This window comes from Danaus plexippus (assembly GCF_018135715.1).
Source record: "Danaus plexippus chromosome 29 unlocalized genomic scaffold, MEX_DaPlex mxdp_37, whole genome shotgun sequence".
Classification (NCBI taxonomy): domain Eukaryota; kingdom Metazoa; phylum Arthropoda; class Insecta; order Lepidoptera; family Nymphalidae; genus Danaus; species Danaus plexippus.
In genome coordinates this window covers 47,669-160,156 of record NW_026869858.1, presented here as the reverse complement: position 1 = coordinate 160,156, position 112,488 = coordinate 47,669, and the positions used below count along the sequence as shown (strand labels likewise).

The following is a 112,488-nucleotide window of genomic DNA, read 5'->3' as shown; positions in this document are numbered from 1 at the left end:
ATTCTAATGCCTCAACAAAGAAGTTTTGAATTAATATTTAACGTACACTAATAATACACAAACATTGTGATTTATTATTTAAACGTATTATAACTCACCACAAAACAAGTCGCTACTTAAGATACGGAACGAATTATTCAGAAAAATTACTTTAAATTAAAAATATATATATATATATATATATATATATATATAAGTTTGCTGTGCGAAAGGAATACCTAGTTATAATTTGTTTTACGTTATGGCTTCTTTCGGTCTGGAGTCGTGGAATGTTTTGTCAACGTTTTCATTTGTTGGACGAATTAAAATCTTGAAGTACCGTGTGAAGGAAACGCGAAGGTGTCAGTCGAATGGAATAAAGCCTTTTATTTAATTATTATTATTAGTTACAACAGTATTAATAAGGTTTTATAAATCGACTATTTTCATACACCTATACGTCAGACATATGTAATGACTTTGACATTTCATGTCTAGAAATTTACATCAGTGTAATGATAGTAATGAGTAGATTTTAATTATATTTAATCATATCATGTTAAGTTATATTATATCAATTAGTATATTATTGTAGTTATTTTAATTCCGGAAATTAAAACCTTAATTAGTCATTAAATACAGAGCACTTTAAAGCCGTCAAAAATGTTCCGTCATAAAACAAAATGCTTTTTGGTATATGTAAAAGTTGTAACATATAAATATATAATTTTATTAATAATATTATAATATATATTTTTAACTTATGAAATTACAATTTAAAAAGTTTTTTATAGTTTATTTACGAATTTAAAAATCTACACCAAAATAATCCAACTGATTAGCATTGTAAATCAAAAAGTTTTTATATATTTCATGTCAATTTATGTGATATAACATTTACAGATTAAAAATATCATTTATTTCAACCAAAGAGGTGTTAAGTAATATTTTATTTTTATATTAAAAACACAGTAAAAGCGGAATCCTGAATTGTATCTCATTTAAATTATATGAATATAAATATGTATATGTAATCACTGATCAATGAACATTCAAATTTCAAACCGGTCTAGATAGTGTGTATGAAGGCTGATTAAAAAAAATCAAAAATAGATAATAAAATATATATATATATTTTATGTTAGAAAATTCGATAAAAAAATCATTTATTCGAAAATAACTTTCTCGATTGGGAATTAAAAAAACATGTTATTTGATATATTTCATATATTTTTCGAGTAAATCAAAATGTCTGTCATTTTTCAATTTAAAAATCGTTTGACAACTGATATTATTGACATAATAATATTTGATTGAAGATAAAGCATATTTTCAATAAAATAGTATTTGATTCGTGTAAATAAACTGCTATGTCAAATTGTGTTACCTACTGGTATACTTTGGCGAGAATTTTTGTGTTTATAGAAAAGGCATGAGGGAAATGAATTTAATAGACATTGTTCGACGGACGGTTCAATTCAATTCGTTTGTAATATATGATTTTTACGTGTTTTCTTTCTTCCGTTTTTACGTAATCTTAATCTAAGATAAGACCTTGGAGTACGCGTTTACGTATGGATTATATTCTATGTCTAACAGAATCCTTGTTTTGGTACATGTAACATCGTTGTTACTTAATATTTTCTATAATATACATCCGTGATACACTTATGTACTGTTGTATGAAAGTTCATAGATATATCAAAAATAAATATCAAAAACGTGATCGATAGAATTTAGTTTCAAATAAGTAATTCAAACAATTCGAAATACATATATATAAAATAAAAATTAAATATATGTATAAGTATATAGGCGGCCTTATTGGAGAAAGGTGGGAAAACGCCTAGATTGTTCGAGAAGTCTAGTTCACAGATAGCTTTTGAAATCAACCACAGAAAAAAAATATCGCCGTATAGAGAATGCTATGTGTTACACAACTACACAGATATTTTGTGCGTGTGTGTGCGTGTGTATACACGGACAGAAAATATATTGACTGTTTATTTTTAATACCCTTTGACGGATTTGACTCTGGTCGTAAATCATTCGTCCTAATTTTGTCTATTTTTAAATAAAGAACACATACTCGTGTGTGTATATATATATATATAATTTATAACATATTTTAGATAATTTTGTTATATATTCTTTCTTCCTTCACTTTATTTATTTTTTTACTTTAATACTCATTGATATCTAATACATAATATGATTTTGAAAACCCATTTATGTGAAATTAAAATGAGATTAAATATTTTTACTTTAATAAATCATAATAACCTTTCTTATATTTCTAGAATGTTCTATGAGTTTCGAGTTTTTCGTTATGTCTATTTATTTTTCTGTGTTAATCTTTGTTAAAGAACCTCACAGGATATATTTTTTTTTACTTCTTAAATATATTTGTATACGACTTCACATTATACATCCGAAATGTTTTAATTTAAACTAATTTACCGTTTTTTTTGGTACATATGATGTTTAAAATATAATATTGTATTTTATTAAAATTAATTACAGTATGGAAGTTAAATTTTGTATTCTAAGATCTATTTATGCGTTTGTTAAAAGCCTTGAATAATTATTTGTGTTTTAGCAAACAATTTTAACTGCCACACTTATTTTCTCTTTTTTAATATTAAGAATTTAATAATATACTAGAATTAATATTTCAAAATTAAAATTTTATAAATATTATTGAACGAAATAAAATGTCAAAAAAAAATTATCGCGGCAAACTGTTTGACAAATACAGCATTTTTTTTGTAACTATCTACCGCTTATCTTGTTACAAAGTATAGAATATCAATATTTATATTTCAAATGCCCTTTACAATCACACTAAAGCGTTTCAACCGCTTTAAAGCTATAACATAAGTTGTTATGGAAATCGTGACGTTCTGTTAGTTTTAAATCCAGCGCTAGATTTGGATTGACGTAAAATAGTTGCGTATCGGAAATAGTGGGTGGGAAAGAGATGGAATATCACTCAGCCATGATTGGTCTTCTGTCCCTTTCGCACCCGTGTAATCGTTTCTAGGGCCACTTGCAAGTTAATTTGATGAAAATAAATTTATAGATTGTCACAGATATAAAACGTTTTAAATTGAGTTTGTTGTGATAAAATGGATCCTGAGTTTAAAACCAGCTTGTTTACTCAAAGGTTATAGTTTTAATGTTATCGTTGTAGAGTGTATGCGTTTAGATGCATTGAAATACACGTTGGGTCAAGCGACTGATTATAAATATGGCGAATAGTAATAAATATGGCGAGTTATGATCGGAAATGTATTTTCTGTCAATAAATCATTATAAAATATATGCAAGGCTTTTTAAATAGTTAATACTGCGGAAATAGCCAACTCAGATGTACGTTAATGACATTTATCATTCACTCTTATTTAATTTGAAATGCAAAAGAATGAACGAATAATTCCCATTCCCCATCACTTTCGCACACATAAGTGCATTTCTTTCTATCATTTTTAATTTTCTCTCAACGTAAATTAAAATAGCCGCCATTAAAACTCATTTTGTTGATTACGTATAAAATTAAAAATTTATAATACGATTTTCTTTTCCGAATAACTAAACATATTTTTATATCAAGAAAAAAAAAACAAGTTGTATATAAAGCCAAAAAAATAAATAAATGTATATATGTATTTTAAATTCCAACTTTCTTGCGACATCTATCAATATTGTCATCTATATTTATATTCTATATTATTATTATTTTTATTTAGACCTTTTAAATAAGTATATATAAGTCCTAATAGTTATTAATTTAAGGGTGTACAATAAATATTATTATTATCATTATTATTATAAGTAAACCTTAAAATTTTTATCTTTATTTACAGACAATTAATTATCTTTTCGTGTAGTGATCAATTTTATATATATATTTCAATTAATTGAATTCTAATATTATTGTAATATCGTAGTTTCTATAAATAGAATAGAAATTGTTTATATTATGTTAAATTTAATATATTGTAAGAGTGACACACAAGGAAATATAGACGGATAAGATCAATTGATCAACAACACCACGTTACGCGGATATCGTAATGGGAGCGGATTAAAAATATTTTTGTTTTTTGTGATATTATTAAATTCCGTCATACAATACACAAGTTTCAAATATGTATAAGAGATTTGAAGGAAGTTGTACCTAATATAAATTGTAAAGAAATTGAAAGTGAATAATTTCGAAACGCATTAAATACTTTAATGTTCCCTCCATTAAAATGATGCAATGTATACATTTTTTTTAAACCTCAATGGCGGCCATTGCAATTGCAAATTGCAAGCGTCCACTGCACTATTTGATGGCCTCGATATTTGTACGTATTAATAACTGTGATTGCCAATCGCAAACTATTAGGAATAAATACAAGGAAAGCTGATATTTAATAGATTTTTAGTTTATTGATTCAGTAAGCGAGTATCCATAGAATTTTTATGTAATAAAACTCACACATAAGCAAACGTTAAGTACACGTACGGGAACTCACCCACACAGACACAGAATGACATAGAAAAACAGCCGTTCTCTCTTCTAGCCGATATACATATAGAAAAAAACTTCAAAATAGTACGGCTTCATGCTTGATGGGATATTATAACATTTAGGTATGAAATATGATAGGCTTTAAGGTCCATATTCGCTTGGCATCCGATCTTCCATCTCTGTCGCACAACCGAATGCTTTCGAGTTTTCCCGTACAATCCAACTCAAAATACGCCAAAAATGACGTCGAGCCAATGTTTCGAAAACAGTATCTCGCGTTTCAGCCAGCAGACGCGGCGCGCTCTACGCTGATCGGTATTTGAAATTTTCCAACCGAATGATTGTATTTCATAGTGAGTTTTACTTAAAAACAAAAAAATATATCATGTCCGCTTGCATTTTTTTCAAGCAGCTTCGAATACGAAAGTCGCAAGTGGGGGAGTCGATACGGTCGTTTTTCCTATAACCGGTGACGCTAACCGACTAGTTTGGAATGTTCCGCTATCGAGTTAGTGTTATCCATAACAGCGTGGTTTCCAATTTAGCCGGTTGTCGCATAGAAAATTCTGACAGTTCGAAATAGTCCGACATCAGAAATAATGTTTTTATTACATTTTTTGATAAATAATCATCGCAGTCCGGCAACAACGGCCTTATCGATTTTTCTATTAACCGCTACGTTATATTTAATACATTTCGGAAAGAGCCCCGTCTGCGAGTCTAGGCGCTTTCGAAAAACATTTTACAACAATTTTGTCGCGGCGGACGGACGTCGGCGAAGTTGTTGTAAATTGGTAGTAATTTATTTCATTACAGTGTTATACATGATATAAGTGGAAATATGGGTTAGTATTGAGAGGAAACCGACTATCGTTGTGTGGACGTAGACAGAGTTCCTTCTATGATGTCTATAATACTGTGTAACATAAGTGAATAGTGCGTATTGTTTGATATAGTGACTAGTGCATTCCGTTTGTGAAAGTATACGTTGAATTTTCTTTTTATGTTCGAGAATGCAGATTGTATGAATATATGAGGATTTATTAATGTTCCTATATACCTGTGAGTATTGTAAATATAGTTGTGTACGCGTGTTTATATGCTAGATGTATAAGAACTATTTTTGCGTTAGAATAAAATAGAATGTTCCGTAAGCGACCTCAACTAGTCCACCTTTCAACTGCACAGTCATTTAAAATTAATTATTTACATTAAAATAGACGAGCGACATAAAATGTCGGTGATTTAATTTTGGTAAAATTTATAATTACATCAATTACAACCAATAGAATGACATTCGCTTATCAATGTTGAGAAACGAATGTTGTAAATAAGATAAGCTCCCAAAATAGAAATTTCGAAGAAATTTAAATTTCTAATAGGAATATAAAGACATTATTAATTCTTCTTATTTACTTTGATATATGTGATGCCAGAAATATATTTTATAACGTCAAAAATATATATGTATTTTTTCGTATAATCTAAATCTTTTTTATCACGATACATTAGTTGAGAATAAATTAATATAAATTTATGATAATTATAACACAAGATAATCTGTATATTGGATTAGTATACAAAGATACGGAGATAGGAACAGGTTTTTTAATTTTATTTCAGCTATTAAAATTATTCTGTACACAACACACCATCGCTGTGGAAATGTCCATTTGAATTAAATAAAAAAATATATAATATTGATGATGCTAGAGAAAATATTTGATTTCTAGTTTTAACAGGGAAATATTATACATCCCTTTTACTTTAAATTAATTGTTATAGCATTTTATTTGCTTGTATTAATAATTAGAAACTTTTTTTTCAATCAACCTCCTTAGTGATTCTGACAAAGATCCAACAAGATAAATCCTTATATGTATTTAAACGACATACATCCATAATGACCATATAAAAACTATTTTGAGACATTTCTCTAATTTTGATGTTTTATTTATAGAATACTATTTTGGTAGTTCTAGGTTAGTATATGAATATTAATTTTAATTTTGCTTATATCAATATATATGAGCATGGTTTGGTTTTGGTCGTCTCCGATAAAACTCAAGATTCCAATGTTTTCGGAATTGAGCTTAGTAATTCTGTTTTCACTAGCACACACCCAACATGGGTTCTAGTAAATTTTATACCACGTTTTCTGATGTCGGTTAACTCATGATTTTGGCACTTCCATACACACTGATAATTAATGTAAGATGTAATTTCATGATTAGTATCAGAAATTTTAAGGGAAAAATTTTTTATTTTATCATTTTAGAATAAAGTTAAATCTTTAAATATAATTTATTACTACTTTAGGAGATAACGGCTAACAAACAGACTGTCATACACATCAAATACAGTAATTTTTTTTCATTTTTGTTATTTCTCAATGTATTGATTAAGTGTCAGTTTTTAGGGTTCAGTGATGATCAATTAGTGTCCGATTCACTTTATAAGGAACCTATTTTATAATATATTGTACGTTTGTCTGTCGGTATGATATTTTTCCTTTTAATTGGACTTCATCTGTGTCATAACAGGGATGGGAGCCTAAAATGTTTGGGTGTTTAATTATTTTTCTGTGCAACACTTTTTTTTAGTCTGTCGATACGCGGCCAGTTGTATATAAAATAATTTTATTCATTAATATAGGTTGCAATGAGGTAAATAAAAAATTTTGCTTTGATTTAGTAATTAAATGATTCTTCTGAGATCTGTGTTAATTCAGAAATTAAAACTGTCATTTAAACTATATAACAGTACATTTAAAATACTTTTAATTTTATCAATTATTTAAGTCGCACGAGCTAGTACGCACTATTAGCATAACAATTTACTTAAAGTTATTGAAGCTGTTTCGGAGAATTAAGTTTGAAAAAGTATATATATATATATATATATATATAAAATTGAAATGAAGAGATATTTAAAAACTATAATAAGTAAATAACAACGTTTTATTCAATTAAAAAAAAACCACGCAATATTTTTCATTTAATGATTTTACTTGCACTGATGTGAGTGGAAGTCAAAAATGCCTTACGTCATTTTGGAAAAGAGCTGATACATTTACACTGCTGTACCGATGTTGATGAAACGCTGCTGAAATCGAGCTTAAGGAAGTTGTCTTTCAATGATAAAAAAAACACATCGAAATCGGAAGATCCGTTTCAGAGCTGTGATGCCACAGACATACACACAGACAACGCCGACAAACATAACACCTCTTTTTGTATAGTCGGTTAGAAATGTATTAATTAATTAAAATAATAAATATAACTTTAATATATATAAGAATATGAAATAGTTTTTGTGTGAATGTAAATATTATTGTTACTCTAAGTTCGCATCCATACTAGTTACTACATAGTACGCGTTACCCGAGCATTGAATACGTTTACGCTATGTATTTCACGAACGATGAACTGTTTACGCTGCGTATGTAGTGTGAATTTACTAACTTGGAGTACACAGAACAAAGTTAACAGGCTCGACAGATTTTGTTGCTAACTTTTAACTAAATACAGATAGTTTCACGTCTCTTCGTCCATAAATCTTGTAACAGATAGTAAGGATTTAGGTTTTATTTTATTATAAGCGATAGTTGGAGGAATGTGAATCAATACAAGCTGTTGGGTCTGACTCTCCATATATAGAATGCAAGGTTTTCACGTATAAGCGTAAATTTGTTTTCGAAAAGTTTTAAGAAAATTCGTACGTTATTTTTAAAAAATTTCCACAAGTACTGTCAGACAAAAGAATTAATAATACCATGTAAAATTTGACGAAACATGTACGTATGGTAGAAAATTTAAAAATACAATATGTATCGAAAATACAGGAAAACCATAGTAATGGTAATAATCTAGACGAAAAGTTTTTGTACTGGTGTTTTTAGGATTCCGTGGGCCAATTGCAAAAGACGGAACCCTTATAGATTCGTAATGTCTGTCCGTCCGTCCGTCCGTATGTCACAGCCACTTATTTCCGAAACTGTTAGGCCTACATAGTTGAAACTTTGTAGTTTGATGTATTCTGGTAACCGTTATTCGAATTTTGAATAAAAATTAAAAAATTAAAGGGGGGAACTCCACATTAATGAAACTGATTAAAAAAATATATTTTTTCAGCTAACCTATACGTGACGGGTGTCTGTGAATAGGGCTTTAAAAAAGACATTAAGGTTCTTGAAAGATGCACGCGTCCAAAGTGGAAAAATTAGTGTCTCCCCCCCACCCCTAACTTTTAAATTAAGAAAGTGAGAAAAATAAAAAAAATACATGCTGTAGATTTCAATTTGAACTTTCAACCGAAATTGGTTTGAACGAGATATCATTATTAGTTTTTAAGAAATAATACATTTTCAAAAATACAACTTTGTCGTTCATACTAACACTATATAAAACCAAGTAATTTTTTTTTTTAATCATCGATCAAAGTTACAACGCACTACAATAACTTTTATATTATGACATCTACTTGCTGCTACGGAACCCTTCACGAGTGAGTCCGACTCGCACTTTTCAATTTTTTTTTTATCTCAAAGGCGATAAACGAGCAGACGACTTATTTGATAGGAATTAGTTACCGTCGCCCAACGACATCTGCAACATAAGAGATGTTGCGGATGCGTTGCCGACCTTGCTTGTTGAAGGAGGAAAGGGGGAATAAGGAGATGGCAGGAGAGGGTGACAACAGGGAAAGAGCAACCGGCTCTCTCACTCATCGGATGAAACGCAGCCATTAAAGACTACTTCACGCTCTTCTGTGAGAGAGCGGTACTTCCCCGGTCGAACCAGCCCATGTTCGAACTGTATTTACTTGACCACAGCCAAGCTCTACCATTTTTACCACCTCATCCAAAGACTGTGGAATGTATTTCGTTGAATCCTTTCAATGTTGTATCTCATAGACCAAAATAAAATATGTGATATAAATAATCCCTAATATCCTTCCAGTTTCTTCCGAAAATCTCAATCATTTCTATTTATATATTAAGATGTCTTATTGAAGTCTCTGTGTGTGCTGTTACTCTGTTACATCTAAGGTCCTTCTACTGGACCTTAAATCCTACAATAGTCCCTCTATCCAAAATAATTTTTATGCAAGTGTCAAATTGTTTATCGTTACTTTGAAGTAAAACTTAAAATGCGTCTTCCAACAAGGTTGCGTTTAACGTTCAACGTACCTGGGGAGGGGGAATAGAAAAAGACGGCTGGAGAGGGGGAATAGAAAGGGACGGAGCGAGAGCAAATAAATAGAAACAATGGAGAGTAAATGGAATAAAAAATTTCAATTGTTAATTATACGCAATGTTATTAAAGTTTGTTTTTAAAGAAATAGTATGAGTACACTTAAAATTAGTTTCTACCCCTTCCTATTTTCATTTCCACATTACGAAGATTCATATCTTCCGCGCGGAGACACTACGAACAATTTTTTACATTTGATTACCATCAAACTTAGTTATATTGAGAAAATATTAAGTATATAATTTATACCTGAATAAATAAATATAATGCAATATTATTGATTGAAATAGTTGCGTTTGTGTCGCCCCACTTACCATTTGGAGGACCTCGCTACTAAGTAGAGAATTGGTTTTTGTCTGATGTGGTCTGCGTAAGATCTAAGGCCGCGTTCACATCATCGGACACATGAATACCACCATGCGAGATGATAGCCAAGTATTGTCCAGAACTATTTTAAACCTATAGACTAACTTAATTCGAAACACTGAGAGTAAATAGTATGATACTGAGAGTAAATAGTATGATACTGAGAGTAAATAGTATGATACTGAGAGTAAATAATAACTGAAAGTCAGATAATTTTGATATATATTTTTTTGTGAGTATTACACTGTAAGTAAGCAGTGCACGCTCGTTTGAACTCTTTGTAGGGCGTCAGAGTTCATCGACCCCACGTCCTTGGCGGCTTATTTTTCACGAACCTGCTGCTTTAAACTAATATTAATCATATTTAGGTCACATCAATGCTATTAAGTTAATGTATTGTTAAAGTTTTTATAGTTATACTACGTTTGTTCGCGATTTTGTCCGCGTGACCTTCGGCTTCAGGCTCAGAGATATATATAAAGGTGTTAAAACGCTAGTTATGTTGACCAATCGGCACTGATATCTGAAGTCTAAATCTGGCTTTATGCAAAATTCGACTGTTTTGCAGTGATCCTGGGGGAAATACAGGGATTTCCGGTTTGAATCGTATCCTATGTCCTATTGTGATGTCTAAACTACATTACTGCAAAGCTTAATCGAAATCAGTTTAGTAGTTTTTGAGTGAAAGAGAAACAAACATTCAAACATGCATACATCCTTACAAACTTTCCATACACTATATAAGCAGAATTGCTTTACTAATAAAATCATGAAGATCCCCAGTTGTGAAAACATCCCCGAAAATACTACCGGATGGATACAACTATATTATAAGTTTTATACAACGGACACTTGGACATTTGTCTAATAAAAGACATTTATATGTCAGACACTTGGACATTAAAAATATATTGCGATATCTCCATGCAGTATAAAGTTGTTGAAGTTTTAAGAAACAATGTTCTGTGAGCGCTGTGTGTGTTTTGTTGTCCATACGAGAACTTTCTTAATGAAACAAATAAAACGGACATTGCCGGGCGTACGAGCTAGTTCATACAGGCCTTAGTGATACAATTTAGTTTGTCTCTTTTAATAAATTTTTCATAACTTAGGTAAATAAATAGAGAATTAATGTTTTTAAAAAGTGCTATTGTATGTAAATAATATTTTTTTTATTATATATAATTCTTATTTTAAATCATTTTTTTAAGCTAACCTCGGCTAACAGAATCCTGTCACTAAGATGTGGCTGGATTAATCGTTCTTTATTCCACTCCGATACATTGTCCACGCGAAATAAAAGTTTCACGAAAATCGGTTCATGCGTTTGTGCTTGAATTAGTCAATAAAAACTCCTAAGTTTTAAACATTTTAAATGAAAACCTTGTAGATTGTGTGTCGATATCCTTATAACGGGTTTGCATCGCACTTCATACGGACGGTTTGATTTATTTTCTACATAAATCTTTGCGTCAATTTTGTTTCATTAATGAAGAACCGAATTACGTATTTATTAATGATGGTACTGATTGATATTTTCTTTCGCCTTTAAGATTCTGAGGATATTAAAATATAAAGGTAAGGAAAAGAAAGGGGAGGAGAGTAGAGGAGAGGGGAGGGAGAGGAAGGGAAAGGAAAAGGAAAAAAAAACAACAGCTCTAATGACCACTATACTCTGATCTCTAGCCATTCCGAATATTATAATAATGTTGTTCATATATTTTTATAGCTCTTCTATCTAATACAATGTAATATAACACCTCTACGTCTTTGTGAAATTGTAAATAACACTTTGCTTACTACAAGTTTCCGATATGACATTAAAAAAAAATCCATTCATACATCTCACATTACAACATTAACGAAGGTTTGTTAGTGAGAAACGGGAAACTCTTTGTATGTAGTGTGGCGATGCAGACTTGTGGTATGGCACAGGTCTCAGCTAGAGACTTATATTCTTCATGATGAGTTTATAGGTGTGCCATGAAAACTATGTTATGTAAATATATTATCTATTTACTAAAATCTATGGAAGTTCTTTGACACGACTGCTCAGTGGAAGTTTGTCATGCAAATGATAGCTGATTCGATTCCCATCAATTTTTAAATGCTGTTTGTATCAAACGCTTCGGTCTTTTTTTTTTTTTTGATGACGCAGGGAAACTCTTTTTACGAGCCGTCTCACCGGCCTTGGTGGGGCCGGAGAGGATGTGTGAGACTCGACCTGGGCAGGTCCCTACTCACTAAAACCACTGCGAAAGCCATCGGCCGCTGTTGGTGCACCCCGGATCTGTCATCGACAGGGCACAATCGCCCCCGGCGCGCCCCCGTCCGTCGTCTGCGGAGGGAGGGTGCATCAAAACGCTTCGGTCTTACCTAGACAGTCATTAAACGCGATACAACTTAATTAGTCCGGAATTGTTTACGTATGTACGTATGTATGTTACGCTCTTACATATAAAAACGTTTGTATAGATTTGTATAAATTATATTTTTTTTTTTAGATATACATTAATTCCTTTTTTATTATTTTGGTATAGTAATTAACAACTGTACGTCATCAAGAGCTGGTGCTAGATACACTCTGACTATTGACCGATGACAACTGGTTTTTGCAATGGCATATCATTAGATCTTTAAAACGGACAAGTTTTCTAGAAGTTTCTTTGGTATTGTAACTTAAATTTTCTAGAATCTTATTCAGAGAAAAACTATTATTCTTGACGCCTAGATATGTGAACTCACTAGCGACATCTACATTCTGTAACGCGATTTGATACACAATATATGTCACGGAGTTTTCCCCTCGATTGAGACGGAAGTTACGGATACATTATATACTATATTATATTCTGATGTATTAGCTATATTATTGTAAAGTTTATTCAAATTCGGTTCAGTTGTTTACGTGTTACAGAGAAACAACCACTCATACACACGCATAGGAACTTTCGTATGCGATATCAATAGTATATATTAAATGAGTTCCCATTAATTTCTGTATATTTTTATATGTTTATTAAATTTCAATATAAATTTATCGATTTATTAATTTTATTAATTGGGTCATATGACGTGGCCCTCAGCTTCATTTAAACACGTAACTCATTCAGTACAGGATATTATTTTGTATTGAGTTTGGTATTTATTTCTAATTATTTACTTCAATCAATATTAAACCTTATTATTAATGAGTGAAATGTAATTTTTGTTGGCAATAACATTGCTTGTACTAACGTTGAATTTGAAAATTTTTTAGTAAGAGTGAATAGAGATGTAGGTATATTTTAAATATTATAAACATCACACACACTACCACAACTCACACACACATATAATACATCGATCCGTGAACATGCCTCAATGTGTGTGACGTCACTGAATGTTAGGCATCACACACACTACCGCGACTCACACACACATATAATACATCGATCCGTGAACATTCCTCAATGTTTGTGACGTCACTGGATGTTAAACATCACACACACATATAATACATCGATCCGTGAACATTCCTCAATGTTTGTGACGTCACTGGATGTTAAAAATCACACACACTACCACAACTCACACACAAATATAATACATCGACCCGTGAACATTCCTCAATGTGTGTGACGTCACTGAATGTTTAACATAATGACGTTAATATTTTAATGTTGAACATTAAATAATCAATCAATTATGTTCGACTAACTTCTTCCCGCTACTCCGTCTGAATAATCACCTGTTAGGTTCAGAGGGCTATGGATGAAGGGTGTTAAATAAATACGTCTTAATAACTGTGTTGCGTGACTTGGTACACCAAGTAAAATTCATTCCTCGGGAACTACAGTTGATTTCGGGATAAATTATAGCCTATGTTTTATTCTAATAATCTAAAAATAATCTATATTATTGTGTTGTATTATTAAAATACATTCTGAAGTTTTTACGTGAAAGTGATACGAACATACGCCCATCCAAAGTTCGAGTCTTTAATATTAGTAGTTGGTTAGGTAGAGAGAGTAGCTTGGATGGTGGAGGTGAGCGTTTAACGCGTTAGATAGAAGCCCCTTGTACCTACACCTGGGTCGCAAGCCCCAGGCTCTGTTGAAGCTCCTCTCCCGGCAACGACGGACCCGGCACCTGCACGGAGATGATCGAATGCTGTGGGGTTTCGTCCCAAGGATTGTTTGGAGATTAATACGATGTTATCATCACTTCCTAATATTAGATGATGATGATGATGATGATGAAATCTGATGAATTAAACCAGTGATTTCAAAGCTGGTGATGACATCATCGATTCTTAAGCGACCTAATTGACTACTCTTTCTTATTTAACTTTCTGGTCATTCCTGTACACCTAATTATCTCACTAATTATGTGGCACTCATAAAATTTTCAATGCCTATCAAATTATCTCTCTTATCAGAATGCGAGATATACGGAATGTTGAAAATGATGTTGTTTTTTTTTTTTTTTTTAAGAAAATTAAATATCAATTTGTGTTTAACGTCTCTGATAAGAACTGATATGATTCTGAAAATAATTTGTTAGTGGTACGAATTGTTTTCGTTATGATACTTTTGTAAGATTTGGTAACGTCATTACAATATTTAAGTTTAATACCCAATTAGGTATACAAATAAAAAAAACATATATATATATATGGCTTATGTTATCTGGAATAATATTTCTTTTTCTCAATACCTATCTATTTAAAATAATCAATAAATTGAATCTAATGATATTAAAAAACATTCTGTATCCTCGTTTAAATGAAACTAAGTCTTTCGCATACTGGGTACGCGTTTTTTTTATTATCTTTAAGCTACACAACCCCTAATCTTAAAGAAGACATCGTTGTCGGTAGATGACAAACAACAAGACTAAGTGACGGACACTTTCATCTCGTCTGTCCGTGATCAGGGATGCTGTAAGGGAACCGAAACGTCCGTATATGTAGATATAAAGTAATATAAAACGCTTAGGAGTACCCGAAAAACTAAGTTTCATTTTATATGTGGTAGAGCCTAACTACGGCCAAGTAACCGCAGCTCAAACATGGGCTGGCTCGACCGGGGAAGTACCGCCCTCTCACAGAAGATCGGCGTGAAGTAGTCTTTATTGATGCGTTGCGTCGAATGAGTGAGAGAGCCGTTTGCGCTTTTCCACTTCCTTTCCTAGCATTTCCCTATTCCCACCCCTCAATCTTCCTAAACAACGAAATTTGCAACGCATCAACAACATCCACTTTGCGGAGGTCCATGTGAGACAGTGACTTTTGCCCATCAAGTAGGCCGTCTGCTCGTTTGCCTTACACATGAAAAAAATACCAGTACTTTGCTGATTTAAGTGCCGTCATTATAATAATAATATTATATAAACAAACTGATGCATTGCCTTTGTTAGTGTTTTTTATTTAATTACCCATACTAAAAATTTTAAGTGTGTGAGATCAAAATATGTATGTAGATATTTGAATAATATCTTTATATTTCTCTTTAAAAAAAGCTATATATATATATATAGTACTGATAGGTGTGCAAATACCTTAGCATAACGTAATAATAGTAACAGAGGGGTAAAACATAACTCTCTTCTTCATCGCATCTGGTTAATACAAAATATCTCATGAAAATATATAATTACATTATGTAGGTACATGAGAAAGTATATGCCTCTAAAGACTAGATTATAAACTTGTAGCATTTCATAGTAAATGGTGTTTAAAATTTTATTAAACTCATTTCCTTATTTATCCGACGACGTGATGGTTGTTTGTGTCTGCCTGCGGCATCATATCTCTTAAACGTATCAGCTGTTTTAAAGTCAACACTTTGTAAGGAATTTTTGACTTGCGATTACGTCTTAAATGCTTCATTCATGCCACCTTAATCGTTATATCGAATTAATCGTAATCATTCATCAAGAATTTTAAAGCCGCTGATGCTCAGTTCATTCGTTGGAACTGTAGTGTTGAAGAAAAATGCTCGAAAGTTTTTACGTAATAATACGTAAACATTAATGTAATGTTCAATAAAATACTTGTTTTATAAAAATAAACATATTTGCAAGGTGATACCTTATACTTTCATACCTTTAAATTAAACGACAAATATAGAGTATTGGGTCAGAGCTGTGTTAACTATTTTAAATCTTATTTCTATGCAATATGTGTCATTATCGCGTGTCTTGCATATATGTACTGCGAGGTCAACTTAGTATTGTCCTTTAATGTGTAATGTACTAAAAATATATGTACATTTTTAAAATAATCCATCTCAATCAAAACTCAGGATGTAATTTTTGCTTTTATTCCGATATTTATAAAAAACATTTTATTTATATATTATATATTTATGGAATAATAATTTTTATTATCGACTTATTTTATGTATATAGTTTGTTTATCCTATGTGTGGACTATTTTTCTGAAAAACTTAATCACAAATTGTTCACCCTTTTCGTTAAGTACAATAACCTCAATACAATCTCAGAGTTTTGTAATGTCAGTCTAAGAGTGCACAGTTTTACTTAACTCTCGCTTATAATTTAACATCTAGTAATAAATCTATTAAAAATAATTATATTTCTTAGTAAAAACATTTAGAGGGATCCATTTTAGGTGCACAATGCACTATTTTTTAATCTAAGACTCGTGAGATCACGCTTAGCTTGTTCTTAAACAAATGAAGTACTTTTTTAAATAATTATTTTGACTACTAACAAACCAAACGTAATTTCTGAAATAATTCCGTTAATGTAAACGCAGCCTAAGTTTATTATATCAGCTATCTGCCAGTGTAAGTTATGTCGAAATCGGTTTAGCCGTTTAGTAGATTAGTCGGAACAGACAGACGGTGAAAAAAAATTATAAAAATTGTCTTCTTGATGTATGTCTCCTACCGTATACACAAGATACGGTTTTTCAAGGTTACAAATTGACACACAAATTATATTATATATATAAAAGACTAACATTGATATAAAAATACCCGGAGACAAAACCGCGTCAAAGGAGCTAGCTGTACAGCAAAGAAACTATATTCCATAATTAATTTCAAGCCGTTTTTTTTAGGCCTGTCTGCTATTTTGTTCTATGCTCGTATCTCGAAAACTCGACATACACATCGCCGCGCCCGACTGCTCCCGTTTCACGACATTGGTTCTCGAATGGCGTCAATAAAATGGGTACGGTTTTTGTGAGATGAATGTCGGGCCAAGGATTGTATGATCGTTGTATGATCACACGCGGACAATACACGCGATTTTGTCCGCGTTCTTTGTTATATTACTAGGTTCTATGTCAAAGTACTTGAGTATTTTCAACTTTATATATTTATATATAGTTTGTATTATATATTAACGGAAAATAATTTAGTAGCTATCAACTGAAAGGGGAACAGACACACATATATATATGCACTAGCAGGCGACGATTGGATTGATAAAGCCAAGGACAGGTAGGGATGGAACTCTTTGGAGGAGGCTTCTAGGCCATACACTAAATATTTTTTTTCAATCTCTTAATGACTATCTCACGCATTATCTAAACTATTCTTTATGAATGTTAACTCAGTAATATAATATAGAATTATTTAATATCATATTATATATATCCTATTATATTTTTAATCAAGCTAATGAAATTTTATTCTAATTTAAATTTATTTTACTTTATTGTTATGCTGAGTGTATGGAATTAATTAATAAAGCTATTATATTTATCTATATATATATATACATATATAGATATATGTTCACACGAATCTAGATTACTGTTCTCTAAGTTTTTAATATATATGGAACATATTTAATATACTGAATACGTATCATTTGGCCTTAACGCAAACATATTATCGTACGACAAACCGTCAATGCTTCCGTGTCGGTCATTCAGACCGGTAGTAGGGATAAGTGACAGAAATTTCGCCTTATACAGCGAGGTGAAAAATTTATATCCGTTCAACGAAAATAGATTCAAGGATAATTAATAAACGATTACTTAATATTTTTTTTTGTATTAAAAATGTAATTACTACACAAGTGACCCAGTTCTTTTCTGAAGTGATATTTGTACATTAATATTCTGATACAATTAAGGTCTTATAAATGTGTTTTTTATAATATTTTTAGTGTCAACGTAATTCCTGCTAACGATATCCTTATCCTTACCATTGTTTTTATAACACTCCAAACGCACCGTTTAAAGTTTTTTGTTCAAATCTATACATATGACTGGATCATTTTCGCCCTATCGTTTATATATGTGATTATAACAATACACTAGTTTAATGTATGTATGTCTAGCTTTACTCAAAAACTGCGCAACCGATTAATGTACGAAAAAAAATATCCTTACCCCGGGTTTTTTGCCAACCATGAGATACTATGAGATTCCATTTTTGTAACTGCTAGCAGACGTACAGTGCTTTAGTTAAATTCTTGATGATATTAGCGTTGTGCGCATACAAACATACATCTTATAAAATACCATCTATTTCGATGTCGGTAACGAGAGGTTAGTGCGGTACTAGAGCATAAGCAGAAAATTTTATGTTAAAAAAAATATTATTGGGAATTAAACTTAGCGATGTTTTAAATTAAAAAAAAAGGTGACATATTTTTTATCATTTTTGTTTTCTTTAGTTATTTTTTTATCAGTGATAATGATAATAATAAAATTTTCTAAAATAATATAGCATAAATTTCGATTAATATTAATAAACTATCTTCAAGCGAAAGTCCCATCAAAATCGTATCAGCCGGTTCCGAGATTAGAAACAAACAGACGAACCAAAACTGTTGGATAACATATATATTTTCGCAAAATTTCAAGAGTAAAAATAAGTGATTTAATTTTTTTTTATACAGGTACATATTTTGTAGAAAGACAGACGGATCTCAGAAGATATTTGCAGTAAAACAAAAAAAAGTTTCATCACAATCTGTTTAGCGGTTTCGGGATGTTGTCAAACAGACAAACACACATTGAATTAAATCATAACAATGGTAGTATGTGAATCACTATTTTTGTTGTTAAGAGCGTCGCTTGTATAGGCGTACAAGGAATTTGATGTAGTTAAAGTTTCCATTGAGAGGAATTATATAAATATATTATATTTACATAAAATGTGTTAAATACATTGTGTTATTTTAGGCATCTCAGACACTACCACACCTCACACTCACATATAATACATCGATCCGTGAACATTCCTCAATGTGTGTGACGTCACTGAATGTTAGGCATCTCAGACACTACCACACCTCACACTCACATATAATACATCGATCCGTGAACAATCCTCAATGTTTGTGACGTCACTGAATGTTAGGCATCTCACACACTACCACAACTCACACATATATAATACATCGATCCGTGAACATTCCTCAATGTGTGTGACGTCACTGAATGTTAGGCATCTCACACACTACCACACCTCACACTCACATATAATACATCGATCCGTGAACAATCCTCAATGTGTGTGACGTCACTGAATGTTAGGCATCTCACACATTACCACAACTCACACATATATAATATATCGATCCGTGAACATTCCTCAATGTGTGTGACGTCACTGAATAATAAATGAATGATGGTCGACTATCGATTTTGTCTCCTCTTATCTCTCTCTATCAAACAGCGGAAGTCGCTGTAAAAACCTATTTAAGTATAATTTAAAAGCATATCGACAATGCTACAGAAAAACTCGAAGACAGCAAACAATTAGCTCAGTGGCGCGGAACTGTCGATCAACGCCTTCGAACAAACCTACAGCTCACTTGATTTTACATACGTACTATGATAGAACGCCCGACGGTTGGTTTGATGGTAAGTTCCATCACCCTTAGTAAGATATTTTCGTATAAATAAAGGGAGATTTTTTGTGTAATGATCTCGTCAGACACCGCCACTAAGAATGTGATAAATGATAAAATTTTATTAAATAAAAAAAAAAGTGCACTTAGTTGTCTATTGAAGATTATAATGCCAAGTATAGTGTAAGTCAAAAATGCTTTACTTGATATCGGAAAAGAGCTGATACATTTACACTGCTGTACCGATGTTGATGAAACAATAGCTGAGAACAGACGTAATAAAATTGACTTTCACATGAAAAAAATCACATCAATAATATTAAAGGTCTGTTTTTTATATATATATATTTTATTAATTTAGTATAAGATTTTTATTAAATACATATACCATATGTAGGTAATATCGAATTTTTTGTCTGCCAGGTTGTTTTGGTTTATACAAACGGCTGAACCGATTTTGATAAAACTTTCTTCATATATTCGGTGATAAACTAAGCTACATTCATTTTGGATTTTTATTCATATATATTTATTATAAATATAAAATAAAATTGTATACATACCGTAAATTTGGTTGAGATATTTTTTTTTTAATTTCTACTCAGTCAATTAATCTTAATTGAAACAATAAATCAATCAATAATATAATAAATCTGAATTGTCCTGTTCGTATCTAAATCTAATCATATAATCAAGGAAATTGTTTAAATGTATTCTCAAATAAAACGTTAGGATGAATGGAAAATTCTCTTTCTATAAATTTATTTTCTTCAATTCTCTCTCTTTCTCTCTCTTTCTTGGTCCTATGTCCCCTAGATGGGGCAGAGGGCATCCACAGTACGTCGCCATCTCGTTCGAAAGTTCGTTCTTCAATACAAATAAAATATCTATTACACGTGAAAAATATATTTTGAAAATTTTGAATGTAAATCGCTAAAAAATTAAGAAATTTGTGAGTAAATTTTCTATGAAATTAATTTTTTTTTTTTGTAAGTTACTCCGCAAACAGGTAAGCTAGGCTCGTTCGGAACCTAACTAATATAAGACAAAAGTATTCAAATATTTAAGGGAAAAATCGAGTATGTCTACAGAATTTAATTTTTTAATTTTACCGTTGAACTCGAATAGATAGATTATACAAAGGCCCAATATAGCTTGTAGCGGAACGTCACTGAAGTTAATTTTAAAAATAAATCAATAGCGAGCGAAGCCAGGTCACTATGTAAGTATTAAATATTGACGTAAAATATGTGAAAAGCATTATGATCGTACACAGACTGGCCCCTTCGGCGTTGCTTAAATTAATTGTTAAGATAGATCTCCGATGATGAGGATTTACAACCACATAATTTAAATAGAGCAATGAGCTTGCCCCCGAGCTCGCATTGACAAACTAAGTACGAAAAACGGGAGACGCTTCGTATATAGTGTGATTATGCGAACTTATACTAAGCGTTCCGATGCAATTTATAACCGGATCTCTTGCAAAAAAGGGATCCATGCTTTTCACAATATTTTTAATTGGTAATCTCTTATTGGTAAGATTATCGCGATAATTTGGTTCAGAGATTATTTGAAAACATATGACGAGACAAAACTTCCCAGCATTCCATGGATTCACCGTGCGGGTGCCGGGTCCGTCGCGGCGCAGGGGGAGGAGCTTCAACAGTGCCTGGGGCTTGCGACCCAGGTGTAGCTTTAAGGCACCCCTATCTAACGCTCGTTAAACGCTCACCTCCACCGTCCAAGCACCTCTCTCTACCTAACCAAATTTGAAAAGAACCTACTAGGGCTGCCTTCGAAGTACGTTCCAAGAATGAATTGATGTGAGTTCTGGACAGGCCCAAGTCTATTAGTAGGTTGTAGAGAGATTTAGCCGTGCCTGGGACTTGCGACCCAGGTGTAGTTTTAAGGGGCCAATATCTAACGCGAATAAACGCTCAAATTTTTTTATTTAAAATTAATTCTACTATAAGTTATAACCGTCTAACAACCGCCATATCGGTGTGTAAATATTATAATAGGAAAGTACACAAACATGTTTACGCGAGATAACGTTCGGACAGTAATGTTTGTGGCAAATGGGTTTTAAAACTAGCTAATGTAACGTAACATTTTGAAAAAACGATAACCATGGGTCGCGAGTTCGGTGTTTATCGGCGTTTATTTTTGATAATATCACAATTTGGACTTTGTATACATCGGTATTGAATTATTGAGTTTGGTTTTTAATATAAATTAAATGTCTATTAGATTGTGAGCAAATCCTCAAATACTACCGGATGGATACAACTATATTATAAGTTTTATACAACGGACACTTGGACATTTGTTTAATGAAAGACATTTATATGTCAGACAGTTGGACATTAAAAATATATTGCGATGTCTCCATGCAGTATAAAGTTGATGAAGTTTTAAGAAACAATGTTCTGTGAGCGCTGTGTGTGTTTTGTTGTGCATACGAGAACTTTGACGTAAAAACCGTTGGACGAAGACGCGGACATCAGCTAGTGTGTAATAACCGCGTAAACAAAATGGCCGCATGCTAGTTCTGTTGGAGGAATCTTTTTTTTTTTTTTTTTTAATTTTGAGTTCTGCCAGTTGTTTATTTGTGTAAGAATTCGGCGATAAGCTTATCGAACGGCTTTCGAACCGGCCTGCTGGTATTTTTTTTTTTGATAAAATGTTAATAATAATTTTTAAAGCAAACATCGAAGTCACTGTTTACCGTGTTGGGTAATGATTGTCAAACGTAGTTTGGCCTCCGAAAAATAAACAATGCGACGGAATCCTGATAAATGACGTTGGATAATATTTTGTTAGAACCAAGAATTGATATACCGTTCATAGTGGGAAGGTTTGTTGGGATGTTTGTTGCTCTTTCACTCAAAAACTGCTAAACCGATTTTGATGAAACTTTGTAGTAATGTAGTTTAAATATAAGAATAAGATATAGGATGTTATATGTACCACAACTCCGTATAGTCGCCGTAGGATGGAGGCATGAGATTTGTATTGTATGAAGTCACGTGGCATTGTAGATGTCGTTGACGGTTGCTTACCATAGCTATTATTCTAACATATATACAGCCTCCTTTAAGCCTAATTCAGAAATAAACTCAAAAAGTCGCTGACTGAATACAGTACATCACTTTTATCATCAACTCGTTGACGCGACTGTCTCATAAATATTTGCTTTCCAATCACGACTCGCTTTCAAAGACGAATATATGTAAAAGAACATTTAAAGCACTTGAAAAAAATTATTGCATTTATTTTATACGGAAGAGAATTACATACCAAATTGTATGATATGATTTATACTTTGGCTGAAGAGGCTCGAAATAAAAGGAAAAGTTCCCGGGTTTGAATCCCGGTGAGCACACGATGGATACTAATGTCTGGTATGTAAAAAAATACACTTATATCACCCATACCTATCTTTATTATATAATCTTTTGAAATTTAAAATGTTTTTAATTTTTTTTTTAATACATATTTTATACCGAAGACATGGTTTTATAAAACATGTCAGTCGTAATTTTATTATTTATAACCATATAAAAATAATTTTACTTCATCAGCCGTATGTGAGTGAAAGTTTGAGAGTTTAGATGGAACAAACAGACGATTATACATACATACAAAATACATGTATTACTTATTATATATACAAACATACACAATATACAAGTTGCTGCTGACGCAATCTAGTCTCAATTACATGACTTCATACGTTCAAATGTATACTCACCATCAGTTTGTACGTCACACTTAAATACTGATCGTGTCCCGTTTTTCATTCAATAACCTACGTTAATACTGTAAAGTGCGAAGATTTATAAACGGTTAACTTAGCCAGTAACGGGACGATGTTTACGCGTGGTAAGCCTATTGCTACGATGTGTTTACTTGCGAACTACACGGAACGATTTGATAAATCATATCCTATATATAATTCCGATGTTCGATTATATGTTACGGGAAAGTTTTATCGAAATCTGCTCAGCAGTTTTTAGATCAATGAAAAAAATCAGCGGTACCATCTTCAAACACTCTTTTTTTATAATATTCCGTACATGATATGTGAGGAAGTTGAAGTGAAATGTATTTTTACAAAAACGAAAAAAATTTATTATACACCTTGCTTGGTATTAGAACTATCTAATAACGAAAAAAATGCTAAGTCGTCGTTTGATTGTTAGGTTAGGTGTTAGGTTAGCCAGCTTACTCCATGATCCAGTTTATATATATGGAATTATTTGATATTTTTTAAACATTATATAAAAAAAATCTCAATCTAATAAAATCGATTGACGTCCTATTTTTTTTTTTTGGTCAAATATCAATAATTTTTTTCGGTTTACCCTAAAAGTTTATGAGATGATGAGAATTCCGTGTATTATATAAATATGTTATACCTACATGTAAAATAATTTTAAACTCCAGTTACAAATGGTAAATGCTCTTAGTATAAGTGTATTAAAAACAATATTAATATCGTAAAATAACTTGGTGTGTTTGCAATTTTTTTTAAATCATTACGACAACACAGCCTGACCCATTTAAAGCGAGGAATTGATTAAAATGTTCCACAGTTATATCGGAGGTACGACATCGGAAACTGATTAAATATTATAATAGTCGCTGCCCGCGGCTTCGGCTGCGTTTTAGGCGTAATTAATATATTTGCAATTAAAAATCACTACACTAGATGCTAATAAATATAGCAATATTATTTACATCAATGAAGTAAGGCCAATTCCTTTATTAATATCTAACCAATCGTTTTGTTGTGTTGAACTAACGAACATCTCCTTCATTATATATATACATATATATATATTAAAAATTTATTGAGAGCTTCACTAACATCATTCATATGTAGAAAATGATTTATTGGATTTTAAGATAGTTATAATTACATTAGGACAAACAAAATTATTTTAATGTTAAGAATTTTTTTTGGTACTTTTGATTTATTAAAGTTCATAGTTGTAATAACTGCTATTATACACCTTACTGGCTGTTACCCGCGACGATTGCGTACAAAAAAAAAAACAAAATACTATGAAAAATCTTTGAAGCTTACCCTTACCTTACCTTAACCCGCCCCCCACTCGCGCGCGGTATCGCTAAAATTCAGGATCGAGATGAAAAGTAGCCTAAGTTACTGCTTGTTACATAAGCTAACTGACGATGAAAGTTCCGTTAAACCGGTCCAGTCATTTCAGATTTCAGCCGGAACAAACAGACAGATGGACAAAATTTGTAAAAAAAAATTACATTTTGGTTAGCTACCGTATATGCATGTAGTAAAATACGGTCACCTCAGTATTACAAACAGGCACTCTATTTATTCACCTGTACAGATGATTTGCACCAACAACGTGGTACATAACGTTTCTGAGTATCCATCAAAACGATCTACGATCGTCAAACGCTAAAACCGTCCGTTAAAAGTGTTTCCGTAGACGGTGATGATTCATACTAAGGTTATATATACATCTTATGTGAAGACACGTGACGTCAAAACTCTATTAAAGTTATTTTAACAAAATTCGTAACATTGAAAAAAATAATTTATTATGGAAAAATATATAATATACTCATTTTTTATATAAAAAAAGTAAATTAATTTCGTCACTATACAGAATAAATGTACAGGAAATGTGACTTTAACTTGTACTAGCGACAGTGGATTTAATTTTTCTTCAGTATCCATCTCATCTTTGTATCCTAAACTTTTAGACGTATTTAATAATTACTTCATATATTCTAAATAGTATTGTTTGTTATATCTAACTTCAGCCGCGTCTCCACTCGCTGAAACGTAAATATTTTATGCATTATGTCCAAATTAATATGCATTTGTATGTAACCTTATAAATTGAGATAAGATTATTTTTTAAATTAAAACGTGGATGAAATTTACATTTGTCTTTTAGAAATTGATTCACTCACGGAAGTTAAATCAAAATCCCTTTATAAATATAATTATCTTTCATATTGTAGAGATTTAAAAATACTCATCATTTTGAGAGTCAGTCTATAGGGCTATAGTCAATTGAATGACAATGTCCTACATCATCTCATGGTAGTCTTATCAAAATCCGTTCGTCCGTTCCTAAGGTTACGAACGGTAATGACCGAAATGAGGGATCAGCGCTGAAATTCAAGTGATGTTTGTATCATCATCATCAGCCTATAGGAGCCCACTGCTGAGCAAAGGCCTCTTCTCACATGGAGAAGGTTAGAGCATTAATCACCACGCTTGCTCAAGACGGGTTGGCGATTACAATCTTATGATTTGAAATTTAAGACCAGGTTTCCTCACGATGTTTTCCTTCACCGTTTGTCAGTAGTGTCCAAATACTCTTAGAAAGTACATATGAAAAGATCACATTGGTACTTGCCAGGTTTCGAACCTGCGCCCTCACGTGTGAGAGGCGGGCCTTTAACCTCTAGGCCACCACGACTATACATATATAGTATTTTTTTTTGTTTTCAGGTAAATTTAACCACCGAAGCACATTCCTAAAAGAAGAATCCTAGTAGAGTATTAAAATGATGCCTCAACAGTACTGTCTCAGATGGAAACATCACCACTCGAACGTGCAGAGCATGTTCTCACAGCTGCTGGAGAAAGGTGAGTGGTAGAAGTTATTCCTCATTATACGTCTCAGGAATATGAGCATGAGCTGGTGGTATACAAAACCGCTTCGATTTCGATTTAGTGTTGTTCTTATAACTAGATTTTTTGTAGTATAATTTTTTTTTTCATGGGTCTACAGTAAAAAAAAACGATAAATTTTATATATATATTTCCTATTTATTATTATTATAAATATGTATAGTCTAACCAAAACAGGAAATGTCGATGTGTATATAAAAAAATATGACGTAAAAAAATTCTCGAACGCGGAACCTCTTGGCGACCTTCAAAAACCTCAAAGATTTGACATTCGAAATTTTTAATCGTCTACTAATCCATATATTATCCCCTAATCTTGATGTCTAAAGGTCAAAGGTCAGGCGGCCATCGACGACTTTGACATTTTGAATTATATACACGTATATATTTATATATAATTAGTTACATAAATAACAAATCTTTTATCGTTCCTATGAGGTCGAAATCATCTTTGTACATGAGATTTTTGTGAATGTCTCGAACGCTATTGATATGTATTGTATTATTATTTTTGATGCTATTTTAAGGACTTTTTGAGGATCAAAAGGTTCTCAAAAATCACACCAACTGTCTAGAGATTGGCACCCAGATAAGTAATAACTAATTTCTTAGACCACACTTAAAATTTTAAACAGCGATTTGCCTCACCCGATAGCGAGTGGTACATCTTGCGTACTCCAAGTTTCAAGCGTCACCAAATACCAAGGATTGCTCGTTTTTTATTCAGAAACCTACATTCATACTATAACATGATTTACGAATGAAAAACTGTTAAAGTGCCGTTGATGAAGTGAAACGAATGAAATGAAGTTACCATGTAAGCTCGTACTAAGCGTATAAAATCTTATTTATACCAAAAAGATGTTTAGGGAAATCATATTGGCTTAATACTTTGAATCAGATTACATATTGGTGAAATAGTTTTTTTCGCAATGAATGCCAAATTGTATGTAGAGGCAGGTGTACGAAGTGAACCCTTAACTATTTAAGGTCGTATTGTTGAAGATAAATCAGCAATCGCTTCTCAGTGGTGGCTATAAGATAGTTTGCTAACATAGTTACCACCCATTAGATAATGTCATCCTGTATACCGCCTTGTAGAGTTCCAGTATGTTGTCTGAAAAAGATGTGTATAGGATAGGTCTGAAACGACCTTGTGATTCTTACATCAATCTTTTTGTCATAGAGAGTAGTGGCATCTGAATTCAGGTGCTCTGCATGTAGATGAACATAAAGCCAACTGACTGGATCTGTATATAAACTATCGAAGTGTCATCCCCAGTGGAAAAAACGGAGACAACAACGGTAAAGCTCTCGCAACTTGACTCGACTCCTCGAAAGCTTTCGACAGTTGTGGAATGTTATCAATCCAGACCTGGACCAGTGGATCATTAGGGACCAGTTAGAGAGAGAGACCATACTAGACCATACTAAATTCACACTTTATTCAGTCCCCGAATGGGGCAATGACAATCTTGCGAAATTGAATGCTACCAAACTGCAAAAATGTTTTTTCATTACCAAGAGGAGTCCCTTCACATTGACTTCATATTTTTTGAATATATCCTTGGAATACTCTGACCGCCTTCAGTTATTAGGAGTTAAGGTATCCTATAAGGTTAAGGTTTAGGTATACTACAACTTTAAGCACTGTTCATTCTAAATTTAAAAAAAATCTTTTCATAGTCCTTACCATAAGTGTCCATCGGCCAACTACTAATGAAGCGTTTTCAGTTTTTCAATCATAAATCTTAACACCACACCAACAAAATAGGTTTGTGTGTATATGAAAACTTGTGGTAGCATACAGCAGATCGTGAACAAATAACTAATTCAACAGTCAATAAACTTCCCTTATCATGTGTCATCAGACATTATTATATATTTAGGTTTCTAACAAAATTATTAAAAAAAAATAAAGTTGCCTTATAAAGCCAGTACTTTTAACTAGAACAAACTCATTATTATCTTAAATCAAAACACCTTAAATAGGTTAAATTCAATTTACAAAGACACAAGTCACGTCGACAAAATACTTTCCCGCCTAAAAGTGAGCAAACCAGATGTCATCGCTTTAACGTCACTTCGGGTGCGTTCGGGAATTTTAAGGTTGCGTTCAAATTAAATGTGTGTTCCCTAAATATATACAAAATGCTGTGAATCAAGACACCATCGTATTTGTAATGTTAATTAGATTTAACTAAAAAAAAAACAACAAGCTTAGGTCGTCAACCGGTTCCAACGATATCAATATATATATGTACATAATCGCTGTGTTGGTTTTATTATATCATAAAAAAAGGATTTAAAAATGTTGCCTTTATTTTAAAATTTTTTTGCTCAGAGAGGTTTTCATAATATACCTACGTACGATGTCACCCAAAACTGTCATTGTTTCTGACATTTATATATTTAAAATTAGTTGTCTATCGCTCGGAGGAAGTCAGGAAATGGGGGGCTCAAGGTAGTTAGGGTCTTGGTATCACGTCATAATCATGCCATTTGAGTTAACGCAGTTATTTGATGTCAGAACAAAATTTTCTATGTTACAGTTAGTAAGACGTCTATGATTTAAAAAGTATGGAAGCAGCAAAATAATCGCTTAACAAATCATACTAATATTATTATATATATATATATATATATATATATATATATATCGGATTTATTACGAATTCATTGTTTTAAAGACTGGACGCCAGCCTCGCTGACGTCACTAATGTCACTTGTGTCAGTACGTTCCAGATATTTCAAAATGAAACTTCAATTCCTCTAAATGTTCTTGTATTTCTCGAAGGTTCTTCATAATCACATTCTTTATGATCCGCACTCGCTGAACTCTGCGTCCGTCCGTCGTGCGTCCAGACGTCATATTTATACCAGAATTCAAACATAGTTCTATTCTCTTTGATTTCGTTTTACTTTTGACAATGGTAACGAAGACCAATGAGTTGTTATAGTAATTGATGCCAGCCTTGAGTTATTTTCATGTTGCATCCGTCATTGAAGCTGCTTGCGCCGATATATAACAACGAACTTTCAAAACTAAGATTCTTTGGTTGATGGGTAGTAAGGCTGGGTTAACACATTAGTATAAGTACAAACGAGTGAAGCGCACTCCCATATATATATTTATGTGTTGATAATGAAGCTCGTATATGTTAAAGATGATAAAATATTTTCATCTTTTCAGAGCGTTTCTGCGACGTAACTCTGTACTGCTCGCCGAGTTTCGCAACACAGATACCGAATAAAGACACAGTGGACCCTCAGAACATACGCGGCGTGTCCCTCAGGGCTCACAGGTGGGTTCGATAATGTTGGACGTCTTAATTTTTGTTAATATCAGCGATATCCAAAGAAAAGTCCATGAAATCGCATGGTATAAGCAATGTCCAAAGAAAAGTTCATTAAATCGTATGGTATAGAAGAGACTATAGTCAGGATCTGTGAGGAATTACAAGGGAAGAATGAACCGCTTGACTACTTGACAGTTTATACCGCTGACCAATATATCCTGAGCCATATGAACACAACTGCTACACGTCACTTTAATGTTAGGCACCATCCATCTTTGTCTCTATAATAAATGGTTATGAAACCAAAGTCATGCCTGGAAATATGCATCAAATGACTGTCAGATGATGAGAAAATAGTGAGACCTGATAATAGGTAGGTTGCAGTACAATAAATTTTGTGTTAGCGGAATTTTTGTACGAGGAATGTGACATCTGGGGTGAGTATGAATTCCGTAGCTCATTCGTCCAGGTGAATGTGACTGCTGTCCCAGGTGTTATGACAGCTACTAGCCATTAACCAGCAATTTCAACTAGGGTCTTCAAGCGCTTTGAACCTAAATTTTTTTTATCATTAGATCAATTAAATGCGGCCTGGTAGATACTTTTATCCCATAATTACAATTCAAGGACTATCCCATATGAATTAATGCTTAGTTAAATCAATATTATTATTTTTTTTTTGTAAATATCAAGAACCGTGGGAAAACGATTTTGTTTTTATTTATTATAATATATTTTTTTTAAATGTCTCTCATAAATAATCATTCGCAAAAAATATATATGTCTGGCTTTTTTCGTTTTTTTTTTTTTATTATTTATTACACGTTTATTTTGCTGAGTATCTTGGTAGCTATTTTGTAGCTGTTTATTTTAAAACGATATCATCTATCTTGTCCACAGAATCTCGTCCTCGCTTTTGGCTTCTTGTTTGAGTGTTTTTTTTTTGCTGATAATCGGATTTTTTTGTAGGTCTAATATGGCCAAATTGCTTTTTTCGCTTTTGTATGTAATGAAAAAAAAAAAAACAGTGAATTATTGTGGAATTAAAATGAATTCTGCCATTGAAATGTTTTAGGTGCTAAATCATTTGACGAAATATATATATATATATATATAATGTAATATTATCCACATGGGCAATATAAATTTGTCCAATTAAAACGGCTGGAGACATCCGATGTGACAAATTATCATGTCCTACAAAACTAGTCATTTTTATTACAAGTCGTTATAGCGGACGATTTAAATAATTTACTTATAATATATTCATCCTATATTTATGTACATACATACATATATATATATATATATTGACCTTATCATCTTTAACTAGCTGATCCCGAAATACAGTGATTATTCGTGCAAAACAACTTTTTTTTAATTAATTTAAGTACCTAATTTTTTGAAACCGTCTTTCGGACTCAACTACTCGTAGAATATTTTATTAGACCACGTTTCGTTGATCTTTACATAACATTCATACAGCAAACGCCTTATTTTGGCTCGTTTTCTGGACATTCTCGTTCATGGTCATAAAAAAATCTGACAATACTTCGGCAGAATTTGTTTTATAGAAAACTCATTTATATAAACATATATCTCAATCTCAATAAGAAGTCGTGGTGCCCTAGAGGTTAAAGGCCCGCCTCTCACACGTGGGGGCGCAAGTTCGAAACCTGGCAAGTACCAATGTGATCTTTTCATATGTACTTTCTAAGAGTATTTAGACACTACTGACAGACGGTGAAGGAACACATCGTGAGGAAACCTGGTCTTTTAATTTCGAATTATAAGATTGAAATCGCCAACCCGTCTTGAGCAAGCGTGGTGATTAATTCTCTTACCTTCTCCGTGTGAGAAGAGGCCTTTGCTCAGCAGTGGGCTCCTATAGCTGATGTTGATCTCAATGGCAAGAAACTATCACCCTGGTCACTCGGAAGCCGTTGGAAAATTGTTATTTTAGGGCCTATCCTTCTAGTGGTCCAGCATAAAGCATTTTCTCGCCATCAATATCCCTTATACCCAACACATCGAGCCTCTATATCACCAGAGTATTAGACGAGAAAATAAAGAAATCGTTTGTCGTTAATGAGAAATAAGACTCCCACACACTTTTATCTTCTCTGGTGATTATCACGGTTGAACGCCACACTTTAATTTGCTTTCAAGGTTACTAAGATTATCGCATACAAACGAACACACTAACAATATAACCATGTGTTTGGTTTCTGACAAATACCACGAGTGATGGCCGTTGTCATATCTTCCATTGAATACGTTTTATCGTAAGGCGGTTTTTTAAACGCTAGTGTGAACGCTGCCTAAAATCGCCTCGTTTTTTTTTTTTGGTGTCGTTTACAAAAGATTTAGATATAACTTTTCCTGTTTTCTGTGTTTCCTTTGAAGATAAAGATAATAAAATATCAGCGAGCGGTAACGAATCGCTGTACAGTTGTAATATTCAAAAAAAAAATTGTCTTAATTGAATTTAAAATCTGTTTTATACATTCAAACACATTTCATGAATATTCATAGAGTTTTAAATATTTTTTTATGTTTATGATTTAAATACTTAATCAAATATATAATGATATAGTTGTTATAATTAATTTAACTAATCAACAACTGATAAGGAAGTATTTTGTACTGGCTGCGTCCGCTGCTTTGTCCGATTTTTATTTATATTAATAAAAAATAATATAAAATCCTTTAATTAGAGTAAAATAAGTCACGTCTATGGCATAAGTTCTCTGCCAGTTGAAGTCCGGGTAAAGTAGGTCCGGTGGTATTTGAGGTTAGTCGGAACAAACAGCCTGATAGATAAACAGTTTATATTATAAATAAAATTAATAGTTTCGGATATACTTTGCGTTTTTTTTTTATTATTTTAAAAAATATATACCCGACGTTTCGGTTACTTTGCAACCGTGGTCACGGGCAGACGAGATGTGAGTGTCTGTCAGTCGGTCCTTGTTAGTTATCATCTACCGCCATCGATTTCTTAATTTTCTGGCGTACCGCTCTGGATGCCGGCAGAATGAGTTTACGGTGTCTCGAGGTCCGGCTGTGTGGTTACGGACATGGGATTTTATATTTTTAAGGAGGGGAGCTCAGGTGTTGGAAAGATTCCAGCCATCTTCTCTATTGAAATTGAGATGTTTTCTAATTTCAATAGCCTCGCGGATTAGCCTCGTTACGTACCTGTCTTCATGAGCTAGGATCTGTTTTTTATCAAACCGAATGTAGTGCGTTGGTTTGTCCATTGTGTGTTCCCACACTGCTGAATCCAACACGCAACTATGTTTAATCTCTGAGACATGTTCTTTTATCCTTATACCGACGCTCCTCTTTGTCTGTCTAATGTATGACAATGGCTTGTCACAATCAAGTTTGTATACATCCGCTTGTTGTAAAGAAATGGTACTCTTGATAGGTCCTAAGAATTGGCTCACTTTCTTATGTGGTTTGTATATAGTCTTGATAGTAACCTTCTTCAAGATATTGCTTATTCTGGTCAGTAAGTCCCTTCACCTATGGTAATATCGCAGATTGTCGCTCAACTGTGGGTGGCTGTAAGTGCTTCTTGCGATGCTGGCGAGGCACGGGCAGGTTGTTGATGGTGAGAGCATGTTTTACATGCTGCAGCTCGACCTTTAGATGGTTAGCATCACAAAGGTTTTGGCTCTCTGTAACAAAATTACATATGCCAACGGTAGGTAACTGGATAGGGTGGTGGTGTGAGTTACCATTAAGATATCTATCTATAAATGTGGGTTTCCTATAAACAGAATCTCCCAAAGTATTGACAGGGTTCCTAATGACAAGGATATCGAGGGAAGCTAAAGAATTATTTGCCTTTAATTCTATAGTAAACTGAATCTTGCTATTGATAGAATGAAGGTGGTTCAGAAAGGCAGATGTTTTATTTTTACTTATATATTAACATTAAGTACATTACACACCTTACCATAAGTTTAATGAAGGAAATGTTACAGTTTTCTTATGTTCTAGTTAGCAAGCATCATCTAGATCAGGGGTTCCCAAACTTTTTTTGTCTAGTGCCTAGTGTGTGTATATTTTTTTTTAATGGCCAATTATTTTTTCATCTCCTGAAAAACCACTATTATTTATCATAACTAAAAGAAATTATAAATCACCCTCAAGCCTCTACACAAGGATCGCATTTTTTTCTGGGTTTCTTACCGCTCCTTAGGCCTGCAGCGCCCACAAGGGGGCGTTATCACCGACTTTGGGAAAGGCTGGTCTAAAACCCGGACAGTTTGTGGATTTTGAAATCGATTATACTCGTATTATAGTATAATGATCTGTTAATTCGATGTGTGTTAAGCCTTACGCGATAATACTACCGGTATGTTGGTGTGAGGGAACTTGTACTAAGAGATATAATAAATATTTAATTTTTATGACTATATATATATATATATATATATATATATATATATATATATATATATAAGCTGTTCATACAATTAAAATATGCTGAACTAATTTTGACGAAATTTCCAAAAATCATAGGTCAGAGACATCAGAGTGTGATATACTACATAATTAATTCCTTTTTTTCTAGTAATCATGCAGGAAAAATAGTCATAACATTTGTGTTGTATGAAGTAACGCCACACAGACGATAGATGTCGCTGACGGCTGGTTTACGTATATATTATATGAAGTACTTACACGTATCTCTCTTAATAGTTAATACAATTCGACGAAGTCACGGGAAAAAACTTGTCCATAAAACACCTTGGAAACTAAAAGCCTATAATATAGAAGCTGAATTATCTCTTTAAATGTATGTACATATATATAATATATATGTATAAAGTGGTTTAACATTGACTAGGGTTGTGTTAGCTGCGTGCTCGGAACTACTGGGGGCTCTGCTGGGGGCTCACGAGGCGCACGGGGAGCCCGTGTTGGTCATCGATGGCGCCGAGCCCAGACACCTCAGAGCTCTGCTGGACTACATGTACACTGGCGAGATGAACGTACACCATGTGAGTATATACACGTACACATACAGACACATACATACATACATGCGAAATCTAATCAAATCAAAACGAAAAAAATTTCCCTTAACAAATTGGACTCGAACCTGTGCTTCGAGGGATGTCGTGTCCCGGTCTCTTTGCTAACTGATCTATCGCGTCATTGAATTCTATGTATATAATCGTCATACCGGTTTTACGTCATACGTAAATTCAATAAAATCTAATATAGGAATTCAAATCTATGTAGTTATTATAGAATAAAGAATTCTACACAAGTTGGATTTGAACCTATAATATCACTCATCAGTAGCAGTTGCGTGATATCACTAGTGTATAGTTACATAATATATTAATAAAAAAAAGTATTCTTAATTCCACACACATACAATATAGAGTCACAAAAATTTAAATCTAAGCAAGAGCAAGTAAACTGATAATGTGTTTAAATTGAAATCTTATGATACGGGCATTACGTGTCAGAAGTCCAAGGTTCGAATCCTGTTCGCGTTAATGAGTTTTCATTGTGTGTCATCACGTTCAGTCCCAACTGGCTGGTCTCCTGAAGACCGCTGAGGATCTCAGGATCAAAGGTCTAACGGATATCCGGTGGAACAACAAGGACGAGCCACCTGACTGCTCAACAGGTAACTTGATTGATACAGATTTAATACGAATGATTTAAAAAAAATTATGTATACAAATTTAATAATAACTTTTGTATTGACTTTTATAAGTGCGTTTAAAATCCCTTATAACTCATAAACTGGTGTTTGGCTTTACCTATAAAAACTTGCAACATTATTTCCTGTATATAAAATTTTCCATACATAAGATTCTGACATAATAAATAGACTTTAAAAACATTAGACACGCCAGCCTATTGTTTCGGTACTAAACCGTTTTTCTACACGGGTTCCGGCCCTAAATTTGTAATTATTGGTCCTAACTAAATTTTTTTTTTGACAATAACCACCCGAGATAACTGCCATCGATCAAAAAAGCCTCGTCTCAATCGTACATTACCTTGCCGAGATCACCTCAGTATATAAATGGCCTGAGTCGCCAGTATAGTTCAACTCGCTACACTCAACAACTCGAATACTAACAAAAACTTTTCTTATACCATTCATACTTGAGTTAACTTCACCAGTTAAATCTCATTAACCGCTATCAGAAGTCACACCGTCTATATCCCTTCAGGATGAGTTCTAGTTTAGCAAGAACTATAACACATTTGTATCTCAAATTATAATCATCAGGCGCTGTAACAACGGTCGTGGATAAGAAGACGGACGCGGAGAAGATAATAAGACAGGAGAAGAACGCTTACGATATCAAGATACAGGATGTCAGGAGCACCAACAAGAAGATGAAGAGAGATAGAGACGCCAGAGATGGGAGAGATACGTCTGACGTAGAAATTAGAGATGATGACGATAAAGAGAAGGACAAGTACAGTTTAAATGGTGGGTAGTCTTATATTGTAATAATAAATACTTAAATCCCTTTAAAATTGTCTATATATATATATATTGTTTTACTTAATTTTTCTTTCACACCACCAGGCGGCCCACCACCCTTGATAAAACTACCCACCAAGGATAAAGTTCATCCTATAAAAAGGGAACAGTCTGAACCGTAAGTAAAACTTAACTCAATCACTCACTCACTCATTCACTCATTCATTCATTCTATTAGTTCCTTAATAAATGTCATAGTTACTCATTTACTCAGTAAGCTACTGAAGTATTTACTCACTGAACGTTCTTTTTTGATTTCATTGAATTATTACAATTATTATTTTTTTCCCAATATTAATAAAACTAAAAGTTGTATTGGAAATGAATATTTTCTTTCGCTTAAATATATATATATATATATATATATCTGTATGTCTGTTTCAATATTACTCAACCGATCACTTCACTTATTCCATTTGTATACATCCACACCCAAAAAAATCTTGAAATCCCATCAAAATCGATCCATCCTCTTCATTCCAGTGAGAGTCCCAGCCCCAAACGCCACAGAGCCACCAGCTGTGCTGACAACACGGATGAAGAAAACCCGCAGATAAAGATAAAGACGTATGTAATAAGTATATTATGATATATGTATGTATGTACTGTTGTTACAACATTCCTATTAAACAGACAGGTGCCTTCGATTTAGTTGTCATATCATTGTAATGAGTTTTGTATGAATTTTAATCCGACTTGTTAAATAGAAGAGTTATGTTTTTTAATTTTCATGATGTAAGTGTGTTTGAGTACACACATATATATATATAAATTATTTTTTTGTTATAGAGAAAGGGACCAAGAATGGCGGCATGGTAATCTGGTGAGTATTTTTTTGAATATTGGTTAATTAGATTTAATATAAACATAATTAAAACGAGAAAAACGGAATTAATGTAAGAAAAAAAATAAATTATATTGTTACATTCATAAATATATATATATACCAGTTTTGCTGTGAAAGAAAAAAAGTCAAATATTCATAAATAGTGTGAATTTTATACAAAAATTAAATTAAAAGAACGTAGTTTACTTCAAAATTATTATTATTTTTTATTTTTTTGACACTATAAGAAACGTGTTTGTGATGTTTTTTGTTAAATTTATTAGCAGAACAAAATTTTCATTACTAAAAAAATAGTTATTTATATATACTAGTTATATACTCACAACGCCATCTGTTAAACGGAATTAGAGTTATTTACAACAAAAATCCGACGCTAGAGGGCGCTGTTATTAAATTCCAGAAGCGGTTTAATATATATTTCTTTTTACATAGAAAAGCAAAATCCGACTTCACATTAAAGACTATATATAAAAATTTTATTTACTTATAAAACATTTCAAATTATACCATTTACAAAAGTGTCTTAAATAAGTATATTTAATGTATTGTAATGAGATCTAAGATTTTCGCGAGTATACATTAAAATGAAACTAGTATTACGTGGATTTACTACGCGAATTTTATTATTTAAAAACTACATAATCCCGACGTTTCGGTTACTTTGCAGCAACCGTGATCACGGGCAGACGAGACGCCGGGATTTTGTAGTTTTTAAATAATAAAATCCGTGTAGTAAATCCGAATAATACTAGTTTCATTTTAATGTATTGTAATTTTATTTCAGGATATAACAGCGGAGCGTGTGGTCGGCTGGGGCGGCGGAGGGCTGGGGGCGGCGCCCTGGTCCAGGGACGGCAGCGACGACGAGTGGGACCCGCCAGCTGATATAGGATCCTTCCTACACACTAAACTCAGAGTTGACGGAGACAACAGCGCTGGTAAACATAATGTGCACTGTTCAGTGAAGCGACTTGAACGCTATGCCGGTGGTGGGGATGAGTTTTACTTTCATAGTTATTTAATGTCCATCAATCTCTGTTTTTTTTCTCTCGTATTTGTATATTTTAATACCAAAATAGTCGCAGCTAACTCGCGGACGCGTTCAGGAGGATGACTCGTTGTGACGCGTCTCGTACTGAACAGAAAAAATGATTTTAGAATTATTCCAATACACACGTATAGTCGGTAGATAGCTGAGTGGAGCGAGTTGAGCGCTGTCCTGGCGGCGCGGCTCAGTCATATATGGAGACGAGCTCGGCGACCGAACGTGCGAGCGAGACGAGCTCTCACGTTCCATAGACTGTTATCTGGAGTGGCTGTTGTCAAAAAAATTATTGGATAGGACCAAAAATTAGTCTTAGGTGTAGAAAACTGAACCTATGTAGAACAAACGCTGAGGTAGCTGAACTCAACTCGCACCGGGCACGTCTCCTAGTATATAAGAATTTTCGAACAGTTAAAATGTATTTTATGGGTACCGTCGTTTTTTTTGAGTGACACAAATACGAAGCTGTACATCAAAAGTCTGTCTGAGAGTACTAGCGACTGCTCTGCAGATTTTGATGTTAATCTCACTGACAGCAGAGAACTTTTCCGAAGAAACGTTTGTTAAATAAAATATAATCGCTCTTGCATAGAACGGAACGTGGGTGAACATAGTTTTTAACTTTAACCCGCCTTAAACTGTGTAACGACTGTCCACGACTGACGACTGTCTGTGTTAATACTGTTCACAACTATACGACTACCCTCCAACATGTAACAGACGAGGAGTCAGACGGCAGCGCCTGCGCGCCTCACGCCTCCTCTTCCTCGTCTACAGCGAGCACGGCGCACATAGACTACGTTAAACGTACGTACTACACACACGCGCACACACATACACACGCACACACACACATGTATATGCCCATAAATTTCATTCATACTTACTATAAATCAATTCAAACTTTATACTGTAAGTTCCTCCGTCAACGTTCTTATAAAATGTATGTATATACATACTAGTTTTTGCCCGCAACTTCGCCTGCGACTTTCAGAGTTAGAAGTGTTGTATCTGACCGGGAAAAACCCATTCCTCTTTAAAGACAGCAAATAAGATGAATATGGACTTCATCAACACACTTTCTTATTTCTCGATCGGCTGAAGAGTACCCTAAGTCCCTTCCCTTGTTCCACGCTATCTCTCCACCAATTCCCACCCAGACCCGTTCAGCCGCTCTGGTGTCATAAACAGTGTAACTTACAAGACTTTTCTTTATATACAAAGATATCTTACACTTAATATAAGTCCCTCCGTACTTAATACTGAAAGTACCTCCGTAAATGTTACGATAATAATAATGTATATATATATTTTATCAAACAGCGAACAAAAGCAGTAAACAGGACCCTCGTTTTACGGACGTGGTTAAGCTGAACGACTACCTTCAACACGGCAGGAGACCTCAGTTCTGGGAGGAGAATTACGTAAAGAGGGTAGGTATAAACATCTTGTATGAATGTATGTTCCTCTTTAACACGGAAACCACTGAATCGATAGTGATGAAACTTCACAATAATATAGCTCGCACACGAGGATAGGATATAGGATATAATGTATCCTTAACTTCCGTGTAGTTCGCGGGGGACACTCGATGGGACATATCGTGTATCAAGTCGCGTTACAGGCTGTAGATGTCGCTAGTGGGTTGACGTGTACATTACATATATATTTATAGTTCAGTTATTTGTTGAAATTTATATGAAATCCCGAGTTTCGCTATCGTTGAATTAACATCGAATAGGTCCGCAACCCGCCACGCTGCCCCAATATGGTATAGCGGGTCATATGTCATTCTCTAACAGCCGTATTGATGAGATGTCTTCACCTGTTTATTGACTCCCGTGTCGTGTCCCAGGTGATGGAGGCCGTGCGTCTCAAGGAGCTGGAGATGAAGCAGGCGGCGGAGATCCTCGGCGTCAGTTACGGCACGCTGTACGGGCGGTACAGGGACGTGTACGGCTGCATCAACAGACCTTACAGGTGTGCATACATGATAGATTCGTTCACTCATTCGCTGGTTCCTTCACTCACTCAACGATTTATCAACTCGTTAATCACTCATTCATTCATTCATTCTGTATACAAAACTGGTTTCTAATTAATGATATAGTTTTTAACAAAATTATCATCAGTCAATAACGACAAATACATTAAATGTATGTAATTTTATTAATATAACGTATTTACAATGTTTCTCGTATATTACAGGATAGCTCATCACGTTTGGCAGGCGAAGGGCCCGTCAGCCATAATGGAGCGTGTCCAGCGAGGTGACCTCTCGTTACAAACGGCGGCGCTGGCGCTGGGGGTCAACCCCGCTCACCTGGGTAGCTATATGGTGGAGGGGGGAGATAAAGGTACCCCACACACATACAATACTATACTATAATTACAATCACATTACAATATATAAAGCTGTATTTATTTTGATGACGTCGATCGTTTTTTACAGACTGGGAGGTGGAGTTGGATCCGGCTGTGAAGGTGTCGCGCTCCGCCACCGCTACCACTAATACTAAAACAAGGAAAATTGATAAGGTATACACACACACACACGTACGCACGTGCGCACACACACACACACACACACACGTATATATATATATATATATATAAGTCATTATTTTGGTACATGAATCACTATTATTAAGAATTTAATGTATTAGTTAAAATAAAGAAATTTTTAAACAGAGCGCCATCTAGTGGATGTATGGACGAACTAGTTGATAAACTCCATCTATTATTATTAGTATCGGATTTAATACGAATCTGTTTGTAAAGAGAGACGCCAGCCTCGCTGACGTCACTAACGCCACTTCTCCAGCACGTCCCATTTCAAAACGAAGCTTCAATCCTTCCAAACGTTCTTGTGTTTCTCGAAGGTTCTTCTTAGTCACATCCCTCAAGGGTCCGCGCTCGCTGAACTCTGCCGTCTGCCGTCGAGCGTCCAGACGTCGTATTTATACCAGAACTCAGACACAGTTCCATTCTCCTCTTAAACAGTCTTTGATTTCGTTTTTCTTTTAACAGTCGTCATGAATACCAATAAGTGTTTATGATAACTGATGACAGTCTCGAGTTATTTTGATGTCGCATAAATATTATTTTGATAAATAACACACCCTATATATATATAGGGTGTGTTATTTATATACATATATACTAGGTTTATATATATACTAGGTACCAGCCCCGGCTTCGCACGGACTCTTTACAAAAAATATAATATAGCCTATTTAATTCTGAGAATTATTAAACTTACATTATGATAACTATATAACATTTTGCGCTCGATTTTAATGATTTTAAAAGTAATTTATATATACTGATGTAGACTTGGAAACGAAGTTATTGATTTTGTTAAGACTCAGTACCGTATTTATGTAAATAGCTTTCCAATAAACGCTTTAAGAATGAATATTTTTAAAAGTTTTAAAATGGATAGTGGATAGTATGTTATCCTTAAGGTATAGACATACGCCACCGCGGACTTTTCTGTAGACCTACATAAGATACACAGTCCCACCATATATTATTTTGTTATATCTCAAAGACTTTGGGCAGCGTTTTCGTTAAAAGCTCTCAGACGGCTCGTGTCTTCCCGACATCTCCAACAAATATCGTTAGTGTATGTTAGTGTACACAAGGAAATACAAAGACTTAACAAAATTATATATTAAAACCTTCCTCGAGAGTCACGCTACCGAGTGCTGATAACCGCTAGACAGTCGGTGCAGTAGTTTTTCTGTTTATCGCGAACACACAGACGGACAGACGCGGCGAAGGAGTTTATTTTATGATATGTAAACATATATATATATGTTAATTAGTGTTGCTACTATGATGTTCGAGGATCCTACTCTGAAGTTATTCGCACGAAACGTCATATTTACAAAATTTATCTTGTTTCGTTGGCTTATAGTTGTAATAAAAAAAATATGCAATCTAATTTTAAATTTATATAAACAGGACCGTCGCGTCCCGCGGATACAGATCCGGATACGGATATAAGTGGAAATCAAATAGACGTTTTGTTTTGGCTTTTTATTCATCAAATGTTACTTGATGTGACAAAACATTGTAACCGACGACTTGTAATGATGTTAATTTTTTTTATATGTTCAAGGTGCCTGGAAAGAAGCTGGGCGGCGTGGCGGATGACGACCTAATACCAGCAAACGTCACCCACGACGCCACAGCAGCGCACTCCGCCAGTCAGTATATTAGTAGAGAGTATATTGAGAAACACAGCAACATAACTCATTCGGAACTGAGTCCGTGAACTATAACCGTGACTAATGTTACTGTAATTCCAGACACAGGCAAGTGGCCGTCCATCCGGCTGGCGAGCCTGGAGTCCCTCAGGTCCCCCCCGTCGCCCCCCAGCGGGCCCCCGTCCCCCTGCGCGCCCTCACTGCCCCCCGCGGTGCCCCCCCCAGGCCTCCCCGCCGGGCCCCCCGCCTGCGTATCCGCCGGGGCCCCAGCAGGCCCCCCGCCCTCCCCCTCCCAGCTGATGAGGACCCGCCCCGATCTCACCATCGTCGCCGCCAGGAAGGACTCGTGACGTCACTGAACGACGTCGCCCCGCGGCCTCGTATTCGCTGTGACGTCACAGCGACGATGACGTCACAGCCAGCAAGCTACCGCTCGTTCCGTTGTATGTATGTATGTATGTGTCTCGTTTAGTCCCCACTCGACCCGCACTCGGCCCGGCGCTCGTCCGGTGTCAGGACCAAAGATTCTTTGGTGACATGTCCCCTGCCCCCCCCCCGCGCGTCCGTCGCCGCTCGTGAGCGTGTACATACGATGACTTTATATATGTCTGTAACAAAGAATCTCTAGCCTACATTTATATAGTTATAATGTAAATAATATGAACGCCGCTCGTATTTTGTATGAGGCGTAACTGAATGATGATTTTGAGACGGAATTATTTAAATGGTGTCTAGGATTAAATCTCCAAGGTTATTATTGTTTTTGATGAACCGATGCGACCGGGGACCGGATGTGACGTAACCGTTCCCGTTCCCGTTTCCGCTGGACATCTCGTTCGTGTTTTTGATATTATCTTATGTGCGGGCGACTGCACGGTTGTTTAAGTTAGTACTGAAAATATATATATAAATATATGATGAGGGGAGCCGGCGTAATGTTTCAGTGTGTTCCTCTTGTGTTAGGTCCTAAGTATTTTTATTTTGCATAAATTTTTCAATCAAAGGTCAATGACCTGTGTATACAAAAAAAAAATAATACTCGCCTTTCATAGGATACAGATTTTTTTTTTTACTTACGTTTATCATTCAATGGATATTATCTTACGCATAGTTCGGACGCAGAACTGAAAGTTTGAACGTATGTTATATAAATCTCGCGAGTTGATATTCGATTGAAATTTAAAAAAAAAAAAAATATTAAACCCACCCCAAAAAATTTATTAACTTACTATAAGTTTTGTCCAAAAACCAAATTGGATGTTTTTTACCAAATTATTATTATTATTATTATTATTACTATTATTATTTTTTATATAATTTATTTTGTTAATATATTAAATTAATTTATTGATAGCTTGTTTGTAAATGAGAATAAAACAATATTTTTTTTTATATAACTTCCGTTTCGTCCAAAGACCAAAATTATATTCTCGTTTGAATTACGTCATGTTATTGTTAGATTTTTGTTAGTAAGGACTCATTATTGTAAGTTACGTGGAGACCGGCGGTTTTGTTTACAAATGTTATACGGAAATACTCTAGCCTTACCACCAGTGTGTATTGCCAAACTCTACACCGACAGTTTGGAGTGAAATAGCATCACTGCGGATGCTGTTGACTCGAAACTGTCCGTACCCAGTTTGGGGATACCAACTCATGCTAAGGTCGAATTATGTCAAACTCCTCAGTTGTTCAGAGTATATGTTCTTTCTCCGTCTCTGCCTGTAATTATCTGTTAGACAAATAAAAATGATATAATCAGATAATTGATTTTATTTAAAAACATTATTTACTCGCACAATTTGTTATCGATTTTATAAAAAACATGTCATTTTATGTTTTCCTTAATTAAGCAATTTTTTATTTTACTATTTTAAATTTCATGGTTATTTTTTTACGTACACGAAAGCACGTACTCTGCATCAGAGACGCATTCTTTACTTCCTTGCCTGTTTGTTCCGTCTAATCTCCGGAATGGCTGACCGATTTTGGCGGGAGCTTCACTCGTAGGTAGGTGATGCTACAATTAATAACCTAGGCTACTTTCAAAATTCAAAATTGAGGAATTCCCACTGCGATGTTGGTTACGCTATTCCTTGATATCACGGCCTATTTTCAAAAAAAAAAAATCTCTATTAATCAAAGTTTATTATTCTGACATAGTTTCGTTGTCACCAAGTCAGTTCCTGGTGGATGAAACCTCATAAGGATGACAACACGTTACTAAAAATAAGTCTAATACACACGGGATTTGTTATATTCTATATAAAACGCCCAATCGGTTCCGTTCTGTTAGTACGAGTTTCCATTGCCAGACTAGATACAAACAGTTTGTAGTGCAAACAGCCGACATCAACGTTTAACGAGAACTCGTAACACGTGCACACTCCTCGACTCGTTACATCATTTCTCCTTTGTACCACTTGGCGATGTACTCGCATTTCCTGATCTCTCTGGTCTGGAAGTACTCCGGGTATTGAGCCTTCTCCAGGGGATGCCAATAGTCCACCACCCAGTCCGGGGGCTCGATGACTCTCTGATAAGCGACTCCACCAGCGATACCCACGCTCGTAGCAACTGGAAAAAGGCATTCCTACTTATCAGAGCTCTTTGTTTAAAACAAAATTATTATTCAAGGAGGCTCGTATGTATAGAATTTAAATTTTTTAACCAAATTTAATTAAATTGGATCGATTTTTTTTAAACTTAACATATTTTAATTTAATTCTATTAATAAAAAATTACGTACATATGTACGTAACTATCTATATAAAGTTCATGCTTAACATTTCTAATTAATTTAAAAACTACCAAAACAGAATCATTCACATGATTTTTTTTGTTTCGTTCAATTAATGAGATGAAACGATTAATTGAATAATTTTAAAATTGTGATTATTTATACGGGATACGTTAAAACATTACAAAAAATAAATACTTCATATATGAGGGTATGTACAGAAAAATTGTTCTTAGCTGCTATATTTAGTTCGTAAAAACGTTATGAGCAATTGTTTTATTAAATCAAAGTATTATTTGTAACTATTGTCTGCTATATATATATATTTCTAGTTATTGAAGTCGGTAGTTTTAAAAATGTTTTCGGGCGGCCCGTGACCGCTGGCGCCACTGGACTGTAACACAGACGGTTGAAACAGCCGGCTGTGTTAGCGTCCGGCACATTCGCATCAAATCGTTTGAAGCAATAAGAGCTTGAATAGCTCAAGTTACCTGATTACCCGATTACTGTGACTAGTCAGGATAGTGTTTTGTGAAGTGATGTGATAAAACGGGGCAGTGAAGCTCATCTCCCTGCAACGCGAGGGACCCGGCGCCCGCACGGCGTATCCATACGATGCTGGTAAGTTTCGTCTCGTATACATAGAAACTACCTGGTCTTGGAACGACTCCAGAAAAGGAGATTGCCAATACGTCATTTTTTTTGGATCTTCCAAACATTAACAACGTTATACTTAAGATGAACTTATCCTATCATATGCTTACACTTGGCGATGGGAAGCGGATGTTTTGTGAGGAACAGCTCGTGCTCCCCGACCCAGTACAGCCGGCGCTGGTCTTTGGGATCAGAGACACATTTGTTCGCATCGAAACGAGAACGAAGAATGACTTGATGGTAGCGTACCACGTTCCTTGAGGAAATTAAGGTAACTTACAAAAAAAAATACGAATAATTTGTCTATTTGAGTCATGAATCTCACTTTACTGTAAATAAAATGCAATTAAAATAAATACTGTAAATAAAATCACAGAATAATATAAAGCCAGACAACAATAAATAATAAAAAAATGATTTTGACAATGAGTGAACAATATTATGTCTTATGACTATAACTGACGAAAATTTAGAATATTTTTAATGAAACAAATATTTACGTCAGTCAGTCAGTCATATATATTTACATATAAGTATATATTGTAAAAACTCATGTCTCGATCCCTATACAAGCGGTTTACTCTCGCCCAACACTAAACCTAACCTGATTTTATTGAAATTTAAATTACCTCTGACCGTAGTAGGATTCAATCTGTCTCATAGCCTGTTTGTAAAGACTGCAGACTTTCTGAGCGTGCGTCCTCAGTTCCGGCGCGAAAGCCATTTTAAGATACGACTTTCTTTATCATAAATTGGAAAAAAAAATTTCAAGGAAACACGCAAGCAAACGTCAATATCTCAGATGCCAGTGATCATAAAGATTTTATCTGACTTGCCAATATCAATTTTAAAAATATTTTTAATTTTATTTGCCATGATTATAAATTAAATTAATGTTATGCAGATTGCAGCCTTATAAAATTTCTTAGACGTATCAAAACTAATCTAAACTTGTTCATTGTTAAAAGCTCTCGTCATATTTAGATTTACAGAAAATCTAATATACATAATTCTCGTGTCGCGGTGTTTGTGGTTAAACTCCTTCGAAACGGCTTGACCTATTCTCGTGATATTTTGTGAGCATATTGAGTGGGTCTGAGAATCGGCCAACATCTATTTTTCATACCCCTTAGTGATAAGGGCTGTTCACCCTTAAACTGTTTTCTTTTTTTTAATTTTTGAACGAAATTTTTTGTTTTTATTTTTTTATAATGTGGCATCAAAAAATACATACAACCATAAAGTTTTGCTTTTTTATCACCAACCCCTATTTTTTTTATATATATGTAAACACAATACGAGTGTATGTTTGTTTCGGCTAATATCTAAAATGGCTGAACCGCGTTTAACGGGACTTATTGGCAGGCAGTTGATGTAATAAAAAGTAACTTAGGATACTTTTTTCAAGATCCAGAATGACCATCCCGAAATTATAACGCGCGAGTGGGAGGCGGGGCGCATACGGGTCTATAAAGTTTTGTCATAGTTTCTTATTATTTTTCTTACGCAGACGGAGTCGCGGGTAACAGCCAGTATATATATACAATGACGCTCTTTTACTACCAGCAATGCCACCTGTAGTATTCATCGGCGGCTTAGTTGAAGTTTGTAAAGCTAGTCACTAACTACTCTGGTAAAAAGCTTCAAATAAAATAAATTTATAACTAAATTGCTTACTCTTCGTCCGTAGTGTGACTATGCCAACTGGTGGTAGGTATGCACATACCTGTTAACTCGTTCCATATAGAAAATTCTATTGAATTTTTAAAAGCCTTACGCTTTGATTGCCGTTTAACGATTATACTGGCAGTGGCACGTATTTGTCACTTAATCCTGTAACCATAAGTAAAAAATGGCTTACATCATTTTGGAAAACGACCAATATTTTGCTAGAAACATAGCTAAGATCGAGCTTCAGAAAATTCACTTTTAAATGTAACAAACCGAATCGAAATCGTTATATCAGTTTAAGAGCTACGTTGAAACACATGAACACACACACATTCACACTTTGACGTCTTATTTTGAGTCAGAAGTAAATAAAATCCAATAGAACTTTACTCAAACAGCTAAGTTTAAGATCTCATTTGCATAACGTAATATTTTGAATACAGTAACGGTTTTTCAATATACATTGTAAAATTTGATATAAAAAAATAATTACTTCGCAATTAGTTTAAAACATTTATAAGAATTTTAGTTTAAACCTTTGATGCCCAAAATGGTTATCGGTCAAGTGCGAGCCATAATAAGGTTGCGGAAAATTAAAAAAAAAACAAGCAAGTACGATCATGTTTCTTGTATATAATGACATATTATATTTAATTTTATGAATCGCATTATCTCTACGGTATTCAAACCATTAACCTTTACTTATCGGACTCAAAAACGGGGAGGCAATAATTCGTAAAAAGGTACCACAATAATTTACTTTTACTTAACAAAGGTAATTTAATTAAAACAAAAAATATTTTTAATGACTTGAACAAATCAATTCAATACAAGTAACGGTAACGAATCGGTACTCTTTATTATCTGTAAATTGTTTATCAAACCTGCATTATCTACAGTTACTGGGCTTATAACATAAGCGTTCAAAGCTGTCAAATTTCAAACAGTAGGTGTCTACTAAAAGATTATAATTTAATATTTATAATTCGTCCAACAAATAAAAACTTTGACATTGGCGAAATATTCCACGAGATCTGTGCTAATGAAGCCATAGCATTAAAAAAAGAGCAGGTAATCGGTATACATATTAGTATTATAAATTATAGAATTTGTTAAAACAGTATTTTTAAACATCTGCTTCGAAAACGGTTACTCATATAAGTGAAGAAAATTATTATTTGTAAATTGAACTTAAAAATGTATTATGTGATTATTGTTTATAACGAGCCAGTGGATAATAATAATTACTTAATGTCATGGAATGAGATCGTCACGTCGTGGTCTTAGAAAGGATACAGGTAGATAAAATTAAGATAATTTATTTCTTAAATAACAATTAAATCTGTGATTTTGATATGAATTTTTTGTTTTTTATTTACTAAACTATGAATTGTTCATTATTGGTCTCTTCTCTTGGTCTCTGTAGGTTGTTGTGAGGTTTAAATTAATGCTTCTTACAGATTTCTGAAAAGTGCTAGAAACTAACTTAATCTAATTAAATTTTACTATTATTGTATCTATGCCTATTTCTTTGATGTATTTCACGAGTTACCAATCTTCCACTTATGCTGGACACTAAATTACTGAAGCCAGTAGTGTTTCGGTTGTCATTAAAAAATGTCCAGTAAAAGATGGACCATCTCGTTAAAAACTGTTTTGGGATACATTTATTTGTATTTACACAAGGGTTTGAATAGTCAACTTCTGTTGTATTGGTACTTTATTGATCAAGTGGTAAAAGTGGCGCTATCCATACCATACTAATTGTAACATACTATAATCCTTAGAATTATTTTTATGACAGATTATAATCAATAAGAAATTAATGTATCTGTGGATATTATCAGGATAAAATTTTGGGAACCCGATACTAAAAAGTTAAATAATAAAAATATAAATAGCCATTAATTATATTGAAACCAATATTTGTATGTATTATCATTAATTATAATACCGAACTTATGTAAATTTTGTGATGGCAATGTTTGGGTATAAATTTTTTAGTCTGAAGGCTGTAAATACTGGTTTCGGCCATTTTGTAGGACATTACGAGAATAATCACCGAACATTTAAAATCAAGATTGAAACTTTACAGCAAATAATATGTTGTAAGCATTACTGAGGAAGTGTCCTTGTAAGTATTTAATTCTTAATCTACTATTCTTTAAATCTTATACTCGAGGAGGTGACTTTCACAACATGATTTGTCCTTTGGTTATCGAACTAAAAAAAAAAACTTCTTTTATTCTGACTAATTGGGCAAACCTTGTGAATTATTGCATGGTGTCAGTGAAAAGGTAGTAATGTAATGAAATTATTAAAGCGGCACAGATAATTAAATCTTGTATGTGTTTTTTTTTTTTTATTAAAAAATGGCTAACACATTTTGAATGGCCAGTGCTAACAAAAAATTATTTGAATTGAAAATATTAAAATGTTATATTATTTGATATTTTTATTATATATAGCATTACAATTGAATAACTAAACTAATTAATTTAAATTCTACAAAGTTTTCTTGAACCAGGCATTGAATTATACTTTCCATTAAAATATTTCCTAAAAGGCAGTAGGAGTATTGAGAAGAAGTTCCTTGTACTATTTGAAACGGTTGTCGTTTAGCTTTTGTCAGTCTACAAATCTAGTCTACACTCTACAGTAGTTTGTCTACCTCCTTCTTTTCATCAGTTAAGGATTTGCTCAGAGCTAATATCTGTGGTATGATTCTGCTTAACAAAGTGTTGGTAAATGACACTTCATCTCCGTCGTAGTAAAAGTCCTCAATTGCTTTAGCTCGGTCTGAGCATTTACCATTAACCTCGCTGACTTTGAAAAGAATCCTCTTCATGTTGCTTATATTTACTAAGTCTTTGTATGGTAAAAAGACAGCCATTGGACAATTAAGCGAATTAAATTGTTTGAAGATTTTTTATCCTTTGTAGGGGTGGGCCATAAGGGTGTTAGCGGTTTCAATATTCAATTAAAAAATAACTCAGAAACATAACAAAAATATATTTGTATTTTTAAAAAAGTAAAAACAGGAATTTTCAAGACTTAAAAATAATGTTGTCCAAATGACTTCCTTCGGCTGTCTGACGCTCTTGGGACCGAAGTCGCAAATTTTTGAAAACTCGTTGGAAAGTTGTTCTCGGTTTTTGTTGCTTTCTTTAATAATATTCCTCTTCAGCTGTTCAAAATTGCTCGGATTATTCTCGTAGACTACCGATTTGAGGTAGCTCCATAGAAAATAATCGCATGGAGAGAGATCACGGCTACGTGGGGGCCATTCAATATCTCCCCTTTTCGATATGAGTTTTCCGGAGAAGATATTTTTCAGCAGCCCTATTGATGCCCTAGCCGTATGACAGGTGGCCCCCATCCTGTTGAAACCACATCCTCGAGGTATTGCCTTAACCCTTAATTTGGCAAAGTATGCTATAAAACCTGAATTTTGTCATCAGAAATGTTATTTACACACATAAAACCACTATAGAAAAATTAAAAAAAAAAGCTGAAAAGCTTAGTTTTCCTGAAAACTCATGTATGCCACAACATACACCGCCAACTTGTCATGAATACAAATCGTAAATGTGTTGTACGCAGGGGCATACACTGCCAATTACTGTAGGTACTGACTAATAAAACACATGGATAGTAGTTGGAAACAGACTAAATATATTATTTTTATATTGTACAGAGTAACAATTATAATAAGCAGGTAGGTACACATACTTCTAACTAGATAGTTATAATCTATGGTTACATTAAAACAATAAACCGCTCCTTCTCCGCCATTGGCCTTCGGCTTTTTAGGCCGGGCCTTCCTTGGCGCACTTCGCGTCGTTGCTGCTGTTGTGCCGGTGAGAGACTGCCTTGCGACGCAGCCGCTTGCCCCCAGCACGTGTGCCCTCTCTGCTTTGCCAGCAGCCTCGCACAGGAGGCAGTTTGGCGCTGCCTTGCACTCGGCCGCCTTGTGACCCGAAGTCCCGCACCGGAAACATCTCCGGCTACGGTCCTCCGGGTCCTCCTGGCACTTCGCCGCCACGTGGCCGGTATCAAGACAGCGGAAGCAGACAGCCAATACTCTCCAAGCAAACAACCGTGTGACACGGGTCACGTAGATAAAGTCGATGAGTGCCTAACTCAAAGACTTAAGCAACCACTGGTAGACGCCGCGTTAAAAAGAACGTCACTTCCGGAAGTGACAGACATAATCCGCGCATTTAACGCTAGAAAAGCATCGAATCGGTCTTTCCGCTATCGAGTTCACCTTCACTTCACCGGGCTGCCCACAACCCAGCGTTCCATCGGACAGGGAATGTTCCAATATCGGCTCTAAAGCGTAATCATCATCAGAGACGACGCCGCCGACCTCCGCCGCCGACCTGCCGAGGAGGAGAATGACGGGTTCAGAATATGGTAATTGGTGTTGGTAATTCCTGGCTTAAAGTTGCTTAAACCCGTCATCTGTTGTTAAATAGTTAGTGTTGTGGTATCAATAAACATTGATCAAGGTTCAATCAGAGTTGTGAGTCGTCAAAAAACTATGAGATCTTAACAATCTCACTAACTGAGTAATATATAAGGATTTTCAAAACCATCCCCTTACACTGTTCCTCTTTCTTATATCACAATATATATTTGTTATTGATTACAGTTCCTTAATATTAATTAAGAATTGTCAAACAATAGCTTCAAATGTGAGTTTAATAGGTTTTTTATCTCATTTCTTTTGGTCCGTCCCGTTTTGTTAAAACGAATCTATTTATTATAGAATTCCATTGCTTTACTGTTATTTATGAACCGATATAACATTGGCCATCTCAATGTTCTATCTCTGGACGTACTAGTTATGCTTTTCAGACTTTCTTCGCTAGAAGGATTAGTTTTTAATAGAATAGTGTCTGTTGTCACTAGAGGGCGCTTAAAGTTTTTGCTATAATAGAAATATACCTTGAACTGTTTTCATTAATGTTTATAGAATATTATTATTGTTGAATATAAAATGAATTATTGGCATTGGGGATGTATTCTTTGTTTTGTGTTTATTTAAGAATGCATCTAAGATTCAAACACTATAAAAAAAAACACCTAATTTGTTTTATTTCTGTATCCAATCAGTCATATCCACTGCTGGAACTATGCCGCTACTGGCGCCACCCCGTGTGTGGACGGGAAATATTAGTTTGCGGTTGAAACACTCATTCAAGTTGAGGGATTTTAAGCTGATGGTTATAAGAGTATACATTAAAGACTGGTACAGACACACACTTATGTCAAAACTAATTGTAGTCCAGGACCACCCCTTACAGATGAAGTACTGGACCAATTTTCTTTCCTTGAACTCCAATAGATGGCGCCTTGTGTTCATTAGCTGAGTAAATGATGTTTTACTATTAAAGTTTTAAGTAAATAGTTACATTTTACTCGGTTCTTTATCCCACCAATGCTTAGTATTTTAACCATCAAAACAAAAAAGAGGGGTATTGTAAGTTCGTCGTCTGCGTCTGTGTTTCTGTCTCGGGCGTCGTAGCTCGTTGCCAGTATATTCGATAAATGAAAATTAAAGCGTATTTTTTTTTGTTTAATTTACTTAAATCTGGTTGTTAAACATTTACTCATCCATCGTAAAAAATCATTTTGGCTTTAAAAATATTTTTATGAAATGTTTTAATTTATTGTAACAAGAAAAATAAGAGGAGCTGTATTGACTAAGAGGTGAGTTGGCGGCGGGCGAGGTGTGGGGTGGTGTGATGTATCGAGGAGGGGAGAGGTGTGGTGAGGAGAGGGGAGGAGAGATTATTTGAAGGACTTTTTTGGATGTAATTAAACTTTATTTTGTGAAAATTGGAAATAAACAAGTGATTTACCAAGAAGTCGTACCTACTATTCTAATTATTTTCTTCTAAAATTCAGTTGTGTTTTGTATTTAAAGTAATATTATTATTAGTTAAGTTTAAATGCTGCATTCATTCGTTTCTATTTTTATTTAATCAATTACATATATCATAATCTTTGATTATACATTTAAATATTCCATTGATATCTAAACATCGTCTGTATAAGAGTCATTTAATGGAAACATTACAATACTTAACAACGACTAACCTCTTTGATCTTTACTAACCAGTAATACTTCTTGTTAAGTCTATATATGGTAAGATAATCAATCTTTGGGAGTCTGTATAGATCCTGCAACTACGTTTGTTATAAACACAAAGCTTGTAAGTTAAGAAAATCTTCAAATTCAAAGTCTTGAACTGCCAATTAAATAACATTGGCTGTGTATAGAATGTGACTCGCATATATTATGTGACTTATCTTTCATACTACGATTATTAACTGTAGGAATTGTCGGATTGTATATAAGAATAGTGGTGTACAAGTGGCGCCATCTGCGCCGTACTAATAACAATGTATTGTAATCCTAGGAATTATTTTTATAACTGATAACTGATCATAAATAATAATAATAAATTAATGTACCTGCGGATGTTTCCAGAAAAAATGTGGGGATCTGACACTAAATTATATTGGAAGCAATATTTGTATTATGACTGGACATATATTAATTCTGTTATGACAAATTTTGAGTATCGACTTGTAATTGAGAGCTATAAATACTGGCTTCAGCCATTTTGTAGGACATTACTAGAATAAAGACTGTAACTGTACTTCAATAGTAGTTTTGAGTTAAACATTGTATGATTTGTATATTGTTGTAATGTAACTTTTGTACAGGAGGGATCAACTGAGGGACAACAAGATGAGTTGATGAGATACAAGATGAGTTGATTCCTTTTATTACAATTGTATGAACAAAATTTTTTTTTTTTTCAAAATGTTTTATTTCGGATGAAGATTTGTTTAGTAAATATTTTTTTGTGTTCATATTATCATCATCAGTCATCACATACATACCATTGAAAGTAATACTATAGATGAGGGATTTAATTATTAACATTTAAAAATTCAGAAACTAGGCGACAGATTTTCACTCGCTTATTTTCCTTTATATTCGCTGTTAATTATAAAAATATATACAATAAAACAGTTAAACTGTAACTCACAATGGAAATGATGTTTAATTTAAAATTTGAAGTAATTAGACTTGCATCCAAGTAAAAAGCCAGGTAAACAACAAATCTGAACGAAACTAAAAAATCTATACATATATAAAGCAAATACATAGCAACAAATTCCAAGAAAAGAAATTTGAGTAGATTTTTCTATATACTGCCATCTATTGACAATAATTTGCAACTCAACAACAATTTGACAGTCAACCTATTATAGGTGGCGCTGCATTCCATACTTTTGAATTTAGAATATTTTAAAGATTTTTCGTGTCCTTTGCGTTGCTTCTCTCAGCCTGAACTGTTATATATAATAATAATATATTTCCTTTATAATAATGATATATAGCGTTTATTTCCATGCCTTACAATATAAGATTATATAAAAATAAAATAAAAGGTATTCAAGAAGACGTCTCCTTCAGGTGTTCCCATCTTTCCTCATCTTTTGTCTTCTGAGTCCATTCAGTGCCGGCAGTTTTGTGTGTCTCAACGACCCAGCGGTTTTTAGGTATTCCTACACTTCTGGTCCCGCTTGGGCCTGTCCACGTGCTGACGCGTTTTGTCCATCTGCTGTCTGTCGTCCGGGCATAGTTCCCTGCCCATATCCATTTCAGTCTTTTAGCATGTTGTATTGGGTCTATTATTTTGGTTTTTCTTCTTATGTTGGCGCATTTTTTGTCTCTAAGCTTGATTTCTAGGGCACTTCGCTGCATTGCACGTTGGCAAGAGCGTAATTTGTTTTTGATTTTGTTGTTGTAAATCCAAGTTTGATCACCATATGATAACCACGGTAGCCAGCAAGACTTTATAACCTTTCTCTTCAGCTTTGGTGGGAATTTTGATTTTAATATTTCCTTGAAGCTCCAGTATTTCCTCCAGGTAATGCTGATTCTACGTTCTATTTCATCTTCATGCCTTGTTTTTTTGAAAGCTATTTGCTTACCTCCTCCTCCTCTACATACTCTATGTGTACCTCGTATACCGTTATAAGTCTCTGATAGCTATTTGTATGTATGTATATATGTATCTAGTAGGCATAATTTTCAATAACTGATTCTTATATTTTATATAATAATTGTAAATAATAAAGTGGCGCTCGACGTGTTATCGGCGAATTGCGGTACTGAGTAATTTTGGTATGACTTCGACCTTCCGACTGTATCTAACATAACTCTTAAAAATATAGGACATAGAGTATTTGAAGAAAAATAAAATCATAAATAAAATTTATTCAGTAATGAACTGAAATCAAAGGTTTACGAATTAATGGTAATAACTGAATAAAGTTCTTTGCCTATTAACTTTAAGGGCTATAAGGCTAACATATTGTTGATTTAGAGCCTCTTTTAACCGACATCGAAATAGGAGAAGGTCCTCAATTTGTCTGTATATTTTTTTGTTTCAGTAACTTTTGACTTGGGGAAGCGATTGTCGCTATTTTCGCTGGCCCTATATCAATTTGGTCCTGTTCTGACAATGGCACTCAAAAGAAAATCATATAGTGAGTTTGACGTTAGCATGAAGTATGTGAGCGACATGACCGATTAACTCAAACGACAACCGATTTCGATTTATTTCTTTATGAGGATCAACTTCACTGGTGGTCCCGTGATCATTACAATAAGACCCGAATATGGAACCATAACAAAATTGAAGAAAATACTAAGGATGTGTACGTAAAGTAACTAGTACACTTTAAGTAATGTCATTACTTAAGGTATACTATATGTGTGTGTGTGTGTGTGTGTGTGTGTGTATCTGTGTATGTATGTACTCGTATGTGTGTAATCTTGTTATTAAACGACTTCAAACAAGGAAGAGGTTCTTGAGAATTGATTTTTCAGAACCATTTTTTTTTTTAATTGCGTCTACCACGTCGTTACTAGATTAGCATATATATTGTTTTCGCTCATATAATAATCTGCTTATTTACTTACTCGCTTATATTCTATTCGCTAATATTGTAACTTGTTTGTATACATATTCCCATATATACTAACGCTCTTATATACTTACTTGCTCTATGTGCTTATTCTTTTATATACTTACACTCCTTATATATTAACCCTCGTTGTATACTTGTATTACATAAGTATATAAGGCGAGTAAGTATATAAGGCGAGTAAGTATATAAGGCGAGTAAGTATATAAGGCAAATAAGTATATAAGGCGAGTAAGTATATAAGCAGAGTAAGTATATAAGGCGAGTAAGTATATAAGCAGAGTAAGTATTTAAGGCGAGTAAGTATATAAGGCGAGTAAGTATATAAGGCGAGTAAGTATATAAGGCGAGTAAGTATATAAGGCGAGTAAGTATATAAGGCGAGTAAGTATATATAAGCAGAGTAAGTATATAAGCAGAGTAAGTATATAAGGCGAGTAAGTATTTAAGGCGAGTAAGTATATAAGCAGAGTAAGTATATAAGCAGAGTAAGTATATAAGGCGAGTAAGTATATAAGGCGAGTAAGTATATAAGCAGAGTAAGTATATAAGCAGAGTAAGTATATAAGGCGAGTAAGTATATAAGGCAAATAAGTATATAAGGCGAGTAAGTATATAAGCAGAGTAAGTATATAAGCAGAGTAAGTATATAAGGCGAGTAAGTATATAAGGCGATAAGTATATAAGGCGAGAAAGTATATATAAGCAGAGTAAGTATATAAGCAGAGTAAGTATATAAGGCGAGTAAGTATATAAGCAGGGTAAGTATATAAGGCGAGTAAGTATATAAGGCGAGTAAGTATATAAGCAGAGTAAGTATATAAGGCGAGTAAGTATATAAGCAGTGTAAGTATATAAGGCGAGTAAGTATATAAGCAGAGTAAGTATATAAGGCGAGTAAGTATATAAGGCGAGTAAGTATATAAGGCGAGTAAGTATATAAGGCGAGTAAGTATATAAGGCGAGTAAGTATATAAGCAGGGTAAGTATATAAGCAGAGTAAGTATATAAGGCGAGTAAGTATATAAGCAGAGTAAGTATATAAGGCGAGTAAGTATATAAGGCGAGTAAGTATATAAGGCAAATAAGTATATAAGGCGAGTAAGTATATAAGCAGAGTAAGTATATAAGGCGAGTAAGTATATAAGCAGAGTAAGTATATAAGGCGAGTAAGTATATAAGGCGAGTAAGTATATAAGGCGAGTAAGTATATAAGGCGAGTAAGTATATAAGGCGAGTAAGTATATAAGGCGAGTAAGTATATATAAGCAGAGTAAGTATATAAGCAGAGTAAGTATATAAGGCGAGTAAGTATTTAAGGCGAGTAAGTATATAAGCAGAGTAAGTATATAAGCAGAGTAAGTATATAAGGCGAGTAAGTATATAAGGCGAGTAAGTATATAAGCAGAGTAAGTATATAAGCAGAGTAAGTATATAAGGCGAGTAAGTATATAAGGCAAATAAGTATATAAGGCGAGTAAGTATATAAGCAGAGTAAGTATATAAGCAGAGTAAGTATATAAGGCGAGTAAGTATATAAGGCGATAAGTATATAAGGCGAGAAAGTATATATAAGCAGAGTAAGTATATAAGCAGAGTAAGTATATAAGGCGAGTAAGTATATAAGCAGGGTAAGTATATAAGGCGAGTAAGTATATAAGGCGAGTAAGTATATAAGCAGAGTAAGTATATAAGGCGAGTAAGTATATAAGGCGAGTAAGTATATAAGGCGAGTAAGTATATAAGCAGAGTAAGTATATAAGGCGAGTAAGTATATAAGGCGAGTAAGTATATAAGGCGAGTAAGTATATAAGGCGAGTAAGTATATAAGCAGGGTAAGTATATAAGCAGAGTAAGTATATAAGGCGAGTAAGTATATAAGCAGGGTAAGTATATAAGGCGAGTAAGTATATAAGCAGAGTAAGTATATAAGGCGAGTAAGTATATAAGGCGAGTAAGTATATAAGGCGAGTAAGTATATAAGCAGAGTAAGTATATAAGCAGAGTAAGTATATAAGGCAAATAAGTATATAAGGCGAGTAAGTATATAAGCAGAGTAAGTATATAAGCAGAGTAAGTATATAAGGCGAGTAAGTATATAAGCAGGGTAAGTATATAAGCAGAGTAAGTATATAAGCAGGGTAAGTATATAAGCAGAGTAAGTATATAAGCAGGGTAAGTATATAAGGCGAGTAAGTATATAAGCAGAGTAAGTATATAAGCAGGGTAAGTATATAAGGCGAGTAAGTATATAAGCAGAGTAAGTATATAAGGCGAGTAAGTATATAAGCAGTGTAAGTATATAAGGCGAGTAAGTATATAAGGCGAGTAAGTATATAAGGCGAGTAAGTATATAAGGCGAGTAAGTATATAAGGCGAGTAAGTATATAAGGCGAGTAAGTATATAAGCAGGGTAAGTATATAAGCAGAGTAAGTATATAAGGCGAGTAAGTATATAAGCAGGGTAAGTATATAAGGCGAGTAAGTATATAAGCAGAGTAAGTATATAAGTAGAGTAAGTATATAAGGCGAGTAAGTATATAAGGCGAGTAAGTATATAAGGCGAGTAAGTATATAAGCAGAGTAAGTATATAAGGCGAGTAAGTATATAAGCAGTGTAAGTATATAAGGCGAGTAAGTATATAAGCAGAGTAAGTATATAAGGCGAGTACGTATATAAGGCGTGTAAGTATATAAGGCGAGTAAGTATATAAGGCGAGTAAGTATATAAGGCGAGTAAGTATATAAGAAAGTAAGTATATAAGGCGAGTAGTATATAAGTATATAGTAGGCGAGGCGACAGATAGGATGGTGTTTATAGTATCATTTAGGATATAGTTGAGTTCCCTTGATTTGTTACGAGTTTAGTAAGTCGAAAAGTATGAAGCAATATACTAAAAGATTATCAATAAAATTATATTAATTCAATGTATCAAATCTGGTATATAATGATATATCAATTAACGAAAAAACTAGAAACGCTCCGTACACCGTACGTAGTGTGACTGAAAACTTGTGGTAATCGATCAGTAAGACAAACTTTACACATAAAATAATTTATTTCACATTTTTGTTACAATGTTTTGTTGTCTTAACTTAAGGATTGATTGCACATTGCGGTCTGACAACGACGATTGGTAATCGGATGCACCATACAGGGACAGCATCACTGTCTTCCACACTGAATTCAATATTAACTGAAACCTACATAAAGAAGAAATTAAAAATGTTAGAATAAATTTACTCTTTAACATTAATTACTCATAACAAACTTACAGTTGGAAAAAATGGCTCAATAAACATTCTCAGAGAATATTCAACTATTTCTCCTTCCAAGACCGGACAATCGGCATTGGTTAGGAAGTTACAGGTGACTTCGTTTTGTCCCAAAGGATAATTTACGGCAATTCCCAAAATCGCAACCGCTTTAGTCTTCATGTCGTGGAGGATACGAGCTGTAACAAATAACATATCATCAAAATGAAACTAATTTTTCAACTTTTTTTATATAAGGATGTGTCATTCTTATATCGATAACTTGTTTTTTACCTACGGGCTTTGAATACCACACGGATAACAACGTCCTGGTTTTGTGGCAGAGAACATGGCGGTTCTGTACAGCCCACGACGTAGGCATTGATTGGGAGTGAGCCGTTGCTCGCCTGACCTGATACAAAAATATTATATTATTTTATTGCAAATTATTTGTCTTGCTTAAAATAATATTGGGGAAACGCATCAATGTACAGATAAGTCAATTAGTTTAAAATTATTTTATTTTATTTCACAATAATTTACAGACATATCTATATTACGATCGTTTTTATTGAATTAGAAACAGACTAGTTCATTATTGATGCATTGCGTTAAGTTAAATCGTACGCTAAGTGCGTGCTTTAGGTTAACATTGTACGTACATACGATGCAAGAACTATTTTTAATGTCTCGCCTCTATATTAAAAAATATTTATGTTTTGTTCGTCCGCGATGGACTCCTAAACTAATTGACCGATTTTAAATTAAATTTTCACACCGTGTGCTGTAAGAACCGACTTGAAAGATAGGATACAATATGTCTTAATATATAGCCCCAATATTATTTTATTGCAAATTATTTTTCTATGATATAATATTCACAAATATCAGTTAACTCCAAACTCTTAGCATCGCCGGCAACTTTTATATGTATATTATAATGAAAATTACATATTAAAAACTTATAACCTATACCTAAGACTACATGATTGCCCTGATATTAGGATAGCAATGCCATTCCATAGCTTGTGTGGTATCAGGAATCTGGTTCACACGGCTTGGTGTTGGTTCCGCGGAGTCAGCGGCGTCACTCGTTATATGATATTTTATCCATACAACGATGTTGCCCCGGCGATGTTCATTTATTTTATAATATGTAGCGCGTACGTAACACACAGAACGTAAATCTATTTACGTGACCATATCCATTGTTAACAGAACACACTTTATACCTTTCACTCTGTGTGATGTTCACGCGGATTAAGTCGCGGTCAAAAACTAGTATGGAATATAATGAGAGCTTGAATCATTGTGTTGCTGAAAGACAATGTCCGTTGATAACATACAAAGACCTTTAGCAGCGTCTCTAGACAACTGAGCCACCAAATCACAGATAAAATAATGTGAATCACAGAATATGATTCGATTACAAGAGAAAAGACGACACAGAGATTATTATTGATAGGTACATTATATTCTAGAAGTAGATTCATTTTAATTTGATAGTAAATATATATTAGAATATATAATGTAGTGTAAGTATTTTGGTAAAAACATGCATTTAAGTTTATAGTTTATTTAGAAATCATTGAAGAAATAAATAAAAAATTTATTAATTTTTATAATTTAATTTAGTCATCTGTTTAAACGTGTTTTTTTAAACTTGACTCATAGTCACTGAGCTGAAAAAACGAGATGACGATTTTACTGAGAGAGAGAGAATTACGTACTAGAATTCACATATATTTTTTTATTAAAATTGTTTTAATTTTATTTCATATAAAAACTATTTCTTGTTTCATTAGTACGATGTAGCAATGACATTATTTTTTTTTAAGAAAGTAAATCAGTAACGCTGTGATTTATGAATTATTTAGACGAAAGTAAAATTAAAAAGAGGTTAAATATGTCGTAGTGTCAGACGCTACAAGTGTAATGTTGTGTGTTATTGCCAGTAAATATAATTCTAATAAATTTATCGTGGAATTTCGATCATATTTTAATTTTTAGGTAAATAAAAATATGATAGTGACTAATTACTAGAACACGAATATGGGACGATTTGTCCTATTCATTACCTTTAAGATATTTCCACTACAATGAGTCTTAGTCGCGAAAATCTTCAACAAGTAATCGCTGATAGTACTACTACTACCTACTACCTGCAAGAGCCTTATTCTTATTAAAGGGTTTCAATATATTACGTTATTTACATTGAATTGCCGAATACAGAGTTTAACTATTGTATATGAATGTTAACTCGGTTGCTATTACTGTTTCTATATATTAACTTTACCTTTGATGAATAAAAATGGTGAACGACTGACAGCGCCATCTATTGTCTTAGTCACTAACTACAAACTAAGTACATCAGTCGTGCGGTGATTGTAAAGGAAGCACACGTAATTTCGAAATGAATTATAGTTATAACACTATTTTCATGTATCATTTATATCATTGTAGAGTTTTATTATAATCTAAGAACTGGAGACTCATGTATAATATTAGTAATATAAATGAGAAAAGTGACATCTCTGGACGGAGAGAAAATAAGCTTGATAACCACTCTTACAATTTTCATGAAATTTAAAATTCAGAGCACTTGGAAGGCGATTTATCTTATTAGGTGTAGTTCCTACTAACAGGCTACTTAAATTTTTAGCAAACTCCTTTTTGTCCGGGTTTTTAAACCACTAAAACTCATACAATATCTTAGGAAAACGAAGTAACTCGACAATAGATGGCGGTGCATAGAAACAAAGACTATTACAATAATATAGCTTGATAATATCAATAGATGGCGCTGTTCCGCAACAATAACACGATTTACCAAAAGAGGCCTTTCTATGTTTTAATATCGTTAGTGAAAACATTGTAAAAGAAACATACCCGCTCACAATCCTCAATAAGTATATACGTAAATACGTCCAGTTGTTAAGCGTTTCTTAATACATATAAAAATAAACTTATTTGAATGGAATAAAAGGCTTATATGTCTGCTTATATGATTTTAAAGTTTTACTGGAACAAGCGTTCTTGTTAAAATTTAATGATAAATACCAACCTTCAAACAAAACCATTATAAATTAGGTTAAATTGGTTTGTTATAAAAATATGTATCGTTTCAGAAAATCATAAATTTAAATAATAAGTAGTGGAACCTATGTTCGTGTGTTAATGTAGGTATCTGATAAATAAAACAAGTTGAAATGGAAATCTAAAACTCGCTGTTCATTCCTCATCAACTCAATGACTCGCGTCTCCACTCTCCAGACACAGTCAATATATTGAACTACCCACGTGCTCAAACATTACGTAAAACATTTTTGTACTCGTTGCCAACCTTCACCATTTAAAACGTCGTGTTAAGTCTGATATGCACTACACTAATGTATAGCTTCTAGTTTACATTTCATTAATTAAAAAACTCAACAGTAATACCTACGGCTAAAATATTAAAATCATAAATTTATACTTTTTTCTTATTATTGTTTTAATTTCAATATATTTCGCATTTTTTAACCAATGGAAAGAGACAACATTTCCTGCCCGCAAATATTTCAAATCGTGATCCATCAAGTATAATTAAAACGAAATGTATCCGCGGCTTTTATGAACAATATCACATTTTTATTTAAAACGTCCCTTTATTAGTAATTTCAAGAAATATTGATATAATTTATTAGATATTTATCACTATTATATAAAGTTACGTATCCACACACGTCCATACTACATCAATCGTGTGTAACTGTCCTAACATCCTCAGTGCTGCCAACCTTACTGCTTCCTGTCAGTTAGTCTTTAAATCAAAGCGGTTCGTGTTCCTCCTCAGTCCTTCCTCTGGTCTCAGTCAGCTGCGATCTTCCTCGTGTCTCTGGCGTCTTCTTCAGTCGTCTGTTTTATTTCCCGGTGAGTTCTTTACACGTCTCATTATAACGCGATACACTTAACTCTCATTGTAACTTACATCAACTATGACTTGACATAACACATTGTTTAATGTCTTAGTCATTGTTGCGTCTCATAGTGGGTAAGAAAATGTGTTATATTTTTAATTATTTTCTAAGCACTATAATGGGAGCAGGCTTATTAATTTTATAGTTCCCATAATTCATTACTATTTTAATTTATAACTTTTTTTACCTTTTCTTGAAAATCTTTCGCCACACCCTAAGACATGTACTCTCTTTATATGAGCAATAATTTATTAGGAAGTGGGTGGTCTTTGTATGATATAGTATCTTTGTAACGTTCCAGGACTCGTGAGAATATATAATTCAAGATGAGGGTAGGAGCTGTTTGTGGAGCGTCTGTTAGGACGTGGTCTGCGGACGAGAGGGAACCTTGTATGAAGAGAAGTGTACGTAGCTGATCCACGCTAGTAGTGTGACGGTATGTACTGTTGAATATTTAACATTATTCCGTTATTGTTTACAGTCGGATAGAACATTTTGAGTGTTCATTGAATGACTACTTTTTTTACTTATTACTTTAATTCGACGTTTTCGACATATTATCATAACTATTTACCTGTGATATTGATATTTGAAGAAATGCAATAAACGAAATTTAATAAAATCATTCTATACATTATAATGTTTTAAATAAAGTAACTATTTTAACTGATTCATATTTTATATAAAATATATGAATAGAGACGTAAATCATCAATAATATTAACTATTTCTGTGTCTCCATTTTGCTATTGGCTTATTTTAAACACATGTATATGTTATAGCTTTCTAATGCACTAAAAATATTTTTCACCCTCTTTGCTAAGTTTCACTTGTATGTTTGTTTGTGTTTGTAACTTGGTGACCGAAATAAATAATTGTAATTATAATAATAAGTAGATTTTGAACGCGGCTCTGTTCGCTTGAACACTAGATATGTTCGCTGCCACTAGACCATTGAAACCGAAGTGCACTTCATGGTTCCACCCGTATAGGTTCGGGGCTGGCATCGGGATCGGGTAACCGGATAACCGGGACAAAAAGTAGCCCGTCAAATCGGTTCTACGATTTAGTAGTTTGTTAGTTTTCGCATTTATAATATTAGTAGGGATTTGGAAAAGTTAATGATGGTTTACAAAAAAAAAACGCGTCTGTATGTGGCAAAATTAATGAGTAGAAAATAAATTAACCAACTACGAAATAAAAAAAATAACGCTTCTAAATTGATTTTTATTTTAATAAGTTATATTAAATGATGAAAAAGCGCGAGGTATTTATTTATTTATTTATGGGAAAACATTCATGCTAATATTACAATAAATTATTTCGTTAGGGTAAAAACAATTTGCCGGAACAGTTTCCACAGTTATTTTGACATGGAGTGTATTATAGCTTACATTAGAAATAATAATAATAAAAAAACAAAAATATAACAAGAACATTAACAGCAAGGAGTATCGAGCATACGATTTACTAAAATCATTTATTTATAAAGGTAACAAAACATAAATACCAACAATAAATTTATATGTGCAATATTAATGATGAAAAGTACATCTGAATCTTATTTTATATTTTATTATTAAGGATTGTTTTTTAATGATGAAAAGTACATCTGAATCTTATTTTATATTTTATTATTAAGGATTGTTTTAAACTGCAAATAAAATTAGAGATATTCGGATTAAAAAATTTCAAGGCTGCAAATAATTTGTTCTACGAAATGGAACACAAAGTCTGATTTAGACTTGATGTTGGACGAGAATTTTGTTCAGTAAATTTTCCGGTTCAATGAAGCAGATTCTACTTGGATCTAACGAGACTTATAAAGTAAATCAAAAGTTAATATATTTTTTAAATCAATACCTCGACGCAAGATGAAACCTAACATTTGGTGTGCCCCCGCAACAATACTCTCAACGTGTCTTCCAAATGCAAGTCCCTGATCAAGGGTTACCCCGAGGTCTCTAATCTCGGTTACCCTACACAGATGATTGCCATCTTCTGGCTATTGTAATACACTTGTAGATTGAACGGTACACTTATAGACGTCTAGTCATGAGAGGCGAGCGTGCACTGTGGAAAAGAACACGTAATTATGTGCTTCAGCCTAAAGCGGAATGGAATTGCTCACATGTCCCACATAGACCCGCAGTGCACACTCGCCCCATATGCCTTAATCAATGGAATAGTAATATTTAGAACTCCACGAATTTAAACACTAAATTAATTTCTTACTACTTTTCAGTTTGCTATTTTATAAAAGTGTTTTTGTTTTTTTTTTTTTTTTGCTTTTATGAATTTATTTGAAACCAATCCCTGAAGTAACTGTCTCTGTATGTCTTTATATAAGAACAATATCGTATAATGTGTTACAGGTGGTGTCAGTCGTATCCATCGGGAGGTGACGGCTGGTCACCAAGTGTTAGGTGGGTACCGACAGTGAAGCATCAGCGTGTCATAACACGAGACGATACGTTAGAGACGGTGAGGTACACATTATATGAAGAGGAGAATGAATGGTTTTCGTAACATCTTAGACTAGAGAAGATTTGAAGTATCATCTGTAGCAGTCTCCAGACAATATAAGGAGTGTCTTGACTATAAACACGTCCAGTACGTGTTCTAAGTATCTGTTGATATCAAAGAACCTCTTGTGATGTACAGCTTCAAACAGAATCCATTTTAATTTATTTAAAACAACTTTTTTGCACAACGTGACTCGTAGCAGTATTGAAGTTAGTGACGTCGAGAGGTATGAGAGTCGTTCAGTGAACTATAAGAGCGTAGATAAGATAGACTGCTTTACTAGTTGATTGTTTAAAACTAAGTCGCTCAATGAAGAGTCCAAAGTATATATGTTTGAAATCTATACATTAGTATCAAGCTCTACTACAGGAACATGTCCCTCAATCGAAGCAATCATTGTTTCACTTCCTTCTTACGTTTTCACCACATGGTCTGTCCATTTATCATGAAATATTTATTTGTTGCCAAAAAAAAAGATTGTAAAAACAAGTAAATAAATGATATCCAAACGAGTCTTTGTGGACGACGCCACGTGTTAAGAGTGATTATTCCGGGAAAATTAATATTAAAAAATAATAATGATGTTTTAATAAAAAAATAATATTAAAACGGATGTTTGTAGTGACTGAGGCGTTCTTTACGTGTTTGAGCTCTAGTCTCCACCGCAAGCCGTTTACCGCGAATTAAATATTGTCTAATAAATATTGACGGCACTATTGACGGTGACTGGCCCCTTGCCAACACGTGGGCCTCAGGGTGGCCATCGGAGGCCATCATATCGACCGGGAGTTTCTGCGTCTCCGCGAAGTTTATCAGACTTGCAAAATTCTTCATCTCTTGCACTCTGTCGTCGCGCGGTCGCCTAGGCATTTTATTAGGAACGGGCGTGGTTAGCAGAATCTTTGCCAGTGGCCGTACAATTGACGTCTGTGGCATTGTCTAAGCGCGCCACAGTTTGGAGGTCCCAATTTTTAAACCTGACACGTTTTTTGTTAGTAGGTCTGTACATGCGGTGCACTTCCATTACCATTTTGAGGCGGGACAGAACTATACTAATTATACATTTAAGATGACTTGGTGAGGTTGTAAATGGCGTTTATCATTTCCGCGTGCTCAACGAACGCGCTGAGTCTGGCGTTGGGGTCGTTTCCGCAAGCTTTCAGCTTGTTTGCGAACACTAATAGTTCGGGCGGGTCGAACGCCCCGAAGTATTTGCTAACACATGACAGCGAGTTTGTAACTCCGCTGTCTTGTTTATTGGCGTGCGCGGACGCGGATGGCTGCGCGGTTTCGGACGCGGTTGGTACGGTGAGATTTTTCTTGCGTTGCCAGGCATTTACCGTCGGTGCCTGGGGGGCCTGAGGGGCTTCTGGGGCCTGAGGGGCAGAGGGCGGAGCTCCAGAGGCTTTAGGAGCCTTCGGCTGGTGCGAGGATTTCTTCCCTCCTCGCTTTGCCCTGCGCGGCGCTTTCGGGCACCCGCGATAGTTCGCTGGGTGGCCCGTCTGCTGACACAGAACACAGCTCGGAGGGACATCCTCCATTGGTGTCTTGCGCGGGCAGTCTGTAGTTCCGTGATCACCCAAGCACTTAACGCACCTCGGGCGCGCGTTACAAAACCGGGCTGAGTGACCGTAGCATTGGCAGCGATGACACTGTCCTGGGATGCCACGACCACGCGGGAGTTCTACCTGTAGACCGGACAGGTAGCAGACGGTTCTAATGTTGAAAATGGCCTTCGCCTCCTTGGTGTTGTCCAAGTGGACGAGGACCATATTAAATGGCCGCTTGTTTGTTGGGCGGTACATACGGTGTACCGCCTGCGCGGGCAGGCCTTGTGACTTAAGGTCACTTAATATGCTATCCGTGGGAATTTCGCACGGCATCCCTCGGATTACCACCGTGAGGCGACGCTCCTCCTCGAGCGCGTAAGTGTGGTATTCCGTACCACGCTCGCGCAGGAGGGCCGTCATACGACGGTGGTCCACCGCTGTGGACACCTGGACCTTAATTCCCATATTGGTCGGTCGGGCCGAGGTGAAGTGGATCTTTTTTTCGATGAATATTTGGGAAAGTTGATCCCATTTATTATTTTCTCTTATGTAGAGAGGCGGGGGCGCCGTAGTACGCGGCGGAGTGTCGGGGGCAACGGATGGATTCTCGGCGGGGGCCGGTGACGGATTTCCTGCGGGGGTGGGTGAGGGGATCGCGGCGGGTTTGGGTCGCTTCGCGACGGGCGATGCGGGAGCGGGGGTGCCTTTGTTCCCTGAGGGGGACTCGGGGCGCGAGGCAGCGGGGGCGGTGGGGACGTTGGGGTTGGTCGCGGTGGTTGAGGCGTGGGGGGAGGTGGCGCGTGGGGACGCGGTCGAGGAGCCCTTGGAGGACCTCTTCCTTTTGGATTTGGAGATGACGGTCGTAAAACCGTCATCTTCCATGTCCGAGTGCGGGCGGGATCCCGCCTCTGAACTCGCGAGGGAGGCCGAGGATGAGGCCGAGGAACACTCCATATCGGAGGCGTTGGTCGGGACTAGAGAGTCCGAAATGTACCCGAGTACAAGTTCGGGGAACTTCCTTTTCATGTAGGCGCTGAATTGCGCCGGATCAAAATGGTTCGAGTCCATCCTGACTCGCAACCAAAAACAAAACTAACTATCCTCCCTGCCTTCAGGCAGGGAGATGTGTTCCTAGTTGGTGTGTGGCCCTAAGGACTCGCCTGGTGTGGCGAGATGTGTACCTAAAAACTTTACCTCACGGTTTTGGAACGCGACCCTAAGGCATCTGGCGTTACGTGGCGCGCACTTGCTACCACTGCACTGCACTGCACTACACTGTAGTCTTTGTATTCGTACTACACGGCACGTAGTACGAAATACAGGCGTCGTGTCTCGGGGAGTGGACGTGCAATGCACAATCCACTGGCTCGGAGAGCGGACGCGACTCGTAAGAGCGCGGTCCGCTTCTGGGTCTCACGTCCGAGCACTAAGAGCGCTCGAACGGTACTGGAGCGCGGGGGCCGCCGCGTAACTGTACAGCGGTGTGCGGCGGAAAGGGACTGGGATCCGAGACTGGGTATCGCTTTAAAAAAAGCGACTGCTGCAGTCGAGAGTCGGAGAGTGTCTCCCAAAGGATTGATTTTTTTTCCGAATTGACAGTAGCTGTTAGCCCTATTGGCTTTTACAGCGTCACCGGGAGGGGTGGGCGGCCCGATGGGACCTACCCGTTTAATTCGGGCCCGAAGGGCCCGACGGAGGGATACGTCCGTCCCAAGGGTGCCTCTAAGAGGCCGGACCTCGGCTTAGGACGTCGTTGTAGTGGAGGATGAATCGGATATTGGAATACATGACGCCCCCCGACGGCAGAACGCCGGAGCGACGTGTTAGAAGCGGGACCTCGTCTTTGCCAGCGAAGGCGGTGTGTTTGCCATCCTCAATGGCTTACATAGGTCGGAGATCGCATGGTAAATCTTGGGGGCGTGATCCTCGAGGAACAACCACTTATCTTTGGCCGGGGGCAGTCCTTGGCAGCGTGGTGCTCGCCGCAGCTTACACAAACCTGCTCTCTGTGGCAGTTGTGGGACGAGTGCCGGTACTGTTGACAGCGGTGGCACTGGGCGGGCCCTTGGCGTCCTCTCCAGGCTTCGATTTTAATTCCGGCCATGCATTGGAGCTCTGTGACCTCGTAGATGGCCGGAATAGTGGTGGACGTCTTTTTCAGCTGCGCAAAATATACGCAGCCGGGTCTTCCTTTTCGTGCCAAAATCGGGCGGACGAACTCCGGCGAGAAGCCCAGCTCCGTCAGCTCGTCGACTATGGCCTCCGGGCTGGCGTTCACCGGTAGGCCTCGAATGACGAACTTTAGGGGGCGGTCGGCCGGGAGTGAGTACGAGAACCACGCCACGTTCTCGTCTCTCTCGATAGTTGCAAGGTACGATTGTACCTCGCGGAATTCCCGGTCTCATTTTGGGAGGAAACGTATTCCTTTCCCAAAGAGGCGCGCGTTTGGGGCAAATCAGAGGCGCCTCTTCAATTCGCGCATATGGCGCGGCCAGTCTGGGAGCGCTTCCACCACTAGGGGGGGTACCTCACCCTGGCTGCGGGCTTACCGGTGCTGGTGGGGGTGGTCGCCGCGGTAGCAACGCCGGGGCCGGATGAGCCAGCTGATGGCGGCGTGGTACGAGGGCGTGGTGCCGGTGTCGTCACGGTCGCGGCCGGCGAGTGGGTGGCGGCAGTGATTTTCGGTCCGGCGGGGGAGGAGGCGGATATGGCCGCATATGAGACCCCCTACAGAGTTTTGGCATTCCATTTCCAGGCATGGCATATCCCTGTCTGGGGACGTGAAGACCGGTGGACGAGGGGGCAGCGGTTTAGGCGGCGATGGAGAGCGCCCGGCGGGGAAGGGCGGGGGCGCCAATGGGCGCGGGGCAGGCGTGCCTTTAATGGGGGCCCAGGTAGCTTGAGCGACTCTGCTCTCTGGGCGACCCTCCTCCTTGGGCGACGTTGGGCGACTGCGAAGGTCGCGGGGCGAGTTCGCTGGTGGTGTGGCTATCAGAGCCGGGCGGTCAAAGGACGTGTCACCTGACCCTGCAGGTGAGGTGGGACGCGGGGATGGCGTTGGCAGCGGATCAGCTCCGGCTCGGGGCCTATCTGACCCGGATACGTGGGCCAGCTGTCCGCCGATCCGTTGCAGCATCGCAGCCGTGGCATCGGTGCGCCGTCTGGCCGCCCCGTGCAAAACCGGGGCAGCGCGCACTATCCTCTTCCTCTGTGCCGCGGCCGTGGAACGAGGAGGTGATGGTGGAGCCATCACTGAACTGAGGCACTAACACTGAGTTAATTTAGGTCCATGCCTTGATATCACTTTTCCTAAGGGAGTGTCACTGTCCCCAAAAGGATTGAGAAATATGTACTCATATTATGTACGTCGAATATACCGTAAGGAGAACCGCGTTGTCGCTAAACATTTTCACGTACGAACATTTTTTTTTTTTTCGAGTTGACAGTAGCTGTTAGCCCTATTGGCTTTTACAGCGTCACCGGGAGGGGTGGGCGGCCCGATGGGACCTACCCGTTTAATTCGGGCCCGAAGGGCCCGACGGAGGGCTCCGCCCGTCCCAAGGGTGCCTCTAAGAGGCCGGACCTCGGCTTAGGACGTCGTTGTAGTGGAGGATGAATCGGATATTGGAATACATGACGTCCCCCGACGGCAGAACGCCGGAGCGACGTGTTAGGAACGGGACCTCGTCTTCGCCGGCGAAGGCGGTGTGTTTGTGTCATGTTCCTTGTGTGTCTTGAGGACTTTTATGTCTGTACTGTCGGTCATATGTTTACTGTCAGGATCTAGGAGGTGTGTCTGGGACGCCTAATCGTAGGTCCTAATTGCCATTGGCTTTGAACGCTCCCATGGCACTCAACATGCCCGCGTGCTGGCACATTGCCAGCATGCGGGCCTGAGGATTGCCATCGGAGGCCCTCAGCTTGGCGGCGAACGACTGCACCTCCGCGGGGTCTATAAGACGCGCGAAGTCACATACTAACTGCAAGTCAGCTGCGAGGCCGGTTGCCGGTATGTGCGCGGGTGCCTGAGGGGCCTGTGTTGCCTTAGGGGCCTGGGTTGCCTGAGGGGCCATGGGTGCCTTAGGGGCCTGTGTTGCCTTAGGGGCCTGGGTTGCCTGAGGGGTCATGGGTGCCTTAGGGGCCTGGGTTGCTGTCGGTTCGTTAATAACGCTAGGCCTATGCCAGGCGTTTTTTGCAGGAGGAGCAGCAGGGATGGGAGCCGGCTCCTGGGCTTTGTTGGGTTTCCGCCCAGCTTTCGCCCAGTGCGGCGCTTAGGGACATCCGCGAAAGTTCGCGGGATGACCCTGCTGGCCGCACAAGACGCAGCTAGGCGGCTCCTCCGTAGGCCCGACCCTGCTGCAGTGGGATGTGCCATGGTCGCCTAGGTACTTTACGCAGCGCGGGCGTGCGTAGCAGAACCTCTGCGAATGGCCATATAGTTGGCATCGGTGGCATTGCCCCGGGGCGCCGCGGTTTCTCGGGGGCTCGATTTCCAAGCCCGACAATCGACAAACTGAAGATATATTATATATTATATATTTTCTTACCTTCCGGGGTAAGAGATAAGTGGACTAAAACCATGTCGAATGGGTTTTTGTTGGGCCTGTGCATTCGATGCACTTCCAACACCGGCAGATTTTGGGACTGAAGGTCCTCTTTTATGACGTTTACAGGTATCTCCGCGGGGAGACCCTTGATGACCACGGGAAGCCTTCGCTCCTCCGGGAGGGCATAGGTGTGGTACTCTATATTTTTCTTCCGTAACATCGCAGTCAATGCACGGTGGTCGGTTGGAGTGGCTGCAGAGACCTTGATCCCTAGTGCCGTGTTCCGGGCTGACGTAAAATTAATATTTTTGTCGTTAAGTAAGCTGGAAATATCGTTCCAGCTTTTGTTGGTTCTAATGTAGAGCGGCGGAGGCAACATCGATTTGTCTTTTTTCCACGCGGTGGTAGGTAGTGTTGTACCCGCAGCTGTGCGAACAGGTGCGGGCCCAGGTGCAGACACAGGTATGCCCGCAGGTGCGGGCGCAGCCGCGCCAGCAGCTGCGGGTGACGTCACTGTTTTCTTAACTGGCGTCGGAGCCTTCAGCGACTTCGCCGCCTTCCTCTTCCCCGATTTAGATACAACGGGCCTGAACCCGTCGTTGTCCTCCTCGGTGTCGGAAGTCAGCGAAGAAGAAGACTCCCACTCGTTTTCGGAGCATTCCATGTCGGATGGAATGCGGCGTTGTGGGCAGCCTGGTGAAGCCGGGCTATCCGTGTCGAAAGAGGCCATCCTCAGTGGCTTGCAAGGGTCGGTGTATTGTTGGTAAATATTGAGAAATTTATTTTCGAGGAACTGTAGTAGTCCCTCGAATCGGACTTTATAGTTGTCACCCATGATGGACGACGGAACGGGGAGTGTCCTCCCTGCCTTGACAGGGAGGTGTATAAATGTAAGAAAGCACGAATACTAGTCCCTGCTTTTAGGTAACAGGGGTGTACCTACTTCCCTATCGACTGTGATACCTGGCGGCAGAACAACGGCGACTAAGCGATGGTGACTGCTACCCTCTTCGGAGTCTGCTTGATCAACGCCGGACACGTTGATCTTCTAACCTCTTCTATCACTTTGTCACTTTCACACTAACAATCAGCATCGGAACACTTTGCCGCACGTCTGCACCGTGCGGAGGTCGGACTCGCTCTGCCACGTACGAACACTTCTAACTTTTCACTAACATCCATCCGTTTTATACGTTTTATTTAATATAATATATATGTTTATTTAAATTCAAAGATGCAATATGATTAATCTTAAACCTGACTCTCAATATCAACAATGAATTACATAATTAACGTAGATAGCATAGATTAATAGACGTTTGAATTCGATGTACCCTTTATAACATGTATTTGTACAGAAATATATCATAATTATTGTTATTTCTTGTTCAACGTTCATTATCATACGTATGTAGTTAGTTAAACTAGTGCAATGAAGACTGTAAAAGAAAATGTGGTCAACTTTCATAACTCTAATAATGTACATAACAAGACTTAATGGCAGACACTTTAATTTAGTCTGTCCGTGACCACAGCTACTATAGAGTAACCAAAACGTCTGGTAACATGTTAAATAGTATAATAAATATGTTGTAAATCCAAGTCTTAGTTTCATTTAAACAAAACTAATCATTCTTTTGGTGATTGTTAACAACGCCATCTATTGACAAATTTCTTCATGTTCTAATATATTCTAAAATTTTTTATTAGCTAGTATCGAAGACATAAACATTAAGGTACTACAAATCAACCCCAACCATGTCTATGAATCTCTCATAAAATCCTCAGCACACTTAATTTCATGGACGTTGTAATAACCGCGTTGACAAAAACACAATAATATATTTTAGATATAGATTTTAAATGACATATATTATGACCAAAGGAGATTTTGGTCTTAAGTTTTATATTCTATTTTTATAACAAGCCTCATAGGCATTTGTTTCAAGTCAAGAAAGACGATAGTGCTGACGTGTTCGAGGTACGAGGTTTTCCAACGCCTTTAGCTTGTTGCTGAATGTGAGCAATCGGGCGGATCGAACGCCCTGAAATACTTGCTCATGGAAGATAACGGGGTCGTATTGACTGTGAATTTTTTTAAATGTTTTTTTTTTTATAATATTTAATACTGTTAGCCCTTCGGCTTTTACAGCGTTACCGGAAGAGTGATCCGGTGCTGGGACCGGGCCGTTACGAAGGGGCCTGAAGGGCCCTTAGGGTACGTACGTTCCAAGGGCGCCTGCTAAAAGCGAGGATCGGACCACGAAATTAGGACGTCGTGGATTAAGGAGGGATTGCCAGCGGCGGCCTCCGACGCCCTCTCGCGAGGGACGTGCGGTAGCAGGGACCTCGCTCTCGCTGGTGAGTGCGGTGAGTGTGTGTAACTGTGTGTAGTGTAACCCTACTACTGTCCATACTATCCTATCTTACGACGCGGTGGTCCTATTGCTAATCGGGATGTCATCGTCCGGATCGATGAGAACGTGTTTGGGGCGTCTCGGAACACTTTTTTGGAATCTATTGGGGACGTAGGTTTTGACTTCCTTCACCAGAGAATTGGGATGAGTGGTGGCTCTTTCGAAGTACCTCTCGGAGAGTACTGAGTGTCCCGATCATCGAAGACGGGTGTGGGGGTGTCTGGGCGAACAAGCGGAGGCATCACCGAGACAGTAACCTCCTTCATCGACCTCTGCAACGACCAGATTGAGAAGAGCTTCCTGTCCCAGTTCTCGTCTCGAAGGTCGAAGACGCGCCTCACCTGCCTCACGAGACGGCGAAGTCTACGCTTGTTTCGTGACGTGGAGGCCGCATGATAAGCTCTGTTCGCGGCATTCTTTTCGTTGACAAGGTCGCGAAGATCTGGAGGGATTTCTCGTCGGCCGTTATGGCTGTCCGAGATCTCCCTCGTACATCCCTCGACCCTGTCTTGGATAAAGTTCCCTAAACCTACGCAAGCTAATTGCGCATCCTCGACCGAGGAGATGGTGTCAGGGATTCGGTCAAGGTGCGGAGAAACTGACGACTGGAGTCGCTCGGAGAGCTGTTTCCAGTCGATGATCCTCTTGGTCTGGGGCGCCGCATCGGGAGGAGGTCCTAGCTGGATTAGGACAGGTCTATGGTCTGAGTCTAGCTCGGATAGCGTCTCGATGGACCGCAACTGTAGAGTCACGTCCTTCAATAACGCTATATCGAGCACGTTCGGTCTGTGAGTTACGACGTGTGAGTACGGGTCGGTGTCAGGGTGCCAGCAATAATGAAACTGAAATCGGGTCTTTCTGTCAGTCTGTTTAGTATTTGACCGCTAGTATTGAACCCTACGGAATTCCAGCGGGGGTGCTTGGCGTTGAAATCGCCCGCCAGAAGGGCAGCGTTTCCCATTGACTATTTAAAGGTGGGGGATCTAGTGGGATGCAGTGGAGGGATCTTCTAAAATAAATGACAGTACCTCCCCATCTGGAGGAGGTCCTGTCATTTCTTACGATATTGAAATTGGCAATTTTATTATTCCTCCTACTGGGTTTCAGGAAGGACTCTTGTATGAGTAGGATATCTACTTGGTGCTTGACTACAAAGTCTACACTACACCACATGGATTTGACGAAGGGGACCGTTGGCGTTAAATGTAACGACAATTAGAGAGCGGGGTTTGATCCTACACTGCGTCGAAGCCATTTAAGATGACTTGGTGAGGTTATAAATGGCGTTTATTAACGCCGCGTGCTCAACGAACGCGTCGAATCTGGCGTCAGGGTCGTTTTCGCAAGCTTTAAGCTTGTTCGCGAACATTAATAATTCGGGCGGATCGAACGACCCGAAGTATTTGCTAATTCCCGACAGCGAGTTCGTAACTCGCTGTTCCGCCTGCGCGGGCAGGTCTTGTGACTTAAGGTCACTTATGATACTCTCCGTGGGGATTTCACACAGCAGCCCACGGATGACCACCGTGAGACGACGCTCCTCCTCGAGCGCGTAGGTGTGGTATTCCGTACCACGCTCGCGCAGGAGGGCCGTCATACGACGGTGGTCCACCGCTGTGGACACCTGGACCTTTATCCCCATATGGGTCGGTCGGGCCGAAGTGAAGAGGATTTTTTTTCTCTATAAAAAGTTGGGACAGATGGTCCTATTTGTTATTCTCTCTTATAAAGAGAGGCGGCGGCGCCGTATTGCGCGGCGGGGCGAGACTGTAAAATTTTTTTTTTTTTTTGATATGTATAATGCTGTTAGCCCTGCGGCTTTTACAGCGTCACCGGAAGAGTGCGCCGGTGCTGGGACCGGCCCGTTACAAAGGGGCCTGAAGGGCCTCTAGGGTACGTACGTTCTAAGGGCGCCTGCTAGAAGTGAGGCTCGCACCACGAACTTAGGACGTCGTGGATAAAGGAGGGATCGCCAGCGGCGGCCTCCGACGCCCTCTCGCGAGGGACGTGCGGAAGCGGGGACCTCGCTCTCGCCGGCGAGTGCGGTGAGTGTGTGCATCTGTGTGTAGTGTAATCCTACTATTATTACTGCGATCTACCGATGCGGTGATCCTATTACCAACTGTGATATCATCGTCCGGGTCGATGAGCGCGTGTTTAGGGCGTCTCCTAACACCTTTGTAATGACGGTTCGGTACGTATGTTGCTACTTCTCTCACCAGAGGATTGGGATGAGTGGCGGCTCTGTCAAAATATCTCACGGAGAGTATTTTGAAGTATTGTCTTATTGTAGGGAGGTCCAGGGCTCTATGTAGGTCGGCGATACGCATATATCTCGGGGCACCCGTGATCATGCGTAGAAAGCGGTTTTGGAGCATCTGGAGGGGTCTCAGATTCCCATAACGATGAGCGACTGCTACGCTCGAGTAGGCCATGATTGGTCTTATGCAAGTTTTGTATAACGTCATCTTATTTCTAAGTGACATCTTACTCCGCTTGCATAGAAGAGGATAGAGACGACCGAGGACTAAGTAGGCTCGGTTCCTGACCTTTTGGATGTGTGGCTCGAAGGACATTGGTCTGTCTAGCGTCACGCCCAGGTATTTGGTTTCCTTCCGCCAAGGGATAGGTGTACCGAAGATGGAAATTGAAGACGGGATGTCGATATATCGGCCCCGTTTGAAGTACACGGCTGTGCTCTTCTCGGGGTTTAGATCGATCCTCCATTTGCGAAACCAGTCGCCTAGGGCGGTGGCAGCGTCCTGGAGGCGATTGTGAATTTTTCCTGAATCCTTGTGGGTGGTGTAGAGTGCGGTGTCGTCCGCGAATAGGGCTAGCCTGGTGGGGTGAGGAGGCCTGGGTATGTCACTAGTGAAAATTGAATATAGTGTGGGAGAGAACACTGATCCTTGAGGATCACCAGCTCTGATAGGTCGAGGAGACGAGAGCTCCCCCTCCACTCGGTAGCGGAAGGAACGATTCGACAGAAAGTCTCGTATGATTAGTACGAGCCTGTCTGACACTTTGAATTGATACAACTTGTATACCAAGCCATCGTACCAGACCCTGTCGAACGCCTTCGCCACGTCGAAGAAGAGTGCCCCGGTCCTGTTCCTGTTTTTAGCAGTTAAGCCGAGAAGTATGTGCTCCGTTATGCGATGCACCAATTGGGGACAAGAATGGCGGGCTCTGAACCCGAACTGCTCATTGGGGATTATATTCAGGCGTTCTATCTCCGTTTTGAGGCGGGACAGTACGATCCTTTCATATAACTTTCCTAAGTTACTCAGGAGACTGATGGGACGGTAACTGGTCGGTAGATTCCTAGGTTTGCCCGGTTTAGGGATACCTATGACAATGGCCTCTTTCCATTGATCCGGAAATGAGCATCCAGATAACAGAGCATTGAATATGAATACCAGTAGGTAAACGAGGCGGGACGGGAGAATCTTTATCACTTTATTAGTGACTCGATCTGATCCTGGAGACTTCTTAACGTTCAGTCTCTTTATTAGTGATGAGGTCTGTCGGTTGGTTACTCGGACTACATTGGCTCTCTAGACCGTCGGCTAAGCATTCCGCTTTGTCTCGATCGTCAAAGGCGGGGGTGGGGTTGTCGGAACGTACGAGCGGAGGCATCACCGCGACAGTATCTCCCTTCATCATCCTTTGCAACGACCAGAAGGCCTGATGCGAAGGGGTGATAGAAGAGAGCTTCCTGTCCCAGTTCTTATCTCGGAGGTCGGCGAAGGCGCGCTTCACCTGCCTCGCGAGGCGACGAAGCCTACGTCTGTTCCGCGGTGTGGGGGCCGCGTCGTGAGCTCTGTTCGCGGCATTCTTTTCGTTGACAAGGTCGCGTAGATCCAGAGGGATTTCTCGACGGCCGTTATGATCATCTAAGATTTCCCTCGTACATCCCTCGACCTTGTCATCGATGAAGTTCCATAATCCTACACATGCCAGTTGCGCATCCTCGACCGTGGAGATGGTGTCAGGGATTCGGTCGAGGTGCGGAGAATCTAACGACTGGAGTCGCTCGGAGAGCTGTTTCCAGTCGATGATCCTCTTCGTCTGGGGCGCCGCATCGGGAGGAGGTCCTAGCTGGATTAGGATAGGTCTATGGTCTGAGTCTAGCTCGGATAGCGTCTCGATGGAGCGCAGCTGTAGTGTCACGTCCTTCAATTACGCTATATCGAGCACGTTCGGTCTGTGAGTTACGACATGTGAGTACGGGTCGGTGTCAGGGTGCCAGCAATAATGAAACTGAAATCGGGTCTGTCTGTCAGTCTGTTTAGTATTTGACCGCTAGTGTTGTACCCTACGGAGTTCCAGCGGGGATGTTTAGCATTGAAATCACCAGCCAGAAGGGTGGCGTTTCCCATTGAGAGTAACGTTTTTATATCATTCTCGTCAATGTTTAAGTTACTGGGGCGATAGACTGAGGCAAGAGTGATGGGCTGATGGCCCGTCATGCTTACCTGGCATAGAGAGACCTCTAGACTATTAAGAGGTGGAGGGTCTAACGGGGTACAGTGAAGGGATCTCCTAAAGTAAATGGCAGTGCCTCCCTTTGGAGAGAAAGCTCTGTCATTCCTTACCATATTAAAATTGGCAATTTTGGGATCTTTCTTGCTGGGATTTAGGAATGATTCCTGAATGAGTAGTATATCCACTTGGTGCTTGACTACGAAGTCGCGCACTTGGTCTATTTGACGGGTGAGACCGTTAGCGTTAAACGTAACGACGGTCAGAGAGCGGGGTTTTATTCTACTATTTGTGGAAGTCATTTAAGATGACTTAGTGATATTGTATATGGCGTTGATGAGCGCCGCATGCTCGACGAATGCGTTGAGTCGCGCCACCGGGTCGTTTTCCGACGCCTTCAGTTTATTACTGAAGACAAGCAATTCGGGCGGATCGAACGCCCCGAAATATTTTCTTATTGAAGACAGCGGGTTCGTAGCTCCACTGCCTTGATTTTTCGCGGTCGCGGACGGTTGCGCGGTTGCGGTGGGGGCTACGGCTTGGTTCCTGAACCAGGCATTGACCGTCGGGGCCTGAGGGGCCCGTGGAGCCTGGGTGGCCTGAGGGGCCTGGGCGGCCCTAGGGGCCTGGGTGGCCTGAGGTGCCTGGGTGGCCTTTGGGGCCTTAGGGCCTGAGCACCAGAGGCTTTAGGAGCCTTCGGCTGGTGCGAGGATTTCTTCCCGCCTCGCTTTGCCCTGTGCGAAGCTTTCGGGCACCCGCGATAGTTCGCTGGGTGGCCCGTCTGCTGACACAGAACGCAGCTCGGAGGGACATCCTCCATTGGTGTCTTGCGCGGGCAGTCTGTAGTTCCGTGATCACCCAAGCACTTAACGCACCTCGGGCGCGCGTTACAAAAACGGGCTGAGTGAACGTAGCATTGGCAGCGATGACACTGTCCTGGGATGCCACGACCACGCGGGAGTTCTACCTGTAGACCGGACAGGTAGCAGACGGTTCTAATGTTAAAGATGGCCTTCGCCTCCTTGGTGTTGTCCAAGTGGACGAGGACCATATTAAATGGCCGTTTGTTAGTTGGGCGGTACATACGGTGTACCGCCTGCGCGGGCAGGCCTTGTGACTTAAGGTCACTTATTATGCTATCCGTGGGAATTTCGCACGGTATCCCGCGGATTACCACCGTGAGGCGACGCTCCTCCTCGAGCGCGTAGGTGTGGTATTCCGTACCACGCTCGCGCAGGAGGGCCGTCATACGACGGTGGTCCACCGCTATGGACACCTGGACCTTGATTCCCATATTGGTCGGTCGGGCCGAGGTGAAGTGAATCTTTTTTTCTATAAATATTTGGGAAAGTTGATCCCATTTATTATTCTTTCTTATGTAGAGAGGCGGGGGCGCCGTAGCACGCGGCGGAGTAGCGGCGTCTACGACGGATGAGGCGGGGGCGGGGGCATCCATAACGCCGGACTTCGGACGCTAAGCGATCGGCGAAGCGGGGGCAGAGGAAGTGCTACTCCCTGCGGGGGATGCGGGGCGCGATGAAACGACCGTTGCTACTCGCTTAGGGGCGGCGACTGTAAAATGCCTGGTGGCCGAACAACGGCGCACGCGGCGCTTGCAATTCGTGCTATTCAGTGGGAGCGACGCGTCACCTTTCGACGAATCGGAGCGCTCGCGTTGTTTATGTGAACTTCGTATCAATTAGCGAATTTCAATTTAATTTTCGTACATGGACACATTTGACTACACTAACCACATAAATATGCATTTTTTCGTACAATTTTCATATTTGACTCTCAATGTATCTATTCATAAATTATCTAAAAAGTTCACTAAAGAGTTATCTATAAACCTGTATATATTTTACATTTCACTTGTATGTATCAACTTACTCTATCATATTATTTAAATATGAGCCATCCCGCATATTTGCAGTCACCGAGTCATTCTCCTCTTCATATAATGTGTACCTCACCGTCTCTAACGTATTGTCTCGTGTTATGACACACTGTTGCTTCATCGATATCTGCTTCATTGTCGGTGCCCACCTAACACTTGGTGACCAGCCGTCATCTCCTGATGGATACGACTGACACCACCTGTAACACATTATACGATATTGTTCTTATATAAAGACATACGGAGACAGTTCTTAGATAAAGTTATTTGTAAGTCAATGAGAGAGCCATAACGAACATCACATGGTTAAAAATTATCAAATAGTAATACATGGAAATATTTAAAATATTTAAAATTATTAATTATGTTATTTCACATGTCTATTCATATATTTTATGAGAATGAATCTTTTGTTTATCAATTTTTTTTCTTTCATTTATCTTATTTCTTCCTCAAATGTCAACATCACAGATACAATCTTTTTGGCGTGTCGGACACGTTCAGTTCAATGTAATAAATATAAAAACTTTAATTAAATGAACTCTCAAAATGTCCAGACCGACTCTAAATAACGGAATAATGTTAAATATTCAACAGTACATACCGTCACAGTACTAGCGTGGATCAGCTACGTACACTTCCCTTCATAGAAGGTTCCCTCTCGTCCGCAGACCACGTCCTAACAGACGCTCCACAAACAGCTTCTACCCTCATCTTGAATTATATATTCTCACGAGTCCTAGAACGTTACAAAAAATACTATATCATACAAAGACTACCCACTTCCTAATAAATTATTGCTCATATAAAGAGAGTACATGTCTTAGGGTATGGTCTAAATTTAATATTGAAAAGCCAACGCCCAATATAGCGCTTGGAAAAATAAATTTGCGAATAATTTTGTAAGTAAATAAATTTTTATAAAAATAAATTTTAGTGGAAAATCGCGTGGAGAAATGTTATTTGCTTAGTGTTGTTCTGCGACACTAGTTATAGCTAAGGAAGATTTTATGAAAATTAATAAGGGCGATTTTAATAAACTTTCATGAAATTATGTTACATTACCAAAAAAACTTGCTACGTCTGCGGGGAGGCAGTTGGAACTGCTAAGCACTTGCTGGTGGATGTAGGGTACTCATGGATAGCGGTCAATGCTCGCGTCGTCACGATAGGGTTTTAGAAATCATATTTGAAGCGGTTGGTCTTTCGGTAGCAAGAGCGCAGAAAGAAATAACCACAAACCAGCGATCAATAGGTTTTGTGAGAGAAGGCACAAGGGCTACAAATTCAAACGTCAAGCCTTACTCTATTATTAAAGCGGCCTCGGATTGGACTATAATGATGGATACGTATGAATAGCAATGAAAAATCCCAGAGGATATTTGTGCGACGGTGTCCAAGATCAGACATTTTTATATTCGCGCACTAAAATTCGCTTTAAAAAGCGCGTTGTGTTAATAGAGCTCACGGTTTCTTGGGAAACCAACATTCCCAAAGACCATGCCATCAAGGTCCACAAGCATTACGAGCTCACTAACGAACTCGTCAAGAATAGGTTCGTTATAAATTTGTATGCAGTAGAAGTAGGAGCGAGTCTTTCTACAACCTGCTAAGAGACTTTGGATAGCCAAGAACTAATATCAGTTCATTCTTGGAACGTACTTCGAAGGCAGCCCTAGTAGGTTCGTTTCAAATTTGGTTAGGTAGAGAGAGGAGCTGGGACTGTGGAGGTGAGCGTTTAACGCGCGTTCGATAGGGGCCACTTAAACCTACACCTGGGTCACAAGTCCCAGGCACTGTTGAAGCTCCTCTCCCTGCACCTCGATGGACCCGGCACCCGCACGGTGAATCCATGGAATGCTGAGAGGTTTCGTCTCTGGAGGTACACATTGGTACTTAACTTTTTTTCTTCGTAATATTTGACATACAACACTCATTCACGAAGCTTTCACTATGTTTTTCGGATGTACTTATCAAAGTTAACTTAAGACTACTGCTGATCAATAATAACAGACATATGGTAATGAGAGGATTTCGAGGTTTTATTATTTATTAACACGGAAAAAACAACAGCAACTCGGTTAATATGACACCACAAAAAGTTCAGATAAACTATACAATGAAGGAGAATAGGAAGAATGGAGTAACATAAAATATAATCAGCGATAACGAGTTAAAATATCGACACGAGTTGCACAGCTACTAATTACCGCTATCGGTCAACGAGTGACGTGGGACTTGGGATTCGCGGGCGACAGGCCGGTTCGCTCTGACCTTTGGCCGCTCAGAGGTCACAGCGAGCGCATTGAAGTTTTACAATATACTAAATAGACGCGTCTACAGAGAGAGTGTGTGTTTCCAATACACAATATGACATATTAAAATAATATTTGAATACATAAATGTTTTCATATTTATTGTGTCGAAGTTATTCTTGGTATATGTAAATAAATAAAAAGATAAATACATTAATTAATTATTTAATAAATAAATAAGTAAGTAAGTGAATACGCTACATATATTATGTAGAAAGAATGTATAAAAAACGCATAAAACGGATGGATGTTAGTGAAAAGTTAGAAGTGTTCGTACGTGAAAATGTTTAGCGACAACGCGGTTCTCCTTACGGTATATTCGACGGTCATAAACGCACTAGCGACCTCTGCGGCGAAACGAGTTCGTATATCACTCGCCTATAACGTATTATATGACACATCTGGTTTCGTGTTCGTAAATAATAATAAAAAATACAGTCACAAATTTCTTTTTCCTTGTCCCGGTGTTAACGAATGGCTCACGACAGGTTAAGGTGACACTTGCCCTAAATAAGAAATATTTTCAAAGGAAATTCATATGATCCCGCAATAGAAAGACCAGTACAATAAATATCACTGACTGGCAGCAAGAAATAAACAGGCAAAAAGATGTGAACAGATACTAAAAGAAAAACAACATTAGGTTCAGGAAAACGTGAAATGTAAGAGTATTGAAACATTAACCTCTTAGAGGGTAACAGAAAGAGTTGATAACAAAGACAGTGACGAGACATCCTAATAAATTGTTTGCCATATAAAAAATAAGAATTTGATTACGAACACCTACCTAATGAATTAGGGCAACGATTAAACTAAAAAGCCTTCGTCTACCCACCAGTAGACGTGATGATGACTAAGATATTAGACAATGTTTTATGAAGTAATAATGATATGAAGTTGAAAATATATGTCAAGTGTATCGCGTTATAATGAGACGTGTAAAGAATTCACCGTGAAATAAAACAGACGACTGAAGAAGACGCCAGAGTCATGAGGAAGATCGCAGCTGACCGAGACGAGAGGAAGGACTAAGGAACACGAACCGCTTTGATTTAAAGACTAACTGACAGGAAGCAGTAAGGTTGGCAACACTGAGGATGTTAGGACAGTTACACACGATTGATGTAGTATGGATGTGTGTGGATACGTGACTTTATAAAAGGTTAAAGGTTGGCAACAAGTACAAAGTTGTTTTATGTAATTTTTAATGACTATAACTTTTAATAAGAAGGACTCTTTTAACATTAAAATATTAATTTCATCTATTTTAATTTATATGAAATAAAATATGCATTGGTATTTTTTTGTCTAAGCCTGTGGGTAGTTTAATATATTGATTGTGTCTGGAGAGTGGAGAGTGGTGACATGTATCATTAAGTTTTATAAAGTATCTGTATTACATAAAGCCTCAGGAGTAAACTTGTATTTCAATATAAATTCATTGAGTATTCTGATGATTGTTGTACAATATTGTCACCAATGAAATACACAAAAGGTAGAAAGGCTTTTTACGGTAAATCAGCGTACTGTTATCAACGCCATCTATTGATAAGAAGCTTTAATGTTACGGTTTTGATAAAGTGATGCCAAATAACTCATTCATCGTGTTGCTTAGTGGCGCTATCTAGTGTTGAGTACTTTAGTATTCAAAATATATTTTATCAGTTTTTGATTGACTGAAGACACGGATAAAATTCCTAACAATGCATCTTGGCTATATCAATAAATCGCACCTCAAACACTGAATCCTGAATTTAATGAACATCGTTAAGTGGTTTCCAATATTCGCTGTGCATGTACATATAAATTTGAAATACATTGGCACCAGACGTTTAGTTGAATAAAGTTCAAACCACGATGGTAACCGATCAGTAATCAACAACACAATTAGGTATTTGAAAAGCCAGTTTATATTTTAACCGAACGACAGATTTCGTTTAAGCTTTTACTGTGTTTTATGTCTTCGTTTTTTTATGTTTTTGCATTATGAAGACAATCAAATCGACAGATGCCACTTTTACCGTTCATTTGACCAACAGCAGTATTAGTTTTTTAGTGTATTAACCCGAAGGCAAAACTCAAAAATCATATAATTTATCAATTAAAATAATACAAGATGTACCTCGAAATTCCGCGAATTATCTTAACTAAATTTTAGTCAATGACACGGACGATAGATGGCGCTGTCAGCTAATTACTCTACTATTCAAACCCCAAACGCTCGTCATTCGTTTTTTCTGAATTCACTTAGGAAAACTACTCCAACGAATCCTTCGTCAAAATTTTACATATCAAATATAAACCTTACATTAAAATTTAAACGTTGTCTAGAGGATTTTCTGAACAAAGCAGAAATGTTACTGGGAATAAGGTAAAAACTTTTAGGACTGACAATGGATTAGAATTTATAAATAGAGAAGTGCTGGAGATGTGTTAAAAGAGGGATAATCCATGAAACTACTGTTACCTATTCACCGGAACAAAATGGGAAGGCTAAGCGGGAAAATCGAACACTTGTTAAAGCAGCAAGGACAATGTTACATGCTAAGGATCTGCCTAAGAAACCGAGGGTTGAAGCGGCAAACACAGCCGCTTTGTTCTAAACAGGACTGGAAAAGGCAAAGATGGAATGTCACCATATGAAATATGGACGAACGACAATAACGATATGCATAAACTGAAGGCCTTTGGTTCCCCAGTGTATGTCCACATTCCAAAAGAAAAACGAAGAAAATGGGATACAAAAGGGGAGAAAGGGTTAATGATTGGCTATGGTGAACGTGTAAAAGGCTACAGAATACATTTTCCGGAAGAAATTGTATAGACACAAAAAGAGACGTAGTTTCCTTAAACCAAGATGTGTGTAAAGAGAATGAATCAATGAAAATTAATTCAAGATGAAACTCTGGAAACAACAAAGGTTAGCGAGGCGACTGAAGACAGAGAAAGTCAAAACAAGTAAAACTCTTAATACCACTTTCAATGACGAGTCTACAGTAGAGAGCGAGTCTCATAGTGTCAAGAATACATTTAATAAAGAATTTGAAATGAAAGACATGGGGTTAATATCAAACTTTCTGGGAATAAACATAAAGCAAAATTTAGATGTGGGTATCACTGAGTTAGATCAAACCGGTTATTTGGAAAGTATTTTAAAATGATTCGATATGGAGAATTGTAAAGATACGTCAATCCCTTTGGATATCAATTTTAACACAAAAATATTTGAAAATGAAACTGTTCCTAAACATAAGAATATTGAAAAATTTTGCAGGCAAATTATAGGTTGTATAATGTATGCAGCGTCGGGCACAAGACCCGTTTTTTGTTTTCCCATCTCTTGGCTCAGTAGATATCAATCAATCGCAAATAATTTGTTACTCAGCGCATTAAAGAGAGTTTTGAGGTATATTAAACATACATTAAATTACAAATTAGTTTATAAATGCAATTTACAATGTTACTGTGATGCTGATTGGGCAGGTGATGTATTGGACAGAAAGTCTACCTCAGGTTATACGTTCAAGATGTCAGATTGTTTGATTCTGTGGTGTTCTAAGAAGCAAGCGTCAGTAAGTCTGTCTTTCACAGAATTTGAATATGTAGCAATTAGTATGGCTGCCAGCGATGTATGTTGGCTTATAAAATTACTAACCCATTTTGATTTTGAAAATAGTTGCCCTGTTCATATATTTTGTGATTACCAGTCAGCAACAATAAATGCCAATTCTGATACTATAAAAAGATTGAAACATATAGATATTCGTCACCTCCTTGTTAAAGGTCTAGTGAAAGAAAACAAACTATGTATTAAGTATATTAAGACTAAAAATCAGCCTGCAGATATGTTAACCAAGGTTTTAAGTAAGGAATTAATTGTAAAAAAAAAACATGTGAAAGAATTTGGTGTAGCAATTTGAGTATGAATTTGCCCAACTGTTATTTAGATAAAGATTTTTTTTTGGTATAACTGTATCCCATAGAAAACATATTTGCGTTGAGAGGGGGTGGTAGATTAATATGGCAACACATAATTATTATTCTTTTGTTGGTAGTGATAAGTTTTTTTTTGTGCGGTTGGCTATAGTTTGTTTTTTGTTCTCTCGCCCTCGTGTACCCACTAAACTATGTAACGTGAATTATTTAAATAATTACAACTAAACACTAATTAAAAACAGTTAGCGTTCATTAGTTTGCAGACTTTACTACGAAGTCTCGCACCAGTTCTATCTGAGGAGAGAGGCCGTTCGCGTTGTATGTAGCGACAGTCAGTGAGCGTGGTTTTAGTCGGCTAGTAGCCATTGGCTTGGAATGCCCCGATGGTACTCAACATGCCCGCGTGCTGACACATTGCCAGCAGGCGCGCCTGACGATTACCGTCGAAGGCCCGCAGCTTGGCTGCAAAAGTACGATAACGCTCGACGACGATTTGGATGTGACGGGCCTAAACCCGTCGTTATCCTCCTCGGCATCCTAGGTAGGCGGCATCATCTCTGTGAGGACGATTCGGCTTCCGAACCTTCTGACGAGCAATACATATATGATGGATTGCTTGGCTGCGGGCATCACGGTGAGGCCGGACTGTCCGAGTCGAATACTATCTTTTAAGGGCACTCTAAGCTATACCATTTGTACGCGTCAGGATGATTTTCTTAAAGAAATACTAATAGGGTCTCTAAACGGCCGATGGCACGGTCGCCCATGATGGACGACGGTCTGGGGGTGTCCTCCCTGCCTCGACAGGGACGTGTGTGAAAATATCGGGCTTAATCTAAGTCCCTGGCTTTAAGGTAGCAGGGGTGTACCTATCTTTCCTAACGACTATGAAAATACCTGGAGGTAGGACAACGGCGGCTGGGTGACGATGGCTGCGACCCTCTTCGGAATTCTTCAGCTAATCAACGTCGGACACGTTGATCTTCTTACCTCTTCTTATCACTTGTATCACTTAATGTGCGCATCGGAACACTGCACCACACGTCTGCACCGTGCGGCGGCCGGACTGGCTCCTGTAACAATTTGTCCGTATTCACTTATTTATACAATTCCGAATGGTGCTGGAGCGAGGGCCCGCCGAGTCGCTTGTACAGCGATATGCAGCGGATAGGGAGCGGGGTCTGGGACTGGGTATCGCTTTGAGAAAAGCGACTGCCCCAGCCGAAGGTCGGTGAGAGAATCAGTACCGGCGTCATGATACGGGGAGTGGACGTGCGAGGCATAATTCGCTAGCACGACGAGCGGACGTGAATCGCGAGAGAAAAACTTATAAAACGGATGGACGTTAGTGAAAAGTTAGAAGTATGCGAACGTGAAAATGTTTAGCGACAATGCGGTTCTCAATATGTACATGTTTCTTTCACACATTGATAGGTATTATACGTCACGCGTGTACTTTCGTGTTCGAACAAAATAACAAAATTAGGAAGAAATTCCTTTTTTCTTCTCACGGTGCAGGAATGTCTAATGACATCATCACGGCGCTTACCCTAAATAATAAATATTTTATAGGAAAACCATATGATCCTGTAACAGAAAGTCCGGAACAATTTACATCACGGACCCCCATCAAGAAAGAAAGAGACAAATAAGAAAAGAAAATGAAAGAAAAACAACATTAGGTTCAGAAAAACGGGAAATGTAAGGGCATTGAAACAGACAACTCTTAGAGGATGACAGAGAGAGCGTTGAAGTTCTCATAAGATAGTTTAAACAGAACTCTTTAGGTTTGAAAACACAAAGCAAGGAAAGACATATTTAGGACTATAAAGACATATTTGTATCTGGCACACTGGTTAAGAATTACAACTTATAGAAAATCAAAGACAGTGATAGATAGGGGACTTCAATAGACTAACATCTGTCTGTATTACTCCAGACATGAAGTCGTCGAGCACTAACTTCACCCAAACATAAGTGTCTAAAACAGCTGCCTCGCAGCTGCGCGTGACCTCACAGCGTCTGCCGTGATGGGTCTTTTATTAAAGTTGTTGGTCGTTGGCCAATAGAAACTTTAATACACCCTCGACACGACCGACGATATGGTTGCCCTTGATGGACGATGAGACGGGGCGTGTCCTCCCAACAGGGAGGTGTGTGACAATATGGTAACACTAAGACTATGTCCCTGTTTTTAGGTACCAGCAGTGAACCTAACTTCCCTATCGGCTACGTATACCTGGGTAGTGACGACGGTGACTAGGCGACGAAGGCTGCTACCCTCTTCGTTCGTTTTCTGATCAACGCCGGACACGTAGATTTTCCAACTTCTTCTTGACACTTATTACCACTTGTGACGATTTTATTAACTTCCACGCACTTACAACACGTCGGCACCGCGCAGTGTCCGGACACGAACTCTGGATCGTGGATCAGCTACATGTATGTCTCTTGATAGGTTTCCTCTCGTCCTTAGACCACGTCCTAACAGACGCTCCACCAACAGCTTCCACCCTCATCTTGAATTATGTATTCTCACGAATCCTGAAACGTTACAAATAAACGTTACTAAACAGTAGCAGTATTGCTATGTCTTGTATTAATTAATATAATGTATACCAAATACTAAACATTAATGTATTGCAAATCAGACTTAACACGTCGTTTTAAATTGTGAAGGTTGGTAACAAGTACAAAAACGTTTTATGTCATTCTGTATTTAATATAACTTTTAAACGGAAAGGATTTTTTAACATATTAAATTAAGTTTAGACTCATTATAATATTGATTTCCTTTGTATTTTACTCTACATAAAACAAAATATGCATTGGTATTTTTATTTTTAAATCATGTAGGTAGTTTCATATATTAAGTGCGTCTGGAGAGTGAAGAAATGTATCATTAAGTTTTATAAAATTATTTGTATTAGGAAAAGCCTGAAGAGTAGAGATGTATTTTTTTTATTATTTTATGCCATGGCTACATTCGCACTGGAATCGTAGAATATTTTGCCAATGTCAATGGTTTGTTTACTGGACGAATTATAATTATGAGGACTGTGTGGAGAAAACACGAAAGAGTTTGTCGAATGGAATAAAAGATTTTATTTTCACTTTCAACAACAAAAAATATATAAATAATAATCCAATCATCTTAGTAATTAGTATATAGTAAATAGTTAACTAGAGTTTAAAGTTACTGGACTTAATAAATTTACACACAAAACAGACAAAAGGCCTATAAACCAAACTTAAAAAATCCTCAGCGCTTATTGGGACGGGATAATATAAGGAAGAGCCTCATATAAACGATAAGTTGTTTTTGGACAAGAAAATAAGATATGAGAAATTGAACCCTCATCCAAGCCACATTCACACAATGACAGATCTCCGATTCCAATTTTAGTCAAGTGAACTAGAGTGCTGGCAGGGACAATCCTTAAGGTACGTATTGTGGACGTTACAGCGCGGGCTTTTTTATAAAGGAAAAACAAAAGTTTGTGGAGAATATTTGTTAAGACTTGTACTTAAAAATAACCTTATTGAAGATTCTGATATTTGTTTATAATATTGTCACTTGTGTTGTAATCCGAAGAAAAAGGTTTTCATCAAAGCTGCCATCTATTGTTATGTAACTTTAATGATTTGGTGTGGAACGCTAATCGTCTTTGTGTTGAGGGACAGCGACATCTATTGTTGAGTAACTTGATATTCTTTTGATATTGTACAAGCCTAGCATTGGCAAAATAAAATTAATCTAAGCTTTTAATGTCTTTTGTATATACGTATTAATAAAGTTTGTTATTCCTATCTATCGGCAGATGTCAATTAGCTTGTTTATATGAAAATTATTTATTTTATCATATCAATCATAATATAAACCATTTATATCAAGAATCTTATTATTGTAACGGAAATATCTTAAAGGTAAGATACGGACACAATTAAGTTTCGAAATGCGTTATTAACTGTAAGAGATCTTCCCATACTCCTTTATATAGTAATTTATTATTAATATCGACAAAACCCTCCACATGTTAGATTACGTGAAATTCGTTAGATCAATTTGCGAGAAGAAAATTACGAAAATAAAATAAAAAAAAACATACGTACGGTGTCATTTACCAGCTATAGTAACTTCTAAAATTTAAATAAGTAAAATTAATGATATAAAAAACAATAAAATAGGCAAATTCTTTTTGCACATCAATTTTATAGATACCTTTTTTACTATCCTCCTACAGATGGCGCTGATAATCGTTAAATTACTATGATACACAAAAGAAGTACTCATTAAATATCAATAATTATCTGAAATTTCCTACTCATCCATCAAGCTAGAATATACTTGAGGTTTTTTCTCGAAAAATTCAAATTGTTACCTACTTACTTTACACGTCATGACAGTTGTATTTTAAGTCAATTGAAGTTATAGATGGCGCTGATGGCTTTTTCCCATAGTTATTTTAAAACAAAAGTATTGATACATATATGTTATAAGTACGTTTTGAACAGATTTTGCATCACATTGCTCACTAAAAACGACAGTTAAGTTCAAATATTTAACTCGCAATATAATAAATAAGATTTTATATGTCACAACAGCACTGGTGTAAGCCCTGATTTCATTTTTATTACATTTTTCTCTTCGTATTGTTTTTATGTTTAAATAAAAAAATATATTATATTGTTGTCTCACTCACTTAACTCGAAAGGCTGAACAACACAGCAAATAACATTTCTCTACACGATTTACTACAAAAAAATGCCAGCAAACCTCGCTCAGCAGATGTTGGAACTCTAGAAATACGTTTTATTTGACAACCGTCTAATAAACAATATTAAGTAACAATTAACATGTGAAAATCCGAGTGATACAAAACTATTGTTCGAAACAACCGTGTCTTGAATATAACATCGTCTTTATTCTACTCCAGTACTGAGTGAACATTCGACTGTCGGTTAGTGGACAGTCACAGTTATTTCTTCCTTTCTGTGATCCAATACACTTGATACATTATTTATATCTAACTAAACACCATTAAAGTCAATAAAATATAACTATATTCTAATTTTACTTATTTGTATTAGATTATTAGTTATCCGTATATTTTATAAATATTAAATAAAATTTTACGATTATAAGAGGAATATGTGAGAGAAATACAAATTCTAAGAAGGTTAAATCTCGACTGAGTTTATTTTATAATAACTGGCAAGTCCAATGATAAATAAGTTTGATCCAGAACATTTAGTGTATTTGTGTTGTTATTTCTTTAATGTAAACTTCATTTAACTCGAACCTCAGAGGAAGGTTCATATTGAGGCGACCATCTCTTCTTTTACAGTAATAGTTGTAGTATTGCTGATTAACAATAAACGTATATATTATATTAAATAAAACGTATAGAACGGATGGATGTTAGTGAAAAGTTAGAAGTGTTCGTACGTGAAAATGTTTAGCGACAACGCGGTTCTCCTTACGGTATATTCGACGTTCATAAACCACTAGCGACCTCTGCCGCAAACGAGTTCATATTTCTCTCATTCATAATTACGTATAATAACGTCAAGCGCCTACTTTCGTGTTCGTATAAAATAGTAAAGATAGTAACAGATACCTTTTTCTTTCTACCGGTATAAGCATTACTAACGACTGGTTACCCTGGCGCTTCGCCCTAATTGGTGTAATTTCTCGTCACGCAATGAAAAAGAATAAGCGAGTTTTGCTCTGCTGACATGTTTCTTCAAGTTTTTAAAATTATTTGGATGACCTAAAGCCCGAGCAGTTAAATTATATTTAAATATAAACTTATTGAGGATTCTGGTGATTGTTTTTAGTTTTACAATATTGTCACTAATGAAACAAACAAAAGGAAAAAAGGTTTTTTTGTTAAATCATGAGCGTCATGCTATCGGCGCCATCTGTTGATTAGAAGCTTTACTGTTACGGTTTCGATAGAGAAATTCCAAATAAATCATTCGTCGTGTTGCTTGGTGGCGCCATCTAGTATTAGCTACCTTAGTATTCTAAATATATTTTATTCGTTTTTAGAGAATTTCCTAACAATGAAATATATGAAAGTGGTTTCCAATATTCGCTATTCATGTACATATAAATATGAAGTACACTAGAACCAGAATCTTAATTATTTTACATTTTATCCGAACGAAAGATATCACTTAAGTTTTATTTCTCTGGCTTATTGTTATAATAAAAAGGGCTTTTCCTTTAAGTCTACGTCTACGAACAGTATGGATCTTCCGACACAGAATAAACGTATTTGAATGGAATATTTCAACTTAAACAGCCACGCACCAAGTAACGGACACCTCGGAAATCGTTGCCTCGTCTATTTTTATTGCCCTTCCATTGTATTGGCTTCGTGTTTTATACAACTTAGATAAAGACAAAGACTCTTCGACTCACAGATGCGACGAAACGAGCTCGGAGACGGCGTATCTTATATTCTCAGTTCAGTGTAGTCAGAGCTTGCAGTCATCAAACACAGTCGGTCTTCATCTATAAACGTTTTTTATTTTCATAACAAAACTAAAGCCCTCATGAAGTGCATTTAAATGTGTTTTATTTTACATTCCCTACATTAGGAATCAGTGCAGGTGAGTCATACTTTTGTATTATGTATGAATTCTCCACGGAATCAGATCACTGTTCCCTTTACGTTATTGAACATTGAATTCTGCGAGTAATTTTTATTGTTATTCTAAGATAATGTAATATAAATAAGGAATCGGTAAAACTTATTCAATGGTAAACTTATACGTGTCGTCTGCATCTCACTATGAGTCAGTTAAATGTATGGGTTAAATAACTTAATAACTAATTAGGTCAAACTATTGCGACTACGTTAAATACTCACTTTGGTACTTCGTATCTTCTAAACGCGTTATTCTTATTTGATGTTATTGTAAATTAATTGAATATTTTGTTTTTAAATTACTTTGGATCGATTTTAGTAAAATAGTTCTTAATAGGATCGCAAAACGTTCGTTATCTTTAAGTTCTCTGAACTGGAGTCAGTAAGATCGACTGTGTTATTAGGAATAATCGGTTGTAAGACTGGAGCCGAACTTGTTCGTGGACTTCAATATAATGTAAGTTAGATTAGAGCTTACAGAGAAGTGGACACTATGCCTATCGCAAGATAATAATCGAGTATTAAACGACGTGGCACAAAGATTATATTTTGTTTCACAGTGAATTGTAATGTGACTTTATTAGGAAACGATCGTCACAAAGCATCGACTTGAATTCCACCAACTGAACATCCGTCGCTGTGTCGATTCATTTCTTAACAATGTATAAAGTAATCTTACCACTTACTCGATCCTCGCAATACGTCCGGTGTGTTTCCTGTTTCTGATTAGTCGTTTAATAATTTACGTGAACGCTATGACGTGTGTAAATTTATGAATTTACATTAATGGCAAAGTTTGTTTCGTGTTTACACTACATGCTAACATCAATTAATTCTTAGAACGTACTTCGGAGGCAGCCCTAGTAGGTTTGATAAAAATAAGACACTTACAGTTTGTAGTATCAGTTATTATTTGTTAATGTTTTCCGTGACTAAGACTTATGTTATTGTAATTGAAACATCTTAAAGGTACGCGTAAGGACACGATTAGTTTCGTTATTGACGTATATTCCGTTATATAATACTGTGTCAATATCAACAGGAGCCTCTACACGTTAAATTTCGTGAAATTCGGTGGAGAAATTAAGATAACGTATATAAAATCAAAAATTACGCGGTTGCCAGTTCATGTCGCTTTGAGCTAAACGTTAAACCATTCGAGACTAATTAAAACATTTATTTTATTCCAAGTTCCATTTCTGAATTTGGCTTTGAAGCTGCAAACATTTAAATAAGCCAATTTAAAAGTATAAAAAACAATATTACAGTCAAATTCTTTTGTATGTAGATTTTAAAGGGTTTCTTTTTTATACTATCTCCCTACAGATGGCGCTTCTTCTGACACACTACGCCGATACAACAAAAAAGTACTCCTTAAATGTCACGACTGTTGTTTGAGTCAAGTGAGGCTATAGATGGCGCTGACGGCTGTTTCTCATAATTATTTTAAATCAAAAGTATTGATTCATATATATTATAAGTACGTTCTGAACATATATCTCATCACATTGCTCACTAAAAACGACATAATAATATTATAAATAAGATTTAATATGTCACAGCATAACTTGAATAAGCCCGGATTTCATTTTTATTCCATTTTTCTTGTCGTATTGTTTTGATTTTTAATAACTAAATATCATATTGTTGCCTCACTTAGTGAAAGATTCGTAAATAACTTTTGTATGACAAGTAAAGAGATGAAAAGGAAAAATCGAGCACCGACATTTGCTTGATTTTCAAATTTTATGACAATCGAAAAAGTTGATTTCAAGCACACTGCAAAACTTAGCAAGTGACATTTCTTTAGACGATTTACTAAAAATAATGCAGACGTAACTCAGTAACATGTTGTATTTGACAACCGACTAATAAATAATATTAAATTACAATTAACATCACGTGATACAAAACTATTGTTCGAAACAACCGTCTCTTGAATATAACGTCGTCTTTATTCTACTCCAGTACTGAGTCAACATTCGACTGTCGGTTAGTCACAGTCACAGTTATTTCTTCCTTTGTATGACCAACGCCAGTTCATACATTATTTGTTTCTAACTAAACACCAGACCATTAAGTAAATACAGGTCAACTAAACACTTATTTATTATTGTCAATATATTTGTTGGTTATTTCATAATTATTAAAAGTACAAACTGTTGTTAGGAAAATAAAATAATATAATTATTAGTGGAAAGTGTGACTGAAATACATTTTATAAAAATGACAATTTATTTCCTAACAAGTAATAATTACTACTCTCACCAGTAGAACTACTGACTAATAGTAAAACTGATGGTAGTGAAAAGTTAGAAGTGTTCGTCCGTGAAAATGTTTAGCGAAACGCGGCTCTCCTTATGGTATATTCGACGTTAATGAACCACTAGCGACCTCTGCGGCGAAACAAGTTCATACGTATCATAAGTCAGGGGTCTAATTACGTGTTCGTACAAAATAATAACGAAAATAGTAAATAAACGAATCAGTGCTCTTCTTGTTAAAGTACAATTGTATCTTTCGAACTTGTATATATATTTTTCAGAATTACCGACATTATTCGAGTCATTTTAAGTTTGCTTTAGAAAACGAGCTGGCAACGCTTTACCACTTACACAAACTATACAGTGGTTAGAAACTTCCTTCAAAGTAGGGATTTTCGTATTATAGTCGGGTAGGTGCGAATTTATATCTTATCTAGCTTGTTTAGAACGTAGTTAATTAAAATTTAAATTATTAACAATATAAATGAATTCTAAACTTAATTGTAGTTCAACATTTTTAATTTTATTATTATAAAATGTTCTATCCGACTCTAAATAACAACGGAATAATGTTAAATATTCAACAGTACATACCGTCACACTACTAGCGTGGATCAGCTACGTACACTTCTCTTCATACAAGGTTCCCTCTCGTCCGCAGACCACGTCCACGCTCCACAAACAGCTCCTACCTTCATCTTGAATTATATATTCTCACGAGTCCTGGAACGTTACAAAAAATACTATTTCATACAAAGACTACCCACTTCCTAATAATTTATTGCTCATATAATAGAGAGTACCTATTTAAGGGTGTGGTCTAAATTTAATATTGAGAAGCCAACGCCCAATATTGCGCTCAGAAAATAATTATATATAATTTAAGTTCCTACCCTCTAGTAGGTGTAATAATGCCGACGTTATTAAACGGTTTCTTATGTCAAGTAACAATTGTACGAAGTAGAAATTAATGTCAAGTATATCACGTTATAATGAGACGTGTAAAGAACTCACCGTGAAATAAAACAGACGACTGAAGAAGACGACAGAGACACGAGGAAGATCGCAGCTGACTGAGTCCAGAGGAAGGACTGAGGAGGAACACGAACCGCTTTGATTTAAAGACTAACTGACAGAAGCAGTAAGGTTGGCAACACTGAGGATGTTAGGACAGTTACACACAATGGATGTAGCATGGATGTGTTTGGATACGTAACTTTATAAAGTAATAAAAAACTTATTATTTTAAACGGACTTCTTAATAATATGTTTAAATTAATTTAATTTATTACTTTTTAAAAATAATCATCTGATTTTATTCAAATAAGTCACGAAAACGAAACGAAATATATTGAAGTTCGAAGGAGATTAAGAAAAAAGTAAAAATATCTTTATAAAATAATAACTAACAGATTTAACAAAAAGTTACTAAAAAATACTAGTATTAGTATGGCTTTTATTAATTTATATAACGTATACCGAGAGCCATACATTAGTGTAGTGCATATCAGACTTTACAGGACGTTTTAAATTGTGAAGGTTGGCAACAAGTAAAAATTTGTTTTACGTCATTTTTAATTATATATAAATTTTAATGAGAAAGATTCTTTGAAATTTAAATGTAGTTCCGACTCATTATAATATTAATTTCGTTTTTATTTAATTTACTATAAAAGAGAATATGCACCGCTATTTTTATGTTTTAGCATGTGGGTAGTTTAATTTACTGTGTGCGTCTGGAGAGTGGAGACAGGTATCATTTTGGTTTATAGCGTTAAATGTATTACGAAAAGTTTTAAATGTAGACTGGTATTTAAATAAAATCTTATTGAAGGTTTTGATGTGGATTTTATTATGTTGTCACTAATGATGTTAACAAACGAAAGGAAAGCTTTCTGCTAACAACGCCATCTGTTTTTAAGAAGCTTTAATGTTACGGTTTCTACAAAGTAATAAACAATGACTCATTCGTCATGGTGCTTGGTGGCGCCATCTAGTATTGACTACCTTAGTATTCTAAATATATTTTATTAGTTTTTAGAGAATTTCCTAACAATGGAATATATGAAAGTGGTTTCCAATATTCGCTATTCATGTACATATAAATACGAAGTACACTAGAACCAGACGCCTAATTATTTTACATTTTATCCGAACGAAAGATATCGTTTAAGCCTTATTTCTCTTTATTATTGTTATAATAAAAAGGGATTTTCCTTTAAGTGGTCTACGAACAGTATGGATCTTCCGACACAGAATAAACGTATTTGAATGGAATATTTCAACTTACACAGCCACGCACCAAGTAACGGACACCTCGGAAATCGTTGCCTCGTCTATTTTTATTGCCCTTCCATTGTATTGGCTTCGTGTTTTATACAACTTAGATAAAGACAAAGACTCTCCGACTCACAGATGCGACTTAACGAGCTCGGAGACGGCGTAGCTTATATTCTTAGTTCAGTGCAGTCAGAGCTTGCAGTCATCAAACATAGTCGGTCTTCATCTATAAAAGTTTTTTATTTTCATAACAAAACTAAAGCCTTCATGAAGTGCATTTAAATGTGTGTTTTATTTTATATTCCCCATAATAGGGATCAGTGCAGGTGAGTCATACTTTATATTATGTATGAATTCTCCACGGAATCAGATCACTGTTCCCTTTACGTTATTGAACGTTGAATTCTGTGAGTAATTTTTATTATTAAACACATTAAGGAATGTCTTCACTGGAACTAAGTAACGGATGTTATTCTAAGATAATGTAATATAAATAAGGAATAGGTAAAACTTATTCAATGGTAAACTTATACGTGTCGTCTGCATCTCACTATGAGTCAGTTAAATGTATGGGTCAAATAACTTAATAACTAATTAGGTCAAACTATTGAGACTAACTTTAAGTACTCACTTTGGTACTTCGTATCTTCTAAACGCGTTATTCTTATTTGATGTTATTGTAAATTAATTGAATATTTTGCTTTTAAATTACTTTGGATCGATTTTAATAAAAATTTTTAAAGTTCTTAATAGGATCGCAAAACGTTCGTTATCTTTAAGTTCTCTGAACTGGAGTCAGTAAAATCGACTGTGTTATTAGTGATCATTACAGGTTTTAGATAAGTCTTTAATAATCGGTTGTGAGACTGGAGCCGAACTTGTTCGTGGACTTCAATATAAGGTAAGTTAGATTAGAGCTTACAGAGAAGTGGACACTATGCCTATCGCAAGATAATAATTGAGTATTAAACGACGTGGCACAAAGATTATATTTTGTTTCACAGTGACTTGTAATGTGACTTTATTAGGAAACGATCGTCAAAAAGCATCGACTTTTTATTCCACCAACTGAACATCCGTCGCTGTGTCGATTCATTTCTTTACAATATATAAAGTAATCTTACCACTTGTTCGATCCTCGCAATACGTCCGGTGTGTTTCCTGTTTCTGATTAGTCGTTTAATAATTTACGTGAGCGCTATGACGTGTGTAAATTTATGAATTTAGATTAATGGCAATGTTTGTTTCGTGTTTACACTACATGCTAACATCCATTAATTCTTAGAACGTACTTCGGAGGCAGCCCTAGTAGGTTTGATAATAATAAGGCACTTACAGTGTGTAGTATCAGTTATTATTTGTTAACGTTTCCGTGACTAAGACTTTTGTTATTGTTATTGAAACATCTTAAAGGTACGCGTAAGGACACGATTAGTTTCGTTATTGACGTATATTCCGTTATATAATACTGTGTCAATATCAACAGGAGCCTCTGAATGTTAAATTTCGTGAAATTCGGTGGAGAAATTAAGATAACGTATATAAAATCAAAAATTACGCGGTTGCCAGTTCATGTCGCTTTGAGCTAAACGTTAAACCATTCGAGACTAATTAAAACATTTATTCTATTCCAAGTTCCATTTCTGAATTTGGCTTTGAAGCTGCAAACATTTAAATAAGCCAATTTAAAAGTATAAAAAACAATATTACAGACAAATTCTTTTGTATGTAGATTTTAAAGGGTTTCTTTTTTATACTATCTCCCTACAGATGGCGCTTCTTCTGACACACTACGCCGATACAACAAAAAAGTACTCCTTAAATGTCACGACTGTTGTTTGAGTCAAGTGAGGCTATAGATGGCGCTGACGGCTGTTTCTCATAATTATTTTAAATCAAAAGTATTGATTCATATATATTATAAGTACGTTCTGAACATATATCTCATCACATTGCTCACTAAAAACGACATAATAATATTATAAATAAGATTTAATATGTCACAGCATAACTTGAATAAGCCCGGATTTCATTTTTATTCCATTTTTCTTGTCGTATTGTTTTGATTTTTAATAACTAAATATCATATTGTTGCCTCACTTAGTGAAAGATTCGTAAATAACTTTGTATGACAAGTGAACAGATGAAAAGGAAAAATCGAGCACCGAAATTTGCTTGATTATCAAATTTTATGACAATCGAAAAAGTCGATTTCAAGCACACTGCAAAACTTAGCAAATGACATTTTTTTTAGACGATTTACTAAAAATTATGCAGACGTAACTCAGTAACATGTTGTATCTGACAACCGACTAATAAATAATATTAAATTACAATTAACATCGCGTGATACAAAACTATTGTTCGAAACAACCGTCTCTTGAACATAACATCGTCTTTATTCTACTCCAGTACTGAGTCAACATTCGACTGTTGGTTAGTGGACAGTCACAGTTATTTCTTCCTTTGTATGACCAACGCCAGTTCATACATTATTTATTTCTAACTAAACACCAGACCATTAAGTAAATACAAGTCAACTAAACACTTATTTATTATTGTCAATAAAATATATTTGTTTGTTATTACTACAGTAATTTGTTTATTTCATAATTATTAAAAGTGCAAACTATTGTTAGGAAAATAAAATTATATAATTATAAGTGGAAAGTGTGACTGAAATACATTTTATAAAAATGTCAATTTAGTTCCTAACAAGTAATAATTACTACTCCCACTCGTAGAACTACTGAGACTAATAGTAAAACTGGTGCTAGTGAAAAGTTAGAAGTGTTCGTACGTGAAAATGTTTAGTACGCGGCTCTCCTTACGGTATATCCGGCGTTCATAAACCACTAGCGACCTCTGCGGCGAAACAAAACAAAATCTATCACTCATTTATGCGTATCATAAGTCACGGGTCTACTTACGTGTTCGTACAAAATAATAACGAAAATAGTAACTAAAGGAATCAGTGCTCTACTTGGTCAAGTACAAGTGTATCTTTCGAACTTGTATATATATTTTTCAGAATTACCGACATTATTCTAGTCATTTTAAATTTGCTTCAGAAAACGAGCTGGCAACGTCTTTTCCACTTACACAAACTTCGTATTATAGTCGGGTAGGTGTGAATTCATATGTCTTATCCACTTTGTTCAGAACGTAGTTAATTAAAATTTAAATTATTAACAATATAAATGAACTCTAAACTTGATTGTAGTTCAACATTTTTAATTTTATTAGTATAAAATGTTCTATCCGACTGTAAACAATAACGGAATAATGTTAAATATTCAACAGTACATACCGTCACACTACTAGCGTGGATCAGCTACGTACACTTCTCTTCATACAAGGTTCCCTCTCGTCCGCAGACCACGTCCTAACAGACGCTCCACCAACAGCTCCTACCCTCATCTTGAATTATATATTCTCACGAGTCCTGGAACTTTACAAAAAATACTATTTCATACAAAGACTACCCACCTCCTAATAAATTATTGCTCATATAGTAGAGAGTATCTATTTAAGGGTGTGGTCTAAATTTAATATTGAGAAGCCAACGCCCAATATAGCGCTCAGAAAATAATTATATATAATTTAAGTTCCTACCCTCTCGTAGGTGTAATAATGCCGACGTTATTAAACTGTGTCTTATGTCAAGTAACAACTGTACGAAGTGGAAATTAATGTCAAGTATATCCTACTACTATTATAAAGGCGAAAGTTTGTAAGTATGGATGTATGGATGTTTGTTACTCTTTCACGTAAAAACTACTGAATGGATTTGAATGAAACTTTACCACAATATAACTTATACATCAGAATAACACATAGGCTACAATTTTTGAGGTTTTTAATGTGAGGTCGTAAAAAAAAAACACATTTTTTGCGCTTACATTGCAAACGCTGACTGAATCCTACAAGATAGATCAAAACAATTTACTACAGTATTGTACAACTTAAAAAGGTCTACAAAAAAGTCCGTGATGGTATATGTTTATCTCTTAGGAATAACCCACAATAACCATTTTTTATCCTTTACTTTGTACGAGAAATAATGGCTTATTTACGAAGCGATTTTAAACAATGCAGTATTAATCCTTATTCAATTAAGTATCTTAAATACATTGTGCATTTAATAAAGATCAATATGGCTTTTTACAGCATGTAAATTAAATAAATATTTTCGAAGATATCACAGATTTAAAATGCAGAGTCATAGCAATTTCGGCGATAAATACCCTTTCGGTGATAAATACCTATCTAGCATCTCAACGGGCTGCGGAGACACCCGAACAGTCTCAAGCTCGACGTCAACAGAACGCTGAATATCTGGCATCTCAACGGGCTTCTGAGACACCCGAACAGTCTCAAGCTCGACGTCGTCAGCAAGCGACTTACATAGGGTCCCAAAGAGCTACTGAAACTGTTGAAGCTGCTGAAGCTCGCAGACGCGCTGTTGCTGAAAGGGCACAACAGCGACGATTAATATTTACAAGAAACGCGTGGGGAGTATTCGATAAAGCTGCATTTAAGTACGATGAAACTCTTGATTACGAAAGCCACAAGCTTATAAAAATAGAAGCGATGAATAAAGAATGCAGATTTTGCGGTGCTCTTAAATGGAAAGAGGAAGCTGCAGGCATGTGTTGTTCGGGAGGAAAAGTAGTTCTTCCTTCAATAGACGAGCCTGTTGCACCTCTTAAAGAACTTTTTTCAAATGAAACAGATGAGTCTCACCGTTTTTTAAAAAACATAAGAAAATACAATACATGCTTCCATATGACATCTTTTGGAGCTGATAACATTGTGTCGATGCCAGGATTTTGCCCGACTTTTACAATTGAAGGGCAAATATACCACACAATTGGCTCTTTGCTTCCTGCTGCTAATACGCAACCAAAATTTTTGCAAGTTTATTTCATGGGTGATGAGGCAGCACAAGTTGATAGGGGTTCTGAGTACGTACCAGGTGTGGAAAGAAACACAGTTCAAAAAATACAAAAAGTTCTACATGATCACAACGTTTTAGTGCATGAATTTAAAATGGCTAAAGATAGAGTGACTAGCGATAATTACAAGGTCGTGATACACCCAGATCGTGTACCACGTGGTGAACACGAAAGACGATTCAATGCCCCGACCACAAACGAAATAGCTGCCGTAGTAGTTAGTACTGAACAAACTGCGTCTCGGGACATTGTTATTCAGGCGCACGATGGCCGGCTTACTAGAGTTCTGGACACTCATAGATTTTATGATGCTCTCGAGTACCCGATAATTTTTTGGAAAGGACAAGAGGGGTACAGTTTTGATATTCCTCAGACAAACCCAGTTACAAAACAGCCTATACCGAACAAAAAAGTGTCGTGCAAAGACTTTTATGCATATCATATGATGGTACGTCGCAACAATTTTAATTTATTGCTTCAATGTAGGCTTCTCATTCTTCAGTTTTTGGTGGACATGTATGTCAAAGTGGAGAGTGAGCGCTTAAGGTTTATTGCTTTAAACCAAACAAAACTGCGAGCAGAAAACTATATACATTTACAAGACGCGGTCAGGAATGATGCGGAGTTAGATCCAAACAATTTGGGTCAATTGGTAATACTCCCATCGTCATTTGTAAATAGCCCGAGATATCTTCATGAGTTTATCGCCTGTACCGTATTGCAGAACTCTACATTTATGTGATGCGTTGGATGCGTTAACGGATGCGTTCACATACGTGCGTAACTACGGGAGGCCTGATCTGTTTATTACAATGACATGTAATCCCGCTTGGCCAGAAATTACTAAAGAGCTCATTCCAGGTCAAAATGCAACAGACAGACATGACTTAACTGCCAGGTTTTTTAAAATAAAAGTACAATAATTGGTTGCTCTACTTACAAAAGGTAAAATATTTGGAGATATGAAGTGTTTCATGTACTCGATCGAGTGGCAAAAAAGAGGTCTGCCTCACGTGCACTTACTGCTGTGGTTGACGGAAAAATTACGCCCCAACCAAATTGATGAAGTCATAAGTGCGGAGATACCAAATCCAGAAAGTGATCGAAAACTCTACGATACTGTAACCAAAAATATGATTCACGGTCCCTGTGGTGCACTAAATCCGTCATCACCATGCATGAAAGAAGGAAAATGCACCAAAAAGTATCCAAGGGCGCTTTTGAAAGATACTCAAACTAACGACAAAGGCTATCCTTTGTACAGGCGTAGAACACCAGGAGATGGCGGCCGTACGATAACTCTAAAAACCCGAAGTGGAACACAGGAAGTATTGGTTGGCAATAGCTGGATTGTCCCATATTCTCCGCTTCTGTCTAAAATTTATAACTGTCACATAAATGTAGAGTTCTGCAATACGGTACAGGCGATAAAATATATTTGTAAATATATAAACAAAGGCAGCGACCAGGCTATTTTTAACATTCGACAGCAAGGGAATGTTAATATTGACCCGAGAGATGAGGTGCAAACGTATCGAGCCGGTAGATATGTTAGTAGTAACGAAGCAGCGTGGCGGATCTTGGGTCTGCCTCTGCATGAAAGACACCCAACAGTCACTCACCTTGCGGTTCATCTGCCTAATGGTCAGCGGATTTACTTCACTGAAAACAATTTTAGAGAGAGAATGGCCGCACCACCTAAGACGACACTAACTGCATTTTTCCTGCTTTGCCAAAATGACGCATTTGCAAAAACATTACTTTATGTTGACGTACCCCGCTACTATACATGGAACGTGTCGTCGAAAGAATGGAAACGTCGTTTACAAGGCACACCTGTCGACGGCTGGCCAGGTGTGAAGGCAGGAGATGCTCTTGGGCGCATTTACACAGTGCATATTAGCAACTTCGAATGTTACTGTTTGCGAATGCTGCTGAATGTAGTACAGGGCCCCACTAGCTTTTTGGATCTAAAAACAGTTGACGGCCAAGAACTTGAAACTTTTCGACAAGCGTGTGAGAAGTTGGGCTTGTTGGAAGATGACAACCACTGGGATGCCACAATGGAAGAGGCAGTGCTATGTCGCTCTCCTTCGCAAATAAGAGAACTATTTGCAATATTGATATGCACTTGCGGTTTATCCAATCCTCTTCAACTATGGGATAAGTATAAATCTGCATTATCGGAGGATATCTTGCATAGATTTGAAAGGATGGATCAAGTCAACAATGATCTATGTTTCAATGAAGCACTGAGACATATAGAGGACAAAATAATAACGATTTCCGGTAAGAAATTGTCTGACTTCGGTATGCCTACACCAGAGCGTCGAGGAGAGTTGTCGACAGATTTGATCAAAGAGCTAAGCTACGATATTGCTTTATTAGACGCTCAGGTCAGCGAAACTGAACCACGCCTGCTACCCGAACAAAAAAACATTTATAACAAAATATTACAACGAGTTGAGCTAGACAAAGGCGGCCTTTTCTTTCTTGACGCCCCGGGCGGTACAGGTAAAACATTTTTGCTTAATTTGCTTCTAGCAAAAATTCGTAAGGACCGTAAAGTTGCATTAGCGGTGGCTTCCTCTGGGATCGCTGCAACATTGCTGAGCGGTGGACGAACGGCACATTCGGTTTTTAAATTGCCTCTTAATCTGGCGAGCGAAGAAACCCCAACGTGCAACATCAGTAAGAGCAGTGCCCGTGGCGCCCTCTTGCAACAATGTATGCTGATCGTGTGGGACGAGTGCACTATGTCACACAAACGCGCCATTGAGGCGCTTGATCGCTGTCTACAAGATATTCACAGCAATCGAAAGTTGATGGGTGGTGTGTTAGTGTTATTGGCAGGGGATTTTAGACAGACTTTACCTGTTATCGAGAGAGGCACTGCAGCAGATGAAATTAACGCATGTCTAAAAGCCTCATATCTGTGGTCTAAAGTTGAAAAGCTTTATCTTACCACTAACATGCGAGTCCAGTTATTCAGCGATGTCGAATCAGGAGCATATGCTCAAAAACTGCTAGAAATTGGTGAAGGCCACCTAAACACCGACCAAGAAGGTATGGTTCTTTTCACACAGCAATTTTGTCATGCTGTGGAGACAGAAAACGAACTTATTGAACAAGTTTTTCCGAATCTGCAACAAAATATTCTTGACGAAAATTGGTTGTGTGAAAGAACCATATTGGCACCAAAAAATGAGATTGTTGCGAAAATAAACAAAAAAATCTTGGCCGAAATAAACAGCGAAACATCAGTGTATAATTCCATTGACACAGTTATGTCATCCGATGACACTACAAGTTATCCCGTAGAGTTCCTAAACTCTTTAGAGTTGTCCGGGGTGCCATCACACAAGTTGGAATTAAAGGTAGGTGTACCCGTTTTGTTAATGCGTAACCTGGATGCGCCAAGATTATGCAACGGTACTCGGTTGCGAGTTACCGAATTAGGAAGGCATATAGTGAAGGCTACAATTTTAACTGGAGAAGCCAAGGGAGACAATGTTCTTATACCGCGCATCCCAATCATACCCAACAACTTGCCATTCAATTTTAAACGCCTGCAGTTCCCATTAAAAGTCGCATTTTCAATGACGATCAACAAATCGCAGGGTCAAACCTTGAAGGTAGCAGGCCTACATTTGGGCACGCCATGTTTTTCTCACGGTCAGCTCTATGTGGCTTGCTCACGTGTTTCCAAAGCGAAGAATCTGCATGTTTATGCTGAAGGAAAAAGATCGTTAAATGTAGTTTATAGGAGCATACTGCAGTAGCTACCTATAGGCCTATGATTAGGGCTCTGCAGTGCTTAGTTACCGTATTTCTTACTTATTACTAGACTAGACGGGACGAACCTGAAGTCCACGCGAACGAAGTCGCGGGCAAAAGCTAGTCACATTATAATGAGACGTGTAAAGAACTCGCCGTGAAATAGATGACTGAAGAAGACGCCGGATACACGAGGAAGATCGCAGCTGACTGAGACCAGAGAAAGGACTGAGGAGGAACACGAACCGCTTTGATATAAAGACTAACTGACAGGAAGCAGTAAGGTTGGCAGCACTGAGGATGTTAGGACAGTTACACACGATTGATGTAGCATGGATGAGTTTGGATACGCAACTTTATAAAGTAATAAAAAACATTTATTGAGATTATTTTAAACGGACTTCTTAATAATATGTTTAAATTAATTTAATTTATTACTTTTTAAAAATAATCATCTGATTTTATTCAAATAAGTCACGAAAACGAAACGAAATATATTAGTTCGAAGGAGATTAAGAAAAAAGTAGAAATATCGTTATAAAATAATAACTAACAGATTTAACAAAAAGTTACTAAAAAATAGTAGTATTAGTATGGCTTTTATTAATTTATATAACGTATACCGAGAGCCATACATTAGTGTAGTGCATATCAGACTTTACAGGACGTTTTAAATTGACAAGTAAAAATTTATTTTACGTCATTTTTAATTATATATAAATTTTAATGAGAAAGATTGTTTGACATTTTAAATGTAGTTCCGACTCATTATAATATTAATTTCGTTTGTATTTAATTTACTATAAAAGATAATATGCACCGCTATTTTTTATGTTTTAGCATGTGGGTAGTTTAATTTACTCTGTGCGTCTGGAGAGTGGAGACAGGTATCATTATGGTTTATAACATTATATGTAATATGAAAAGCTTAAAGTGTAGACTTGTATTTACATAAAATCTTATTGAAGGTTTCGGATGTGGATTTTACTATGTTGTCACTAATGATGTTAACAAACGAAAGGAAAGCTTTCTGCTAACACCGCCATCTGTTGTTAAGAAGCTTTAATGTTACGCTTTCTACAAAGTAATAAAAAATGACTCATTCGTCGTGTTACTTGGTGGCGCCATCTAGTATTAGCTACCTTGGTATTCTAAATATATTTTATTAGTTTTTAGAGAATTTCCTAACAATGAAATATATGAAAGTGTTTTCCAATATTCGCTATTCATGAACATATAAATACGAAGTACACTAGAACCAGACGCTTATTTATTTTACATTTTATCCGAACTAAAGATATCGTTTAAGTTTTATTTCTCTGGATTATTGTTATAATAAATAGGGATTTTCCTTTAAGTGGTCTACGAACAGTATGGATCTTCCGACACAGAATAAACGTATTTGAATGGAATATTTCAACTTACACAGCCACGCACCAAGTAACGGACACCTCGGAAATCGTCGCCTCGTCTATTTTTATTGCCCTTCCATTGTATTGGCTTCGTGTTTTATACAACTTAGATAAAGACAAAGACTCTCCGACTCACAGATGCGACTTAACGAGCTCGGAGACGGCCTATCTTATATTCTCAGTTCAGTGCAGTCAGAGCTTGCAGTCATCAAACATAGTCGGTCTTCATCTATAAACGATTTTTATTTTCATAACAAAACTAAAGCCTTCATGAAGTGCATTTAAATGTGTGTTTTATTTTACATTCCCCATAATAGGAATCAATGCAGGTGAGTCATACTTTGTATTATGTATGAATTCTCCACGGAATCAGATCACTGTTCCCTTTACGTTATTGAACATTGAATACTGCGAGTAATTTTTATTATTAAACACATTAAGGAACGTCTTCACTGGAACTAAGTAACGGATGTATTCTAAGATAATGTAATATAAATAAGGAATCGGTAAAACTTATTCAATGTTAAACTTATACGAGTCGTCTGCATTTCACTATGAGTCAGTTAAATGTATGGGTTAAATAACTTAATAACTAATTAGGTCAAACTATTGCGACTAACGTTAATTACTCACTTTGGTACTTCGTATCTTCTAAACGCGTTATTCTTATTTGATGTTATTGTAAATTAATTGAATATTTTGTTTTTAAATTACTTTGGATCGATTTTAGTAAAATAGTTTTTAATAGGATCGCAAAACGTTCGTTATCTTTAAGTTCTCTGAACTGGAGTCAGTAAAATCGACTGTGTTATTAGTTAGGTTTTAGTTAAGTCTTTAATAATCGGTTGTGAGACTGGAGCCGAACTTGTGCGTGGACTTCAATATAATGTAAGTTAGATTAGAGCTTACAGAGAAGTGGACACTATGCCTATCGCAAGATAATAATCGAGTATTAAACGACGTGGCACAAAGATTATATTTTGTTTCACAGTGAATTGTAATGTGACTTTATTAGCCAACCACCAACTGAACATCCGTCGCTGTGTCGATTCATTTCTTTACAATATATAAAGTAATCTTACCACTTGTCCGATCCTCGCAATACGTCCGGTGTGTTTCCTGTTTCTGATTAGTCGTTTAATAATTTACGTGAACGCTATGACGTGTGTAAATTTATGAATTTAGATTAATGGCAATGTTTGTTTCGTGTTTACACTACATGCTAACATCAATTAATTCTTAGAACGTACTTCGGAGGCAGCCCTAGTAGGTTTGATAAAAAATAAGACACAGTGTGTAGTATCAGTTATTATTTGTTAATGTTTTCCGTGACTAAGACTTATGTTATTGTAATTGAAACATCTTAAAGGTACGCGTAAGGACACGATTAGTTTCGTTATTGACGTATATTCCGTTATATAATACTGTGTCAATATCAACAGGAGCCTCTATATGTTAAATTTCGTGAAATTTGGTGGAGAAATTAAGATAACGTATATAAAATCAAAAATTACGCGGTTGCCAGTTCATGTCGCTTTGAGCTAAACGTTAAACCATTCGAGACTAATTAAAACATTTACTTTATTCCAAGTTCCATTTCTGAATTTGGCTTTGAAGCTGCAAACATTTAAATAAGCCAATTTAAAAGTATAAAAAACAATATTACAGTCAAATTCTTTTGTATGTAGATTTTAAAGGGTTTCTTTTTTATACTATCTCCCTACAGATGGCGCTTCTTCTGACACACTACGCCGATACAACAAAAAAGTACTCCTTAAATGTCATGACAGTTGTTCGAGTCAAGTGAGGCTATAGATGGCGCTGACGGCTGTTTCTCATAATTATTTTAAATCAAAAGTATTGATTCATATATATTATAAGTACGTTCTGAACTTATATCTCATCACATCGCTCACTAAAAACGACATAATAATATTATAAATAAGATTTAATATGTCACAAGATAACTTGAATTACCCCGGATTTCATTTTTATTCCATTTTTCTTGTCGTATTGTTTTGATTTTTAATAACAAAATATCATATTGTTGCCTCACTTAGTGAAAGATTCGTGAATAACTTTTGTATGACAAGTAAAGAGATGAAAAGGAAAAATCGAGCACCGAAATTTACTTGATTATCAAATTTTATGATAATCGAAAAAGTCGATTTCAAGCACACTGCAAAACTTAGCAAGTGACATTTCTTTAGACGATTTACTAAAAATAATGCAGACGTAACTCAGTAACATGTTGTATTTGACAACCGACTAATAAATAATATTAAATTACAATTAACATCACGTGATACAAAACTATTGTTCGAAACAACCGTCTCTTGAATATAACATCGTCTTTATTCTACTCCAGTACTGAGTCAACATTCGACTGTCGGTTAGTGGACAGTCACAGTTATTTCTTCCTTTGTGTGACCAACGCCAGTTCATACAATATTTATTTCTAACTAAACACCAGACCATTAAGTAAATACAAGTCAACTAAACACTTATTTATTATTGTCAATAAAATATATTTGTTGGTTATAATTACAGTAATTTGCTTATTTCATAATTATTAAAAGTGCAAACTATTGTTAGGAAAATAAAATTATATAATTATAAGTGAAAAGTGTGACTGAAATACATTTTATAAAAATGTCAATTTATTTCCTAACAAGTAATAATTACTACTCCCACTAGTAGAACTACTGACTAATAGTAAAACTGACGCTAGTGAAAAGTTAGAAGTGTTCGTACGTGAAAATGTTTAGCGACAACGCGGTTCTCCTTACGGTATATTCGACGTTAATGAACCACTAGCGACCTCTGCGGCGAAACAAGTTCATGCGTATCATAAGTCAGGGGTCCAATTACGTGTTCGTACAAAATAATAACGAAAATAGTAACTAAAGGAATCAATGCCCTACTTGGTATAGTACAAGTGTATCTTTCGAACTTGTATATATATTTTCCAGAATTACCGACATTATTCGAGTCATTTTAAGTTTGCTTCAGAAACCGAGCTGGCAACGCATTTTCTACTTACACAAACTTTGTATTTAAGTCGGGTAGGTGTGAATTCATATGTCTTATCCACTTTGTTTAGAACGTAGTTAATTAAAATTTAAATTATTAACAATATAAATGAATTCTAAACTTGATTGTATTTTATTAGTATAAAATGTTCTATCCGACTGTAAACAATAACGGAATAATGTTAAATATTCAACATTACATACCGTCACACTACTAGCGTGGATCAGCTACGTACACTCTTCTTCATACAAGGTTCCCTCTCGTCCGCAGACCACGTCCTAACAGACGCTCCACCAACAGCTCCTACCCTCATCTTGAATTATATATTCTCACGAGTCCTAGAACGTTACAGAAAATACTATTTCATACAAAGACTACCCACTTCCTAATAAATTATTGCTCATATGATAGAGAGTATCTATTTAAGGGTGTGGTCTAAATTTAATATTGAGAAGCCAACGCCCAATTTTGCGCTCAGAAAATAATTATATATAATTTAAGTTCCTACCCTCTAGTCTCTGTGTCTTATGTCAAGTAACAATTGTACAAAGTTG

The 112,488-nt window shown here is 36.5% G+C and overlaps 4 protein-coding genes across 6 annotated transcripts; 2 read left to right on the top strand and 2 right to left on the bottom strand.

Moving 5' to 3' along the window:
• The first annotated feature begins 4,727 nt into the window (after positions 1-4,727).
• On the top strand, positions 4,728-44,344 carry LOC116777058 (uncharacterized). Of its 3 annotated transcripts, none has more exons than XM_061529191.1 (18): positions 4,728-4,851; positions 5,315-5,560; positions 26,456-26,593; positions 29,832-29,943; positions 34,802-34,955; positions 35,494-35,596; positions 36,212-36,418; positions 36,518-36,590; positions 36,956-37,039; positions 37,262-37,295; positions 38,104-38,257; positions 39,085-39,171; positions 39,688-39,797; positions 40,220-40,344; positions 40,573-40,721; positions 40,817-40,902; positions 42,491-42,578; positions 42,681-44,344. In XM_061529191.1, exons 3-18 carry the CDS (start codon positions 26,512-26,514, stop codon positions 42,926-42,928), a joined length of 1,896 nt encoding a protein of 631 aa, XP_061385175.1. In that variant the 5' UTR covers positions 4,728-4,851; positions 5,315-5,560; positions 26,456-26,511; the 3' UTR covers positions 42,929-44,344. The 3 variants fall into 3 exon arrangements, with proteins under 3 accessions (XP_061385175.1, XP_061385176.1, XP_061385174.1); XM_061529192.1 differs by having other exon boundaries at positions 4,759-4,813; XM_061529190.1 differs by lacking the exon at positions 4,728-4,851 and having other exon boundaries at positions 4,957-5,560.
• A 365-nt stretch (positions 44,345-44,709) lies between these two features.
• Positions 44,710-46,790, bottom strand: LOC116776906 (NADH dehydrogenase [ubiquinone] 1 beta subcomplex subunit 9-like). The gene is made up of 3 exons (XM_032670205.2): positions 46,602-46,790; positions 46,083-46,228; positions 44,710-45,155 (listed from the first exon to the last, which is right to left on the bottom strand). The coding sequence occupies exons 1-3, from the start codon at positions 46,694-46,696 to the stop codon at positions 44,977-44,979; spliced, it is 420 nt and encodes a 139-aa protein (XP_032526096.1). The 5' UTR covers positions 46,697-46,790; the 3' UTR covers positions 44,710-44,976.
• Positions 46,791-65,477: 18,687 nt separating this feature from the next.
• On the bottom strand, positions 65,478-69,463 carry LOC116776805 (uncharacterized). The gene has a single exon (XM_061529223.1). It carries the CDS (start codon positions 69,020-69,022, stop codon positions 67,469-67,471), a length of 1,554 nt encoding a protein of 517 aa, XP_061385207.1. The 5' UTR covers positions 69,023-69,463; the 3' UTR covers positions 65,478-67,468.
• A 35,211-nt stretch (positions 69,464-104,674) lies between these two features.
• On the top strand, positions 104,675-107,494 carry LOC133320552 (uncharacterized). Its single transcript, XM_061529157.1, has one exon. It carries the CDS (start codon positions 104,675-104,677, stop codon positions 107,492-107,494), a length of 2,820 nt encoding a protein of 939 aa, XP_061385141.1.
• The last annotated feature ends 4,994 nt before the right edge of the window (positions 107,495-112,488 follow it).

Excerpts from the sequence above, each read along its gene's own strand:
- LOC116777058 (XM_061529191.1), top strand. The coding sequence starts at position 26,512 with ATGATGCCTCAACAGTACTGTCTCAGATGGAAACATCACCACTCGAAC. Across the intron at positions 37,040-37,261 it reads CCGCAGATAAAGATAAAGAC|AGAAAGGGACCAAGAATGGC; the intron begins GTATGTAATAAG and ends TTTTTGTTATAG. Across the intron at positions 42,579-42,680 it reads CACAGCAGCGCACTCCGCCA|ACACAGGCAAGTGGCCGTCC; the intron begins GTCAGTATATTA and ends CTGTAATTCCAG.
- LOC116776906 (XM_032670205.2), bottom strand. The coding sequence starts at position 46,696 with ATGGCTTTCGCGCCGGAACTGAGGACGCACGCTCAGAAAGTCTGCAGT. Across the intron at positions 46,229-46,601 it reads GAATCCTACTACGGTCAGAG|GAACGTGGTACGCTACCATC; the intron begins GTAATTTAAATT and ends AATTTCCTCAAG. Across the intron at positions 45,156-46,082 it reads TCCGCTTCCCATCGCCAAGT|TTGCTACGAGCGTGGGTATC; the intron begins GTAAGCATATGA and ends GCCTTTTTCCAG.
- LOC116776805 (XM_061529223.1), bottom strand. The coding sequence starts at position 69,022 with ATGGACTCGAACCATTTTGATCCGGCGCAATTCAGCGCCTACATGAAA.
- LOC133320552 (XM_061529157.1), top strand. The coding sequence starts at position 104,675 with ATGAAGTGTTTCATGTACTCGATCGAGTGGCAAAAAAGAGGTCTGCCT.